At 44.7% G+C, this 144,179-nt stretch overlaps 1 protein-coding gene across 2 annotated transcripts; it reads left to right on the forward strand.

The window, feature by feature from the left end:
* The first annotated feature begins 4,972 nt into the window (after nucleotides 1-4,972).
* Nucleotides 4,973-76,982, forward strand: USE1 (unconventional SNARE in the ER 1). 2 transcript variants are annotated; one of them, XM_075338193.1, is made up of 8 exons: nucleotides 4,973-5,108; nucleotides 16,635-16,684; nucleotides 34,214-34,292; nucleotides 51,046-51,198; nucleotides 63,852-63,870; nucleotides 64,808-64,838; nucleotides 76,373-76,535; nucleotides 76,649-76,982. In XM_075338193.1, exons 1-8 carry the CDS (start codon nucleotides 5,007-5,009, stop codon nucleotides 76,829-76,831), a joined length of 780 nt encoding a protein of 259 aa, XP_075194308.1. In that variant the 5' UTR covers nucleotides 4,973-5,006; the 3' UTR covers nucleotides 76,832-76,982. The 2 variants fall into 2 exon arrangements, with proteins under 2 accessions (XP_075194308.1, XP_075194314.1); XM_075338199.1 differs by lacking the exon at nucleotides 4,973-5,108 and adding an exon at nucleotides 15,646-15,735.
* Nucleotides 76,983-144,179: the final 67,197 nt, after the last annotated feature.

Consider the following 144,179-nt stretch of genomic DNA (forward strand, 5'->3'; position numbering starts at 1 on the left):
TTATATTATTTCTCGACATTGCTGGGGTTTAGTACCCTGCCTGGTTACCTGTATGGTGTACAGTCCAGTACATATTTGCTCTACAGGCAGGGCACCTTTCTATATCTGCGGATTGATGGTTCTGTTCCCCCCAGCTCTGCCTTGACCATATTGATACATCTGTACCATTGTATATGTATTACTATATTTTTCTCACAGACGCCGCCCCCCATTTAATGTTGCTTTCTATTTGCAGTGTGTAGCTACTATACATTAACCTTATATGTATTAGTTATTGCTGTACTTTACTGCATTGTTTACATCTTTTGCAACTTCCAGCTACCCACTGTGGTTTCCCACAGGGTTTTTCACTACCTCTTTGTGTTGTATATATTATTATGCATGTTAAATAGGATCACTGTGATCTTGTCTATTGTTCACCATGGCCATGGTTATATGTGGGCTTAGCCCGGCTCTGAGTGTGTTGTTCTTCATGTCTTTTTAGTGCTTTTAAAATTTCACGTGTTGAATAAAGCTTTTTGTACATTACTATTTATACTGTGGTTGGTGTGCCCCTTTTGTATATGCGGTGTCTTTTTCTTCTTTTGGTCATTTACTTCATTCACCGCATTAGGGTGCACCCACTTGTACGGTCACCGGTGGTGCGCTCCTAAAAGTCTACTACTACTAACTTATGTCAAAGGTCGTGAAGGCGTTAAAGGGTTTGCCCGGGAAAATTGTACTCGTTAAATGGGGGTTGAAAATAAATCCAACTTGCCTTTTGGCACCCTGCTTGATCTAGCACAGACCAGAAGTGATGACTGTGCCATTCAACCAGCCAGAGAACCTCTACAGCTTGTGACAGGCTGCAGGGGTAAGATGACTTGAACCACATGTCATCAGAGAAACATTACAATTTGGCCACTGGCAAAAAAAATTCTATTTACATTCAACGGGTGAAAAAAGAATTGAATACGTCCCCCAATTTCTAAGTAAATATATTAATAAACTTACTATTGACATGCATTTCGCACCAGATGTTGGTAACAACCTATCCAATCCACACAGGCAAATAAATAAAATCATAGAGGTCCATAAATTCTGTGTAACAATGAGAAATTACACAGGGAATAAGTGTTGAACACATGAAGAGAGGTGCAAAAATCCATGGAAAGTCATGACACCAGCTGAAATCTATCTGGAATTAGAAAGCAATCCTGCCACTTACAGTTGAAACTAGAAGTTTCCATCCACACTCTATGAAGACACATATGCATGTTTTTCTCACTATCTGACATGAAATCAGAATAAACCTTTCCCGTTTTAGGTCAATTAGGAACCAACATTATTTATATTTGCTAAATGCCAGAATAATGAGAGAGAGAATGTTTTAAGGCATTTTTATAACTTTCTGCAAAGTCAAAAGTTTACATATATTTCATTAGTATTTGGTACTATTTCCCTTAAACTGTATGACTTGACATTGGCTGATGATCGAATTTGGGGAGGACCCCACGTTTTTTGTTTTAAGTTATTTAATTTAAAATAAAAGCCTGGGGTGCCCTCTGTTTTGGATTACCAGCCAAGGTGAAGCTGCCAGCAGCCGTATGCTTTACCCTAGCTGGCTACAGAAGATAGGGAGACCCCTCGTAGTTTTTTCTTAATTTATTTTTGGCTAAGTACAAGGCTAAACACCCTTTGGTGCCACATGACAGGCACTAAAGGGTGCAAGATTACAAAATGCAGGGAGTGGAACATTAAATATGTCTTTCCCATCTATCTATGACGAGCACCGACATCATGAGGTTAGCGGAGTTCTATACCTGCGGTGAGGAGCTCCGCTGAACTCGTGACATCAGCGCTTGTCACTGAGTGCCATTGTCTGCCGCGTTCTCACATCAAGTATCACGGGCTGTGATTAGTGGTGACGTCGCTCAGGTGATGTGCAGTCACAGCTGAAGTGACGTCTCCACTATCCGCATGGCTCACTTCACTTGCGGCCTGAATCTCACAGCAGGCGGTCATGTTCTATGGCTCTCGCAGTGAGATTTAGATGTAGCAGTGCTGGAAGCGTCATGGGACCTCGGGTGGATTACGTAGGACATAGAGGGGTGTTTGGGGTGTTAATAAAGGGGTGAAAGAGGGTGGCTTTTTTGTCTTTTATTTCAACTAAAGGATTTTTTAGGTGTTTGTATTTAATTACTTTCACTCACAGATTAGTGATGGGGGTGTCTCATAGACGCCTGACATCCGTAATCTAGGACTTAGGGGCAGCTATGGGCTCCTATTAACTCCTTATTACCCCAATTGCCACTGCCCCAGGGCAGTCGGGAAGAGCCAGGTAAAGTCCCAGGACTGTTGCATCTCATGGATGCGGCAATTCTGGGCAGCTGCTAGTTGATATTTTTAGACTGGGGGGCTCCTAATAACATGGGTCTCCCCAGCTTGAGAATACCAGCCCCCAGTGTGAGGTTTTATCTTGGCTGGGTATCAAAATTGGGGGGACCGCATGCCGTTTTGTTTTAATTTTATTTATTTTACTGTACAATATAGACCCCCCCCCCCCCCACTGGCATATGTGATTGGTTGCAGTCAGACAGCTATCACTAGGTAAGGAGACACACAAACCAACTCGCAAAAGGATCAGATAACAAAGATAGTGTAAGAAAAATCTTTATTTAAGAGTAAAAAGTATACAGAAAAAGAGGGGGTGTAGTAACAGGGAGGATACACTGGATGGCATACCAGAGCAGCTGAGAGCAATGAAGTAAACACGCATACTCAGCTGGAATGGCGCCAAGTCCCATCCATTCCAGCTGTGAGTATGCGTGTTTACTTCTAGTACTTGGTTGCCACAACATGATGCCTTTCTGTATTATTTTGTCTTGGGATTCCGCCTGTATATGATTCAGTAATATATGCTGGCATCCCCTCTACCCTTTATAAGGATTTTTTGTGGCTTCCTTACAACGTTGCACACTTCATTGCTCTCAGCTGCTCTGGTATGCCATCCAGTGTATCCTCCCTGTTACTACACCCCCTCTTTTTCTGTATACTTTTTACTCTTAAATAAAGATTTTTCTTACACTATCTTTGTTATCTGATCCTTTTGTGAGTTGGTTTGTATGTTTATATAGATCAGAATATCCATTATATTTATGAATAAGTGGGTGGTGACATGTTTTCATTGTGCTAGGAGACCAGCTTATTATGCTTAATTCCCACAATATTCATATTGTACCAAGGCTGATTTTTGGTGTTTGCACTAGGTAAGGAGGTGCGTCTGACCGCAACCAATCACAGACACCAGTGAGCAAGGGAAGCAGTGAATATGTATGAGCCTAATGAGCGTCCGGCTCGGGAAGATGAAAGAGTTGCCGCGGGAGCAGTGTGAGCCGCTCAGGTTATCGGTGAGTATGTAGCGCTTGCTCCTACCCCTTTGCGCCGGATTCTGTCCCCCATAGACTTTATATGGGGACCAGCATCTGGCCAGATATTGTGAACTGTATGTAATCCTCCTTTTTTTCTTTTTTTTTTTGCGGTCCGCACAAGTCACACGGACCACCTATGGTATGCAACGAATGCGGTTACCATATGGATGTATCCATGGAACAAAAGGACTTTTTTTGCAGAACGCAAAAACGGAATCTTTGTGTGAATGTAGCCAACGGCGTAACTAGCGCGGTCGCAGGGGTCGCCATTGCGACAAGGCCCGGTAGGTTAGGGGCCCGTGGCCGCCCAGCAGATTAGCAGCCAGCTCCTTTCAGTGAGAGAGGACCTGCGCTGATCTGTCGCAGACCACACAGCCCCTATATGACGTGGTGCCGCCGCTGACACCGGGTCCCCCTGCCCGGGGTCGGCGGCACAGTGCCCTCCTCCCACGTCATCGCACACAGCAATGATGAAGCATAGAGCAGCTGCCGTTGGTCTAGGCATCATCATTCTCCCCCTGTGCCTGCACGGTGACGTCACTCCTGTGCGACTGTTGTGCTGAGAGCACAGAGCGGGAGGACGAGGACAGAGGTGAGGGGATGGAGCAGCGGTGGAAGGAGAGGAGACGGGAGGACAGAGCAGCAGGGGAACGAGGAGAGGTGAGTACTTGTTATTGTAATTTTTTTATATATAAATTAGTGAGTCCATGGTGGCCAGAGGAAGGGGGAAGGGGGGCTGTATTATTATACATGGAGGCCTGGGGAGGCTGGCTGTATTATTATACATGGAGGCTGGCTGCATTATTATACATGGAGGCCTGGGGAGGCTGGCTGCATTATTATACATGGAGGTCTAAGGGGGCTGCATAATAAACATGAAGGACACCTTATACATGGATTATAGGGCTGTATTATACATGGAGGTCTATGGGGATGCATTATACAACATAAAGGACAACTTATACATGGACTAGTGGTGCATTATACATGGACCTGCCGAGTTTGAGACCCCGGCCTTAACTCTAAGGCTAAGTTCGCACACTGGGTTTTTTTGACGCTGCGTTTTTGGCCGCTAAAAACGCACAAAAACGCACCTGCGTCGAAAAAACGCGTCAAAAAACGCATGCGTTTTTACCGCGATTTGGTGCATTTTTGGCTGCGTTTTGCTGCGTTTTTGATCTCTGCGTTTTGCTGCGTTTTTCCAATGCATTGCATGGGAGGAAAACGCAGAAAAACGCAGGAAAGAATTGACATGTCCATTTTTTTTTTCAAGCTCAAAAACGCAGCTTAAAAAAACAGTTGTGTGCGGACAGCAAAATTGAAAACTCATAGACTTTGCTGGGGAAGCAAAGTCATGCAGTTTTGAGGCCAAAAACGCACCCGAAAAACGCCGCGAAAAACGCACTGTGCGCACATAGCCTAATGTTGTCACTCCTTCCCCCAGAACGTGACGTCACATCGTATAACTACCCATATGTTACGAAATGGATGATATCACGTGACCGTCCTGAGCAGTTCTGCTACATCCGCCTCCTGCAAGATGGCCGCCTCCTCAGGTCATGACGTGGCTTTCTACTTCCGGTACAGCTCATAGCTATGGCGAAGTCCAGGCTGGAGCTGAATTTTGTGCGGCTTCTGTCCCGCTGTGAGAGCATGGCCTCGGAGCGGAGGGAGCAGGGGGAGTGGAGGCTGGAGAAGGTGAGAGGCGGTGCGGGGACGTAGTGCGCCATTGCTCGCTCCATCTTGTGCAGTAATGGAGGTCAGCCAGGTCTGCGGGACGTGTCACTGCTCCCAAATAAAGGGCTTGTGCAGACTGATGCAGAGGAAGCGTCATAGAGGCTGCCAGGCTTCCAGCAAGCTGTCACCTGTCTGGAAGACCTCTGCTTGCTGTCAGTGAACTGTCTATCCTCTGGAGGATGGCTCCTGCCGGCGGACGCTGATCTGGGCAGTAGGTCCAGTGCCATGTCCGGAGAGTGGCTCCCCATGGCGCCAATGTGCAGGCCAGTCACTCACAAGTCAACGCAAGAAAAGCTCCTCTGTAGTGTAATGACCTAGTAGCAATAATGAAAGAGGATCTGCAAAATATACCCATGAATTAAAGGGGGAAGAATGTGCACAAAATCATAATAAAACATGAAAATCTAACAGTTGTAATACCACAAGTGGCCACAAGGTGGCGCCACACTCCAATATACCGTAATGGTCAAACACAGAAAAATCTATTTGTAACAAATGTATCAAAATATTAAATGTCACAAAAGCACAAACCCATTAATATTGAAAGATTATTAATACACAAAATGCCTTCTGGGATGTGGGGGGACATATACCAACAAGGTTTGTTTGCTCCTTTACTTTACAAATTATTAGTTTATTTTCACAGCAAGTTTAAGTGTAATATTTATTATGCAATATGACTTGTGCTATAAAACATTCATACTTATAATGTTGCTCTTATTATTATTCACATATTGAGCCAGTAAATACAATTGATGTTGTGATTTAGGATTTACTCATTTTTGTACTATAAATTGTTTTTGCCTCCATTATTTTTACCATATATCACTATTTTGGCTTATCCAATGTGATTTTCCAGTGCAATGAAATACTGGGCTAGTGCGATTCATTCATAAATTTTAATAATTTTTGCAATATTAATGAGTTTGTGCCATTTACTATAATATTTTGATTCATTTGTTACAAATAGATTTTTACACCAGTTTGACCATTATAGTTGAGTGTGGTATTACCATTTAATTGTTATATTTTTAATCTTATTAAAAATTGTTTTATTCTTTATTTTTTTGTGCACATGCTTCCTCCTTTTTTTGAATTCAGTGAAAAGAGATGCCAGCATACGCGGGGGCCACAGACTAGCCACGTGGCCCCTGAACCAGATTCCTGTGGATCTTCGTGTTTCATCCTACTACTCATGGTAGACAGTTTTTCCTTATCCTATACAATACATTTTACTGATCCCAAGGGAAATTGTAGTATACCACCTCTAGGTTGGCTTGTTATACATCTGTGTTGCCAAATTAATAGCAAACAAACACTGTTAAAGGGGTACTCCGAAAGCAAAGGTCAATATCATAGTTAAATGTGTAATTTAATATTCACTATTTTAATATACTTCATATGAAAATTCCCTAAGCTTCATGGTTTACGCAGTTGAAAGATTCTTCTAACGAAGATTAGAACCCTGCAATGTCCTCTACTCTTCAGTAACCAGTTGATGAGAGCACACTGTGTGCCGCAGCTGGGCTGCTCAGATCCGGATCCGCGGTGGCTCGAGGGGTGTCCGGACTAGGGGGTCGTGCAGCCACTCGAATGAAGGGGGTATTTACAGGGGATTGTGTTTAGAGTTTGTGACGCCACCTGTGGTGTGCGGTAATGTGGGGTATCACCGTTGGGAGTACCCGGGGGCGATGGAGTGGGGCAGCCGGATGTTAGAACCCTCCACGGGTGGGGGGGTGGGGGGATGCCCCGGGACTCGGTGATGGGATGCCCCGGGACTCGGTGATGGGATGCCCCGGGACTCGGTGATGGGATGCCCCGGGACTCGGTGATGGGATGCCCCGGGACTCGGTGATGGGAGCTACGGAGTGCCGTGGGTAGCGAAGAGGGACACTTTCGTACTCACACAGTCCATAAAGATGACACTGACTGGATAAACCAAAGTTCTGGATGCCGCTGCCGGAAGCTAGTTTGGGTCCCGTCCCCGATGGTGCTGCCTGGTGATCTGTGACCTCTTCCCTGGCACTTAGTTCACTTCTTGGTTGGCCCCGGTAGCATAAAACTAGTCGGGTCCCGCTCCCCAGTGTGGCTAACTGTGGGAGCTTGCTCTCAGGGTTCACGCTTGGGATTTCCTTGACCGTTTTAGTGGAAAGTCCTATCCCCCTCGTTGCGCTAGTACCCAGACTTCGGAGCGGGTGGAGAACGGATCTTAAACGCTCCATTCTTGTCGGTTAAATTTTCAGGTTACCTGAAGCTACTCCCTGAACTAGGGTCCATGTACCCCGTCGTGCCCTGGTCCCAGCCCAGTGATGGTACAACGCCGCCGGCTGTCGTCCTCGACAGTTCCGTGCCCCTTGTCACGATCCCCTGCGACCGGGGGTCCAGCTCCTACTAGGCCCAGACCACTGTCTGCTACCTAGTTGCTTCCAATGAGCACGGCTCCTGACCTTCTTTCTCCTTCCCTCCTTACACTTCACTCTCCAACTCACAACTGAACTACTCCTGACCTCCCCTTAACCAACCCCCAAGTGGGCGACCCTATTCCACTCAGGCCGTCCACTGGTGTGTCTGGTGGGTGTGGTGCAGAGTGTACCTAGGATTTTATTGGCTAATGTAGGCAACACCATGTGGTTAAGGACCCATAACCAATGAGGAGGTGGATATTGCACAGAAGGGCAGATTGTACAATACCCTGTGATGACCTGATAGTCCAGAAGCGTCACACACTGTCCATGCGCATTGAAAAGAACAGAACGTGAGAAGCAGGGAGAACAGCCCCTGAAACTGATGTCACCATGCTAAAATAGGATTCAGACGCTCCCGCCGGATCCTTGCTTCTCTTTAGAATTAGCAAAGGAGCTTGCTGTCAATGAGTACCCAAAGGAATACAGACCCGGGAGTACATACTGGTCAGAATTGACTACTGACGCATGCCCAGTACAGCAGGGGGCACATACTGGTCAGAATTGACTATTGGCACATGCCCAGTAGAGCAAAGGGTATATACTGGTCAGAAGTGACCAATAATGCATTCCCAATTGAGCAGGGGGCACATTCTGGTCAGAATTTACTACTAGCGCATGCCCAGTAGAGCAGAAAGCGCATACTGGTCAGAATTGACTATTGGCATATGCCTAGTAGAACATGAGGTACATATGGTCAGAAGTGACTTCTGGCGCATGCCAAGTAAAGCCAGGAGCACATATTGGTCACAATTAACTACCACGCTGCGGAATATGTTAGCGCTATATAACAATAAGGATTTATTTACTAGAGCATGCCTAGTAGAGCAGGGAGCACATACTGGTCACAGTTGACTACTGGCGCATGCCCAGTAGAGTAGGGGGCACATGCTGGTCAGAATTGACTACTAGCACCAGGGCTGTGGAGTCGTTAAGACAAACCTTCGACTCCGACTCCTTAATTTCCCTTGCACCGACTCCGACTCCACGACTCAGACTCCCACATATATTGCTTATATTTAAGTGAAAAATTTATTGTAGTGCAATGTGAACATCAGACATTTAATCATTTTTATGATACAATAATCAAGATACTTAGATAGAACATAAAATATATTTATTGGAATACAACTTTAAAACACAAAAACCTGTACTAAATTGTAACTATGTAATATATATATATATATATATATATATATATAATTAGTATTACATAGTTACAATTTATTAAAGTTTTTGTGTTCTAAAGTTGTAGAACATAAAATATATTTATTGGAATATCTAAATATCTTGATTATTGTATCATAAAAATGATTAAATGTCTGATGTTCACATTGCACTACAATACATTTTTCACTTAAATATAAGTAATATACTAAATGTTAATATTTAGTATGTTTTTGTTGAAAACTGTTTTTTGCCACTTACATAGTGTTATATATAATAATGTAATACACTATGTAATACACTATGTAAGTGGCAAAAAACAGTTTTCAACAAAAACATACTAAATATCATTTGTGCAGTCTATAAATTTGTTGTAAGAAATAGAATTGCCTCAATCAGAGCCTCCTTCATAGATGACCTCAAATCTGACCTAATAATTTTAAGGCTAGAGAACAACCTCTCTACGGTAACTTGGGTTGGAGGAAAAGCCGTAACCACATGGGCAACATCTCTAACAATTTCCGGGTATAAAGGAATTGCCTCATGCACAGTCAGTTTTGATGAATGGTTGAATTTTTCTATTTCTTTGAGAGCAAGTGAAACATTTTACGGAAATCTGGTCAATCTGCTGCTATAGGAGACGGAGTGAAATCTTTTTCCTTGCGGCAACGCTTTGCCTGCTCCATGTCATCCAAATACTTGTCAAAGATAAACTCCTCATCTGATTAGGATGACGATACGGCAGCAGTAGCACTGTCAGGACCAAAGTCCTCTTGCGCCTGGCAGTCCTGTAGGCCACTCATCTTAACTGCTACCTCAGTTATAGCTTCTTTTCCTTTAGTAAGCTGTTGATCACCAAGCAGTATACGATGACTTGGGTCCACATAAACAGCTGCCAGAAGAATTTTATTTTCTAATAACTGTGTCTCTCTCCATTTCATTGAAGCAGAAATGCAATCTGCGATTAAACCTCCTCTTTGGGACTGGCAAAATAGCAAGTTTTTTCACCCCCTTATGAAAATACCAGGAGTTAAATCCTCAGACTGTAATATTTTAGGCATGGTTAATAAGTGATTAAGCAATTCCTTCAATTCAGCCACCTGTCTTCATTGACCTTCATTTAAAGTTACCAGAGGGTTCACCATATCTATAAGAAACTATTTTAGTTCAAGCAATTACTCAGTCATTAAATAAGTGCTGCCCCACTGAGTGGCTTGATCAACAATTGCCCCTTTCCAAGCATGTCTCTTTAATATGGAATCAATTTTAGGGGTTCTGGCGGCAATAACCAACTTCCTCACTTTTCCAATCAGATTTCCAGCATGTCCCTCTTGCAGACTCTCTCTTATTGGCAGCTGCAGCGTGTGCACAACACAGCGCATGTGATGAATATGAAAATGTTTTGAAGCAGCTTCAACAAGATCATCTAATCCTAAAGTATCATTTTGCTATTCTTCTGTTGTAATATCTGTTTGTTCCTCAGTTACATGAACAGCACTGTGGCCTTTCATCTCACATATACTGAATCCTAAATTTTCTTCTAGATGTTGTTCATTACTCTCATTCATCAGTTTAATTGTACTTATCATGTTTGAAGCATTGTCCGTTACAATAGCAAGAACCTGGTTTTTTTTTTTTTAGTTCGTAATCCTGCAGAACTTTTTCCACTAAGGCCTGGAGAAACTGGCTGGTGTGTTGAGCTTTAGTATCTTTTACTGCCAGTGTCTTGGTAACAATTTCTTTCTTGTCACAAACATATCGAACATTGATAGCAAAATAATTCAGTGAAATGCAGTGACTCTGGCATCCAGCAAAGGCAATGGGTGAAAAGATAGGACATCCAGACACATAGTTTTGTGAGGATCCGTTTGTGTGCTCAAAAACAGGTCCTCACAAAGAATGAGCAGTCAGTTTGTGGCGTTTTTCTAATCTGCTTTTGCTATTAAAAGCATTATTCATGAGCTCAAAAACCTTTCAGATGATGCGGTTTTTTAAAAAGCTGATTTGATTTTGCAGCTGACAAACGTATACTCAAAAAACGCAGCAAAAACGCTGTGTGTGAATGTAGCCTTAGATCAGGAATAGAACAGCCATTTATAGGACATTTCATAACTTTCCCAAATTCCTATGAAAATATATTCAGCACATTCTGCATTGAACTACTGTACCCAATTTATTATATAGTTTAGGAGTCGGAGTTTGTGTTCAATGGACCGACTCAGACTCCACAGCCCTGACTAGCGCATGCCCAGTAGAGCAGGAGGCACATACTGGTCAGAATTGACTACTGGCGCATGTCCAGTAGAGCAGGGGACACATACTGGTCAGAATTGAGTACTGGCTCATGCCTAGTAGAGCCAGGAGCACATGCTGGTCAGAATTAATTACTGCGCTGCAGAATATGTTAGCGCTATATAAAAATAAATACATTTTTTTATTTTATTTACTAGTGCATGCCCAGTAGAGCAGGGAGCACATACTGGTCATAATTGACTACTAGTGCATGCTCAGTAGTGCAGGGAGGACATACTGGTCACAGTTGACTACTGGCGACTGCCCAGTAGAACATGGGGTACATACCATTCAGAAGTGACTACTAATGCATGCCTAGTAGAGAAGAAAGCACATACTGGTCACAATTGACTACTAGCACATGCTTAGTAGAGCAGGGGGCACATACTGGTCAGAATTAACTACTGGCGCATGCCCAGTAGAACATGGGGTACATACCAGTCAGAAGTGACTACTAATGCTTGCCTAGTAGAGCAGGCAGAAGCAAATCCAGCGGTGTTCCTCAGTAACCAGAAGATGTGAGTAAAATCATGTAATTTATTGAAAAAATATTAAAAAATCCAGCAAGAATAGCAGTGACAAAACGGGAGATTAGTCAGAGACTAGTTTCAGCATACAAGCCTTCATCCTGTCTGAATCAGTAGAGCAGGGAGCATATACTGGTCAGAATTGATTACTAGCGCATGCCCAGTAGAGCAGGGGGCACATACTGGTCAGAATTGATTACTAGCGCATGCCCAGTAGAGCAGGGGGCACATACTGGTCAGAATTGATTACTAGCGCATGCCTAGTAGAGCCCGGAGCATATACTGGTCAGAATTAACTACTGGCACATGCTAAGTAGAGCAGGGAGCAAATACTAGTCACAACTGATTACTGGCGCATGCCCACTAGAGCAGGGGGCACATACTGGTCAGAATTGACTGCTGGCACATACTAGTCACAATTGACAACTGGCACATGCCAGTATGAGCAGTAACTAGCCCAGTACCTGAAACAGATGTCACTAATGATGCTTCAGTTCAAGGGAGTGACTGCAGCTGGGGCAGAGACCACATTGCCAGCCCCTAATGAATGCCGGTACAGTATCTCAGTATGCACTGTATTAGAGATACACGAGCAGCATGTTTCACATTGGCTGTATTCTCTCAGCCAGGTACGTTTGACTTGGGCTGCTTTCACACTACGTTTTTTTAGCATGCGTCATGAACGTTTTTTTGCTGCAAAAGCGGATCCTGTTTTTGCAGAGAAAAACGCAAGCAAACACATGTGTTATTTTGCAGGATCCTGTCACTTGAAGTTTATGGGCTGGCATTGGAGTCATGTGATCGGGAGTGAGGGGAACTGAACGTGAGACTGTTAGCCGGCATCTGACAGCTGTAACTTGCTTGGATACCCGATATTTACCTTGGTTACGAGCGTGTGCAGCTGCTAGGAGCCGGGCTCCCTGCACACGTAACAAGGTAATCATTGGGTAACTTGCTTGGATACCTGATATTTACCTTGGTTACGAGCGTGTGCAGCTGCTAGGAGCCGGGCTCCCTGCACACGTAACCAAGGTAAACATCGGGTATCCAAGCAAGTTACACGATGTTTAACTTGGTTACGAGCCTCCGCAGCTCTCAGGCGGGGGAGAGAGAGACTGATCACACCAGGCTGGTTTCTGGGCATGCTCAGTAGAGCAAGCAGGATCCTGTCTATCAGCATGCCAGCGTTCACATACGTTTGTGTGCAGTATAGTCAGGATCCAGCAATTTGCAGTATTTGGACGCAGCTCAAAAACGCTACAAGTAGCGTTTTTGAAGAATGTTAAAAAACTGCAAGTCGCTGGATCTTTACTATAACGCACCCAAACGCAGGTGAACGCATGTTGACGCGAGTCCATTGCAAATGCATTGAATTGAAAACGCATTTGCACTGGATCCGTTTTTGCGTTAAAAAAACGTTCAGGACGTATGTTAAAAAAACGTAGTGTGAAAGCAGCCTTAGCTGACGTTAGTCAGACAGGCAGTTCCCCAGCAGTTTTTTCCTGCTGGCTGCCCTAGAAGGACAGGTTTCTGTGAGAAGCCACCGAGTACCCACCTATCCAACTGGTGGCTTTTACAGTATGTCTTTCTCTGATTTGCTGCAGCGTTTCAGAGTCAAACATACCTGGCTGATACATGATGCCCACAGATTGGAGTCAGATTCACTCTAAACAAATTTAACCAGGCAGTTTTCCATCTTTGTGCTTCTGTTTTCTCTTTCTCCTCTAAGGCTGCTTTCACACCTCCGGTTTCTGCAATGCGGCACAATCCGGCACTTTGCAGGAAAATCGCAACCCTTTTTTTTTTGCTGCCGGTTGCGTTTTTTCTGCATAGACTTTAATTAGTGCCGCATTGTGCCGCAAGGCCTTGCGTTCCATCCGGTTTTTGCCGCATGCGGCAGATTTAGCCGATGCGGCGGCCGGATGGAACGTTGCCTGGCACGTTTTTTCATGCGGCAAAAAAAAAAATTCGAACGATGCAGCACATTTTTGCGGCAATAACCGCATCCGGCCGCCGCATGCGGTTTTTGCCACTGCGCATGCTCAGTAGCATGCCGCAAGCGGCAAAAACCGGACTGGCCGCAAAGGAAAAACTTATGCAAAGGATGCGGTGTGTTCACATTGTGTTTTTAATGCGTTATTTGCTAGAAGATGTAGAGTTAGTGCAGAAATATAGTGTATAAATGTCAGCCTGCATCTCTAATTCAATAACACCCCATTTTCTATCAGGAGATGCAGGTCAGTGAACTCAATTCATCTGAGGTGAGGTCACTTAGTTCAATGAGGATACCTGAGGTCATTTTACCTGCAGTCACAGTTGGGGTACTATATGAACCTCCAGCTGTGACCACAGATAAACATCACCGCTCATAGCTGCAGCTCAGTCAGTCTCTGTCTGAAGCCACAGCATATGGTCATGTTTTCTAATGTGCCCGTGATGTGACTTTAGTATGAAGCAGAGTCTGGATCGTCGTGGGACCTCGTGTGGATTACGTCAGATCTGCAGGAGTGTTTTTGGGGTTAATACATTTGAGAGAGAAGATGTTTTTTCGTATTTTATTTAAAAAAATGGATTTTTTCACTGTCTAATCTAGCACTTAATGTCAGCTGTGAGCTGTCATTAACCCTTCATATTACCCCAATTGCCACCACACCAGGGCAATCGGAATGAGCCAGGTAAAGTGTCAAAATTGTAATATCTACTGGGTGCGACAATTCTGGGTGGCTGCAGGCTGCTATTTTTCAGCTGGGGGGGGGGGAGGGTAGGGGCAATATCCATGGGTCTCCCCAGCCTGAGAATAACAGCCCCCAGATATTATGGCTGGGTATCAAAATTGGGTGGTGGGGGGGGGTGCAATAATTTAAAAAAAATCTGCATGTGGTCCCTCTTATTTCGATACACAGTCAAGGTAAACACATGGCTGAGGGTGCTGCAGCCTGTATCCATATGTTTTATTTGTGCTGGGTATCACAATATGGGGGATCCTACGCCAATTTTATTTACTTATTTTTACACCACTATAGAGATGCACACAGGGTGTGTGATTCCAAGCTGTCATTAAGGGTGGGGCCGCGGTCTGACTGCAACCAATCATAGACACCGGAACTGCCGGTGGGTGGGGGAAGGAGTGAATATGTATGAGGGTAATGAGTATCCCCCGAAGTAGTGTTATAGCAGTGCAGGAGAGTCGGTAAGTATTACATGCCTGCTTTGATCCCCCTAGCCCCTTCTACCACTGTCTTAAAGCACAGTATTTGGATCCCCATAGACTTTGAGGATCGGCATGCGGCCAGATACCCGGAAATAATTCCGGCTCCAGACCGGGTTTTCTTTTAAAATTCCAGTTGGACCTGCTGCTTCTGGACATCTACAGGTTAACTCATCATTACATATGACCCATTCACACTTCAACATTTGAGGAGTCATTTTACATGTAAACCAAGATATTTTGTGCACGTGCAGAATGCAGCCGGCCCCCTATGATATAGGTGGGGTAACAGGTGCAGAATACGGATGAGACAAGCACTCATAGCTTACCATAACAGGGAGGGGGTGACTGCTGGTATTAAATATGCACGCTAATGAGGTTTATCCTAAGGCGCCAGTCACACAGGTACGTGCAATGCACAGTGTCTGGCTATTGAAGACTCCCTTACTGTTAGATCAGGCGGGCTACCCAGCACTATATAAGTGCACCCCACAGGGCAGACACCCCAAAGGGCCTGGCTGCATCCTGCAGAACATTGTGCTATAGAAAATGATATAAAATTATAATTAGTGTGAGGTATTGGTCCATATTTTGGCCAAAAATACATAACCACCCCCTCTGTTATTGTAGGCTTTGAGTGGTTGTCTCGTCAGTATTCTGTACCTGTTACCCCCACCTTTTTTTTTTTTTCTTTTCTGAATGTGTGTCCTTTTAGGTGAATTAAACAAAGATGTTTTATAATTTATACACTGGTGTTTTTTTATTTTTTTTTATTTTTAATCCACCAGTGCTCAGGAGAAATGCAGAAGTGTAAATGAAGTCTTACGCTGATAAAAATAGGATGCACATATCTTTAAGTGAACTAGTGCAAAACAAATTCCTTGAACACGTCCTACTCTGTAGGAATCTGAAGCATTTTTGTCCCTTACCTGGTTAGTACGCTTTAAAAAGTGAAATATTTTTCAATATATTTAAACTGGAAAAACAGGCATTGATGCATCTCCCCAGCCTCTTACAGCCCTAAATCTCCTGCTTGCCTTTACTGCAGACACCACTAGGGGGAGCTCAGTGCAAATGAATTTACTAAAGAACACAATAGCAGCTTTAAAATCTTTATACACTTGGCTCCCTCTGGTGGTGGTTACAGTAAATTGCTGTGGCTCTGTGTTAGGAGTGCACATTTTTGGGGGGTCCAAGTGCCACATTTTTAGGTTGAACCAACCCCAAGGGCTTCAATAAAACTTGGTTATTAGAGGATTGTGTCTTATGACATCAGGAAAGTACTGGATGTGCCACAAATATCTCATAGGTGTTCGTACCATTTATAGAACTCCCACCTATAAAGAGGATAGAGGTCTACATCTCCCCTATTATCAACCTTGAAACAGTCTTCTTAATAGACTTCAATGATTATAGAAGCATTGATGTATGGCCACTTCTTCACCTCATCTATTCTGTGCTGCAGAGATGGCCACAGACCACTATTAATAAATACCTGGACCTACAGTACTACCAGCACTCTTCTGACATGGAAAGTACATGTGAGCACACTGTAAGGCACGGTAGTGACCAGATGGTGGAGGGCTGCATAGAAGGACAGGCGCTTCACAGCCACAAGTTGTGTATACCTGCCCTAAATGAAGAAATGTGAGCATTTTCCCTCCAGGTCCACTTGCCAATATGAGCCCCATTGCACTTGTGTGGTGTGACCATGTACTAGTGCTACCTTTATCTGTATCCGTTTTTATATGGGGTCCATTTTTGTCCACTAAGGGATTTTAAAAATGAGACCAACCAAATATAATAACCTCTTCTCCTCTTCTTCCTCCAGTTTGTTGGTGCACTAGAAGAAATGCTTACTTCAATTAAAAAGGACTCCAGGTATGTGCCATCTATAGTCTGCAGACTGTTCTGTTACATGGCCAAGGTTGTTTCTAGATGTCTTTTAGGGCACTCTGTATTCCTATGCCCTGGCAGTGCACGTGGCCATTGACGAGGAGGGCCTGCTGCTGTATTAGAGAAATGGAGAGAAGCTGGACACTACACTATTGAATTGTCATGTTAATTTGTGGCAGTGCCACCCACTGTAAATACCATACTTTCTTCCCAAGAGGCAGTAAACTGGATAAAGTCTATTCTTCGGCATATGATGCGGGTCCCATCAATGTTTTGTCATCAGTAATTAATTACTTTCCAACACAAGAAAACGGGATATTGTGGTTAAGTAGAATATACTGGCACATTTCTTACTATAAGCTACACATGACTTTATTAACTTGCTCTTAAGAACAGTTGTTTTGTGTGTTTTTATTTTTTTCCCTCTTCAGTTGGATATGTTCCATGCCCAACAGCTCCAGTGTGTTACCATTAAATACACTTTTAGTTTATTTTACTGATTTTAAATGGATTATCCAGGACATGATATTGATGACCTATCCTTGGGGTCATATTGGTGGGGTCCAAAACCCCTACAATCATGTGTTATCGGCTTTGGCTGCATCTGGATGTAGAGATTGTGGCGCAGGAGCAGCACCGCTCCATATACTGTGTAGGGGCCCTTCTCAGTACTGCAGCTCAGCTCCTATTTACTTTATTTTACTCCTTTCTATAGCGTCATCATATTGCATAGCGCTTTACAGACGTGATCATCACTGTTCCCTTTTGGGCTCATAATCTAAATTCCCTATTAGTATGTCTGTGGAGTGTGGGAAGTACTTGAGAATCCAGAGGAAACTCATGCAAACCCCGTACAGATGTTGTCCTTGGTGGGTTTTGACCCGTGTTGCAAGACTTAGTACTGGTCAGGACTGTGAAGCTGAGCCACCATCATAAGGGAGATGTCCTGTAAACTGTTCCATCGTGCATATTATGTCCCAGCTTACTTACATAATATCTACCCGAATGTCAATGACCGATGCCTTTAGAGGCTGTGACTCTCTAGGTAACCTTTTACATGTATGGTAGACATGTCCAGTAGTAAGCTCTCTTTGGACCAATGTGATTTCCCTAATATCATCGATGGTTGGAAAGACAATCCACTTATCACCCACTGTTTTGTTACTGGATGATAGGCCTATCAATAATAAAATCCATCATGAGCTTTATTTTTTTTTAAAATTCTGTGGAAGCAGAAAAGGAATGTCTGACTTTCATTTCTTCATTTATTTATTATTACTTTTGTCAGATTCAAGTTATTTCTGTGATCATTGTGGGTTTTTGTTTCATTAAACAAGGGGTACCAACAATTTTGACCACGTCTGTGTATATAGCTAGATTTTTTAAAGGGACTGTCAACTACTTTACTACCTCAGCTTAATCAATTCAGGACCTCAAAAAAAATAAAAACAGTGATTACTGGCATCCACCCAGGTGGTTCAATAATTGTGTATTTATTTGTTTTTATTTTGAAAAAAAAACAAACTCCAAACCTTAAAATATGATGAAATATATCAGACGTTGATTAAATTGATACGCGGCATAACTGCTGAGGGGACAGGGTAGAGGACTTCTATTGACTTAAATTTCTGAATATGTGCATATGTAGTCACAGGAATATTAAGCTGCTTGGAGAGGGTCTTATATCCTTTACCTTTAACATGCTTTTCTATAATTTTCTTTCTAATCTCCTGAGACAGCTCTTTTCTTCGCTTCCTCTGGTCTATGTTGAGTGTGGTATACACCCTGTCACCAAACAGTGAGTATCTGTAGCCCTATATACAGGCCCACTGACTGATTACAAGATTATAGACCCCTGTGATGCTAATTAGTGGACATACCTTGATTTAACATGTCCCTTTTGTCACATTATTTTCAGGGGTACAATCCTTTCTGTCCAGGCCTTTATTTTAAGGGTATATCCGCACACTGCATGCTTGGTTTGACCAAAAAATGCACCGTCTGTCAGACTTTGACAACTGTAACCACTGCGTTTGACAGAAAAAAACCGCAGTCAAAACGCATGCGTTTTGGATGCATTTTTTAAAGAATAGGATATTTGATAGAATAGATGGATAGAAAAATAGAAAGAATAGAACATATTGAATACATAGAAAAAACATATAGAATAGATAATAAGAAAGAACAGAATAGAGGGATAGCTAGCTTGACCAACTGTTTTTTTTTTTTTTTGGGGGGGGCAGCTTTGTTTTGTTTGTTTGTTTGGGGAGGGTGGGATGACATGGGGTCCCCTACATTTTTCATATCCAGCACAGGGGAGTGCAGACAGAACTGTGCCATCAGACTGAGGGTTCACTGCTGTGATGTTCAGGCATAGACTAAAGCAAGCCGCGCAATCAGCGGTGCCGTCACTCGGGTGAGTCCTCCACCTGCGGCTCACTTCAGTCACTCGGATGATGGGTGGAGGACTCCAGCTGAGGCAGCGGCTAACGTGAGTGACGGTACCGCTGATAGTGTGAGTCTCTTCACTTGTTGCGTGGAGCTCACAGGAAGCAGTCTTGTTCTATGGCGCTCGCTGTGAGCGTCACATGTAACAGTATTGTAAGCATCATGGAACCTTGTGTGGATTACGTCGGACCTGGAGGTGTGTTATTGGGGTTAATATAGTGGTGAAAGGCGGGTGTTTATTGTCTTTTATTTCAAATAAAGGATTTTTGGGTGTTTGTGTTTATTTACTTTCGCTTACAGATTAATCATTAGGGGGTGTCTCACAGATGCCTGCCATGATTAATCTAGGACTTAGTGGTAGCTGTGGACTGCCATTAAAGGCAACCGGTCAGGTCCAATATGCACCCAGAACCACAAGTAGTTCTGGGTGCATATTGTTAATCCCTGCCTATCTGTCCCTGTATACACTAGCATAGATAGAGATCTTTAGTAAACATATTTCTAAAGATCTTTTACCGTATGTTAATGAGCGAGGACACTAGTCCCCTGGGCGTTAGTTTCCATTAGCATGTTTTGTACACCCCTGTGGGCGTGTACTGTAATGAATACGTAGCGTCAGATTATGATCTCACTCACCTCTCCCATCTGACGAGGGATTTCGTCTCAGTGCCCATGACCCCGGAGTTCGGGTCATGCGCACTATGAAGCCGGGTGTACGCGTCCTGGCTTCAAACTGAAGTAGTGCGCGTGACCCAAACTCCGGGTTTATGCGCACTTAGCTGAAATCCTTTGTCGGAGGTTATGACAGCGGAGAGGTGAGTGAGATCATCCTGTCATGCTGCGTATTCAGTAGCATGATAGCACACCCACAGGGGCGTACTAACCTGCTAATGGGGGCGACTGGCAAGGGAACTAATGCCCAGGGGGCTAGTGCCCTCGCTCATTAGCATAAGGTAAAACATCTTTAGAAATAGTTTTTCTAAAGATCTCTCTATCTATGCTAGTGTATACAAGGACAGATAGGCAGGGATTAGCAATATGCACCCATAACTGCTCGTGGTTCTGAGGGCATATTGGACCTGACAGGTCCCCTTTAACTCCCTCATTACCCTGATTACCACTGCACCAGGGCATTCGGGAAGAGCTGAATAAAGTGCTGGGACTGTGGCTTATAATGGATGCGGCAATTCCAGACGGCGGCTGGCTGATATTTTTAGGCTGGGAATAGCTTAATAACCATAGGCCTCCCTAGTCTGTGGGGCTTTATCTTGGCTCGATATCAAAATTGGGGGGGACTGCACGCAGTTTTTTTTGTTTGTTTTTTTTTAAATTATTTATTTTACTGTTGATATACACCTGCCCACCGGCGGCTGTGATTGGTTGCAGTCAGACAGCTGTCACTCAGAGTGGAGGCTCGGCTGATTGCAACCAATCTCAGGTGCTGGTGGGCAGGGAAGGCAGTGAATATGTGATGAGCCTAATGAGCGGCCGACTCCAGGAGATCAAAGAGCTGCTGCGGGAGCAGTGTGAGCCGCCCCGGTGATCGGTGAATATGTACCGCTTGGAGAGTGTGTGAGAAGAGAGAAAATGAGAATGAAAGGCAGCGGTAGGAGCGTGACGGGCATCGGTGATCGGTGAGTATGAAGCGCTTGGAGAGAGAGTGGCAGAGAGAGAGATGTGGATGACCTGCGTTTTGGTTGACCAAAATAGCACCCAAAACGCAACTGAAACACTGTGCAAACACACTGCTAACATTTTGGTTTTGTTTACACACCTCATTCATTTCAATGGGTGACAAAACATAATGAAGAAGTGACGATTTTGACAAATTTGTCAATCAAAACGCTGACTAAAAAAAGCAATGTGCGGATGGAAATTTTGATTTCTCATAGACTACTGGGGAAGCACAATGCATGTATTTTGACATTGACTAGGTGCAGTTTAAAATGCAAGAAAAAACGCAACATGCGCACATAGCCTAACTCCTAATAAGCCCTCTGTTTATTCAGGAGCTGAGCTTCTGTCGATAAGGTAACAGCGTCTGAGTCATGCCGTCTTCAGTGAATGAGATGATTTCACCTAATCTCACAAATAATACTTTATCTGTGTTTTCATCAGATTTCCGGGCTTTGTACTGAAGGAAGAACATGTTGTTGTCATAATTACTGGAACACATCCGTAGACTCAAATAACACTATACAACTCCACCTTTGAGCCACTTCAATCATTTTTTTGGACAATTGCCTAAATAGCCGTTTCATCATGTTCATAACAAACTTGCTCAATTTAGTAACAAAAATAGTGAATTGAACATTTCCCAACATTTTCCCTTTAGGCTGCTTTGTAGAATATGTTCACAATAAAAAAGAGAACAGTAGTAAATAAAAAAAAAAAAAAAAAGTAAGCAAGAGTTGTCATGTCGTCGTTTAATGAGCTTTTCATGTCGTTTGTTGCAATGGCTTGTTAATAAAGTAACCGTTTTATACATTTCTGAGCTATTTTGCTGGAACCACGGATACAGATGTACTTTCTTTTTGGCAAAATTGCTGCCCAACTGCATAAAATCGGTGTGAAATACAACATTACTCTGTAATTTTAGCTCCTACCCTGAGTTCTGATTTACTTTTTACCTGTATGAAAGACACGGAGGTACGCATGCTCAAACGCTACCCCAGACTGTAGGACTGGTAGAGAAAGCAGAGTACAGCTATTGGCAAACTTACAGCAGTCCCATAGATAATGAATGGATGCCACGTTGAGCGTATGAACTTCCACTATATTCAGGCAGAGCACTGCAGAGCCTCCTTGGGATTATTGGAGTACGTCTTACGGAATGAAAATAACATTAAGTTTCATTAATAACCCTTTAATAGACCTTCTCAGTCACTGATTTTGAGAGATGAACTAACCTAGTCAGTGTCACCGCACTCAGGAGGTTACATCCAGTTTCAGTAGATAACTACTATGAATTTTGCATTGCAATTTTTTGCAGCATGGCTTGCAGAGGTCAACTGCATCCTTGCTCCTGATGCCTTTCGGGGTTAAAGGGAACCAATCATCAGGATTTTTGTACATAACCTAAAGCCAGTGCCATTCTGGAACTATCAGGCTGATTCTATGCATACCTTTAGTGGTCAGCTCGGATGTACAGTATAGACCAAAAGTTTGGGCACACCTTCTCATTCAAAGAGTTTTCTTTATTTTCATGACTCTGAAAATTGTAGATTCACATTTAAGGCATCAAAACTATGAATTAACACATGTGGAGTGAAATACGTAACAAAAAAGTGTGAAACAACTGAAAATATGTCTTATATTCTAGGTACTTCAAAGTAGCCACCTTTTGCTTCGATTACTGCTTTGCACACTCTTGGCATTCTCTTGATGAGCTTCAAGAGGTAGTCACCGGAAATGGTTTTCACCTCACAGGTGTGCCCTGTCAGGTTTAATAAGAGGGATTTATTGCCTTATAAATGGGGTTGGGACCATCAGTTGTGTTGTGCAGAAGTCTGGTGGATACACAGCTGATAGTCCTACTGAATAGACTGTTAGCTGCTTTTTTTCTTGCCATAATACAAATTCTAAGTAAAGAAAAACGAGTGGTCATCATTACTTTAAGAAATGAAGGTCAATCAGTCCGAAAAATTGGGAAAACTTTGAAAGTGTCCCAGAGTGCAGTGGCAAAACCCATCAAACGCTACAAAGAAACTGGCTCACATGAGGACCGCCCCAGGAAAGGAAGACCAAGAGTTACCTCTGCTGCAGAGGATAAGTTTCTTTGAGTTACCAGCCTCAGAAATCGCAGTTTAACAGCAGCTCCGATTAGAGACCAGGTCAATGCCACACAGAGTTCTAGCAGCAGACACATCTCTAAAACAACTGTTAAGAGGAGACTTTGTGCAGCAGGCCTTCATGGTAAAATAGTTGCTAGGAAACCACTGCTAAGGACAGGCAACAAGCAGAAGAGACTTGTTTGAGCTAAAGAACACAAGGAATGGACATTAGACCAGTGGAAATCTGTGCTTTGGTCTGATGAGTCCAAATTTGAAATCTTTGGATCCAACCACCGTGTTTTTGTGCGACGCAGAAAAGGTGAACGGATAGACTCTACATGCCTGGTTCCCACCATGAAGCATGGAGGAGGAGGTCTGATGGTGTGGGGATGCTTTGCTGGTGACACTGTTGGGGATTTATTCAAAATTGAAGGCATACTGAACCAGCATGGCTACCACAGCATCTTGCAGCGGCATTCTATTCCATCTGGTTGGCGTTTAGTTGGACCATCATTTATTTTTCAACAGGACAATGACCCAAAACACACCTCCAGGCTATGTAAGGGCTATTTGACTAAGAAGGAGAGTAATGTGGTGCTACGCCAGATGACCTGGCCTCCAGTCACCAGACCTGAACCCAATTGAGATGGTTAGGGGTGAGCTGGACCGCAGAGTGAAGGCAAAAGGACCAACAAGTGCTAAGCATCTCTGGGAACTCCTTCAAGACTGTTGGAAGACCATTTCCGGTGACTACCTCTTGAAGCTCATCAAGAGAATGCAAAGAGTGTGCAAAGCAGTAATCAAAGCAAAAGGTGGCTACTTTGAAGAACCTAGAATATAAGACATATTTTCAGTTGTTTCACACTTTTTTGTTAAGTATTTCATTCCACATGTGTTAATTCATAGTTTTGATGCCTTCAATGTTAATGTACAATTTTCAGAGTCATAAAAATAAAGAAAACTCTTTGAATGAGAAGGTGTGTCCAAACGTTTGGTCTGTACTGTATATGTTTTGAAATCCATGAAAGTGAAGTTTATAAAATCATCAACTTCTTGAATGACAGAAGCTGAGGCTCCAATAATAGCGGGGGGCGGGATATTCATAGTGATCTCCTCCCCCTGTTAGAATTATACAATCAATTTACTTTTTCACTAGCAGGACCTGTGTGAGGTCATACCCATGTGATCAGAAGGAGCAGGGCCTCAGGCAACAAAGCGGATACCAGGAAGCAACATTTTTCTGTTGGCTGAGGCCCCGCCCCTTCTGGTCACATGGGTATGATCTTGCACAGGTCCTGCTAGTGAAAAAGTAAATCAATTGTATAATACTTATGCTAATTCTAACAGGGGGAGGGGATAACTATGAACACCCGCACCGCTATTATCTGATCCTCAGCTGCTGTCACTCAAGAAGCTGCCGATTTTATAAACTTTACTTTCTTGGATTTCAAAACCTATACATCCGAGCTGACCACTAAAGATATGTATAGAATCAGCCTGATAGTGCCAGTATAGCACTGGCTTTAGGTTATATACGAAAATCCTGATGATTGGTTCTCTTTAAGTAATTTTTATCGTTTAGGGCTCTTGTCCACTTGCGTACAGCTTCCGATGCGAGAACATCAGAAGTGATATGCTAATAACTCTCTGCTGCGGGTCTCAGCCTAGGGTCATGCGACTGTGATCTTGCGATCGCATCACAGCCTCGGAGAAGATGGAGGGAACACTTTCTACCCCTCCCCTCCGCTCTCTGTTTCAGCGTGCACTGCACTTGCATAACATGCGAGTGCAGTGCGATGTTTCACACGCTCCCATAGGGTTGCATGGCGGCACGTGAGCCGAGACTCGCTGCAAAACGCAGCATGCTGCCATTGCACCGAGAGCACGATTCGTGCCGTAGAATATTAAGCAAGAGGACACTGTCCCGTAGATTAACACTGGTGTGAGTACAATCCTATTATTTTATCGGATCGCACTCGCACATGAAAATTGCAAGTGGACATGACCCCTTCATCACCTTGTATGATGCATATTAACCCCTTCACGACCATGGACGGAAAGATCCGTCCTTGTGCCCTGGGCCTTAACGACCAAGGACGGATCTTTCCGTCATGGCGGAATCGCGGCACCGGAACCTCCGGTGACTGCAATATGTTAACAAAAACCGCAGATTCGGGGAGGAGGGGACCTGTTCCTGACCTTAGGAGGGGTGGTGGCTCCTCCCCGGACCTACGGAGGCTGTGATTGGCTGACGAACGCCGCTCAACCAATCACAGCCACTGTAATGTTCCAGCCATTTAAAATGACTGAAACATTGAAATCCAGCCCTGGCCAGTGCAGCTGTAGCACTGGCCATTGGCTGGAGCTGGGTGACCTCACTGGATCACCCTCCCCCAGCTCCAATGCTCTGATTGGAGAGATCGGCCTTGTGACCGATTTCTCCAATCACAGTGGACCTGTTGCCGGTGACCGCCCCCGTCATCGTCCCTGCAGCACGCCAGCACAGTGAGTGTACACAGTGCAATGGCAGGGCGACAAGCTCCGGTCCCATGCTGTTATGAGACCGGAGCATGGGACCCGGAAGTTGCCGCGCTGCCATTGCACTGAAAGAAAAGCGTCCCGATCCGCCGCTGCTGCCCTCCGCGATCTGCCACCTGTCTCCCCGATCTCCTGCCCGCACCCTCACCCCCACACCTCCCGATCCGCTGCCGCCCTCCATCTGCCACAGTCCCACCGCTCCCCCCAATCTGCTGCCCGGCCCCTCACCTCCGTGCAGCAGATCGGAGGGAGCGGTGGCACTATGACAGATGGAGGAGGACTGGGATCGTGCACCCTGTCCTCCTCCATCTGTCATAGTGCCACCGCTCCCTCCGATCTGCTGCCCGGCCCCTCCCCCTCGTGATCGGTGCTCGTCCCCTCCCCTCCCCTCCGTGATGTGCTGCCCGCCCCCTCCCCTCCGTGATGTGCTGCCCGCCCCCTCCCCTCCCCTCCCCTCCGTGATGTGCTGCTCGCCCCCTCCCCTCCCCTCTGTGATGTGCTGCTCGCCCCCTCCCCTCCCCTCTGTGATGTGCTGCTCGCCCCCTCCCCTCCCCTCTGTGATGTGCTGCTCGCCCCCTCCCCTCCATGATGTGCTGCTCGCCCCCTCCCCTCCCCTCCGTGATGTGCTGCTCGCCCCCTCCCCTCCCCTCCGTGATGTGCTGCTCGCCCCCTCCCCTCCCCTCCGTGATGTGCTGCTCGCCCCCTCCCCTCCGTGATGTGCGCTCCCTCCCCTGTCACCGCCGTGATGTGTGCTCCCTCCCCTGTCACCGCCGTGATGTGCGCTCCCTCCCCTGTCACCGCCGTGATGTGCGCTCCCTCCCCTGTCACTGCCGTGATGTGCGCTCCCTCCCCTGTCACCGCCGTGATGTGCGCTCCCTCCCCTGTCACCGCCGTGATGTGCGCTCCCTCCCCTGTCACCGCCGTGATGTGCGCTCCCTCCCCTGTCACCGCCGTGATGTGCGCTCCCTCCCCTGTCACCGCCGTGATGTGCGCTCCCTCCCCTGTCACCGCCGTGATGTGCGCTCCCTCCCCTGTCACCGCCGTGATGTGCGCTCCCTCCCCTGTCACCGCCGTGATGTGCGCTCCCTCCCCTGTCACCGCCGTGATGTGCGCTCCCTCCCCTGTCACCGCCGTGATGTGCGCTCCCTCCCCTGTCACCGCCGTGATGTGCGCTCCCTCCACTGTCACCGCCGTGATCTGCGCTCCCTCCCGTCACCGCCGTGATCTGCGCTCCCTCCCGTCACCGCCGTGATCTGCGCTCCCTCCCGTCACCGCCGTGATCTGCGCTCCCTCCCGTCACCGCCGTGATCTGCGCTCCCTCCCGTCACCGCCGTGATCTGCGCTCCCTCCCGTCACCCCCGTGATCTGCGCTCCCTCCCCTGTCACCCCCGTGATCTGCGCTCCCTCCCCTGTCACCCCCGTGATCTGCGCTCCCTCCCCTGTCACCCCCGTGATCTGCGCTCCCTCCCCTGTCACCCCCGTGATCTGCGCTCCCTCCCCTGTCACCCCCGTGATCTGCGCTCCCTCCCCTGTCACCCCCGTGATCTGCGCTCCCTCCCCTGTCACCCCCGTGATCTGCGCTCCCTCCCCTGTCACCCCCGTGATCTGCGCTCCCTCCCCTGTCACCCCCGTGATCTGCGCTCCCTCCCCTGTCACCCCCGTGATCTGCGCTCCCTCCCCTGTCACCCCCGTGATCTGCGCTCCCTCCCCTGTCACCCCCGTGATCTGCTGTCCACTCTCCCTCCACCTCTCACCCCCGTGATCTGCGCTCCCTCACCTGTCACCCCCGTGATCTGCTGTCCGCTCTCCCTCACCTCTCACCCCCGTGATCTGTGCTCTGCTCACCTGTCTCCTCCGTGATCTGTGCTCTGCTCACCTGTCTCCTCCGTGATCTGCGCTGCGCTCCCTCCCCCACCTCTCACCCTCCCCGATCTGCTGCCTCCTTCATCTCCTGTGATCCAGCTGCCTAGATCCATCCTGTAGGGTAACTATCCCCAATCTCACCTCCCACTCCCCTTCCCACCCATCCCCCCCACCCGCCCCCTCCCCCCATCCTCTGACGCTCCTGCATCCACTGCGCCCTCTCCCATCCGCCCCCACCCTATCCCAGCCGCCGTCTCACAATCACAGATGCTCCCTTTATATGCCGCTGCCCCCCATCTGCTGCCGCCCCCCCCCATCTTCCGCTGTTTTTTTTTTCTATGCCATGGGGGTCTAGTTTCCAAAATGGGGTCACATGTGGGGGAGCTCCACTGATTCGGCACCTCAGGGGGTCTCCAAACAGCATGGAATACGCTAATTGTCCCAGACAATTTTGCGTTTGAAACGTCAAATGACACTCCTTGCCTTCCGAGCCCTGCTGTGCGCCCAAACATTTGAGTTCCACCACATATGAGGTATCTGCGTACTAAGGAGAAAATGCACAATACATTTTATGGTGCAATTTTTCCTGATACCCTTGTGAAAAAAAAAGCTACCTGGTTGAAGTAACAATTTTGTGGTAAAGTTTTTTTTTTATTTTCACGGCTCAACTCTATTAACTTTTGTGAAGCCCCCAGAGGCTCAAAGTGCTCAATAAACATCTAGATAAATTCCATGAGGGGTCTAGTTTCCAAAATGGGGTCACATGTGGGGGAGCTCCACTGTTTCAGCATTTCAGGGGGTCTCCAAACGCAACATGGAATACGCTAATTATGCCAGACAATTTTGCGTTTGAAACGTCAAATGACGCTCCTTGCCTTCCGAGCCCTGCTGTGCGCCCAAACATTTTATTTCTACCACATATGAGGTGTCTGTGTACTCAGGAGAAATTGCACAATACATTTTATGGTGCAATTTTTCCTGATACCCTTGTGAAAAAAAAAAGCTACCTGGTTGAAGTAACAATTTTGTGGTAAAAAAAAAGTTTTTTATTTTCACAGCTCAACTCTATTAACTTTTGTGAAGCCCCCAGAGGCTCAAAGTGCTCAATAAACATCTAGATAAATTCCATGAGGGGTCTAGTTTCCAAAATGGGGTCACATATGGGGGAGCTCCACTGTTTCGGCACCTCAGGGGCTCTCCAAACGCAACATGGTGAGGCTAACGATTCCAGCTAATTTTCTGTTCAAAAAAGTCAAATGGCGCTCCTTCCCTTCCGAGTCCTGCCGTGCGCCCAAACAGTGGTTTTTCGCCACATATGAGGTATCTGCGTGTTCAGTAGAAATTGCCCAACAAATTTTGGGGGTTCATTTAATCCTGCTACCCTTGTGCATATGCAATATTTGAGGCTAAATTAACATTTTTGTTGCAAAAAGTAAAATGTTCATTTTTTCCTTCCACATTGCTTTAGTTACTGTGAAGCACCTGAAGGGTTAATAACCTTCTTGAATGTGGTTTTGAGCAGCCTGAGGGGTGCCGTTTTTGGAATGGTGTCACTTTTGGGTGTTCTGTGTCATGTAGACCTTTCAAAATTGCTTCAAATGTGATGTGGTCCCTAAAAAAAAGTGGCTTTGTAAATTTTGTTGTAAAAATGATAAATTGCTCATAAACTTTGAACCCCTATAACTTCCTTAAATTTTTTTTTTTTTTCCCAAAATTGTTCTGATGTAAAATAGACATGTGGGAAATGTTATTTATTAATTATTTTGTGTCATATGTCTCGTTGGTTTTAGAGCATTAAAATTCAAAGTTTGAAAATTACAAAATTTTCGCGAAATTTCCGTTTTTTTCACAAAGAAATGCAAAAAATATCGGCCTAAATCTACCACTAACATGAAGCCCAATATGTCACGAAAAAACAGTCTCAGAATCACCGGGATTCGCTGAAGCGTTCCAGAGTTATAACCTCAAAGTGACACTGGTCAGAATTGCAAAAAATGGCCTGGTCTTTAGGGTCAAAATAGGCTTGGGGCTGAAGGGGTTAATTACTCTAAATTATATTTAGCATGCTTTGGTGGTTTTTGTTCACACTCCCCTTATGTGTCATATACTGTCCATCTACACATTGTATAACAAATATTGCATGTACTTGTTTTTTTACTTTCTATTATATAAGTACAGTTTGTCTTTGCTATTATTTTGGATATCCAGCACCAAGCACTTTAAATGTTTTTACCACTCTTTTTGCAATTGGTTAACCATGTGATTGTTCGATAGGGCAAAATGAAACTCTATTATGGGTTTATGCGATCAAAAGCCATTTAGCTATTTAAGAATTTTTAATGTTGTCGTTTTGAATTATTTGGATGATCCCTGTTTGCATACCTCATTTTTCTGTAGTTTCTCTGGTTTGCTGCTGGTTGATTCCTATGTATAGGATATTGCCATCTATTATCCAGTTGCTGGCTTGCAAAGGTGTAGCCCAACCAAGAGCCACAAGATGACAGTGTTTGGACGGTCTTGTCCGAGTATCCTCTTTTCGCAATACAGACCCCCAAGGAGATACGACTTAGTAGCTGCAGTTGGTTGTTAGCAGCTGTGTGGGTGGTGGGGTTATATTTTTTTCCGTTGGCGGCTAGGAGCGGGGGATATTACATAGCACCCATGCTTGGCTCCTGATGCTGGCTCTCTAACATGTTTATGGCTTTTTATTGAATTGGGGACAGTGATTGTTATATTCTCTGTCCAGTGTATTGCATGAAAGCGTCCTTGTAAATGACGTTGTTGTATATCTTTCCTAGATACAGCGCACATAGGGCCGCTATTGTCCAGCTTTATTTACGTGGAAATAAAATCTTTGTCTTAGTGTAATAATCTGTGTTTCCAAGAGCCATAGTCCAAGTTTTTATATGGGCAACAGGAAGACTGGTAAAAATAGAACAAATAATGGTTTCCTGAGCAACAGGGGGGAAATATACAGCTCTGATATTGACGTATTCACATGCATTTATAACAGTTCCTGCTTCCTGCTGTTAACGCAGATCGTTGCGAGGGTGGAGTATAAAGATTAGGGTCACTGATTAGCTGCCCATTAAGAAAGTCCTGGTAAACATACACCATGTATTAAGAAAACAAAGTTTTGTTGTTTTTTGTAAAAGTGAGTTCACGGATATACTAATTTTATAAAGGTTTTTGTAATCCGGAAACTTTATGGAAAGAAGTGATGGATCAAAGGTTATCAAAAGTGGAAACTGGATATGCGCAAGAGCGTTCTAGTAAATAGGATTACAGCATCCTTCTCCAAAATGCTGTTTAAATAACTGGTGTCCTCATAAATTGTCTTGGAACAGGATTTCCCTTCCTCTGTGTTCTCAGGATAGAAGAGTGCAAAAGGTTACTAGGAGGCAGCTAGGTCTAAAGGAAGACATTTTTTTCCACAATTAAAATGTGGGTTAAGTTCTGGCAATATACACTAATGTGAGAACTACTGTTCCTTAATAGACGGACTACACAGGGCAACACAGCTTGTTACCTATGTTGGCTGCATAACCCCTTAGGTAGACTACAAAGTAGCCATGCTGACCTCTTTCCACTGCCTGCCTATGATGGGCACGTGGACAATGGAACTATGGCTGAAGGGTATGTAGTCTAATAAATCACATTTTTACATCATCTGGATGCACAGGTATATGTGAATTGTTTACCTGGGCAGATGTGGCGCCATAATGCACTACGGAAAGAAGACAAGCTGGCAGAGCTAGTGTATTGCTATATTTTGCTGGGGTACCTCGGCTCCTGGCAATCATATTTGATTTAGGCTGGTTTCTTCTTGCTTTTAATCCCCTCGTCAGTAAGGCAGCTTTCACACTACATTTTTGTTAACATGCGTCATGAACGTTTGCTGTAAAAGCGGATCCTGCTTTTACAGCAAAAAAACGCATGCAAACGCATGTGTTATTTTGCAGGATCCTGTCACTTTAAGTTTATGGGCGGGCATTGGAGTCATGTGATCGGGAGTCAGTGGAACTGAACGTGATAGACAGGGAGGCGGCTTCTGACAGCTGCGGAGGCTCGTAACCAAGGTAAACATCGGGTAACTTGCTTGCATACCCGTTATTTACATTGGTTACGAGCATCCGCAGCTGCTAGGAGCCGGGCTGCCTGCTCCCTGCACACGTAACCAATGTAAACATCTGGTAACTAAGAGAAGCGCTTTGCTTGGTTACCCGATATTTATTTTGGTTATGAGTTTCCACAGCTCTCAGGTGGGGGAGAGAGAGGAGAAGGAGGGGGAGAGAGGGACTGATCACCCGAGGCTGGTTTCTGGGCATGCTCAGTAGAGCAAGCAGGATCCGGTCTATCAGCATGCCAGCGTTCACATGCGTTTGCATGCAGTATAGTCAGGATCCAGCAATTTGCAGTATTTGGATGCAGCTCAAAAACGCTACAAGTAGCGTTTTTGAAAAATGTTAAAAAAAAACTGCAACTCGCTGGATCCTCACTCTAACGCACGCAAACGCATGTGAACGCATGTTGACGCGAGTCCATTGCAAATGCATTGAAATGAAAACGCATTTCCACTGGATCCGTTTTTGCATTAAAAAAACGTTCAGGACGCATGTTAAAAAAAACGTAGTGTGAAAGCAGCCTAACCCCATCGGAAGTCCTGGAAACAGCATTTGGGTATATGCGCGTATAGGGCCATTGACTGTAAAGATGCAGGCGGAGTCCCTTAGGCTACTTTCACACATCCGGTTTGAGCACTGCGGCTCAATCCGGCTGTGAAAACTATGCAACGGATGCGGCGAAAACACCGCATCCGTTGCATAAGTTTTTACATGCGGCCCGTCCGGTTTTTTCCGGTTGCGGCATGCTACTGAGCATGCGCAGTGGGAAAAACCGCATGCGGCGACCGGATGCGTTTTTTTCCGCATCGTGCCGCATCCGGCCTCCATAGGTATGCATTGAAAAATGCGCCGCAGCGGCCGGATGCGGCGCGATGCGGTGTATTTTGCCGGAGCAAAAAACGTTGCAGGGAACGTTCGATCCGGCCGCGGCATCAGCTAAATCTGCCGCATGCGGCAAAAACCGGACCGAACGCAAGCCCCTGCGGCACAATACGGCACTAATGTAAGTCTATGCAAAAAAAAACGCAACCGGCGTTACAAAAGCCTGTTGCGGTTTTTCTGCAGAACGCCGTATTGTGCCGCAGAGCAAAAATCCGGATGTGTGAAAGTAGCCTAAGGGTATGTGCGCACGTTGCTTTTTACCTGCTTTTTACCTGCTTTTTTGCTGCTTTTTCTTCTGCGCTGTTTAATGCCAAAATGGATATGTTCTTCTATTCAAGCAAAGTCTATGGGAATTTGGGTTTCTTGTTCACACTATGTTGTTCAAAATGCTGCCTTTTTGTGGCAGAACTTTGGTCAAAAACTCAGCTTTTCAAAGAAGCAACATGTCAATTGTTTTTGCCATTTGGGTTTTGCACTGCAAAGCTGAGTTTTTGACCAAACTTCTGCCACAAAAAGGCAGCATTTTGAACAACATAGTGTGAACAAGAAACCCAAATTCCCATAGACTTTGCTTGAATAGAAGAACACATCCATTTTGGCATTAAACAGCGCAGAAGAAAAAGCAGCAAAAAAGCAGGTAAAAGTGTGTTTTGTTGGACTTCACTTTCTGCCATATCTACCTTTCTTAGGCAGGCACCAAGACATGGTCGACTGTTTTTGGACACACCTTCTATAAGCAGATACAGACAGAAATTATGTCCATCAGAGCACACAGTGATTTTTTTTTTTTTTCTGCATCATTAGTCACTGGGTCCGGTCAGTGCACACTTCCAAATCTTGTTCTCCAGGGTTTCAGGAGTAAGCCTCAATGGAGCCACTGACATTTGCAGTGTCATGGTCTAATGGGCTAGTTGACTGGTCTATGATGACGCCTATCTGTTTCCATTGAAGGGAGAGATCAGTTGTGCTATAACTGTGGATTGTATATGTCCAATTAAGGCTATCCAAAGATTGTTGCAAGCCAGATACACCTTTTTGTGGCAGATATTCTCTAATGACAGTGGCCTTGTTAAGCAGGATAATAATGTGCACTGCCACGCTGCAAAAGCTGTTCAGGAATGGTTTGACGATGAACATGACAGAGTTTAAGGTTCTTCAGGTTTGTTATCCAATTAATGTATGATCTGATGAAAAAATCCAATCCATGGAGAACCCAGCTCGCAAATTTTAGGCTTAACGGGAACCTGTCATGTGTAAAAACGCTATTAACCTGTATCTATGAGTTGAATCTGCAGGTTAATGGCATTTGAAATCTGCCTGATACCTTCACATTGATCCCTACAGCTGAGAGGAAAAGAACTTTAACCCTCCCAGCAGCATTCGGGTTTAAGTCACGGGGGAGGTGGGAGGGTTAAAGTTAATTTCCTCCAGGCAGCAGGGTACAATGTGCAGGCGCTGGGCGGGTTTCAAACCTGCAGATTAACCCCATATACATAGGTAAATAGTGTTTTTACACAAAACAGGTTCCTATTAACAGTTATAGAGACTTATGGGGATCTTTTCAGGGTATTTCGTTTTTATTTTTTAAATACAGGTATTTTTTGCTAAAACATTTTTTTTTTTTTTGCAGTTTGGTTTTTTTAAAAATATTCATTTGAAATAAAATTTCCATACAACTTTTTATATATGAAGCTTCAGGCTTTTCAAATATTTTTCTCCCAAGAGAATGCATGGAGGAAGAGAATAGCACTGATGTAGCACTATAGCAATAATGTGGGTGGGTTTGAGAGGGGAGTGGGGAAGGGTGTGAAAATGTTTCATGAACCTGCCTGAATTTTTCATTTACAATGGTAAATATGAAATTTTTTTTTTCTCTTTTTCAACAGCAAACCTTCCCCAGAGCTACTGATTGAATACTGCAGAAAAGTGGACTTTCTTAAGGGTCTATTAGAAGCTGAAAAATTGGTAAGATCTGACTCTGGAGATTGCATGACGTTTCCAAACTGAAAATGTTCATTGGCTGCAGTGAGCATGTGACACGAAGTAATTTTCCCTGAACAGTGGTGCCAACATTGCAGTTGTTTTATCTAAACAGGAGTCCTGAATTTATTAAAGCAAGTTGATATTGCAGTAGTGGGTCAAGTACCAAGGTTATTTGGGACTCAAAGGAGATATCCGAGGAAATTAAATGTATAAGCACTACCAAGCAGGTAGTTGCTATCTACCGGCTGCCAACACACAGCAGTTACATAGCTGCAAATACAGCGACTTTTTTGCGTTAAGCTCTGTTGACAGGGCTAGACTGCCAACATCATGCTGATTGACAGCTGGGTCCTTCAGTTAGGCAGCATGGAATTTCCCTTCTCATTTTGTTTTTTATCAGTAAAGTGAGAATAATAACCAAACAACTCAGAATGTGCAAGAATACATTTGACATTAAAAAATAAATTCTATATTTGTGACCAATATAGCCCCCCTTCTTTTCTAGAACATTCAGAAGTCTTCCATTCAGAGTCTTGTCAGTTTCTTAATCTGCTGTCAAGCAAGTTTTGGACAGCGCCAACCACAGCCTTCCAGACACTGTTCAGAAAAGTGTACTGGTTTTCTTTCATTTTAGTTTTCCTTTTAAAATGCACTAATCACCAGGATTTTTGTATATAATCTAAAGCTATACTGGCATTATCAGGCTGATTCACATGCCTTTTAAGTGGTCACCTCGGATGTTTAGGTTTTGAAATCCAAGAAAGTAAAGTTTATAAAATCGGCAGCTTCTTGAGTGACAGCAGCTGAGGATCAGATAATATCTGGTTGGGTAATCATAGTTATCCCTTCCCCTGTTTGATTGTATAATACTTATGATAATTCTATGTAACTTTTCACTTCCAGGATCTGTGCTGAGGTCATACCCATGTGACTAGAAGGGGCAGGGCCTCAGTCAAAGCTATCGGGAAGCAACATTTTCCTCTTGGCTGAGGCCCCACCCTTCTGGTCACATGGGTATGACTTCACCACAGATCCTGGAAGTAAAAAGGTACATTGATTTTATAATACTTTATGCTAAAATCAAGTCAACTCAAAATACTCACTTGCCTAGTATATGTTTTAGACAGGGCCACTGATGGTGGCAGGGAACAGCGTGGTTCCCTCCCAATCATATTAGATCGCTTTGTCAGAGTTTAACAGCGCGATTCAAAGAGTTAACAGGCACAGGGGGAGTGGAGATCCACCGGCGCCTGTTAGGCTGCTTTCACACATCAGTTTTTTGCAATCAGGCACAATCCGGCAAAAACTAAAAAAAATTGGATCCGGCGTCTGTTGGTGCCGGATCCGTTTTTTCCCCCATAGACTTTCGCTAGCGCCGGATTGTGCCGGATGGCCTTGCGTTTCATCCGTTTTTTTGCTGGATCCAGCAAAATTTACTTGTCCAACGGCCGGATGAAACGTTGAAGTGAACATTTTTGTGTCCGGCAAAAAAACGGATAGCGCTTGATCCGGCGCCGTACGGCGTGTTTTATAATGGAAGCCTATGGACGCCGGATCCGTTTTTTTTAACTGAGCATGCTCAGTATCACACCGGATCTGTCAAAAAACTGAAGGAACTGATGGAAAAAACTGATGCAACTGATCCGTTTTTTCGCCAGATCCATCACATCAGTTTTTTCGTCGGATCGTGCCTGATGCCACAAAACTGATGTGTGAAAGCAGCCTTAGCTGCACATGTCTGCTGATCAGATCAGGAGACCTGTATGGGGAAAAATATGGGTTCGCCGCTTGAGCCAACATTAAAGGGACAGACACTCTGAGAAATAGCAGTGGGATGAGCTTAGCTCGTTGTGAGTGGGCGAGTAAGTGTGGGAAGAGGAGATCCCCTTTTAAGTAGCATCCAAGGCACATGTCAGTGGTGACTGCGGTTCATGACAAATTGGCAGCAGCAGTAGTACTGGCAACGACAATGCAGTACAGCAGAAGTAAACTTTCTCATTGCAAACACATTTTGATTGGTCAGCTCTGCTGTACTGCCACTCACTGCCCATGCATGCTAGATGGAAGCCGAAGCACTGTTGACAGGACAACTGCAATTGTGTTTATAATGAGATAAAGTTAGACTCTGCTGTACTGTGTTGGTTACAATGAAGCACATCTTTTTGGGGATAAATGGATTGAAAATGTTTGGCTTGAGACAGTTCACTTCTGCTGTTCTGGGTTCCTTCTGCTGTACTGGGTTAGTTTTGATCTCCATGTAGAGCTGTGTGTGATGAGCGGAAAAGTGTCAGTCATTACATGTCTCACACTGGTAATGACCGCTTTCATTTAAAGTAATCTCTAAAGTCAGATTCTCTAGGAGATCTCTATCTGGCCAATAGCCTGGAACAGCTCATTTACATATTAAGAAAAATGTGGCTTTCTCTGGAATAAGACATCAGGTCTATCACAGATCTCAAGGTATCATTTTATCCAACTTTCTATGTTTTGCAAGTAGGGTAGTTCCTACTGACAGGTTCTCTTTAATAGCTATAGAGCTGAGAAAGGGCGCTAAACTCTGCGCCCATCTAATTGCATTAGCTCTTTAGACATTGAATGGCGTGATTGATCGACCACCAATGCAATCAAACTTTGTGGTCCTGCAGTGGCAAGGAAGAGACAACTTGCTGATATGTTTGTGCAAAGGTAATAAATGTTGTGATAAATGCTCTTTAACAACATCAGTTTAAAGGAAGAGCTTGAATTCTGTAGATATCTTTTCAGGATGGTACAAAATATAGATTTGATATTGTAGGTGAAATCCATAAAACATCTGTTATTTCTGTGACAGATCTGGACAGCTGCATATTTTATGATATAATTTGTCCGTATCTTCACTTCATATTGTCGATGGAATTCTGAAAAATCCCATGTTTGTAGGTAGAAGATATTTTCAGTGTGAATATTTCCGCATTAACTATACAGTGGGTACAAAAAGTATTCAGACCCCTTTAAATTTTTCACTTAGTTTCATTGCAACCATTGGGTAAATTCAAAAATGTTATTTTTTTTCTCTTTAATGTATACTTTGCACCTCATCTTGACAGAAAAAAACAGAAATGTAGAATTTTTAGCAAATTTATTAAACAAGAAAAACTGAAATTTCACATGGTCATAAGTATTCAGACCCTTGGCTTCAGACGCTCATATTTAAGTCACATGCTGTCCATTTCCTTGTGATCCTCCTTGAGATGGCTGTACTCCTTCATTGGAGTCCAGATATGTTTAATTAAACTGATAGGACTTCATTTGGAAAGGCGCACACCTGTCTATATTAGACCTCACCGCTCACTGTGCATGTCAGACCAAATGAGAATCATGAGGTCAAAGGAGCTGCCCAAGGAGCTCAGAGACAGAACTGTGGCAAGGTACAGATCTGGCCAAGGTTACAATAATGTCTGCTCTGCTCAAGGGTCCTAAAAGCACAGTGGCCTCCATAATGCCTAAATGAAAGATGTTTGCGACCACCAGAACTCTTCATCAGCCTGGCCGTCCAGCCAAACTGAGCAATCGTGGGAGAAGAGCCTTGGTGAGAAAGGTAAATAAGAACCCCAAGAACACTGTGGCTGAGCTCCAAAGATACAGCAGGGAGATGGAAGAAAGTTGCACAAAGTGAACTATCACTGCAGCCCTCCACCAGTCAGGCCTTTATGGCAGAGTGGCACAACAGAAGCCTCTCCTCAGTGCAAGACATATGAAAGCCCACATAGACTTTCCAGAAAAACACATGGAGGACTCCCAGACTATGAGAAATAAGATTCTCTGGTCTGATGAGACAAAGATTGAACTTTTTAGTGATAATTCTAAGTGGCATGTACAGAGAAAACCAGGTATTGCTCATCACCTGCCCAATAAAATCCCAACAGTGAAACATGGTGGTGGCAGCATCATGCTGTGGGGGTGTTTTTCAGCTGTAGGGACAGGACAACTGGTGGCAATTGAAATAAAGATTAATGTGGCCAAGTAAAGAGAGATCCTGGAAGAAAACCTCTTCCAGAGTGCTCTGGACCTCAGACTTGGCCGAAGTTTCACCTTCCAACAAGACAATGACCCTAAGTACACAGCTAAAATAACAAAGGAGAAGCTTCAGAACAACTGTGTGACCATTTTTGACTGGCCCAGCCAGAGCCCTGACCTAAACCCAATTGAGCATCTCTAGAGAGACCTGAAAATGGCTGTCCACCAACGTTCGCCATCCAACCTGATGGAACTAGAGAGGATCTGCAAGGAAGAATGGCAGAGAATACCTCAAATCCAGGTGTGAAAAACTTGTATCATTCCCAAGAAGACTCATGGCTGTGTTAGCTCAAAAGGGTGCTTTTAATTGTGCTTCTGTCAAGATGGCGTGCAGAGTGTACATTAATGAGAAAAAATGCACTTTTTTCAATTTACCAAATGGCTGCAATGAAGCAAATGGTGAAAAATTTAAAGGGGTCTGAATACTTTCTGTACCCACTGTACAGTCCTATTCCACAGTTTGTGAATTGTATTCAGTCCTTTATTTAATGAAGCTTTGATTTTTGCCTAAGTGTCTGGGAAAGTTGCTTCCTGTATATTTCAAGGTTTCCTGTTCTCACAGTAGATGTGATCCTTTGTACTAGGTTTCATTCATATAAATGCATTCATATGAATTTAAAGGGAACCTGTCATCAGAAATTTCGCCCAAAAGCTAAAAGATTCCCCCTCTGCAGCTCCTGGGCTGCATTCTAGGAAGGTCCCTGTTATTATTGTGCCCCATGTGAGACCAAAATAAAGCCTTTATAAAGTTCTACCTTTTTGTATGCAGCTTCTGTAAATTCGTCCCGGGGGCGGGCTCTCTGCCGTCCGTTATTCTGCCTCCTGGTCCTGTATGCTGCCCCCATCGCTCCTTTCCATATCTGATGCACCGCCCACTGCTCCAGCCATCCCCGCGCATGCCCAGTGCCAGTCTCACAGGACTGAGCACTGTGACTGCTGGTGATGTGTGCGCAGGCAAGTGATTATGGACGGGGCTGTGACTGTTATCAGCAAGTACCCGGCCATAATCTCTTGAGCGCGCAAACCTCTCCAGCGTCACACTGAGCTCAGGATTTATGCTAGACTGTATGGGCTGCTTTCAGGGATGACGTCCCTTTGTCATGTGATAGGGGCGTGTTCGAAATACTATCACATGACAAAGGGACGTCATTCCTGGAAGCAGCCCATACAGTCTAGCATAAATCCTGAGCTCAGTGTGACGCTGGAGAGGTTTGCGCGCTCAAGAGATTATGGCCGGGTACTTGCTGATAACAGTCACAGCCCCGTCCATAATCACTTGCCTGCGCACACATCACCAGCAGTCACAGTGCTCAGTCCTGTGAGACTGGCACTGGGCATGCACGGGGATGGCTGGAGCAGTGGGCGGTGCATCAGATATGGAAAGGAGCGATGGGGGCAGCATACAGGACCAGGAGGCAGAATAACGGACGGCAGAGAGCCCGCCCCCGGGACGAATTTACAGAAGCTGCATACAAAAAGGTAGAACTTTATAAAGGCTTTATTTTGGTCTCACATGGGGCACAATAATAACAGGGACCTTCCTAGAATGCAGCCCAGGAGCTGCAGAGGGGGAAGCTTTTAGCTTTTGGGCGAAATTTCTGATGACAGGTTCCCTTTAAAGCAGATTTTTTATTATATAGTGCAGTACATGCTTTAATGGATAATGTAAATGTTTTTGTGTATCTCTTGGGTACAGTTGTAGGCAAAAGTTGAGACTGACACATTTGGGTTTTAAAGGGAATTTGTCAGCAGGTTTTTGCTATATAAATTGAAGCCAGCATACTGCAAGGGTTAACACTGAAAATTCAGGGATGCCTGTTTTGTCAGTTTAAACTGTTGTTTGTGCTGTTTGTTTAAGCAGCAAATATCCTTATCATTGCTCAGATTACAATGTCACAGGCACATGAGTCCAACACACCTTCTCCTCTGACACCTCACTGTCAATGTACAATCTCTATAGAGAGCTTGGTGTGGGAGGTTCAGCTCTCTTGTCTCAGCTACATGACTAAAGCTAAAAATTCTAATTGTCAGAATGGCTGCATGCAGTAATCTAAGTGATACACCATTGGATTAATGATCTCTTTGCCTACATTATGCTGCTCTCAGATGAGGTAGCAAAAACCTGCTGACAGATTCCCTTTAATAGTATGCTGTTCTAGTGGTTTTAGTCAGATGTTTCTATAATTGAATCGTAACCGTTGTTCTTAATTTTTATTTCATAAATCCATAGTACACATGACCGTAATCATCTTATCAGACAAATCTGCTTCTTTCTCTGTCAGAATTGATCAGTCATTATCAAAATTCTCCAATATGAGGTAAAATCGGTATTCAATGATGACGTAAAGACTCTGTAATGTTGACACTTATTTTTCAAGTCTACAATGCAGCCTGGCATGCTGGATATTAACTTCTGAGTCAATTGTTTTGTTCACTGAGCCACTTACAGGATATCAGAAAAGTGAGTACACCCTTACATTTTTGTAAATATTTTATATCTTTTCATGGGACAACACTTAAAGGGAACCTGTCACGGGCAGTTCTGGGTACATATTGTGAATCCCTGCCTAATCGTCCCTGTATACACTAGCATAGATAAAGGAGCTATAGAAAAAGTATTTCTAAAGATCATATATCATATGCTAATAAGCACAGGGACTAGTCCCAAGGGCGTTGTATCCCCCGACTAGTCCGCCCTCTTAGCATGTTAGCATGCCCCCAGTGTTCGCTGTGACCATTTTCTGAATAAAGGATCTTTAGAATTACTTTTTCTAAAAATCCCTTTGTCTATGCTACTGTATACAGGGACGGTTAGGCAGGAATTAGCAATATGCACCCAGAACTACCCATGTTTCTGGGTCATATTGGACCTGACAGGTTCCCTTTAAGATATGACACATTGATACAGTGTAAAGTAGTCATTTTACAGCTTTTATAACAGTGTAAGTTTGGTGTACCCTCTAAATAACTCAACACACAGCCATTAATGTCTAAACCTCTCACAATAAAATGGAGTACACTCCTAAGTGAAAATGCCCAAACTATGCTCAATTTGTCAATATTTTGTGTGGCTACTATTATTTTCAAGCACTGCCTCAATTCTCTTGGGTATGGAGTTCACTAGAGCTTCACAGGAGCCACTGGAATCCTCTTCCATCCTCCATGACGACATCATGGAGCTGGTGGGGATGTTAGAGACTTTGCTCTCCTCCACCTTCCATGAGGATGCCCCACCAATGCTCAGTAGGGTTTAGGTCTGGAGATATGATTGACCAGTCCAGCTCCATTATTATGATTATTATTTACAGTGGGTATGGAAAGTATTCAGACCCTTTAAATTTTTCACTTTGTTTCATTGCAGCCATTTGGTAAGTTCAAAAAAGTTTTTTTTTCTCATTAATGTACACTCTGCACCCCAGCTTGAAAGAAAAAAAAAAACAACAAAAATGTCAAAATTTTTGCAAATTTATTAATCCGATCCTCAGAGAATTCTTTGACATGAGGAGCCATTTTGAACTTCCAAAGACCTGTATGTGTGTGTGAGCGATAACGCCAAATTTACCACATCTGCTCCCCATTCAGACCTTGCCACACTGAGTCACCAGATATCGGGGAGGGAAAATGGCTAATTGGGCACAATTTAGTCATTTTCACTTTTGTTGCCAGCAGTTTAGCCACTAATGGTTGTGTGGTGAGTTATTCAGAGGGCACCAAATTTACACTGTTACACAAGCTGTACACTGACTACTGCACATTGTATCAGTGTCATATCTACAGTGTTGTCCCGTGAAAAGCTATAATAAACTATTTCCAAAAAAAATGCGAGGGGTGTACTAACTTTTGTGATATACTATAGTGATCACTTTTGCCTTGTAACATGGTCTGTATCCTGCTGGAATAAGCATTGTTCATCAACAAATTGCTCTTGGATGGTTGTGAAAAGTTGCTATTGCAGGTTAAGATACCATTCTTTATTCATGGGAGTGTTCTTACGCAAAATTTTGAGCAAATCCACTCCATGGAAAAAAAATCAACCCACACTTTAATAGTCTTAGGATGCCTCACTGTTGGCATGTCTTATAATCCGGTGTTGTCTTACCGGAGGGGGGCAGCAGTGGTGGTGAAGCGGGGTCACAGGAGGCAGAGGTTGTGCTGGCAGCCGCGGCGGGTTAATAGCGTCAGCTGCAGTGGGTCCGTGGCGGCAGGAGCGGTCAGTGGCGGCAGGCACAGCGGCGTCCGTGGTGGGTGCAGCGGCGGCGTCCGTGGTGGGAGCCGCGGCGGGTCCATGGTGGGAGCCGCGGCGGGTTTGTGGCGGCGGGCGACAGGTGGAGCAAGCCGGTGAAGTAAGTGTCACAGTGTGTCCGCGGTCCCGCTTCAAATGATGGCGCCTGGAGCGGCGCATGCGCAGATGGAGTGCTCATCCAAGGGCTCTATTTGCGCACGCGCTGACTCCCGGAGCAGCGCATGCGCAGATGGAGCTCTCATCCAAGAGCTCCATCTGCGCACGTGCTGACTCCCGTCGCCATCATTTGAAACTGGGACACCTGCCGCACAGCCGCCCGCCCAAAGCACACACGCACAGAGTGACAGCGAGCAGGCCGCCCGCAAGCACAGAGAGGCAGGTGGCACCGAGAGGCACCCAGCTGCCCGTCCGCACGCACAGAGAGGCAGCCGGCCCCGACGGGCATCCGGCTGCTCGCACGCCCGCACGTACAGAGAGGCACCCGGCCGCCCACCCGCACGCACGTACAGAGAGGCAGACGGCACCGACAGGCACCAGACTGCCTGCACGCAGCCACAGGAACCCGCCCGCCAGAACGCACCCGGTCGCCGCACAAACAGCACCCCGGTAATCTGTATTCGGATTTTAAGACGCACCCCTCATTTTCTTCCCAAATTTTTGAGAGGAAAAGTGCGTCTTAAAATCCGAAAAATACAGTATTTTCTTTGTTGCCCGTGTTGAAACTTTTTAAAGCTTTTGCTTTCATGAGTTTTTTGTCATGCTATCAGTGCATCTTCTAACCATACACGTGCGTGATTGACTTTCATCCAAGGGAGTGGACTCACTCACAATTTTGCCTAAGAACATAATGAATAAAGAATGGGATCTTAAATAAAAAAAAATAGTGGCATGCAGAGCCCAAATCACAAATATTTGATCACTGTCCAGATATTTCTGGTCCTATTTCTGGACTTTTGTCAATAAAAGTGTAAAATCAATTGAAATTCTTATAATTGTACATCAGTGATCATAGAAAGCGTCTGATCAAAAGATGTAAAAACACTGAAGCAGCACACTGGCAAAATCCAAAATTTGTCGGGCTCAAAACGTTTGGCCATGACTGTATACCACTTTGGTTGATGTGACATGCCTAGGTTGTCTTCCATCTTGATTCTTCTTGTATGATACGGTTTCTCTAATGCATACTTTTTCCCATGATACTAGATTTTCTTATCTAATGGTTGCCAGTGATATAGAGCTACTGTCCCCTGATTTATAGTCTGTGTCTCCTATGTGATGGATACACTGAAGGCTGTGCATCTGGTATGGGTATACAGCAGAATCTCATTGTATACTGTGTCATGTACACAGCTGAATCTGTGTATCCTGGTAATGTATACATCAATCTCACTGTATCCTGGATAATGTATATGTTTTATGTACTAAGACTTTACTGTTTTTATCACATGGGATACCCTGAGACGGCTGTATACATCACATAGGTTACACAAAGATTCAGCTATATAGAACACATAAGAAACTGCAGAATTTGAGTGTTCTGTGTGACTTATACCATCACTTTCATGAAACTGGTGTTACCATACCACTGCGCTGCTATTTGCGTGTCTTCATATCACCCGGCAATTAGCTGGCATTCTGATGAAGGTCCACAATTAATTTTTGTTTGCCATTAAAATCTTTTTAATGCACCTTGGTTTTAAGTGCCGAATTAATTCTACATTACTGTATACCTCAGTCTAAGTGTATCCTATGTGGTGTACAAGTGCATCTCAGTAAATTAGAATATCATCAAAAAGTTAATTTATTTCAGTAATTCAATACAAAAAGAAAATGTATATATTATATTGTCATTAAAAACTGAGTGATCTATTTCAAGTGTTTATTTCTGTTAATGTTGATGATTATGGCTTACAAGCAATGAAAACCCAAAAGTCATTATCTCAGAAAATTAGAATAATTACCACAAAACACTTGCAGAGGCTTCCTCAATGTTTAAAATGGTCCCTTAGTCTGATTCAGTAGGCTACACAATCATGGGGAAGACTGCTGACTTGACAGATGTCCAGAAGGCAGTCATTGACATACTCCACAAGGAGGGTAAGCCACAAAAGGTCATTGCTAAATAAGCTGGCTGTTCAGAGTGCTGTATCCAAGCATATTAATGGAAAGTGAAGTGGAAGGAAAAAGTGTGGTAGAAAAAGGTGCACAAGCAACTGGGATAACTGCAGCCATGATAGGATTAAGAAAAGGCCATTCAAAAATTTGGGGGAGATTCACAAGGAGTGGACTGCAGCTGGAGTCAGTGCTTCAAGAGCCACCACACACAGATGTATCCAGGATATGGGCTACAACTGTTGCATTTTTTGTGTCAAGCCACTCATCACCAATAGACTACGCCAGAAGTGTCTTACCTAGGCCAAGGAGGAAAAGAACTCGACTGTTGCTCAGTGGCCCAAGGTGCTGTTTTCAGATGAAAGTAAATTATGTATTTCATTTGGAAATCAAGGTCCTGGAGTCTGGAGGAAGAGTGGAGAGGCCACAATCCAAGCTGCTTGAGGTCTAGTGTGAAGTCTCCTCAATCAGTGATGGTTTGTGGAGCCATGTCATCTGCTGGTGTAGGTCCACTGTGTTTTATTAAGACCAAAGTCAGAGCAGCCATCTGCCAGGAACTTTTAAAGCACTTCATGCTTCCCTCTGCCGACAAGCTCATTGTAAATGGAAAATTAATTTTCCGCCAGGACTTGGCACGTGTCCACACTGCCAAAAGTACAAATACCTGATTTAATAACCACAGTGTCACTGTGCCTGATTGGACAGCAAACTCGCCTGACCTAAACCCCATAGAGGATATATGTGGTATTGTCAAGAGGAAGATGAGAGACACCCGACCCAACAATGCAGATGAGCTGAAGACTGCTATCAAAGCAACCGGAGCTTCCATAACACTTCAGCAGTGCCACAGGCTGATCATCGACTCCCGATGCACGTTTCGCATTGATCTTCTTTGTGGGGGGCATATCCAGGGACAAGGTTACTATGAGTAAGCTGGATACTTTGTTACTTTTTGTATGTTTTTCTCTAGTTGCATCACTGGCACTGCTGTGGCTGTCAATGCCTGGACACCTTTTATAATTTGCTTGTAATGCTACTGGTGGTAATCAGTTTGACTTGTATAGGATGTGTGTCCATATATCATGCTCTTAGATATTTGATGCTGTATGGCACATGCATTTATTTTTGTTATGGCGTGTTGCGGACACACTACTCCCTGCATATCAGGCATATTTTGTTTGTAATTCCTGCATTTGGCATTATCTGCATACATATCAACTTGACTTTTGTGCTGGTAATTATTTCACACTAGGTCTCCATTGGTCTTGCTGGCAGTATTTTCTCTGGGCAATGTGCAATACATACATTTAATATATCTGATACTACAGATCTATCTATATACTCATACCCTATGAGTCTCTTTGGATTCTGTGTTCCACCTTTTTCTGCACATTGGTCTCTTTCCTTTTATATATGTTTTTATGGAATTTTGGCAATTATTTTATTCTAAATAAAAATATACATGTTTTCTGATAAATATGGATTTGTGACTCCATTCTTTTCTTGTTGGAGATATTCTATATAGGAGTTTTTCCTGGTTACCTGTCATTTATGGCATTTATTTCTCAATGATTCTGATCTCACATTAAGTGATTAGCTAGTTTCACCGAAATCACCATGTTTGACCTATTTATGTGCTTGGGGCCTTTAAGTTTTGCACAGGTATCATTGTTTTTACTTTAACGTTTCAAATCGAGGTAAGTTAATGAATCAGATGGCATTAAAGATAAAGTTGTGACATACTAAGTCAGGCATGAAGAATGTCTGGCTAAAGCATCTGAAGATGAGAAGTTGTTAGAAGCAACAATTATTAACAGAACATGTATCTTTATGGAAAAATACAATGCATATTAGTAGAATGAGTAATTGTGAGTGGTGTGTTTGTGAGAGTTCATGTAAGGGTATGCTCTCATATTCCTCTGTTAACCTGGAGAAGGATCTTTAGTGCTGGGGGGCATGTTGGTAAAATGCTATATATCTGGTGTAAAATGTACTTCTGATTTCAAACATGTAAAAGTATAAAGGGAACCTATGTGCTCTGCTTTAGGCCCTGTGCGCACTTACCGTTTTTTGCCGCGGATTTCCTGCGGTTTTGCTGCATGTTTCGCTGCAGAAAATGTTGATAACATCTCTGCAGTGAATCACCAGCAAAACCTATGGAAAAAAAAAAATGCTGTGCGCACTATGCGGAATTTGACAACTGCATGTTTTGCTGCGGGATTCCCGCAGCAAAAACAATTGCATGTCACTTCTTTTCCGCACGTCGCTGCAGGATTTCACTCCATTGACTGCCATGTAATCGTGAAATCCCGCAGGGAATAACGCAGGCAGCAAATTCTGTGCGGTTCATTGGGTTTTCCTGCGTTATTCCCTCTGGTATTTCGCGGTTTACCTGCGGTAATGTACATCGCTGCCTGCGGTTTGCAGGGAAGTGATGTCATTATGCCAGGAAGAGGAAGCGGAGCATAGCAAACACAAACACATCACACACACAGATCACACTCACACAGAGACATAGAACACACACAGACATATAGAATACACATAGAAAGCAAATGGACATAAAGAAAAAAAAAAAACATGGGACTCCGCCGTATTTTTACCTTCCAGCCGAGGTAAGCACACAGCGGCGGCCCAGTATTCTCAGGCTGGGGAGGGCGAGGGGCAGGGTTAATGTCCCCCGCCTCCCTCCCCCCTCCCGCAGCCGGGAATATCAGCCGCAGCTGCCCCGGGACTGTCGCATGCATTATGCGACAGTCCCGGAGTGTCCCCGACTCTTATTGTTGCCGTGATGCGGTGGCAATCAAGGTAATGTAAGAATTTAATGGCGGCAGATCGCCGCCACTAAGTCCAGGCTTGACTATGGCAGCGTCTATGAGACAGCTGACATGATCAACCCGTAAGTAAAGTGCAAAAACACACCTAAAAATCCTTTATTTTAAATAAAACACAAAAAAGCCCCTGGTTCACAATTTTATTAACCTCCCCCGAAACACACAGCTCCGACGTAATCCACAGCTCCGGCGTAAACCACGTCCTGCGATGCTTGCATCCAGTTGCGACTGACACAGCACTGAATGAATGCAGCCTCGCAGCGAGACAGCAGAAGTAACCACAGGGCATTTCCCACAGCCGGTAATGTGAACTCACATTACCGCTCGGGAGAAATGCAGCGTGTGCTCACAGAGACTCGTTATCTATCTATCTATCTATCTATCTATCTATCTATTCTTCTATCTATTCTTCTAGCTGTCTATTTCTCTATCTATCTATCTCAGAATGAAATGACTTTTTTTTTTCTTTTTTTTCAATGTGCTTTATTGCATTGAATGCAATAAAGCACATGTACCAACCCGCACGCGGCAAACCGCATGCAGTTTTCGGGTGCGGTTTGCCGCGTTTTTTTTACCGCGGGTGTGGTAATCTTTCAATGCCTGCGGAATTTTCTTGAGAAAATTCCATTTTCCAGTGCGCACAAAGCCTTAGGCAGCTAAGCTATTTGTCAGTGTTTAACACTTAAAATAACACCAATGTTGCTCCGATCCTATTGCTTAATTTCAGAGAAATCCATACTTATCAACCATCTGTAAATGCCTTTAAGTGAAGTTATGATCCATGGCTCCTCTTCAGTTACCCACACCCGACACGACATCAGACAATTGATTGGCAAGGTAGACAAAGGCTGTTATCTGTCACATTATCGACAGACCACATCCTCTGTCTCCCATGTCAGTCAAGCAGCCAGGTGGAGAGAACTGAAGAGGAGCTATAGACCACAGGTGCACTTGCAACACTTAGTTCACTTGCAGTCAAAATGCCATGACTAATAGAATTGCATAATTCTTTACCTAGATTATGTTTTTAGGTGATTCCCTTGTGCCTGTCTTGCTGTCCATTCCCTGGGTGTAATGTGTCCCCAGCAGTGGAGACATGAAAAGGTGGATGGGTCTTTGTCGCTGCACCTGCTCTTCTTTCATATTGCATACAGGCATTACAAAGAGGTGGTTTTTAGAGTCTGACAGCCTAGCCATTGGGTGCATGCTAAAGAGTGAGACAAGCTGCCAGAGGATGAAACGATCCCCTTAAAACAGTGGATAGTGATTTAGAGTGTAAGAAGCAGGACAGTGCATATTTTAGTCTTTTGAGTGATGTATGGTTAATGGAAGCAGTTGAAATGTGACAGAATGGGGGGTCATAGGACCTCAGTGCTTCAGTGACAAAGTTATGTGAGCATTGGATGTGGGTTGAAAATAAATGGCGGCCCAATCCTTTAATTTTTCTACTAACAGAGAGTAGTTAATTTAAGTACAGCTAATCTCTAAATTATGCTGTGGATGATTTTATGCTAAAGTTTAGCAAAAAGATTTGCATGACCTAGTTCTGCAGCCATGTCTGTAGACCATGGCCACTGAACCAGAGTGCTGCAATCTGCCTCCTTGCTGTTGACCTCTTCTGTATAGTAGACCTGGCGCGACATAGTAAAAGCATGACGTTGCGCCAGCTCTTCTAATTGTAAGAAGTGCCTGGGATGCCGCCAACAGGTAGGAAGAGGTTTGTAGTGCTCTGGTCCAGCGACCGCAGACTACCAATGTGGTTGCTAGACTAGGATCCTTCTAATTTTTTTGCTTAAAAGATTATTTCTATCTCCAAGACCCTAACACAATATGTAGTAAGTGTAATAGCAAAACCTCCAATTAAAAATGTAGTGTAGTTTTTCTGATTTACTGTCGCTTACCTCATTTTCACGGCATTGCAGTACCTTAGGCATCCTTGGTTACGACCATGCATATAGTGACAGGTCCTAAGGTCCTATAATGCCCTACACATGAGGTAAGAGACATAGCTGTACCAGAAGAACTATATTACATTTCTAATTGGATGTATTTGCTAATGTTATAAATACTACACCTACTACATATTTGGATAGGATCTTGTAGATGGGGATACCCCTTTAATTCTGATGCCATCCCCTTAATACCGTAACACCCATCTGGGCGTTCAAACTACTACTTGACAGACCAGATGGGTGTCCCAAGATCCTATCACAATATATCAGAAACAGAAGAAAAAGTCCCGCACCACCAAGCATTACCTGAAAAGGGTGTCACATGGGGGAGCAAAACAGCTGAGGTACTTCGTGGTCTCTGCTCACAGGTGCTTTTCAGAAAAGAGAGCGAATTCCATGTATAGTCCGCAAGAGAAATCAGACTGCACTTTCCGGTGTAAAGCAGATGATATTCTTCTTTATTCAATAGCGGTGCATGTTAAAAGGGCAGGAGAGGAGCTAGGTGCAGGCCCCCTCAAGGACGACGGCTGTTTCGCACCTGATTACGCTTCAACGGGTCCATCAATGATGGACCTGTGGAAGCGTAATGAGACGCAAAACGGCCGTCGTACTTGAGGGGGCCTGCACCTAGCTCCTCTCCTGCCCTTTTAACATGCACAGTTAATGAATTAAGAAGATCTGCTTTACACCGGAAAGAGCAGTCTGATTTCTCTTGTGTCCTATCCTAATATGTAGTAGATGTAGTAATAATTAGTAGTACTTCCTTAGCCTAGCTTGGATTTCTCTGATGTTTAGCTCAAGGAGATACTGGCACAAGGGCATAGAAAGTTGTTGAACCAATTCTAAGGCTGCTTTCACACATCCGGTTTTCCCTGTGCGGCACAATCTGGCGCTTTGCAGAAAAAACGCAACCGGTTTTTTTTTTTTTTTCCTCCGGTTGCGGGGTTTTTTTTGCATAGACTATCATTAGTGCCGGATTGTGCCGCATGGGCTTGCGTTCCGTCCGTTTTTTGCTGCATGCGGCAGATTTAGCCGATGCGGCGGCCGGATGGAACGTTGCCTGGCACGTTTTTTTGTCCGGCAAAAAAAAAAAAAACGCATCGCGCCGCATCCATTTTTTCCACTGCGCATGCTCAGTAGCCTGCCGCAAGCGCCAAAAACCGGGCGGGCCGCATGTAAAAAACGTATGCAAAGGATGCGGTATTGTCGCTGCATCCGTTGCATAGGTTTTAGAGCCGGATTGGCCGGCTCTGCTAAAACCGGATGTGTGAAAGCAGCCTTACACTGTTTAATCAGAATATGAAGATCATCTTTGGATGGAGTTTTTCTGTTACATGCTTTGTATAAACTTATACATATGCTATATACAATTGGTTTTTTTTTTCCTCCCAATCAAATTCAGAAATTGCACTGAAATACTCCTTGTGTCTACAGAATATTTTCTGCATGATTAAAAGTGTGACCTATGGAAGAAATCCATTGTGCATTGTATTATTAGATTTGGGCATCAATAACCAGCTGGTGTTATTTGTCTGCAGTCCTCACCTACTGAAAAAGCCTTGGCTAATCAGTTTCTTGCTCCGGGGCGCACACCTACAATCAGCAAGGAACGTACGCCAGTGACCAAGACTGTCCATCTTCAGACACAAGCACGTTACACTGGGGAGATGAGGAACGAGCTGTTGGAAAAGGTAAGTGCTGGGAGGCTAATGGCCAGGGCTGATCACAGGAAGCATCTTGTAAACACGCAGCATCAATACAGGGTGTTTAGGTCTCAACACGTCTAATTAGCTGTGTGTGCTGGGCTATCCATCTGGATAATCTGGGGCTAATCTCATTTCTTGTTGCGATGTCTTTTTATTCATCAACTTAACAATATGAATACAAACTCATTAGAACAGCATGTTCACCTACAGTCACATCTTGTAGGCATGGCCTTAGTCTGCACAGAAGCAAAGTGCCAAATGGCTTTGTAAATATGTACCTGTTTATATACTTTATAATTTCTTATTCCGTGGCATCAATCCTACTACGGACTTCTGTGGTGTGGGGCAAATCAAGGTGTCAGGACAACACAGCTTTACTTGGCGCTTGTGTCACAATGTGACCATTAGTATAGTCCTGCAATTTTTGCCTGTTTTATACTACCGTACTACTTTAACACTTAAAGGGAATCTGTCACCAGGTGTTTGTCACCTAATCTGAGAGCAACATAAGGCTATGTGCGCACAGTGCGTTTTTCGCGGCGTTTTTGCGCGTTTTTCGGGTGCGTTTTTGGCCTTAAAACTGCAGGACTTTGCTTCCCCTGCAAAGTCTATGAGTTTTCATTTTTGCTGTCCGCACACATCTGTTTTTTTTACCTGCGTTTTTGAGTTAAAAAAAAAATGGATATGTCAGTTCTTTCCTGCGTTTTTCTGCGTTTTCCGCCCATGCAATGCATTTGAAAAACGCAGCAAAACGCAGAGATCAAAAACGCAGCAAAACGCAAGCAAAAACGCACCAAATCGCGGCAAAAACGCATGCGTTTTTTATGCGTTTTTTCGACGCAGGTGCGTTTTTGTGCGTTTTTAGCGACCAAAAACGCAAAAAAATGCAGCGTCAAAAAGACGCAGTGTGCGAACCTAGCCTTACGTAGGGGCAGAGATCCTGATTCCTGCGGTGTCACTTACTGAGCTGCTTAGTGTACATTAGATAAAATCACTGATTAATCAGCAGTAGATTATCATTACAAGACTACTTGGCATGCTGTCAGGTAGTCCAACATATTCATGAGCTCTGTATAACTGCTAGATCTGCAGCAGAGAAAACATTGATTTTATCAAAATGACAACAAACAGCTCAGTTAAGGCCCCTTTACACACTGAGACTTTCAGCGATCCCACCAGCGATTCCAACGTGGCCGGGATCGCTACAAAGTCTCTGGTGAGTCTCTGGTGAGCTGTCAAACAGGCAAACCTGGCCAACGACGCAACAGCGATCCGGACCTGCAGAACGACCTAGCTAGTCAAACACTGGAAACAAGTGATGTGTCACAATATCTGTCAATCACTATTCTCTGTCAGTCGGTCTCTCCCTCTCGGTCTCTATTCTCTCTCTGTCGGTCCGTCACTATCTCTGTCCCTCTCTCACAGTCTGTCGGTCATTTTTCCCTCCTCTCTCATACTCACCGATCCCCGGCGCGGCGCTGCACGGCATTCGCACTGCTGCGGCGGCTTTTACTATTTTGAAAAAGCCGGCCGCTCATTAAACAATTTCGGATTCCCTACTTTCCCCGCCCACAGGCGCCTATGATTGGTTGCAGTGAGACACACCCCCACGCTGAGTGACAGGTGTCTCACTGCACCCAATCACAGCAGCCGGTGGGCGTGTCTATACTGTGCTGTGAAATAAATAATTAAATAATTAAAAAAAACGGCGTGCAGTCCCCCCCCCCCAATTTTAATACCAGCCAGATAAAGCCATACGGCTGAAGGCTGGTATTCTCAGGATGGGGAGCTCCACGTTATGGGGAGCCCCCCAGCCTAACAATATCAGTCAGCAGCCGCCCAGAATTGCCGCATACATTATATGCGACAGTTCTGGGACTGTACCCGGCTCTTCCCGATTTGCCCTGGTGCGTTGGCAAATCGGGGTAATAAGGAGTTATTGGCAGCCCATAGCTGCCAATAAGTCCTAGATTAATCATGTCAGGCGTCTCCCGGAGAAACCTTCCATGATTAATCTGTAAATTACAGTAAATAAACACACACACCCGAAAAAATCATTTATTAGAAATAAAAAACACAAACACATTCCCTCATCACCAATTTAATCAGCCCCAAAAAGCCCTCCTTGTCCGGCATAATCCACGGACCTCCAGCGTCGCATCCAGCTCTGCTGCATGGAGGTGACAGGAGCTGCAGAATACACCACCACTCCTGACACCTCCACACAGCTAATGAAGACAGCCGCGCGATCAGCTGAGCGGTCACTGAGGTTACCCGCTGTCACTGGATCCAGCGATGGATCCAGCGGTGGCCGCGGGTAACCTCAGTGACAGCTCAGCTGATCGCGCTACTTACCTCAGTTGCTGCGTGGAGCTGACCGGAGCGGCGGTGAGTAGCGCGATCAGGTGAGCTGTCACTGAGGTTACCCGCGGCCACCGCTGCATCCACCGCTGGATCCAGTGACAGTGGGTAACCTCAGTGACAGCTCAGCCGATCGCGCGGCTGTCTTCATTAGCTGCGTGGAGCTGACAGGAGCGGCGGTGTCTTCTGCTGCTCCTGTCACCTCCATGCAGCAGAGCTGGATGCGACGCTGGAGGTCCGTGGATTACGCCGGACAAGGAGGGCTTTTTGGGGCTGATTAAATTGGTGATGAGGGAATGTGTTTGTGTTTTTTATTTCTAATAAAGGATTTTTTCGGGTGTGTGTTTATTTACTGTAATTTACAGATTAATCATGGAAGGAATCTCGGGGAGACGCCTGACATGATTAATCTAGGACTTATTGGCATCTATGGGCTGCCAATAACTCCTTATTACCCCGATTTGCCAACGCACCAGGGCAAATCGGGAAGAGCCGGGTACAGTCCCAGAACTGTCGCATATAATGTATGCGGCAATTCTGGGCGGCTGCTGACTGATATTGTTAGGCTGGGGGGCTCCCCATAACGTGGAGCTCCCCATCCTGAGAATACCAGCCTTCAGCCGTATGGCTTTATCTGGCTGGTATTAAAATTGGGGGGGGGACCGCACGCCGTTTTTTTAAATTATTTAATTATTTATTTCACTGCACAGTATAGACCCGCCCACCGGCGGCTGTGATTGGGTGCAGTGAGACACCTGTCACTCAGCGTGGGGGCGTGTCTCACTGCAACCAATCATAGGCGCCTGTGGGCGAGGAAAGTAGGGAATACGAAATTGTTTAATGAGCGGCTGGCTTTTTCAAAAGAGGAAAAGCCGCCGCAGCAGTGTGAATGCCGTGCAGCGCCACGCCGGGGATCGGTGAGTATGAGAGAGGAGGGGAAAATGACCGACAGACTGTGAGAGAGGGACAGAGATAGTGACGGACCGACAGAGAGAGAATAGAGACCGACTGACAGAGAATAGTGATTGACAGATATTGTGACACATCACTCGTTTCCAGTGTTTTAAGTCCCCTTTACACACTGAGACTTTGCTGCACAGCGGGAAACAAAGGACCAAAGAATGGTCCTGAACGATTTGTTGCGATCAGCAACTTCACAGCAGGGGCCAGGTCGCTGATGTGTTTCACACACTGCAATGTCACTGGGGAGGTCGCTATTACGTCACAAAACCGGTGACGTTACAGCGATGTCGTTTGAGATGTTGCAGTGTGTAAAGCCACCTTAAGTCACATCACTGGAATCAGGATCTCTAGCTCTACATTATGCTGCTCTCAGATGGGGGAGCAAAACCTGGTGACAGATTCTCTTTATGGGCTGATCTATTTTAGCGTTGTGTACGTGTTTTGTTTTTTTTTTTATATTTTTTTTTTCTTCCCTCCCCCCCTCTTTGTAATGCTACATTTCAAGAGTCAGTTTCCAGCCTCCTTCATTATTACTATGTAAGCCTATGGTACTTGCTGTGATTGCATACAAAATATTCCAAATCCTGATGTACTTATTACCTATAGCAGATTTGAGGCCTTTATTAAACCACCTGCTTCCATGATGCCTGTTCATGCATTGGTTTTCCTTTTTGTTATTGCAATATGTACATTATAAATTCAGCACAACCACAAGAAACACATGTCAACAAGGAATAAAGAACACGTATGAAACAAGCCATAATTTGTTTTAAAAAGAGTCCTTCATTCAAATCATGGTGCCCAAAGCATTGTAGCATGAATCAGACCATTGCTGCGGGATTGGATTGCATAGTTTCAAAAGCCATCCTGGAACCACAGGCAAAGACTAAGCTATTTTGGCATCACTCCGGCCAGCATTTCTCTGAACTGCTCTAGTGGACTGAAAAGTCTCTCCTATGTGTGTAAATAGATAGATATGTGTATATGTGTCAATCACCTGGAACAGTGCAGGGAGAAGCCAGCCTTGGGACGCACTGGACTAGTCTCGTCTCATCTCTGTATATTTCCAACTCTCTCTTCAAACCATGTTTTCTTTGAAACTCTAGAGTTTCTCAGAAGAGAACATACACTGCACGTTAACTTTAAAACTTAGATTCTTCAAAGTATCCCCTTTGGGGCCTCTCCCACACTTGAGTATGGCACAGGTTCTGCTGTGAGCGTAAGCAGAGTGTCATGCAACGGATCTGATCTCCCGATCGGATCATAGGTGCAGAGAACATGGAGAGAGTGATGGGGAGCCCACCACCCTAACAATATCAGCCAGCAGCCGCCCGGATTTGCCACATCCATTAGATGCGACAGTCCTGGGACTCTTCCCGGCTCATCCCGAATTGCCCTGGTGCAGTGGCAATCGGGGTAATAAGGAGTTAAATGGCAGCGTATAGCTGCCACGAAGTCCTAGGTTAATCATGGCAGGCGGCTCCCCGAGATACCTTCCATGATTAACCTGTAAGTGAAAGTAAATTAACAGGCACTGAGGCGACGGTTGTCACTGTAATGACGTCATTTTGGAGCAAGACAGACAGAGTAAGGAAATTATATATATAATTTGAATAATTAAAGAAAACTGTTCCCACGGTACCCCAGCTTTGACTGCAGGTTATCTGACCTCAGGTGGTTTCATTAAACTCAGTGACCTCACATTAGGACAGAAAACATTGGATTGTTCTGAGATTAGATGTTTTATTTCAGAATTATGTGCAAGTAAAGTTCCAGAAATGCATAGCTATATGATTGACAGGTGCAACATGAAGAGAGTATATGGGTCAGGTCTCGCTATCTATGCCTGTGTGTCTGCGCGAGAATTAACGTCTGTGACGGCGACAGAGAGAGGAAGGCCAGGTAGGCAGACAGGGGCGGGAATAGATAGCAAGACCCGATTTTGGTGTTAGTGTTCCTGGAATTAAGACTAGAAGGGTCCGACTTCCTTGCATTCTACCACTGTACATCATTATCTCCGGCGTAAGACCGGTGTGACTTTCAATTGCGAAGGCCTCTTTATGGCATTGTCCACATTTTCTCCAACTATCATTGCTTCCAAGGCAATAGCAGTACGCCTCACAGCAGAGAAAAGACCTCCACTCTTCATTGCTCCATTCCATGCTCTGGGCTTCTTCTAGAGAAAAGGCCTTCTCGAGGGAACATCTCACCAATTCTTCTGAAGATCACCATTTATGTGGTTGATCTTTAAAAGCCAAATAGTATCTCTGCCCCATTTTACTTTGTATTAGGCAGCATACAAACAATGATATTTAAAGGGATTGTCCACTACTTGGCAACTTTTAATGAATGGCCCTTTTGTGCTGCAGAAAATAAATGTATGTATCCTCTTACTTCCGGTCTGGAGCCACTCTTCTGTCCCCTAATATTATGTGACTTCTGCAACCAATTGGTGGCTGCTAAACAGATGTGTCCTTCACAATACTGGAATCGCTAAAGTCCACCTTTTTGTGTCTAATAATATGGGCTTAAGAAAATATGGGAACTGAAGAAGTTTCCTAACTACAGATGAATTATAGTTCACATAAGTTCAGATAGTTCCCATCCTGTAAGTCAAATGTCACTATGACCTGGTGAAGACTATGTCACTAGTGAAAAAGAGGAAGGGAGTGATCCCACCACAGGAAAGCAAAACATAATGGATATTGAAAAACTTATGGTGTTTTGTTTTGTTTTTTTTAAAAAAAATAAAAAGGAAATTCGGTATTTACGTTGCATGAATTCATATTAAAGATTTTAAACATAATAAATGGATACGTTTTTGCATAATGATTACATTTAGTATTTAAACTAAAATATTAGTATAAAACACTTACATTTCACATAATATTATTTTTGGAAGTTGGAGTGATTTTTTTTTATGATTTGGCTATCTTAGGACGATATCTGTTTGTGCAGGTAACTATTACTGTGCAGAATTATTAGGCAACTTAAAAACCAAATATATTCCCATCTCACTTGTTTATTTTCACCAGGTGAACCAATATAACTGCACAAAATTTAGAAATAAACATTTCTGACATGCAAAAACAAAACCCCCAAAAATTAGTGACCAATATAGCCACCTTTCTTTATGATGACACTCAACAGCCTACCATCTATAGATTGTCAGTTGCTTGATCTGTTTACGATCAACATTGCGTGCAGCAGCAACCACAGCCTCCCAGACACTATTTCAAGAGGTGTACTGGTTTCCCTCCCTGTAGATCTTACATTTCATGAGGGACCACAGGTTCTCTATGGGGTTCAGATCACGTGAACAAGGGGGCCATGTCATTATATTTTCATCTTTTAGACCTTTACTGGCCAGCCACGCTGTTGAGTAGTTGGATGCATCTGATGGAGCATTGTCCTGCATGAAAATCATGTTTTTCTTGAACAATACCGACTTCTTCCTGTACCACTGCTTGAAGAAGTTGTCTTCCAGAAACTGGCAGTAGGTCTGTGAGTTGAGCTTCACTCCATCCTCAACTCGAAAAGGTCCCACAAGTTCATCTTTGATGATACTAGCTCATACCAGTACACCACCTCCACCTTGCTGGCGTCTGAGTCGGAGTGAAGCTCTCTGCCCTTTACTGATCCAGCCTCTGGCCCATCCATCTGGCCCATCAAGACTCACTCTCATTTCATCAGTCCATAAAACCTTTGAAAAATCAGTCCTAAGATATTTCTTGGCCCAGTCTTAACGTTTTATCTTAAGTTTCTTGTTCAAAGGTGGTCGTTTTTCAGCCTTCCGTACCTTGGCCATGTCCCTGAGTATGGCACACCTTGTGCTTTTTGATACTCCAGTAACGTTGCAGCTCTGAAATATGACCAAACTGGTGGCAAATGGCATCATGGCAGCTTCACGCTTGATTTTCCTCAATTCATGGGCAGTTATTTTGCGCCTTTTTTGCCCAACATCCTTCTTGCGACCCTGTTGGCTATTTGCCATGAAACGCTTGATTGTTCGGTGATCACGCTTCAAAAGTTTGGCAATTTCAAGACTGCTGCATCCCTCTGCAAGACATCTCACCATTTTGGACTTTTCAGAGCCTGTCAAATCTCTATTCTGACCCATTTTGACAAAGTCTCCACTTTGGCAAAATGGGTCTCTCCACTGATGGCAGCACACTTCTTACATCAGTATTCCAAGTCCTGTAAGCCTAGCAAAAAGCAGTATTTCGGTTGTGCTTCAAACCAGGCATCCGTTGCAGCCATGGCTTCAGAAATGGTGTGAAATTTGGTACCCTTGAGGTGTTTCTTCAGGTTTGGAAACAGATGATAGTCTGAGGAAGCTAGATCTGGCGAATAAGGTGGGTGGTCAACCAGCTGGAAGCCCAGCTCAGCCAGTTTTGCCGTGGTCACTTGTGCAGTGTGAGCGGAGGCATTGTCTTGCAGGAACAAGATTCCTTTAGACAGCTTGCCGCGCCTTTTGGCCATCAGAACTGCTTTCAATTGGTCCAAAAGTTCAATGTAATACCTTACATTGATGGTGAAAGCCTTTTGAAGGTAGTCCACTAGCAGGACACCCTCCTTATCCCAGAACACAGACACCATTACTGGCTGATTTTTGCACCCTGAACTTATTTGGATGAGGAGAACCACTGTGCCTCCACTCTTTTGACTGCTCCTTGTTTTCAGGGTGATACAAATAAATCCAGGTCTCATCCATAGTGACCAGTCAATCCAGGAAGATCTTATCAGTCTGGAAACGCTGACAAATGGACCAGGACGTTTTCACTCGCATGCTTCTCCTGATCTGTTGTCAAACATTTGAGGACCCACTCTGCGGATAGCTTCCTCATGACCAAACTCATGTTCATGGATAATGACACAAAAACGTTCACGGTAATCCCCTTGATGTCTGCTATTGCTTTAGCTGAAATTCATTGATTCCTCAGTATGAGGTTGTGCACAGCATCGATGATATCCGGAACAACAACAACTCTCAGTTGTCCAGGATGTTCCTCATCATTGGGGCTGAAGTGGCCCGTTTTACATTTGGCAACCCAGTTCTTAACTGTGTAATATAAAGGGCATTGATCCCCCAATGTCTGCGATTATATCATCATGAATATCCTTCGCTTACTAACCTTGCAGAAACAAGAATTTTTCACTCCTCTGCTCTCAGTTGCTATGAATACCGCATTAGACTCTGCCATTTTGTTTTCCCGTGTACGTAGAACACTGTTGCCATAAGCAACAAACACAAAATTTTGAAAACATATATTAGACACACAAGGCTTTCATGTGATGTAACATTCATTACCATAGAACTAAAAAAAATCTCAAAGACTTATCAGCAGCCCCTCGTATTAAATAATTATCAATATAAATCAATTTTTCTTGTTTAATAAATTTGCAAAAATTTCTACATTCCTATTATATTTCTTCAAGATGGGGTGCAGAATGTACATTGAGAAAAAAACTTTTTTGAATTTACCAAATGGCTGCAATGAAACAGTGAAAAATTTAAAGCGGTCTGAATACTTTCCGTACCCACTGTCTATTTTTTGTTTTGTTTTTTTTTGTTTCTGTTCACCATTCTGGACGGGATTTCCAGATGTTTTTGCCTTATTCATTAATGTTACAAAATTTGACAAAAAATATACACCCCAGTTACCCCTAGAGTAATTTTGTGAATGCTCGTTATTTTGGTGCAAATGTTGCACCATTTTATGTGTGTAACTTTTTGCACTGAGAGGTTACAAAACACTTCTTCAAAGCCAAAAGTTAAGACCACTGATTTTATTCTGTGCAACATTCATCAACCGCATGCACCATTTTAAAGAAATTGATGCAAAAAAACCCCATCAACTAATACCAGAAAACAAAAACACAAATGAATTATCAGGGGACCACAGTGACGCGGCTGTATGATGCGACATAGGTAGTATTGTTTCTCCTAAATATGTGACCTAGTTTTTTGTCCATTTTTACCTATTTACGTTAATAATAACTTCTGTAACTATATCATCAGAATTCCATGTTTGGTTACGGTCTCTCCATAGTGAGTGTATATGCGGAGGGCTTTTTGAATATAAAGAGTTGCGATCTTGTTTCTAAGTATACTGATATGGAAGTGCTTTCTGTATCGTTTTATCTGTTCCCATTTACAGTAACTACTTTGATAAACACCTTATCACATCATTTACTCAGCATTGTATCCTTTTATTTAGTCTCCGGAAACCAATAATAAAATAGTTGTGAAAATGATTCCACAAACCTTCCCTAAGCAATCAAGGTCACAGAATAACAAACAGAAACGTATTGAAAGTCTCTCTTTCCCATGACTAAACAAATTCTGTAACACTTCTGTAATACAGCCTTGAGCTGCAGGCAAGGTCTTGTTGTATTTGCCTTTTAGGATGTTTGTCAGATGCTGCACGTATCTGTCTACAAAGTTTTTAATTTTAGAAAAAAAAAAACAGTGGGCCTTGTGGATCAAAAAAACAACTTTCATATTGCCCATACCAACCAATCAGATCACAAACATAAACTGCTATGAGTTTCTTTTTTAAAGGGAATTTGTCAACAGGTCTTACTTTGTAATCTCAAAGCAGCATGATGTGGGGGTTGAGACTCTGATTCCAGTAATGTGTCACTTACTGGGCTGTATACTACTGTTTCAATAAAATCAGTGTTTTATCAGCAGGAAATTGTGATACAAAAATAGATGTCTCATGCCATTTAGTCCTCCTGCAACTACGTCTCCCACCATGGATTAGCAGTTTTCTGTCATTTGTAACTTTCTGTGTGCACTCTACAATCAGTGGTGTTATACGGGGCTCAGCATTCAGAGCACTGCTAGATCTGCAGCAGAGAAAACTGTTTCCTGGGAGCAGCAGTTGTGTTAAAATCACACAAAGTAATACATCACTGAAATCGGGGTCTTTGCCCCTATACATCAGGAGTCTAAACCTCAGACAGGTAAGTGAGTTGCACATATAAAACAATTTGAATATGAATGGCAACTTTTTTTTGCTGGACAATATGACGTTTTCCGTGAAACTATTTTATTTTAATATGTTTTTTTTCCTTAAATTGCCATGCATTTTATTTTATTTTTTTTTAAAGAAGTTGTTTGACATAAACTCCAAAAAAAAAATGTAAGCTAATCTGTGCTGTATTGTCATATAAAACATCCCTACATTATTTTTTTTTTGTTTTCTAACTTTTGTTCTTGAATTATCGCTTTATTCTCTACAGACACTTTGTTTGTTTACCTGCAGCTCAACCAAACATGACATCTTCCTGTGCCAAACCTCAGTTACAGCTGGCACTGCCCGGCCTCACTGTCCAGCCTCGCCCTCTGCACACTCATTCCCTGTCAGTATTCTGCCCGAGCACCTGACAGATAAATGAATACTGTGTACTGAAGACTATATATAGCCCCCAATGTGAGTCTATAGGAGATTTACACATATAAACAAATACACACATACACCCACACACCTAGAGTTATATAAAATATATAATCCCCCCTCATGGACTCTGTCTCCTCTACCCCCCCCAGCACCCTCTCCCCCCGTTCTCGCACGGCCTCCTCTCCCCTGCACTCTTCTCTGCTGCCCCCTCCTCCCCCCCCTCTGTCTCTCACCTGTGCTCTTTCTTCTCTCCCCCTGCACTCTCGTCTCTGCCCCCCCCTCCCCCAGCTCTGTATCTCAATCGTGCACTCTGTTCTGTCCTCCTGCACTCTGTTCTCTGCCCCCCCCCTCTCACCCATACTTTATCTTCTCCTCCGTGCTGTGTTGAGTGCAGCCTGCTTACAGCTAGGTGATGCAGCACATGAGGAACGGGGGAGAGTACGGAATGTGGGGAGGGGGCGGGAAAGGATGAGAGGGGCGGGGGCTCATCGCACTCTACCTGGTCAGCTGCAGGGCGGCAACATGAAGTCTGCTGTGTTGCCCATCAACAAGGTCCTGCCCCTGTTGACATATCATCACAGGAAGCAGCAAAATCACGGCAGGAGCGGATACATGACCACTCTGAGCCGGGGGTGAGGAGCTGATAGCAGGGCAGGTAGGTAGATCCTATCTACTTACCTGCCCCAATGTAGCCCAATAGTGAAATAACAAAAAATAAGTAAAATAAGCCGGATACCTCCTTTAATAGTGCTTATCATATGGGTTATGGTACTGGCCGTCTTTTATTTTTTGTTTTTTACCAAACATTTTTCCGTTATTTTTTTTTTTTTAATGCTTTGTTTTTAATTTTGTAATGCTTTTTTTTTACCCAGTTGGTCTCATACAGTAATATTGTTTGTACCATAAGCCCCATATAGTAATTCTGGGCTCCATGCCGTAATAATGTCCCTCAGCCTGTAATAATGCCTCCCATCCTGGTTCCCATTTTGTAATAATAACCCCCATCTTGTAATAGTGTCCCTCATCGTGTAATAATGGTTCCCATCTTGTAATAAGGTCCCCATCCTGGTCCAATCTTGTAGTAATCTCCCCATTTTGGTCCCCTTCTTCTAGTAATGTCACCATCTTAGTTTCCTTGTAGTAGGAATGACCTCATCCTTGTCCCCTTCTTGTAGTAGGAAAGACCTCATCCTTGTCCCCTTATTGTAGTAGGAAAGACCTCATCCTTGTCTCCTTCTTGTAGTAGGAAAGACCTCATCCTGGTCCCTTTTTTGTAGTAGGAATTACCTCATTCTTGTCCCCTTCTTATAGTAAAGTACCCCATTCTCATTCTATTCTTGTAGTAATATCCCCATCATGGTTCCATCTTGTAGTAATGTCTTGTAATAAGGCCCCCCAGTCTGTCGTTCCATGCTTACACATAGGGAAAGAAAAAAACAAAATGCCCTCGACAAACAAACAGCGGCCTCTTCCTCCTCCACAGCCGAGACTGCGCATGGCAGCGACGTCACACACACTGCCTATGTCAGCTGCCTGCATTTGATTGACCAGTGGCTGAATTGGTATCGCACTGTAGTGAGCTGGAATACATTTCAATTGAATTTGCCTCCGAAGAATGCCAATCGCTTTATTTCTCCTAGCGATATGCTGCATCCAGATATCTGTTGGTTGGCTACCAGCCACACGATAGGCCAAAGTATTATTCGACCAACAGCCATATAATGTGTATAAATATATTAAAAGAGTAGATATATTTATCCCTTTTATAAAGATAATCATTGTTTTTCAACTTTTTTTTTTTGTACTTTTGTGCATTGTTGTCATTTTTTCAGGCAATATAGGCTTTTAATTCTAGACCTAATCTGTTGTACCATTTCTGACAAATTCTGTTATTTTTCCTTGCAGACTGCATCATCCTCAAACAGTAAGTCATTGTTTGTCTTTTTTAATTGCTACAATTTGCATGTAGAAATATTGTGGTGTAATCTGAGCTGTATTAGAAGAGACATTTGATATTTTTTTTCTTTATCTTTAATATAAAGTGTTTATTGTTTTTACTGGTGCTTTGTTTTTTTTTGTTTTTTTGCTTTTGACATGAACCTTTTAGCTGATATGTGCTGCCTGATCCATTGGCACCATGTACAGTATGAGGCACTGGCTGTATGATCACAGCCAGGTATATACGTTAAAAGACAAGACCGTGCTGTAGACTAGTTACCGGTCAATCCAGGGTGGTGGGCGGGCAGTAGCCGCCGGGGAGCGAGCCATGTTGGAGACTAGGGCAGCTATTAAAAGTATGTTTTTGTGAGGGTTTTTTTCTGAAATTCAGCAGCGTTTCAGAGTCAAACATACCTGGCAGAGATCATACAGACTGATACATACGGCCCGATCTACAGGCAGCACATATCAGCTGTTAAATTCGCTTTAACTAAATTTTAAATTGCATTGCAATTTATTAAATAACTGCGCTACAGTCTTCCAGATCAGCCCTGTATGGGCTTTCTGTTTACAGCTGATTTTATGCATAGTGATATAATACAATTTTATGCACTCTGATGCATAAATGGAGATAACTGCTCTACAGAATCATTTGTACAGATGTGGTACTGGCCCTGTTGATCTAAGTTAATATTTATTTTTTATTTTTTTATTTTTTATCTTCAAATGGGTGCCAAGATGAGGGTATTGAATTTCAGTGTTCAAGATTGTTGCTCATATGGTACAAATTAAACATCTTAGGCGGCAATTGATTGTAAATGTAATATATCAGTTTAGATTTATTAAAATGGCCGTTATCTATCATTAGTTAATTGTGAATTTTATTTTGATTTTATTTTAATCATGTCTTTTAAATTTGCTAGGTTCCGTAGATGTATATCCAAGAAAAAGGAAGTAAGTAGCGGTAATAGCATTATGTAATCTCTTATTACATTCGAAAATTGCAAAACCATGAAGAAAAGTCTCACTAATAGACCATTGACTGATTGCTAAAATGAAGCAAGATTCACACACTGATACAGAACAGTAGTGGTCATTTTTATGAGGGTAGGCTGCTATATTTTAACCTACAAGTGTAGACTTCATTTATATAATTGACCATTCTACCACCAACAATTCCATTACCCATACACTAATAATTGGTAAAACATTTCTTTACAGCAGGGGTGGAGAAGAATTTTTGGGGTTTTTTTTCTGCCAAGGGCCATTTCAAAATTTCATCATTCTGGGGCCGCACAAAATTATCACCTTGAAAATAACCCAAATATATTTGTTCAAACAATCAACAATTAACACACCCCTACTGTGGTGGCTGCAGTTGCTTCTCTTTGGTGTGCCTGTAATGATAGGTGATATTCAGTGGCGTGCCATCAATAGAGGTAGGCCACGCCACTGCTACGGGGCCCGTGAGCTGCGGGGGCTGGCGCCGGCTGCCTGCCGTGTGGGCACTTACACTTTCATCATTCCCAGCAGGGGCGGGCTACCTCAGTCTCGTCACCAAGCAGCTGATTAAGGCCGGTGGGGGCCAGCAATGTTTGTACATTTGCAAGCTGGCCGCAACACTGAGATGCAGAGTTGTCCACACCGCACGGCCTCTGCTGAAGAGGAGGGAGTTTAGAGTATATGGTGTGCACTCCGCCAGACTAAAGGGGTTTGAGGTGCTAGTGAGGGGACCGAGGTCCAGATTACAGGGTATATAAAAGACACTGCACTCTCATACAGATAAGATAGGAAAAAATATCAACAGATTCGTTTTTTAGTTTTGCCAAAAAAATTATATATTTTATTTATAGATAGACTGAGTGAAAGGGGACGTTTCGGCCCAAATGTAGGCCTTTTTCACGCCAGTTTACACTCAATTGATGAACAGGTGATTTTTTTTCAGGTTCTGTATGTACAGAGGAAAAGAGGGGGAGGGTGGGGTTGTTCTAGAGGAACACCACTTAGAATATTGCCTTGTATTGATAATCACAGAGAACAAGTCCTTGTTAGTATTTGTGTAAAATTTCTCAATGCAAATATTCTGGAGCTGTTTTACATGGGTTACCATGAATTTTTTTACTGGTGGTCCCTTGAATGTTAGTATGATCAATTCTGCAGGTGCCGTGATAGTATAGAAGTCCGTGCAAGTTGTATCATCAAGGGTGATCATAAAATATATGTTCTTGTTGGTGTTTTCATAGAATTCTATTATGTCGTCGCTTGTGAACACCAAAAACAGTCTTATGGCTTACAGTCCCTTGGGACTGTGATGCACAACTAAAGTCACGTGCTGTAGAAAGTTATAAACACCAATAGGGAACTTGCTATCCTCTGTATAGTCTTCATTCAGTCTAAGTGCATGGAAGTGGATAATGGATTCCTCTGGTCAGCAGTCTTCCCAGACTGTGGCCACATTTTCTGTCACTGAGGCCTCTCAAAGTCACTTCAAATGTGATGTGGTCCCTAAAAAAATGGTCTTGTACATTTTGTTGAAAAAATGGGAAATTGCTGATGAACTTTGAACCCTTTTAACTTCCTAACCCCAAAAATTTGTTTAAAAAATTGCACTGATGAAAAGTAGACATGTGGAAGATGTAATGTATTAACTATTGTGTGACAGAACTCTCTGGTTTAAGGCCATAAAAATTAAAAGCTTGAGAATTGCGAAATGCTCAAAATTTTTGTAAAATTTCCGATATTTTTTGCTTTTATTTGTGAAAAAAAATCGTTCTAAATTTATAACTATCCTACTACAATATGTCACTAAAAACAATCTCCGAATCACCGGGATCCGTTGAAGTGTTCCAGAGTGAAAGACCTGTGAAAGTGACACTGGTGAGAATTGCAAAAAATGGCCTGGTCATTAAGTACAAAATTGGCTTCGTCCTTAAGGGGTTAAACATTCTCTCTCATTATTCGGGCATTTGGTAAATAGAAATATTTTTGGTTCCTAATTGACCTAAAACAGGAAATGTTCTGATTTCATGTCAGATAGTGAGAAAAACCTGCAGATGTGTCTTTATAGATAGTGTATGTAAACGTCTGGTTTCAACTGTACATGACTCATGTTTGTGATAAATTTACTGTAGTAAAATGGTAACATCACCACTTATATCATGTAGCTAAAGTGCAGCACAGATTCATCTCAACTATAAGCAGAGAAGCTTTGATCGGGAATAGAACAGACATTTATAGGACATTTCATAACTTTCCCAAATGCTTATGAAAAATATACCACATACTGCATTGAACCGCTGAACCCAATTGATTATATATTTTAGGAGTCGGAGTCTGTCCATTTTATATGTACTCTTACTCCACCAAAATGGACACAGACTCCACAGTCCTGCTCACAACTGCTTTTCCAAGTTTGTCTCGGTCTGGAGCGCAGTCAACTCTGTGATAAGTTTTGGAAATCATACTTCACATTGAAAACACTGGGACTGCTGTGTATACATCAAAGAACGAGCTGGTAGCTGCAGTATGTACATCACAGGAGGGTCTGGGGGCATATACATCACAGGAGGGTCTGGGGCATATACTTGACAGAAGATGCTGGGGTGAATAAGACTTCCCTGGGGGGCACAGACATCACTGGGCGGTATATACAGCACTGAGGGCACAGACAGCACTGTGAGGCATGTACAGTACTGGGGACACTGGGTTTGCCACTCTTCTAAGTTCTGTGGGATGGGAGTGCATTGTGCACTAACCTCGCCCGTGCCTCTGAGAGGAATAAAGCTCATTTCCTTCCAGTAGCCAGACTTTGCAGTGGTCGCGGTGCTTTGTAGCACTATTAACCTGCAGATTAACCACATATCTGTAGGTTTATAGCATTTGGGGACATGAACGGTTCCCTCTAACATCACTTACATTTGACAATAGGCCAGAGATGTTTTTTTGCCTTCTATTGGAGCATTGTCTATGCATTCCCTCAGATCATTGTGCAGCTATTAAAGTGAGTTGAATATGTTCATCACCTAATGTCATTCCCCTTATCCAGAGGCTGGACATATTTAACCTGATAGCTGGTGGCGTGACCCCTCGGGTTGCTCCAAAACCCGGTCCTCCAATATAGTGTAGGTGGGTAATTCTGGCATAGACATTGAATGCAGCAGCAACAATGCGCACCTTCAACTCCGTTCAGGGGCTGCACTGTGCCTCTTTCGGGATCCCAGTTGTCAGATTCCCATTAATCAGCACGTTATCTATTCTATAAATAGTGGATCACTTCATTATTTGTGAATAATCATTTAATGAACCCTATGCCAAAGATTATAATTATCCCACAAAATATGCACTTCTTGCATAATTATAACTGTGTGTATATATATATATATATATATATATATATATATAATATTTTACTCAAATCAATTACCTTATTCCCATCCCAGAAAAGCCAGAACACAATTGCACAGTTTTTTCACTTTAAATAAATACATAACCAGTTGAGCGCTGCCGCCAGTGTGTCACAACCAGGTGCACAGTCAGTGACATCAGTGGTCAACACCTTTAGGCTGCTTTCACAGTACGTTTTTTTAACATGCGTCATGAACGTTTTTTTGCTGCAAAAGCGGATCCTGCTTTTACAGCAAAAAAACGCATGCAAACGCATGTGTTATTTTACAGGATCCTGTCACTTTAAGTTTAGGGCGGGCATTGGAGTCATATGATCGGGAGTGAGGGGAACTGAACGTGAAAGACTGGGGGCCGACATCTAACAGCTGTGGAGGCTCGTAACCAAGGTAAACATCGGGTAACTTGCTTGGATACCCGATATTTACATTGGTTACAAGCGTCTGCAGCTGCTAAGAGCCATTTCCCTGCACACGTAACCAAGATAAACATCGGGTAACTAAGACTGCGGTTACCCGATGTTTACCTTGGTTACGAGCGTCCTCCACTCTCAGGCGGGGAAGAGTGGAGAGAGAGGGGGAGAAGGGGGAGAGGGAGAGGGAGAGGGAGAGGGAGGGGGAGGGGGAGGGGGAGAGAGGGACTGATCACGCGAGGCTGGTTTCTGTGCATGCTCAGTAGAGCAAGCAGGATCCTGTGCACATGTGCAACATGCGTTTGCGTGCTGTTTAGTCAGGATCCAGCAATTTGCAGTATTTGGACGCAGCTCAAAAACACAACATGTAGCGTTTTTGAAAAAAGTTAAAAAACTGCAAGTCGCTGGATCCTCACTATAACGCACGCAAATGCATGTGAACGCATGTTAACGCGAGTCCATTGCAAATGCATTGAAATGAAAACGCATTTGCACTGGATCAGTTTTTGCGTTAAAAAAACGTTCATGACGGATGTTTAAAAAACGTAGTGTGAAAGCAGCCTTAGTACTACTGTATGAAGGATCAATCTCGCCTGGTGTCACAGCCACGGACAAGATTATTTAGTATGTAGTTTTAACTATTATAATAAAAAGATAGATGCGGTAAAGAATCTTTGTAACAGAAGAAATTGATTTAGCTGCCACAGGGGACACACATGGGGTTCATCATTCTCATTGTGTTTAACATTAACCAAACAGTTTAGCTACCTAGAAATATTTAACACTAGCCTGCCAAACATGCAGTAAAATTCCTTTTCTAGTACCACACCTTTAGCATGTATTGTAGAGTGAAATAAAGTATGTCACTAATACTAGATATTGTGATCAACATTGCCGCTCCTCGGGTGTTCACGTAACTTGGGGGGGGGGGTTGGTGGTTTTGAGGCTTCCGCAATTTATGGGTAAGGAATTATGAATGAGGGTGAAGGTTTATTTTAAGAAGCCCGTAAAGGCTGCAAGGGTAGATTCATGTTTGGCTGTAATACAGACAAAGTGGATGATCGATTACATTTGACTACATTTTAGACAGTTCCATACTGATCAACCATGATATTTAAAACTACTGACATTGATTAACATTGATTCTTATGACACCTGTCAAGCACTGGATTATATGAAACTGTACAGTCCGTTCCTGCAGCTTATGAAAGACAGGCAAGGATCTCCACGACTTTATCAAGGTTGAAAATGTGATAGCTAGACAGCTGGGTCCATTTTTTTCAAGAAAGGACCATGCTGGACGCTGTCCACCATTATAAGCGCCTGAAACGTATACATCAGAACAGAACCATGAAGCAAGGGCAGAAGGTGGCCTGGTAGTGTGATGCTCTGGCAATGTTTTGATAGGAAATCTTTATTCGGGCATTCATATGGTTAATTTCTTTGAACACGTAGACCCAATAGCACCATCATTTCGAAAAAAAATACGGACCAGCACCTTCTAGCAGAATGAAGAACTTGTGAATAGGTGCATGCCTCTGTGACTACTATAAACAACCAAAGGGTTGCAGCAACATACTGTATACACCAAAATATATGCAAACATTAAGGCTATGTGCGCACGTTGCGTTTTTTTCCGCGGAAACGCTGCATTTTGAACTGCAGCGTTACTGCATGCGTTCAGCTTCCCCAGCAAAGTCTATGAGAAAGCCGAAAAATCAATGCACACGCTGCGTTTGTAGACACAGCGTTTTGGATGCCCAAAATAGCTGCTGAAAAAAAAGCAGCATGTCACTTCTTTTGTGCGTTGTAGCTGCGTTCTCCACCCATTGAAATCAATGATGTGGGTCACAACGCAACCAAAATGCACTTGGACTGCATTTTTGTTGCGTTCCGCAAGTCTTTTCAGTCTCTCTCTGTCAATGTCGGTCAATCTCTGTCTGTGGATGTCGGTCAATCTCCCTCTGTCTGTCGGTCGGTCGGTCTCTTTCTCTGTCAGTTGGTCGCTCTGTCTCTCTCTGTCGGTCGGTCTCTCTCTCTGTTCTGTCTGTCCCTCTCTCTGTCTGTCGGTCATGCTCTCCCCCTCTCTCATACTCACCGATCACCGGCGCGGCGCTGCACGGCGTTCACACTGCTCCGGCGGCTTTTCCTCTTTTGAAAATGCCGGCGGCTTTTCCTCTTTTGAAAATGCCGGCGGCTTTTCCTCTTTTGAAAATGCCGGCGGCTTTTCCTCTTTTGAAAATGCCGGCAGCTCATTATTCAATTTCGTATTCCCTGCTTTCCCCACCCACCGGCGCCTATGATTGGTTGCAGTCAGACACACCCCCCGCTGAGTGACAGCTGTCTCACTGCAACCAATCACAGCCGCAGGTGGGCGGGTCTATATCGTGCAGTAAAATAAATTTTTTAAAAAATGGCGTGCGGTCCCCCCCAATTTTGATAACAGCCAAAATAATGCCACACGGCTGAAAGCTGGTATTCTCAGGATGGAGAGCGCCACGTTATGGGGAGCCACCCAGCCTAACAATATCAGCCAGCAGCCACCCGGAATTGCCGCACCCATGAGATGCGACAGTCCCGGGACTCTACCCGGCTCATCCCGAATTGCCCTGGTGCGGTAGCAATCTGGGTAATAAGCAGTTAATGGCAGCCCATAGCTGCCACTAAGTCCTAGGTTAATCATGACCGGCGTCTCCCCAAGATACCTTCCATAATTAACCTGTAAGTGAAAGTAAATAAACACATACACCCAAAAAAATCCTTTATTTGGAATAAAAGACAAAAAAAACAGCCTCGTTCACCACTTTATTAAGCCCCGAAAACCCCTCTAGGTCTGACGTAATCCACGGAGGTCCCGCGTCGCTTCCAGCTCTGCTACATGAAGCTGACAGGAGAGGCAGTAGTACACCGCCGCCCCTGTGAGCTCCACACAGCAACTGAAGTGAATCGCGCTGTCAGCGGGGATGTCACTGAGGTAATGCCGGTGTGTGTGCGGGGATGATGAGGGCTGTAGTGTCGGGATGTGTGCAGGGATGTCGGCGGTAATGTCGGAATGTGTGCGGGGATGTCGGTGGTAATGTCGGGATGTCGGCGGTAATGTCGGGATGTGTGCGGGGATGTCGGCGGTAATGTCGGGGTGTGTGCGGGGATGTCGGTGGTAATGTCGGGGTGTGTGCGAGGATGTCGGTGGTAATGTCGGGATGTGTGCGGGGATGTCGGTGGTAATGTCGGGATGTGTGCGGGGATGTCGGTGGTAATGTCGGGATGTGTGCGGGGATGTCGGCGGCAATGTCGGGGTGTGTGCGGAGATGTCAGCGGTAATGTCGGGGTGTGTGCGGGGATGTCGGGATGTGTGCGGGGATGTCGGTGGTAATGTTGGGATGTGTGCGGGCATGTCGGCGGTAATGTCGGGGTGTGTGCGGGGATGTCTGGATGTGTGCGGGAGTCTGGATGTGTGCGGGATGTCAGTGGTAATGTCGGGGTGTGTGTGGGGATGTCGGCGGTAATGGGGTGTGTGCGGGGATGTCGGCGGTAATGTCGGGGTGTGTGCGGGGATGTCGACGGTTATGTCGGGGTGTGTGCTGGGATGTCGGCGGTAATGTCGGGGTGTGTGCGGGGATGTCGGGATGTGTGCAATGATGTCGGCGGTAATGTCGGGGTGTGTGCGGGGATGTCGGTGGTAATGTTGGGATGTGTGCGGGGATTTCGGCGGTAATGTCGGGATGTGTTCGGGGATGTCTGTGGTAATGTCAGGGTGTGTGCGGGGATGTCTCGATGTGTGCGGGGATGTCGGCGGTAATGTCGGGATGTGTGCGGGGATGTCAGCGGTAATGTCGGGATGTGTGCGGGGATGTCGGCGGTGATGTCGGGATGTGTGCGGGGATGTCGGGATGTGTGCGGGGATGTCGGTGGTAATGTTGGGGTGTGTGCGGGGATGTCTGGATGTGTGCGGGGATGTCTGGATGTGTGCGGGGATGTCTGGATGTGTGCGGGGATGTCTGGATGTGTGCGGGGATGTCTGGATGTGTGCGGGGATGTCTGGATGTGTGCGGGGATGTCTGGATGTGTGCGGGGATGTCTGGATGTGTGCGGGGATGTCTGGATGTGTGCGGGGATGTCTGGATGTGTGCGGGGATGTCTGGATGTGTGCGGGGATGTCTGGATGTGTGCGGGGATTTCGGCGGTAATGTCGGGGTGTGTGGGGATTTCGGCGGTAATGTCGGGGTGTGTGCGGGGATGTCGGGATGTGTGCGGGGATGTCGGGGTGTGTGCGGGGATGTCGGTGGTAATGTCTGGATGTGTGCGGAGATGTCGGGATGTGTGCGGAGATGTCGGTGGTAATGTCGGGATGTGTGCGGGGATGTCGGCGGTAATGTCGGGGTGTGTGCGGGGATGTCTGGATGTGTGCGGGGATGTCTGTGGTAATGTCAGCGTGTGTGCGGGGATGTCTGGATGTGTGCGGGGATGTCGGTGGTAATGTCGGGGTGTGTGCGGGGATGTCGACGGTAATGTCGGGGTGTGTGCGGGGATGTCGGTGGTAATGTCGGGGTGTGTGCTGGGATGTCGGTGGTAATGTCGGGGTGTGTGCTGGGATGTCGGTGGTAATGTCGGGGTGTGTGTGGGGATGTCGGTGGTAATGTCTGGATGTGTGCGGAGATGTCGGGATGTGTGCGGAGATGTCGGTGGTAATGTCGGGATGTGTGCGGGGATGTCGGCGGTAATGTCGGGGTGTGTGCGGGGATGTCTGGATGTGTGCGGGGATGTCTGTGGTAATGTCAGCGTGTGTGCGGGGATGTCTGGATGTGTGCGGGGATGTCGGTGGTAATGTCGGGGTGTGTGCGGGGATGTCGACGGTAATGTCGGGGTGTGTGCGGGGATGTCGGTGGTAATGTCGGGGTGTGTGCTGGGATGTCGGTGGTAATGTCGGGGTGTGTGCTGGGATGTCGGTGGTAATGTCGGGGTGTGTGTGGGGATGTCGGTGGTAATGTCTGGATGTGTGCGGAGATGTCGGGATGTGTGCGGAGATGTCGGTGGTAATGTCGGGATGTGTGCGGGGATGTCGGCGGTAATGTCGGGGTGTGTGCGGGGATGTCTGGATGTGTGCGGGGATGTCTGTGGTAATGTCAGGGTGTGTGCGGGGATGTCTGGATGTGTGCGGGGATGTCGGTGGTAATGTCGGGGTGTGTGCGGGGATGTCGGCGGTAATGTCGGGGTGGGTGCGGGGATGTCGGTGGTAATGTCGGGGTGTGTGCGGGGATGTCGACGGTAATGTCGGGGTGTGTGCGGGGATGTCGGTGGTAATGTCGGGGTGTGTGCTGGGATGTCGGTGGTAATGTCGGGGTGTGTGCTGGGATGTCGGTGGTAATGTCGGGGTGTGTGCTGGGATGTCGGTGGTAATGTCGGGGTGTGTGTGGGGATGTCTGTGGTAATGTCAGGGTGTGTGCGGGGATGTCTGGATGTGTGCGGGGATGTCTGTGGTAATGTCAGGGTGTGTGCGGGGATGTCTGGATGTGTGCGGGGATGTCGGTGGTAATGTCGGGATGTGTGCGGGGATGTCAGCGGTAATGTCGGGGTGTGTGTGGGGATGTCTGTGGTAATGTCGGGGTGTGTGCGGGGATGTCTGGATGTGTGCGGGGATGTCTGTGGTAATGTCAGGGTGTGTGCGGGGATGTCTGGATGTGTGCGGGGATGTCGGTGGTAATGTCGGGGTGTGTGTGGGGATGTCGGCGGTAATGTCGGGATGTGTGCGGGGATGTCAGCGGTAATGTCGGGGTGTGTGTGGGGATGTCTGTGGTAATGTCGGGGTGTGTGCGGGGATGTCGGCGGTAATGTCGGGGTGTGTGCGGGGATGTCGGTGGTAATGTCGGGGTGTGTGCGGGGATGTCGACGGTAATGTCGGGGTGTGTGCGGGGATGTCGGTGGTAATGTCGGGGTGTGTGCTGGGATGTCGGTGGTAATGTCGGGGTGTGTGCTGGGATGTCGGTGGTAATGTTGGGGTGTGTGTGGGGATGTCTGGTAATGTCAGGGTGTGTGCGGGGATGTCTGGATGTGTGCGGGGATGTCTGTGGTAATGTCAGGGTGTGTGCGGGGATGTCTGGATGTGTGCGGGGATGTCGGTGGTAATGTCGGGGTGTGTGTGGGGATGTCGGCGGTAATGTCGGGATGTGTGCGGGGATGTCGGCGGTAATTTCGGGGTGTGTGTGGGAATGTCTGTGGTAATGTCAGGATGTGTGCGGGGATGTCTGGATGTGTGCGGGGATGTCGGTGGTAATGTCGGGGTGTGTGCGGGGATGTCGGCGGTAATGTCGGGATGTGTGCGGGGATGTCAGCGGGGATGTCGGGGTGTGTGCGGGGATGTCGGTGGTAATGTTGGGAGGTGTGCGGGGATTTCGGCGGTAATGTCGGGGTGTGTGCGGGGATGTCTGGATGTGTGCGGGGATGTCGGTGGTAATGTCGGGATGTGTGCGGGGATGTCGGCAATAATGTCGGGATGTGTGCGGGGATGTCGGCGGTAATGTCGGGGTGTATGCGGGGATGTCTGGATGTGTGCGGGGATGTCGGTGGTAATGTCGGGGTGTGTGCGGGGATGTCGGGATGTGTGCGGAGATGTCAGCGGTAATGTCGGGGTGTGTGCGGGGATGTCTGGATGTGTGCGGGGATGTCGGCGGTAATGTCGGGGTGTGTGCGGGGATGTCGGCGGTAATGTCGGGGTGTGTGCGGGGATGTCGGCGGTAATGTCGGGGTGTGTGCGGGGATGTCGGCGGTAATGTCGGGGTGTGTGCGGGGATGTCGGCGGTAATGTCGGGGTGTGTGCGGGGATGTCGGCGGTAATGTCGGGGTGTGTGCGGGGATGTCGGCGGTAATGTCTGGGTGTGTGCGGGGATGTCGGTCAGTGTTGTCATGTTTGACAGTGCGGTCCCACTCGGCTCCGCTGAAAGTCTATGGGGATGCTGCAGAGCAGAGTGGGACCACACTGTCAAAAATGTGCGTTCTGGAAGCATCCAGAACGCATGAATTCTGCGTCTCAGAACGCAGCTTTTCAGCTGCGTTCTGAGACGCACGTGCAGCTGCGGAATAGAACGCAACGTGCGCACATAGGCCTAATGTAAAATTTGTGCTGCTATGTAGAATATACTTATAAAATGAAAGTACATAAAGCATACATTGGGCAATTCATGTGCGCCCACCAGCCATTTTAAGGCAACCTTTCTCTGATGGAACCCTATCATTTCTATCAGATATGTACCTCTCAGGTCAAAAGCCTACAAATGTACGGGACAGGTAGGATCCAATGCTAATTACAAGTAGCATGCTTCTGAGGAGCAATACACCTGTAGTCTATGGGGACAGAGCATTAGAGAATGGAGTATGCCAGCCAGCTTGTGCTGAAGATGGCATACTCCTGTGCTTGTGCCATCCCTCAGACATAACTGTATAGCCATTTGCAGTAAATCAGTTGTAATTTGGATGTACAGTTACATCCGTTTGCAGGAAGGGGTTAAGGAGGCTGTACAGAATTAAAAAACATGGCTGCTTTAAAAAAAAATTAAAAAACGTTATAGCTCATGAAATGTGATAGTAAACAATGAAAGGAAGAAAAGCTTGTCTTAAAGGCCAAAACTGAGACCAAGGGATTAAAATGGCAAAGTATTAATTGATTGTTTCCATCTTGCAGGGGCTCAATTTCCAATGACAAACAGTCGTCCGCAGAGCTTGATGCAGTGCTACAGCATCACCACAACATGCAGGAAAAGTTGGCCGAGGAGATGTTGCGTCTTACTCAGAATCTTAAGAATAACACCCTAGCAGCGCAGAATGTCATCAAACAGGATAACCAGGTAAATAGCTTGTTGAAGAAGGTAATACATTTTACATTTGCGTAAACATGGACACATACTTAGAGATGGAAATGTAAAAAGCACTGCTTTCACTTATGTCTCTATTCATCTAGACACTTACCCAATCTTTGAAACTGGCGGACCAGAACTTTGAGAAGCTGAAGACTGAATCAGATCGTCTAGAGCAGCATGCAAAGAAATCTGTCAATTGGCTCTTATGGATCATGCTCATTTTTGTCTGTTGCACCTTTATCAGCATGATACTCTTCATCAGACTATTTCCTCGACTCCGGTGACATCCCCACTTGGACAGTTGCATTATCGCCAATTAGGCTGTAGTAGCCAGAAACTTGTATATCTATAATATTAAACCAGTCCACAGCTTTATCTACTGGCTGTGTTGGGCTGTAAGATCCTTTACATTGAATTTCTTTCACAACATCAAAACGTATTTGTGTTCTTTGTACAATTAGCAAATATCTAGGTCACAAAGGGAATGACTATAGAAGCCACATTTTTGTGTCTAGACCCTTATGGATGACCCATATCCAAACATTAATTGAAAAAAGTGACAATTGGTGATGGGCGAGCAGTACAATGCTTGAGTGCTCGTTACTCGATTCAAGCTGGGCAGACGCTCTTGACAGGTTCAACTCAAGTAATGAGTATAAGGTAGTCAATGAGTGGGCAGTTCGCCTCTCCGGCCACATACAGCCAGCCATAATCAGAGCATTTCCTGGGGGAGGGAGGCCAGGATTGTTTTATGGGACATCCGAAAATGTTGTTTTAACCCCCAGTGAGAGCCATACAAAGACTGCGAAAGGCTCTCACTGTGGTGCCGTCTTGCATCATTCAGTGAAGCGAGCCTGGACTTTGTGTTCCTTGTTTTCCTTGTTTCACGGACGACACATCCAAGCACTCGTGATCCTTGGCCGAGCTCCTCAAGTATCGGAGCACCACGATGCTCAATTGAGTACCTAGCATGCTTGCTCATCATTAGTAGATAACGGGATGGCTGAGAGAAAACCGGGTTAAATGCTGCGCTAGAAAACCACGATTCCAATGGATAAAATAAAATCCTTTCCTTTATTGGCAGAAGTCAACGCGTTTCGAAGGCATAACCGCCTTCTTCATCAGGACAAGACAGTACAAGAAAAGAACAGCATATCATGTGCTGCTGCACGGCGTGAGTTATAAAGCATTGAAAAAAATGAGTAACCACGTCATCAGGAATGACGTCAGAGAACCAGTGACTCATTGCCACGTGGAGCTTTCAGAGAAAAAAAATGAGAGGAAATGAAGAAAGAAAAAAAAGAGAAAAAAAGGGGGGGGGAGAGAAAAAGAAAAAAAGTTTATGGTTGTGATTAGAGAGAGGGTGTAACCAGTTGCACTTGCTGAAGTGCTGGATATATAAACAAGTTTGATGTAATCAGGACGAAGAGAAAAACAGTGACACTGAAAGATTGATGTGAGCAATCGTGAAGAAAAAATATATATATATGTGTATATAAAAAAAATTTTTTTCGCTGTGAATAAATGTAAATGAATATGCAAATGAAATGATATAAAAAAAAAATATATATATCTATTTGATTATATGTATCTGCATATACCTCTATGAAAATTTTTTTTTTGTTTTGCGTATATATAACATGTGTATATATAAAATGTGTATATATAAAAAATATAAAAACCATGGGGATAAAGCGTGTATGGAGTGTATAAAATAATGCTAAAGGACTGAAAAATTAAAGAATTCATATGGAATGGTATATAAAAAATGTGTATAAGAAAAATTTAATATCCGTGTTATCATCCTACAATTATAAAGAATAATGACCAAAAAAGACCAAAAAGAAAAAAATGTTTTTGTTTTATTGGAAGTGTAAGGCAAAGTGTATTTAGAGAAGCAGAGTCGCTGCAATAGAAGATATGTGAGGCAGGGGTGAAGAGAGTTCAAGCAAGATCGTGAGAAAAAAAATGTACTGAGCATGCGTGAGCAGGCACCGCTCATTATTATCTGAACCCAGATAACAGATAGATTAGTGCAAATGATTGTATGCTAGCGAAAAAAGGAAGAGAAGCATGATGCGCAAAGGAAATTAGAGGCGACTGAATGCGCTCCCAAAAGAAGAAACAATAGAGAGAAAAATATATATGTATATATATGCCTTATAGTCGCGATACTCAATTAGAAATATGCACAAACCAAACAGAGAAAAACACATGTACATTAAAAAGGGGGACAATTTGCGGATGAAAGAACATACCAACAAGTCAACATGCATATGTCCATGTACACACACATATTGAAAAAGAGTCTGTTTGGAACATAAGGATTAGGAGTTATAATCATGGTGCAGTTTATATGCAAGCTAATTAAATGAAATATGAAACTGAAAAGGATAAAACAATATACTGATAAAAATATATAAATGTATATATATAAACATGCTGTTAAAAATGAAATATTGACCTATAAAAATGAGCTGCATGCTGATATTTAAAAACAATGGTAATTATCAAAAGATTTCTTTAACAATAAATAAAAATATATATATATATTTATAAAAAAGATATTAATAAAAAGAAATTTATAAAAATTAATAAAAAAGATCCATAAGTTCATTAAGGCCATGGGGTTTTAGAGTACCAAGCTTATGTATCCAGTACGTTTCCTTTTTGCTCAACAATTCCATTCTATTTAACGTATCTGATGGAATTTGTTCAATAGGGGTAATTTTGAAAGACATTGTTTTATCATGGAACAAGGCACAATGCCTTGACAAACCATGCAGCATGAAGCCTATTTTGACATTATGTCTGTGAGAATTTAACCTGCAATGTAGAGGCCGACAAGTCCTCCCAACATATTGCTTACCACAGATACAGTCTATCAAATAGATAACAAAATTAGACTGGCAAGTTAAATGGTCTTTAATGGGAAAATCCTCAGTTCCCCTGAATGAACAGAAAGATGTCCTGTTATGGTGGATACTCTTACAACATAGGCAATTCCTGGTGTTGCATTTAAAGGACCCCAATGGAAAAGTATTGGTTTTGGTACTCTGTGCCTTTTTTAATCTACTAGGTGCTATGATGTTCTTGATGGTAGGGGCTCTCCTGAATGTGATTCCAGGACGGGCAGGTAAAACCTTTCCAGGGATAGGGTCATTCAACAATATATTCCAATGTCTGCAAAAAATTTTTTTGATATCAAAATTGTCACTACTAAAGGTGGTAATGAAATTGAAGGCTAGTGAGCTATCTGGTTGGACACAGTTACCTGGTACTTTGCCTGGTAAGAGGGATTTCCTCGAAGTGAGAAGATCCTCCTGTTCAAGCAATATGGTGGTATTGTAAGCTTTTTTTAGGAGATGATTAGGATATTTCTTTTCAAGGAAACGATTTTTGAGAGTGTCAACCTGAGCTTTGAAATCTGACCCCAAGGTGCAGTTCCTCCTTATCCTTTTATATTGGTTTAGGGGTATATTTTGCAACCATTTGTTGTGATGCTCACTGCCAAAGTCGATATAACTATTGGCATCGACTTGCTTAAAAAAGGTTTTAGTGCATATTTTACCACCATGATGGTAGATGGTCAGGTCCAAAAAATTGATCACATTCTCATGAAAGACAGGTGCAAACTCCAAGCCCCATAGGTTATTTTTCAAAGAGCCCAAAAAGGAATTGATATCACTGAGCTCATTGTCCCATATAAGGAATAGGTCATCAATGAATCTTTTGTAGACCACTATGCCCCTGGTGTGATCCCCGTTTTGTATATGGAGGTATTCAAAAAGCCCCATAAAGAGGTTTGCATAGGAGCAAGCTGCCTTTGACCCCATCGCTGTACCAATTTTCTGGTGGTATAGGTGTTTAGAGAAAATAAAATAATTATTTCTCAATATGAAACCCATGGCCTTAATGAGGAAGTCTTTTTGCACATCTGGGATTCTGTCATCATTCTGTAAGAAATGCGCACAACTGAAAAGACCCAAATCATGATCAATATTGGAATATAAAGAAGCTACGTCTATAGTGACAAAAAGATAAGAGCGTTTCCAAGGAATATCTTTAATGATGCCTATAAGATGTGAGGAGTCCCTGATATGACTGCTGAGCTTCAAGACTTGCGGTTGCAATAGTTGGTCAACATATGCCGCTAGGTTGGCTGTTAATGAATTGATACCTGATATTATGGGTCATCCTGGGGGATTGTCGGAATTTTTATGTAGTTTAGGCAAATGATAAAAAAATGCTATATTATGATGTTCAGTCTGCAGGAACTTTTTTTCAGATGTATTAAATAAATTATTATCAATGGCCTTCTGTATCAGGTTTTTATATGCTGATACAGCATGTTCATAATCAACCCATTCCACTATATGGTAGTAGGTGCGATCAGATAATATTCTTAGTGCTTCCTTGACATAGTCGTCCCTATCTTGGACGACTATGCCACCACCCTTGTCGGCGGATCTAATAACAATATCCCTATTATGTTTCAAATTCTTAAGTGCTAATCTCTCTTTTTTACTAAGGTTGTGTTGTAACGTTTTATTAGTGCTCATGAATTTCTAGAGATCTGCTAAAATCAAATCGCTGAAAGTTTTGACATGATGCCCTTTACTGCCAGTGGAGTAAAACCTAGATTTAGGTCTTACATTGGCATGAAGAAAAGGTGGATCTATTTGTGTGGTGGAGGCACCAGTGTTGGGAACCGACGTAGTGTCACCGTTTAAAAGGAAATGTCTTTTTAATGTTAATTTTCTGATGTAATTTTGCACATCTAAGAATACGTCAAAGTCCTTCGATCTTAGAGAGGGACAAAAGGAAAGACCCTTATGCAGTACAGAGATTTCCCAAGCATCTAGACAATAACTAGAGAGATTGAAGATATTACTGATAATTTTTACAGGATTTAGTTTTAAATGAGCCTGATTTCTTTTTTGCTGGAGCCGGCGTCCTGCTCGGACACCTCTAGTGCGTTTTTTCTTTTTTTCGTCATGGATTTTGGGATGAGAAAATCCGTTATTAGGCTCTCCTTGTTGGTTCTGGCCGGAGGTAAAAAAGGAACCAGCGGAGAGGCTTTAGAGGTGTTATCAATGGTCACAATATTATTGATGGAGGGATTGTGCGACAAGGGGGTAATGACATTCTGCAAACTAGATGTAACTAGCACCTCAGGAGATGGTGGTAGATCATCATGGATAGAAAGGTTTAATAAATCAATAAAATCATCACTATGAGTGTCAAAAGGGTTCACCTTTGATGTACTGGCACATTGCACATCAAAAAGGTCCCTTTCCTTCCTGATTTTTTTCAATCTGTAATCTGATTCTCGCCAGATGTTCCCGTGTCTCATTTGGATCTTTCGCAACAGAAACATCATGAGGAACGGTGGTATTACTGATCTTATTAATACCAGATAAAGTGGTAACATCTGCAGGTTGCAAGATAGTGGTATGTGTAAAAACCTCATCTGCCAACCGATCTATCGCATCAGGATTTTTTTCATATGATTTTTTTATTTATAGTGACATTTGGGACATTGGTTAAAGGGGTCACTATGGTCCTGGGAGAACCAAGTACCTTATTTGGTTGAGATTTGGAGGACTTGCGGTATTTGCTGTTATAATAATTTTTACCATTAGTAGAACTATGTCGTCTAGGAAAGGGATGTTTATTATCAACGTTCTCACGAGAATTTGAAGAAGCCCCTGTAATCACAGCGGTCTTTGCGGTGTAATCCTGCAGGTCTCTCTGGAGTTTTTTGGATTTCCTGATAATGATATCATGCTCCATTTGAGACAGGCGAGTATTTACACCTGAATTTAAAAATTTGAAATCAGTATGCGAACTGAAAACAACTAAGTCCTTCTGAAGTGCTTCAATAGTAACGACGGATGCCATGGCAATGCTAGTTCTTTTTTTATGTAAACAAAAAAGCATACCTTGCATGCAGTCCATTAGCAAATTGTCCCATTCCAGTGTAAAAGATGGATCCTGTGGAAACGGGGAGGTATGTTGGATCCTGAGTCCTCTTGGACAAAGCTTCTCTTCTAAATAAATGGATAGAAATCTCACATCGAGACCATAATGGAGTTCTTCTTTCACAGAAAAAAGTTTATGGTTGTGATTAGAGATAGGGTGTAACCAGTTGCACTGATCTTCAATATTTTTTGGCTTGACCAAAAACCCGTATTCGTGGATATCAGCTGCAGAGGGTCGTCTTCTCCATTCTGCTTTTGCACCGGCATGGATTACTTTGACCACCGCCTCTCTTCAAGAGAGAGGCTCATACAGCGTACAGTTGGGCATAGAGAGGAGCAAGGTGGTGAACCTGTTCCTACTTCTTCCTTTACGGAAGAGGACTCTGCCAGCATGAGAAAACTTTTTCATCTTCTGGAGGATGCTTTGAAAGAAGAACTCCATTATGGTCTCGATGCGAGATTTCTATCCATTTATTTAGAAGAGAAGCTTTGTCCAAGAGGACTCAGGATCCAACATACCTCCCCGTTTCCACAGGATCCATCTTTTACACTGGAATGGGACAATTTGCTAATGGACTGCATGCAAGGTATGCTTTTTTGTTTACATAAAAAAAGAACTAGCATTGCCACGGCATCCGTCGTTACTATTGAAGCACTTCAGAAGGACTTAGTTGTTTTCAGTTCGCATACTGATTTCAAATTTTTAAATTCAGGTGTAAATACTCGCCTGTCTCAAATGGAGCATGATATCATTATCAGGAAATCCAAAAAACGCCAGAGAGACCGGCAGGATTACACCGCAAAGACCGCTGTGATTACAGGGGCTTCTTCAAATTCTCGTGAGAACGTTGATAATAAACATCCCTTTCCTAGGAGACATAGTTCTACTAATGGTAAAAATTATTATAACAGCAAATACCGCAAGTCCTCCAAATCTCAACCAAATAAGGTACTTGGTTCTCCCAGGACCATAGTGACCCCTTTAACCAATGTCCCAAATGTCACTATAAATAAAAAATCTTATGAAAAAAATCCTGATGCGATAGATCGGTTGGCAGATGAGGTTTTTACACATACCACTATCTTGCAACCTGCAGATGTTACCACTTTATCTGGTATTAATAAGATCAGTAATACCACCGTTCCTCATGATGTTTCTGTTGCGAAAGATCCAAATGAGACACGGGAACATCTGGCGAGAATCAGATTACAGATTGAAAAAATCAGGAAGGAAAGGGACCTTTTTGATGTGCAATGTGCCAGTACATCAAAGGTGAACCCTTTTGACACTCATAGTGATGATTTTATTGATTTATTAAACCTTTCTATCCATGATGATCTACCACCATCTCCTGAGGTGCTAGTTACATCTAGTTTGCAGAATGTCATTACTCCCTTGTCGCACAATCCCTCCATCAATAATATTGTGACCATTGATAACACCTCTAAAGCCTCTCCGCTGGTTCCTTTTTTACCTCCGGCCAGAACCAACAAGGAGAGCCTAATAACGGATTTTCTCATCCCAAAATCCATGACGAAAAAAAGAAAAAACGCACTAGAGGTGTCCGAGCAGGACGCCGGCTCCAGCAAAAAAGAAATCAGGCTCATTTAAAACTAAATCCTGTAAAAATTATCAGTAATATCTTCAATCTCTCTAGTTATTGTCTAGATGCTTGGGAAATCTCTGTACTGCATAAGGGTCTTTCCTTTTGTCCCTCTCTAAGATCGAAGGACTTTGACGTATTCTTAGATGTGCAAAATTACATCAGAAAATTAACATTAAAAAGACATTTCCTTTTAAACGGTGACACTACGTCGGTTCCCAACACTGGTGCCTCCACCACACAAATAGATCCACCTTTTCTTCATGCCAATGTAAGACCTAAATCTAGGTTTTACTCCACTGGCAGTAAAGGGCATCATGTCAAAACTTTCAGCGATTTGATTTTAGCAGATCTCTAGAAATTCATGAGCACTAATAAAACGTTACAACACAACCTTAGTAAAAAAGAGAGATTAGCACTTAAGAATTTGAAACATAATAGGGATATTGTTATTAGATCCGCCGACAAGGGTGGTGGCATAGTCGTCCAAGATAGGGACGACTATGTCAAGGAAGCACTAAGAATATTATCTGATCGCACCTACTACCATATAGTGGAATGGGTTGATTATGAACATGCTGTATCAGCATATAAAAACCTGATACAGAAGGCCATTGATAATAATTTATTTAATACATCTGAAAAAAAGTTCCTGCAGACTGAACATCATAATATAGCATTTTTTTATCATTTGCCTAAACTACATAAAAATTCCGACAATCCCCCAGGATGACCCATAATATCAGGTATCAATTCATTAACAGCCAACCTAGCGGCATATGTTGACCAACTATTGCAACCGCAAGTCTTGAAGCTCAGCAGTCATATCAGGGACTCCTCACATCTTATAGGCATCATTAAAGATATTCCTTGGAAACGCTCTTATCTTTTTGTCACTATAGACGTAGCTTCTTTATATTCCAATATTGATCATGATTTGGGTCTTTTCAGTTGTGCGCATTTCTTACAGAATGATGACAGAATCCCAGATGTGCAAAAAGACTTCCTCATTAAGGCCATGGGTTTCATATTGAGAAATAATTATTTTATTTTCTCTAAACACCTATACCACCAGAAAATTGGTACAGCGATGGGGTCAAAGGCAGCTTGCTCCTATGCAAACCTCTTTATGGGGCTTTTTGAATACCTCCATATACAAAACGGGGATCACACCAGGGGCATAGTGGTCTACAAAAGATTCATTGATGACCTATTCCTTATATGGGACAATGAGCTCAGTGATATCAATTCCTTTTTGGGCTCTTTGAAAAATAACCTATGGGGCTTGGAGTTTGCACCTGTCTTTCATGAGAATGTGATCAATTTTTTGGACCTGACCATCTACCATCATGGTGGTAAAATATGCACTAAAACCTTTTTTAAGCAAGTCGATGCCAATAGTTATATCGACTTTGGCAGTGAGCATCACAACAAATGGTTGCAAAATATACCCCTAAACCAATATAAAAGGATAAGGAGGAACTGCACCTTGGGGTCAGATTTCAAAGCTCAGGTTGACACTCTCAAAAATCGTTTCCTTGAAAAGAAATATCCTAATCATCTCCTAAAAAAAGCTTACAATACCACCATATTGCTTGAACAGGAGGATCTTCTCACTTCGAGGAAATCCCTCTTACCAGGCAAAGTACCAGGTAACTGTGTCCAACCAGATAGCTCACTAGCCTTCAATTTCATTACCACCTTTAGTAGTGACAATTTTGATATCAAAAAATTTTTTTGCAGACATTGGAATATATTGTTGAATGACCCTATCCCTGGAAAGGTTTTACCTGCCCGTCCTGGAATCACATTCAGGAGAGCCCCTACCATCAAGAACATCATAGCACCTAGTAGATTAAAAAAGGCACAGAGTACCAAAACCAATACTTTTCCATTGGGGTCCTTTAAATGCAACACCAGGAATTGCCTATGTTGTAAGAGTATCCACCATAACAGGACATCTTTCTGTTCATTCAGGGGAACTGAGGATTTTCCCATTAAAGACCATTTAACTTGCCAGTCTAATTTTGTTATCTATTTGATAGACTGTATCTGTGGTAAGCAATATGTTGGGAGGACTTGTCGGCCTCTACATTGCAGGTTAAATTCTCACAGACATAATGTCAAAATAGGCTTCATGCTGCATGGTTTGTCAAGGCATTGTGCCTTGTTCCATGATAAAACAATGTCTTTCAAAATTACCCCTATTGAACAAATTCCATCAGATACGTTAAATAGAATGGAATTGTTGAGCAAAAAGGAAACGTACTGGATACATAAGCTTGGTACTCTAAAACCCCATGGCCTTAATGAACTTATGGATCTTTTTTATTAATTTTTATAAATTTCTTTTTATTAATATCTTTTTTATAAATATATATATATATTTTTATTTATTGTTAAAGAAATCTTTTGATAATTACCATTGTTTTTAAATATCAGCATGCAGCTCATTTTTATAGGTCAATATTTCATTTTTAACAGCATGTTTATATATATACATTTATATATTTTTATCAGTATATTGTTTTATCCTTTTCAGTTTCATATTTCATTTAATTAGCTTGCATATAAACTGCACCATGATTATAACTCCTAATCCTTATGTTCCAAACAGACTCTTTTTCAATATGTGTGTGTACATGGACATATGCATGTTGACTTGTTGGTATGTTCTTTCATCCGCAAATTGTCCCCCTTTTTAATGTACATGTGTTTTTCTCTGTTTGGTTTGTGCATATTTCTAATTGAGTATCGCGACTATAAGGCATATATATACATATATATTTTTCTCTCTATTGTTTCTTCTTTTGGGAGCGCATTCAGTCGCCTCTAATTTCCTTTGCGCATCATGCTTCTCTTCCTTTTTTCGCTAGCATACAATCATTTGCACTAATCTATCTGTTATCTGGGTTCAGATAATAATGAGCGGTGCCTGCTCACGCATGCTCAGTACATTTTTTTTCTCACGATCTTGCTTGAACTCTCTTCACCCCTGCCTCACATATCTTCTATTGCAGCGACTCTGCTTCTCTAAATACACTTTGCCTTACACTTCCAATAAAACAAAAACATTTTTTTCTTTTTGGTCTTTTTTGGTCATTATTCTTTATAATTGTAGGATGATAACACGGATATTAAATTTTTCTTATACACATTTTTTATATACCATTCCATATGAATTCTTTAATTTTTCAGTCCTTTAGCATTATTTTATACACTCCATACACGCTTTATCCCCATGGTTTTTATATTTTTTATATATACACATTTTATATATACACATGTTATATATACGCAAAACAAAAAAAAATTTTTCATAGAGGTATATGCAGATACATATAATCAAATAGATATATATATTTTTTTTTATATCATTTCATTTGCATATTCATTTACATTTATATTTATTCACAGCAAAAAATTTTTTTTTTTATATACACATATATATATTTTTTCTTCACGATTGCTCACATCAATCTTTCAGTGTCACTGTTTTTCTCTTCGTACTGATTACATCAAACTTGTTTATATATCCAGCACTTCAGCAAGTGCAACTGGTTACACCCTATCTCTAATCACAACCATAAACTTTTTTTCTTTTTCTCTCCCCCCCCCCTTTTTTTTCTCTTTTTTTTCTCTTTTTTTTCTTTCTTCATTTCCTCTCATTTTTTTTCTCTGAAAGCTCCACGTGGCAATGAGTCACTGGTTCTCTGACGTCATTCCTGATGACGTGGTTACTCATTTTTTTCAATGCTTTATAACTCACGCCGTGCAGCAGCACATGATATGCTGTTCTTTTCTTGTACTGTCTTGTCCTGATGAAGAAGGCGGTTATGCTTTCGAAACGCGTTGACTTGTGCCAATAAAGGAAAGGATTTTATTTTATCCATTGGAATCGTGGTTTTCTAGCGCAGCATTTAATCCGGTTTCTCTCAGCCATCCCGTTATCTACTATTTCTGCACCGGGGCTGCTGCTGACCACTGCTGCATAATCTGCCTATATGCTTGCATAGGAGTTGTGCCGGTCACAACCGAAACAGGTGAGTACCTGTCTTTACATGTGTATTCTCTCATCCACCAGATAAGACCCTATTTCTGCGCTTGTTTCTTCCACAGTTTTTTCTCCTGCTCATCATTAGTGACAGTCCTTTCCTATCTTCTAGATTTGGCTACAATGAAAATACATTTTGAAGAACTTCAGGAAAAAACATGGTGATGTTTTCTGAAATCTACATTGCAGATTATTGCATGTTGCAGAAATTCACATTCCTAACAATATACTACAAACTACCATTTTGTTATTAAAATTACATGATAGTGTTTGTTTCTTTGTTGAAGCCTTCACATTTTGGGGTGTATGACTATTTGTTTTCCATATTTTCATTTGTGGATTTTTTGTGTGCGCCTTCTGCTTTTTTCCAGTAACTTTCATGTGGAATTGAACTGAATCTAAAAGATTCTCTTGCACCTGAATTTCTATAAAACCTGAGGCTGCAGTGAGGACACTAACCAGTCCGATACTGTGTAGTGTACAATATGCGCGCAGGACCCCTAATGAATATCCTTGAGCAGCGAAATAACAATCAGGAGAGTTTGTGTAACTGCCTTCATGCTGCATTTGCAGCATGGCACAAGAAAACTCCCAGCGCATGTGTCCAAATGTTTCCTTTTAATAATAATATTTTTATTGCAACACCATATTCCACAGCACTTTACAAATCGAAGGAAACCTGTGCAAACAAGATATTACAGCAGGCCTGCACAACATACGGCCCTCATTCCAATATTCAAATGTATTTGCGTCTTTTAGATGTGAATTAATGTGAACATTGTGGCACCAGGACTGAGACAGAGCAGTGCCGAGAAACGGTCTTGAGACCCTGCCCTGATGTGCAGCAGCGTGATTAGGTCAGCAAGCTACTGACCTCATCACATTAGTGCTGGCGCTGCTGAGGCATCTGGGATGTTAGGCTGCGGTAAGCGTTCCGTGCTCAGAAGCCAAAGATTAAAGGCAATATTTCACCAGGTTTTTTTTCTCCCACAACTAAGAGCAGCATGATGTAGAGACAGAGACCCTGATTCCAGCAATGTGTCACTTAGTGAGCTGTTTGCTGTTTTTTTAATAAAATCAATGTTTTCTCTGTTGCAGATCTAGCAGTTGATTATACAGAGGTTATGGATATGCTGGACTACCTGGCAGCATATTCATTATCATCCCCTAATGATAATCTACTGCTGAATAATCAGTGATTTTATCAAAACTACATTAAGCAGCCCAGTAAGTGGCACATCGCTGGAATCAGGATCTCTGCCTCTACATTATGCTGCTCTCAGATTAGGTGGCAAAAACTTGGTGACTGATTCTCTTTAAATGTCTTGGCATATATCACCATATAAGTATGATGCATTGAATTAGGCAGAATTGGGCTGGAAGGTAACTGCATACATAGTTACTTTAAACAATGTTTGTGTTTCTCTTCACTTTCACCCCTATAATACTTCACTTTCTACTTTCCCCTCTTATCCCTAAACCCAGTAATGACCTGGTCATCTCTCCCTCCATCCTCCCCACCCATCTCAACCTCTCCTCAGATCTGTTCCTCCATTTTATACCGTGTCTCCAGACACACACGACCACCTCATGCCCTCTCCTGCTCCCACCTACTAACACTCTCTCTGCTTCTCTTCACTGCTGGAGAGATCTCCCCCAATCCTGGTCCTCCTCACCATATCCCTATTGTCACTTTGAACCCTCATCCACGATCTATGACAAATTTTCGTAACCTTTCTAACCTTATAAACATTCACCAAGCCACCGTTCCCCCAGTGCCACTAACAGGAGCCCTATGGAACGCTCATTTCGTCTGCAACAAACTTTCCTACATCCATGATCTTTTCATCACTAATAAACTTTCCTCCGCCTCACTGAAACCTGGCTCACCCCCTCTGACACAGCCTCTCCTGCAGCACTTTCTTAGGGTGGTCTCCATCTGTCTCACCCCCCACCCCAGTAACAAGCATGGTGGAGGAGTTGGTTTGCTTCTGTCCGACCAATGTTCCTATACACAAATTCCACTGCCACCCTCTGTTAATCTCCCCTCTTTTGAGGTGCACTCCGTCCATATCTACTCCCCTTCCAACCGGCTGTTATCTACCGCCCGCTAGGGCTAGCCACCACCTTTTTGACCATTTTCATCACCTGGCTACTACACTTCCTTTCCACCGACATCACAAAGATGGGCACACGCTGGACCTCATCTTCACTCGTCTCTGTTCCTTATCTAACCTCTCTAACTCACCTCTGCCTTTGTCTGACCACAACCTACTCACATTCTCTTCCCTCTCTTCTCCAAATACACAACCTCCCCTTCAAAAACATTCGCACTCTCGCAGAAATCTCAATCACCTTGATTTACACACTGTATCTCAGTCCCTTCTCCCTCTCGCAGACATTGCTTCCTTACATGCCGCGGCAGCTACTTTATATAACACTACAATCTCTGCAGCTCTTGAATTGGCCGCCCCCTCAAACATACCAAAACTTGTACAATCAACAGGCAACCTTGGCACACGAACCAGACTAAAGAACTGAGACGGGCTTCCAGAATTGCTGAACACAGATGGAGAAGAGGTCTCATTCCACTGGGCACTTCGTTGCATATAAAGAGTCCCTCACCACTTTCAAGTCTGCACTCACTGCTGCAAAGCAAACCTACTTCTCATCCCTAATATCCTCTCTATCTCACAACCCTAAACAACTATTCAACACTTTCAATTCTCTCCTCCGTCACCCAGCACCACCTCCCTCTCCTCAAGCAGAAGATTAACATCATCAGAGCAAGCTTTGGCCCACAATCCCCACAGCCCCTCATCATAGCTACTCAACCCTCTTCCTCCAAATCCAGCTTCTCCCCCATGACAGAAGATCATCTTTCCACTCTACTCTCAAGATCACATCTAACCACCTGTGCACTTCACCCGCTCCCGTCGCACCTCATCCCCAACATCACTGCAGTCCTCATCCCAGCCCTAACCCATCTCTTCAACATATCACTATCAACGGGTGTATTCCCTTCATTCGTTAAACATGCTTCGATCACACCCATCCTGTGTGTCTAGCTACCGCCCCATATCCCTTCACCCCTATGCCTCAAAACTACTGGAACAGCATATCCATCTTGAACTGTCCTCATACCTCTCCTCCTGCTCCCTCTTTGACCAGCTACAATCTGGCTTCTGACCGCATCACTCTACTGAAACTACCCTAACCAAAATCATTAACGACCTACTAACCGCAAAAGCCAAGCAACACTACTCTATCCTCCTTCTCCTGGACCTGTCCTCTGCCTTCGACACAGTAGACCACTCCCTCCCATTACAGATTCTCTCCTCTCTGGGCATCACAGAGTTGGCCCTATCTTGCATCTCTTCATACCTAACCGACCGAACTTTCTGCATCTCCCACTCTCACACCACCTCCTCATCCCACCCTCTATCCGTTCGTGTTCCTCAAGGTTCAGTTTTTGGACCCCTGCTATTCTCCATTTATACCTTCGGCATGAGACAACTCATTGAGTCCCACGGCTTTCAGTATTATCTCTATGCCGATGATACTCAGATCTACCTCTCTGGACCTGACATTACCTCCTTACTAACCAAAATCCCACAATGTCTCTCTGCTATTTCATCCTTCTTCTCTGCGCGATTCCTAAAGCTTACATAGACAAAACAGAATTCATTGTCTTTTTCTCCTCCTCATTCAACTCCTCCACCAAGCCTATCCATCAAAGTTGATGGCTGCTCACTTTCCCAAGTCTCACAATGAAACCACCTATAGCGCCACCTGGTGGAAAACAACTCAGCATTTTTATCTCGAAAACGGAACGAGCTAGAGAAAAAAAGTGAATTAAAAATTGTAGGGCATCATCAATTCAATATGAACTGACACCTTGCATACAGAAATGCTATGATATGACACCCATGACCACCCCCCCTCTCTCCCCCCAAACATTGAATGCTGGTCACGGATATGGCGCTCATTTAACTTTGATGCTCAAAGTGGCCACTGTCAGCTGCAATGCACACCCTGACTCTTGCTGCATGTTGTGCAATATGGTAGGTGACATGTTTGCACAAGCATCTGTGGTACGTCGTCTTAGATCCCGCAATATTGATGGAGGGGTCGCAAACACCTGCTGTTTGATGTGACCTTACAGAAAGTCCAATGGGGTCAGGTCAGGTGAGCGTGGGGGCCACGCCACGCAGCCACCATACACAATGACTTGTAGTAAGGTCGTCATCTATCCCTATAGCTGCCGCCGTTCTCAAGTTAATGGCGGTGGACAGGATATGGGTGGACACACTGTATAATAATGGTATGAATCTAAACGTTAAACTGTCCTGCAAAAAACAAGCTCTAATACGGCTCATTTGGAACAAAAATAAAAAAGTTACAGCTCTCAGAAGTTGACAATGCAAAAACAAAATGATAGCAAAATATTGTTTTTAGTGTATAAAGGTAGCAAAACAGGAAAAAAAAAGCTATGTCTGGTATTGCTGTAACTGTTCTGACCTGAAGAATAAATCGGTCTTATCACTTTTAACATTTTTTGAACTGCACAAAAAATAAAAAATAAAATAATTCATGTTTCATTTTGTATCTGAAAAATATTAAAATTGTAATGAAAAGCGATCAAAAAAGGTTATATACCGCAAAATAACAAAAAAAAATCTCCAACTTGACACGGAAAAAAAATAACACACAAAAGCCCCCCCCCCCCTCCCCACCATACAGCCCAGTTCGCACAAAAGAAAAAGTTGCAGCGCTCTGAAAAATGTGATAGTAAAAAATTATTTTTTTTCTTAAGAATTTTTCTGTTTGGTGGCAAAAAAACTATATAAATCTGGTTTTGCTGTAATTACACCTCCCTAAAATTTGGAATAAGGCTCAGTTCACATTTATCCTGTGCTCTCTGCTGAGCACTTACATCAGGGTTTTCATGTGAATCCCCAAAAAAAAACACGATTGAGACAAAACACCAACAGAATCCACTCACTATAATGACACAGATGAAGACACTTTGGCCTCCATCTGGTCTCTGTTCCTGCAGTGTCCCATCATTTTAGGCATCTTTTTAGTGCACAAGTGTGGACGGCCACAGTTCTATGCACTCCTGAAAAGATAGAGGTCACTGGAACAGACGCCAAATATAGTAAGAAGTGTCTCCATCTGACTCGGAGTTTCTGTCCGAGGTGTTGTCTGAATCACATTTTTGTGTGATTTTACATGGAAACCCCGATGTAAGTTCTCAGTCTTATACTGAAAATAATCAAAAAATGTTATGTGCCCCAAAATGTTACCAATAAAACCCCTAACTTAATCCTGCACAAAGCCAGCCCTTACTCAGGTATGTCCTCCGTCACTGGAAATATCGGGGGCTCCCACGTTACTGGAAGAACCAAAACTCTGGAAAAGCAATGGCTAACAACCCCTAAATAACAGTGATGTCTGTGCTCCCATATCTAAATGCCCCCCTCCTTCTGAGCCCCCCCTAAAGTACAATAAGCGGCCATGTGTGTGGAATTATTGTAGTGGGGAGAGCGCACTTAATTTACAGCGTGCATGTCTCCAGAAGCACAAGCTGGACACAATGTATGGGCACTAGGTAGGCATGTTTGTAATGCTTCATGAAAAAAAATCATGGTGTGGAAGTTACAAAGTAGTCACTGTGGCCGTAGGTTAATTCATTAAGAGGGGCAATTTTCTGCACGGGGTCATTGTGGGCGATTTTCTGCTGTTCTGACACCTTTAGAGCCTCCGCAGATATCACCTGCAAACTTTTCTAGTAAAATCTGTGCTCTAAAACCCAAATAACACTCCTTCATTTCTGAGCGCTGCCATGGGCCCAAACAACAGTTTTTGACCACATATGGGGTATTATCATGTTTGGGAGAAATTGCGTAACAAATTATGTAGTCGGTCAAATGCGACATGGTGTGCCCTCCCATTTGTCCAAACAGAGGTTTCTGACCACATGTGGGGTATCAACATGCTCAGAAAAAACTGGGTAACAAATTTTCGGGTCCATTTTGTCATACTATCCCTTGTAAAAGTGAATACATTGGGGCTTAAGCAACATTCTTAGGTAAAATGTAAAAATAAATAATTTAATTAATACACTTATTGGATGTGGTTTTGAGCAGTGTGAGGGGTTCAGTATTTAGAATTGGATCACGTTTGGGTATTTTATGTTACTTAGGCCTCTCAAAGTCACTTCAAATGTGATGTGGTCTCTACAAAAATGATTTTGTATATTTTGTTGGAAAAGTAAGAAATTGTTGATAAACTTTGAACCCTTCTAACTTCCTAGGAAAAAAAATGTTTCCCAAATGGCACTGATGTAAAGTAGACATGTGGGAAATGTTATTCATTAACTATTTTGTATGACAGAACTTTGGTTTAAGGGCATGAAAACCCAAAGTTTGAAAATTGCAAAATTTTCACCAAATTTCAGATTGTTTCTCAAATAAATGCAAAAAATTTACTGCTAACATGAAGCAAAATGTCACAAATAATTTTCGCCAAATCCAATATTTTCACAAATAAACGCAAAAAGTATTGACCTAAATTTACCGTCTTCATAAAGTTCAATGTGTCACAAAAAAACAAGCTCAGAATCACCAGGATCCACTGAAGCGTTCCAGAGTTCTAACCTCGTAAAGTGACACTAGTCAGATTTCTAAAATGTGGCTTGGGCATTAGGGACAAAATTGGTCCTATCACGAAGAGGTTAAGTTAGTGCATGTTCACACAGATTTTTTTATATTTTTGCATAAATTCTTTAAATACTTCAAACTCGGTACTGGTGATTGTATTAATGTACAGATGATGGTTCTGATGTATTCATGTAAATACCCCATGAGATGTTTTGGCGGTCCTTGGGATTGGTTCAGTATGGCAATTTGGTGGCCCTTGAAACAAGAAATGTTATTCACCCCTGCATTACAGAGAAAGGTCGGAGTGAGTTGCATGAGTCTCGCATTGTTATCACCCCGCATGGCCAGCCGCCCTCTGGACAGAAGCGTCTCAGCTGCATGGAAATACATGCAGCCGACCTGCTCCTATCAGGAGCGTGTGCGGCCGTGCGGGGTGATAATAATGTGAGACTCCCACAAGTCACTCGCAAGTGTAACTCCGGCCTAATAGTTCACCAAATACCAAGAGGAATAAGGGTCCTACATGCAAGTTTTAGGCTAAGTTCACACATCCTGTGTTTTGCATCAGTCACAATCCGTCGCCTTGGGGAATTACGGTATCCTGCAAAATATTTTGCAGGAATCCTGTATTTCCCCATAGACTTCTATTAGTGACGGATTGCGACTGATGACCTTGCGTTGCATCCGCTGCGTCGCGGTCCGTCGTTTTTAACTGACCGCCGGGCGGGGAGCAACGCAGAATGTAACGTTTTTCGGGCCGTCAAAAGTAACGCGCCCCGCAGGAATCCGTCGCCATCCGTCAAGCTTGTAATGTATGTCTATGGTGCTGGATTCCGTTGTAATCCGTCTTACAACGGAATCCAGCACTGGATTCCGTCATGCTCTACTGAGCATGCCCAGAATGTTTGGCACACCCACTGGGCTGTCCCAAACACAGACGGATCATGACTGATCCGTCAAAAAACGGACGCAGAGCGGATCTAACGGACGCAACGGATCAGATTTTTCACAGGATTCCTGTGAAAGGAATCCTGTAAAAAACACATCCGTTGCATCAGTTGACATCTTGAAAATGACTGATCCGTTGCTGACGGACCTGACGGATTGAAAACACAGGATGTGTGAACTTAGCCTTAGCCTCCATCAGGCTGATACATGTCAGTATACTTGTAGTATGGAATAGTGCAATGTGCTGTATTCTTCCATACAGATGCATACAGTAAAACAAATCTATTGCACAGTAAACTTTTTTTTTTCTGTAGCTCTTTAAGGATAGTGGAATTTTTTTTATTCTTTTATTGTTTTTCCTTTCATGCAAGAGCTATAGCTTATTTTTGGTTTTGCCATAGGTTTTTTCCATAACAAGCTGTAGTTTTGAAGGATTCCATTCATTGTGTTATACAATGTACTGAAAAAAACGGGGTAAAATATTCCAAGTGGGATGCACTAGAGAAAAAAAAAATGCTAGTTTGCTATTGTATGTGTGGCGGGAGTTTGTGTTTACGACACTAATTGTGCTTTAAAAATTATCAGGAAACATGTTTTTCCAGGTTAGTGTGATTAGAGTTGCTAAATTTGCATCAATTTTGTTTTCTTTTTAACCCCTTAAGGACTAGTTGATTTTTCGTGTTTGTGCTTTTTCTTTAGTCCCCTTATTCGAAGAGCCATATATATTTTTTTAATTTTCCTTCTAGATAGGCGTGTGAAGCTTTGTTTTTTTGCAAGATGAGTTGTACTTTGGAATGATACCTTGTATTTTATCATATGTTGTAATGGTAAGCAAGAAAAAAAACTCCCAAGTGTGGCAATAGCAAAAAAAAAGTGAAATTCAGCCATTCGTGGGGTTTTTTTTTTTTATTTACAGCAATCATGTTACCATAAAGCTGCCATTACCACCAGCTCTGGGGATAACCAACATAGCAGCGGCGGTTCTCTCATATTAACCGCAACCCACAGGTGCTGTCACATAAATGACTTTATTCTCCCCTGTAAATACTCCCCATTTAAAAGCACCCAGGGCATGGGACCGGGCAACAGCCACCAAAGTGACATTCCCCAGTGATACACTGCCCGGGACCGAGTACCCCATTCCCTGGGCGACACACCTTTTTCCTGGCGTCACGAACAGGATATGGACTAGGCCCGTTAACCCAGGTGACGTGCGTCTTATGGACTGTTTTGTGCAAAAACTACCGCCATCTTTATTCCTGTGAAAAAACTGGCTACGCCATCACTGTGGCAAAACAGCGTGAAAAGCCAACTCCGCCCCTGGGCGTGTACAGTATGCAAAAGCGGAACGAACTACAGGAAGCCGGAAGAGGCGCCGGCAGAATGCACCATGGTGCACTGGAGGGGACCGCAGTTGTGGAGACCAATGAACCTGCAGCAAAAGAGAGAATGTCTGCTCCTCCAGCCTGAGGACCAGAGTGGCCTGACCGCGGAATCTGACCCTGACTCGAGGAGGAGTTCGGGCGGCTGTGCCTCCGGATGCGGCTGCAGATGATCCAACAGATTGAGGACTGACGCTCGGAGATGATGGGGGATGGTGGTGACTGTGCTCGCCCAAGATGACTGGGCCTCGTATGAAGAGCTGCGCCGGGAGCCGGTAAGAGTATACACAAAAGGAGGAAGGGCACCAACCCGTGGGATCTCCAGGTATACAAAAGCTACGCCAATTAAGAGAAAAGAAGAAAAGGTATACCATGCACGGGATCACCACAACTTTGTTACATAAAAATGTTATTTTTATTTTAATTGTACAAAAAACACACATGTCTCCCAACCAGGAGTGTAGAACATACAAGGATTTGATTAAAAACACTTAAAAATGCCCATGGCATGATAAACCAAACCACATTAGGGAACATTAGTGTCCATATATAAATGTACAATACAAAAGATTTCTCCTTATGCACAATAGAAACACCTTTACATTAGTGATGATACATTGGCCTTGTACTATTGATATATATTAGGTAACACAGTCCGTTCTATTGCATCACACACAAAATAAGACCACCCTTTGCGATCCGTATAGGGTCCTTATGTAATTACCCAATTTCTTAGTCTCGTGCTATACAGAGACCAGGTATCAGTCACAGGGTCTCTGCACAGTATAACAAACTATATCGATCTGACTGTGTCAGCACTGGTTCCAGACAAATAATGATCTATTTCTACCTGGACAGGTCAAAATGCTAGACCTGCACTGAGCCTTAATATGACCTTGTCTGTGTTTACTGCCCATAAAGTTAAAGCACAACCAGCAGTATGTCAAGCTATATTAAAGCACCCCAAAACATGAGGAAATTGCTGTACTTTAAATGACCCAGTGTGAGGACGCAAAGTCCCACACAATCTGCTAGTTGTCACTCAGGACAGACCAGAGCCTTGTGCTAGTACAAAGTTTTAAGCCAAACTGATCTATACTCACTATCTGTAACACATCATTCAGATGGAAAAATCATATCAGTATAGGTGGCATAAGGAGAAAGGTTCCCCAATGGAATGACCCCAGGCGTATCGCCACCTCTAAGGGTGGCTTCCTCAGGGGAAAGAGAAGAGCTGTGCAAACCCTCCTCATGTGTCCTATTTAAAGAAAATATATTAACACTCACCAGTGTTGCAGCTGGAGTGCCTCGTGTATTGGCAGCGCTCCGATGGCGGCCGCCATCTTGCCTGAGTCACATGATACCGAAAGGTTCAGCCCTCAGACTCATACCGCGCATGCGCCTACCGTCAAGGCTGATAGCGCTCACAAATCATCATCACATGTCCTTCAGTATGCTGCCTATAGATATATAGTGTATAGCTGCGTTCAAATGTCACATTTCATTGTTTGAACGCACTTAAACATTGCCAGATAAACCGATCGATATTACATGACAGAGGGAACCACCCCCATCCCATATTGCGCATGCGCCAGTTACAGATGCTTATAGTGCTATCAAACTGCACTCCCACCCGGCGCATTATATCCAGAATTCCTCTTACAAGCCCATAATATATAGGTACCTTGAATATATATACTTATGTGAATTCTTAGAATGCAAGCGCAGGAAGTCAATGCATGGTCTCGTTAACCCTTTTGACACAGGAAGTCAATGCTCTTTTCTTCCATGTGTGCATACATGGAGTACACAGTCCATGGTCTCATTAACCCTTTTCGACGCAGGAAGTCAATGCTCTTTTTCTTCCATATGTGCAGCTAATTCTGCACCTGTCCTATCATCACATCTTCAAACATGGAGTACATGGTACATGGTCTAATTAACCCTTTAAGGAATATGCTTAGAAAAAGAACAAATGCAGCCTTGTACCCCAACAGAAATTGGTTATTCGCCATCCCCAGAAAGTACAAGTACAATGTATCATCAATCACTCTTATATTGTGCAAAATTAAGCAGGTACAAAGGGCCTCTCTTAGCCGGTACAAAACCAACTACACCAAACACTGCATATTAGAGCCTTATAAGGCACAATCGTAACCTGAATACTAGGCTCCCTACGAATATGGATTACCCGATAAGGGAGCCGGTAAGAGTGCAAGCCTCCCTGGCCCCACTAATCCCCATAGCAGCGGAACCTGTACTACCGCTGACCCGCCAGTATCATCGGACCCTCCGTCCATGGCCAGACCAGGCCGCAACGCCTCCGTCCACGGCCAGGCCAGACCAGGCTGCAACGCTTCCGTCCACGGCCAGACCAGACCAGGCCGCAGCGCCTCCGTCCACGAGCAGACCAGGCTGAGCTGCAGGGTGCATTCCTGGAAGACCGGATAACCGTCAGAGGAGTCGCTGGTGACCAGGCCGAGCAGATACCCGCTGATGGTGAACCAGATGCGGACTGTTCGGGTCCGGGGAGCTTGAGGTTCGAGCCAGCGTGTGGCATGGCTAGTGCTGCACAAAGGGCTGTCGTGGATGAGGAGGTTAACAAAGCCTGTCAGGCCACCATCTAGCAGCTGGCCCGGGAGCAGCAGGAGTGGGCAAACAGGAGAAAGCAGGTGAAAGCCCGCGATCTGCATGAGAAGCAGAGCCTGTGCCAAGCACCTGGGGGGCTTGCGGGGTCTGGTACCAGGGTACTGTGGACAGATTTGATCAACAAGAAGGTTGGGGCTTTATTAAGGAGCCTGGCATGTATGCAGGAATCTTTGTGTCCTGCAGGGACGTATTTGATTATCTACAGAAGGGATATCCAGACCGTGACCTGCACCTGGGTGATGTGGTCATGTACACCAGACACCATGGAGAGCAGGGCTGATACGCTTTAGACGTCAAGAAGATCCGGGAACTGTCAGCTCCTGTTCCTCCCTCTTCTCCATTTTCAAGGTAATCTACGCTGTGGTAGCTGCAGCAGGCTACCCCAGTTTGTTGTTGCTGATTTATCATTAATGTGGAAAGTGTGATGTTTTTGCAAATATTTTCACGTTTACAAGTTTCATAAAAATGGACCTCGGCTGCAGGACTTCCAGCAGCCAAAAACTTTAAATGTGCATATGTTGCACCAAGTGTGCCTCCCAGAGTAAACCTTGCCATCAGGACATTGATACAGCCACCAAGGAGAGGAGGATTGGAGGAAAGGTCGGGGACAGAGATGGCCCAGACCTGGTCACCAAATAGACCAGTGACCTGCCTCCTTAGAGGGTACTGGGTTCAGGACCTTTGGGTGGTGGGTTGATGGGGGGAATACTCATGCAACTTTAAAAGTAAATCCTCCCCTGTTAGGGGAAGAAAGTTATATGTTTTTCAATGTTTAATCACTTTATTCTCTTTTCAGTCCGAGGACATGCTGTGTTTCACCAAGGGGGAATGTAGCGCCCCTGAGCAACTCAGGGCACTATTAGGAACTGCATCCTCACCAGGATGCAGGGCTTACCCCCTGGGACCTGGAACACTAGTACCAGCAACATTCACCCACACAGAAATCCCAGTTTCCAATCCACACCAGGGGTAATTGGCTAGTCGGACACAAGGGGATGGTCACCTAGAGGGCGGAGCCAGACCAGAGGTACTAGACAGTCTGATGGTAGGGGACAGCAGTTAGTAAGGAGTAGAGAGAAGAGGTGCCTGAGAGCCGGGCTGTGTAACGGTGACCCGGGGGCACAGGAGAGTGGTTGCCAGGGCAGGTACACCCGAGTACCACTGGGACCAGAGCACCAATGGGGTACATGGCCCTAGGTCAGACTCCAGTTTCATATGGTCTGGCAAATACCTGCACAGTGATGGAACTTCCACGGACCTCACTGACCTACAGATCCAGGGGCACCAGCAGTAAAGCAAGGATCAGGGTTCGGGACACAGACCAGCCCTACAGGGTCCACACTGCCCGCTGTACGGACAAGAAGACTGCAACAAAATGGGACAGTTGGGCCCCAAATGCACCATGCTACGGGGACCCAACCACACTGAGGGTGCCGGGGACAGAGCAACCGAGTCATCAACTGGCACTGGAACTACAGGGACCTGAACCAGCCGTTCGAGGGTCAAGAGTGAGTAGAGACTGTTAATTACAACCCACGGTGTTGCCTTCTTTATTAACGGCGAAAGACTCTGTCACACATCTCCCCAGGCTCAGCCCTACCTGCAGAGGGTCTACCACCATAGCTGCCATTACCATCAGCCCTGGGGATAACTAACTCAGCAGCGGTGGTTCCCCCATATTACCCGCAATCCGCAGGTGGTGTCACACAAATGACTTTAATTTCCCCTGTTAATACTCCCCCATTAAAAAGGACCTAAGGCACAGGAACAGGCAATGGCCACCAAAGTGACATTCCACAGTGATACACCGCCCGAACCGAGTACCATATTCCCTGGCGACACACATGCGAAGTAAAACTTCCCGGTTCATTTGTCAGCATATCCAGACTGATAAGATCTTCCTGGATCGACTGGTTACTATGGATGAGACATGGATTTATTTGTATGACCCTGAAAACAAGAAGCAGTCAAAAGAGTGGAGGCACGGTGGTTCTCCTTATCCAAAGAAGTTCAGGGTGCAAAAATCAGCCACTAAGGTGATGGCATCTGTTGTCAGGGATAAGGAGGGCGTGCTGCTAGTGGACTACCTTCAAAAGAGTTCCACCATCCATGCAAGGTATTACATTGAACTTTTGGACCAATTGAAGGCAGCTCTGAAGACCAAAAGGCGCGGCAAGCTGTAAAAGGAATCTTGTTCCTGCAAGACAACGCCTCCGCTCACACTGCACAAGTGACCACAGCTAAACTGGCAGAGCTGGGTTTTCAGTTGGTTGACCACCCACCTTATTCATCAGATATAGCTCCCTCCGACTATCATTACTATCATCTGTTCCAAACCTGAAGAAACACCTCAAGGGTACCAAATTTCACACCATTTCTGATGTCATGGCTGCTACGAATGCCCACTGTAGAGCTGACCATGCCCCTTTTCCTAGTTTATTTAAGGGAATGTTCTTGGAATAAATCTTTCTGTTTTGAGCCAACCTCAGATCGAGGAAAGATTAACATCCGACTGTGTGTCTAATTTCATGTTTCAAGCATGCATTTGTTACAACACCAATTAGAATCAGGAGCAGGCAACACATGAACCCTGGTTAAGAGTTCAACCTAACAGTATCAAAGACAAGCATCTCCAGCCACCAATGTTAGGCTATGTGTGCACGCTGCATCTTTGTGGTGACCACAAAGATGCATTTTTTTAATCCCAAAAAAACGCTCCCTCGGCATGCATTTTTTTTTGCTGCGTTTTACTGCGGTTTTTTTACAGCGTTTCTGCCCAGTACGTTTTGTTAAGTCAAATCTATTGATTGGAGGAGCTCAAAAACACTGGTAAAAACACATAAAGAATTGACATGCTGCAGTGGTCACCACGAAGATGCAACCAAAAAAAAAGCTGCAACATGCGCACAGCAAAAATAAAATCTCAGACTTGGCTGAGGAAGGACATATATGCAGTTTTGGGAGCAAAAATGCACCTAAAAATGCGCAAAAACGTGGCAAAAAACGCAGCGTGTGCACAAGGCCTAAGGGTGAGTTAATTGATTGTTTGGCCAAATATAGCAGGGTAGTTTTCAAGTTGATAATTTTGTGCGCCCCCGGAGGTTGGTAGAAATTTCCAAATGGCGCCTGGCAGAAAAAAGGTTCCCCACGCCTGCTCTAACAGAAAAGAGGGAAAATTGTCCCTATCATGCTCTGTTGTGAATTCATTAAAAAAAAAAAAACCTAACATTTCTCAAATTCTAGCCAGTGGGTCACTGTACTATAGAGCAAGAACTTTCCCAATAGAACTGGAAACCCTATCTGCTCAACAGAAGCCAGAAGTAAACCCCAGTGAACAGATGAAAAGTGAAAATGCCCTAGCATAAGCAGCAAGGTGTTTTTGTTTATATATTGTATCTCGCCTCTTCCCTGCACAAAGTCAACTTGATCATTATGAATAGGGGCCGGAAGTACTTGTCCAAGGCAATTTGCAAAGTCAATATAATAAATGAGTCTTATGTTTCTAAGCAAGATTGGTTTGTAGCTTGTGCAGGAGGAGTCTTCACCTGCTTTAGGGATCACAATGGCTTTTAGGTATTGCCTAGTGAATGGAGATGGATACATTTAATTAAAAAGTCTTGGGAGGAAGGGAGTAAAGGTTTATTTGAACTGTTTATAAAACAAGGGGGAAAGCCATGTGTATCAGGACTTTTAAAATAAAATGGGGCGTCCTATTCAGGTTTTTCATTTTTAGAGACTTTGTCCATATACATTTGTTGTCATATCAAATATTAAACTTAGCCAGCACTTCACCGATCCAGTCACGGAACTTGGGAACTCATATCACCTACATCTGTAGAGCCACTAATCTCAGCGATTGACTACAACGGAAAGCTTCTTTTATATCCGAAACCACCACCGCTTCAACAGTTCCTTTTCTAGTGACTGCTTGGTATCATTAGATAGTGTCAGAAATCCAGATTAAATATGTATCCATTAAAGGGAACCTGTCACCAGATTTGGAGCCTATAAGCTGCAGCCACCACCAGTGGGCTCTTATATACAGCATTCTAACATGCTGTATATAAGAGCCCAGGCAACTGTGTAGAACGTAAAAATCACTTTAAACGGTCGTGCTGGATTTGGGTCAGATGGGCGTCTCCGTTGTCCGAAGCCGGCGCCACCTTTTTAAGCCATTTTCATCCTCCTTCTGAAGCCTGTGGGCAAGACGCATCCTACATCATACACACTCACCGATCCCACGCAAGCGCACTACAATACTTTGAGTGCTCATGCGCAAGGACCCCAGTGTCGGCTTGTGTGGATGACATAGGACGCGTCATGAACCCCGGCTACAGAAGAAGGACGACAAAGATGGCCGAAAGAGGCCCCAAATGTGGTGACAGGTTCCCTTTAAGGTGTTTCTACCAAAAATCTGTCGTAAAAGACCTTGATAAGTTGCAAAATTATTGTACAAATCTGTGTTGAACAAAAATTATTTTTTCTTTTTTGTTACATTTTCATTCCAGTTTTGCCTGGCTCTGCCAAAATTGTTGAAACTTAGAAAGAATGTCGGTCCGATGCCACAGCTCATGTAGTTCATGACGACCTGGTGACACACTAGAAATCTTATTTTAGTCCCTGACAGAAGTAAGATTTGTTGCAAACGCCTAACACTCTTCAAAGGTGCCCCTTAATGAATCCAACACTCCACCCTCATCAAGATAAGCATTGATCACATCAGTCTTGAAGCAATGGGGCATAATGTCCTTCATTTTATTCTGTAGGGCTTCATAGGCTCAGTGTATTGTCCTTTAACCTTATAATTTTTCGTAGTAATTCTGAACTATTCCACATACAGTATTTTAATAGGAACAAAAGTTTCAAGTCTGTCAGATGGAATAATATAAGAGTGAAAGTATGGTTCGCCTGGGGATTATAACATCCGGGCCAATAACTGACCATATTTATTAGCGTGTTCATAGAAAAAGTGTTTACCCAATTCATGGAATGCAAACATGTTTTTTGTCCTTGAGGGATTTAATTTCCTCCCTGGTGTTCAAGAGGTTTCTCAGGACCACTTGGGAACAATTTGTATTGTATTCTATGTATGAAAGAATAGATCCTATGCAATAGGAAGGTTATTTAAAAGGCACATGCTAGAGCCATGCTTTATATGAGTCCATCAGAACACACGTTTCATCATCTCCCATTGGCTTAGGAGCATAGAAGAATTGGTGGTATGATTGTGAATGAAGCCTGTGACCGTGGATTTCATTTCTGCCATACAAGCTGGGTTTTGTTTAGCAAATTATTGTTGAGCCTACAGTCATATGAAAACGTTTGGGCACCCCTATTAATGTTAACCTTTTTTTCTTTATAACAATATGGGTTTTTGCAACAGCTATTTCAGTTTCATATATCTAATAACTGATGGACTGAGTAATATTTCTGGGTTGAAATGAGGTTTATTGTACTAACAGAAAATGTGCAATCCGCATTTAAACAAAATTGGACCGGTGCAAAAGTATGGGCACCTCAACATAAAAGTGACATTAATATTTTGTAGATCCTCCTTTTGCAAAAATAACAGCCTCTAGTCGCTTCCTGTAGCTTTTAATGAGTTCCTGGATCCTGGATGAAGGTATATTTGACCATTCCTGTTTACAAAACAATTCCAGTTCAGTTAAGTTTGATGGTCGCCAAGCATGGACAGCACGCTTCAAATCATCCCACAGATTTTCAATGATATTCAGGTCTGAGGATTGGGATGGCCATTCCAGAACATTGTAATTGTTCCTCTGCATGAATGCCTGAGTAGATTTGGAGCGGTGTTTTGGATCATTGTCTTGCTGAAATATCCATCCCCTGCGTAACTTCAACTTCATCACTGATTCTTGCACATTATTGTCAATAATCTGCTGATACTGAGTTGAATCCATGCGACCATCAACTTTAACAAGATTCCCGGTGCCGGCATTGGCCACACAGCCCCAAAGCATGATGGAACCTCCACCAAATGTTACTGTGGGTAGCAAGTTCTTTTCTTGGAATCCCGTGTTTTTTTGCCTCCATGCATAACGCCTTTTTGTATGACCAAACAACTCAATCTTTGTTTCATCAGTCCACAGGACCTTCTTCCAAAATGTAACTGGCTTGTCCAAATGTGCTTTTGCATACCTCAGGCGATTCTGTTTGTGGCATGCTTTCAGAAACGGCATCTTTCGCATCACTCTCCCATACAGCTTCTCCTTGTGCAACGTGCGCTGTATTGTTGACCGATGCACATTTACACCATCTGCAGCAAGATGATGCTGCAGGTGTTTGGAGGTGGTCTGTGGATTGTCCTTGACTGTTCTCACCATTCTTCTCTGCCTTTCTGATATTTTTCTTGGCCTGCCAATTCTGGGCTTAACAAGAACTGTACCTGTGTTCTTCCATTTCCTTACTATGTTCCTCACAGTGGAAACTGACAGTTTAAATCTCTGAGACAACTTTTTGTATCCTTCCCCTGAACAATTATGTTGAATAATCTTTGTTTTCAGATCATTTGAGAGTTGTTTTGAGGAGCCCATGATGCCACTCTTCATAGGAGATTCAAATAGGAGAACAACTTGCAAGTGGCCACCTTAAATACCTTTTCTCATGATTGAATACACCTGCCTATGAAGTTTAAAGCTCAATGAGGTTACAAAACTAATTTAGTGTTTAAGCGGGCTTTACACGCTGCAATATCGGTCCCGATATCGCCAGCATGGGTACCCGCCCCCATCTGTTGTGCGACATGGGCAAATCGCTGCCCGTGCCACACAACATCGCCCAGACCCGTCACACATACTTACCTGCCCGGCGACATCACTGTGACCGGCGAACCGCCTCCTTTCTAAGGGGGCGGTCCATGCGGCGTCACAGCGACGTCACTGAGTGGCCGCCCAATAGCAGCGGAGGGGCGGAGCTGAGCGGGACGTAACATCCCGCCCACCTCCTTCCGCATAGCGACCGGGAGGCAGGTAAGGAGAGCTTCCTCGTTCCTGCGGTGTCACACGGAGCGATGTGTGCTGCCGCAGGAACGAGGAACAACCTCGTTACTGCTGCAGTAACGATTTTTGAGAACGGACTCCCATGTCACCGATGAGCGATTTTGCACGTTTTTGCAACGATGCAAAATCGCTCATCGGTGCCACATGCAACGGCATCGCTAATGCGGCCGGATGTGCGTCACCAATTCCGTGACCCCAACGAGTTTGCATGAGCGATGCCGTAGCGTGTAAAGCCCCCTTTAGTCAGTAAAAAGTAGTTAGGAGTGTTCAAATCAAGAAATTGATAAGGGTGCCCATACTTTTGCACCGGTCCAATTTTGTTTAAATGTGGATTGCACATTTTCTGTTAGTACAATAAACCTCATTTCAATCCAGAAATATTACTCAGTCCATCAGTTACTAGATATATGAAACTGAAATAGCTGTTGAAAAAACCCAAATTGTTATAAAGAAAAAAGGTTAACATTAATAGGGGTGCCCAAACTTTTTCATATGAGTGTATTGGCAAACCAAGCATGGTTAATAGGGAGTATCGAATACCTCAAATATTCGGCTTCGCGAATATTTGTCGAATAGGTCGCCGCTATTCAACTATTCGCGAATATTTGATGCGCAATGTAAGTCTATGGGAAACCCGAATAACAACTATTCGGAACTATTCGGGTTTCCCATAGACTTGCATTGCGCATCGAATATTTGCATAGCGGCGACCTATTCGTCGGATATTCGCGAAGCCGAATATTTGAGGTATTCGATCATCCCTAATGGTTAACTCCTTCACGACCTTGCGATTTTCTGTTTTTGTGCTTTTGTTTTTACCCCCCCTTCTTCCAAGAGCCATAACTATCATTTTTTTTTTCATCCCCATAGCCATGTCAGGGCTTGTTTTTAGCAGAAAAAAGTACTTTTGAATGACATCATTCACGTTATTATGTGATGAACTGGAAAGCGCGAAAAATATTCCAAATATTATCAATTTGCAAAAAGTGCAATTCCACAATTGTATTTTTTGAGTTTTTTCTTTGCCATGTTCACTCATATTTTTACGACTTGAGCCGACATTTTTCTAGATACCATTTTGGGTAGATGCGATGTTTTGATCGCTTCTTATTGCATTTTGTTGCAGCGATCAAAAAAAACGTAATTCTGTCTTTTCGAATATTTTTTCTTGTTTTGCTGTTTACCAATTGAATTAATTTATTTTATATTTTGATAAATCGGACTTTTACAAATTCAATGATACCAAATGTGTAATTATTTTTTTTTTTTGCATAATGTTCATGGAGCAAACTTGAACTTGTTTTTTATTTTTTCATATTTTTAAAAACTTTTCTCGACTTTTTATTGTATTTCATAAGCCCTTAGAGGACATGAAGCTGTGATCGTCTGTATGGCAGAAATCACAATCTCCTATGAACGTTGGCTTGCAGCCTGCATTTACGGGAGGATCATAATGACAGACACATGGGCCATTAGCTGACCCTGAATGTCATGACAACCCATCGGGGCCCCCTCAATCACGTCTCGGGTTTGCCAATGGGAGATTAACAGCAATCTTCAACTGGTTAACGGCTTTTGACAGATCTCCATTCCACCCGCAGCTGTTAGAGGCACATGGCAGCTGATTAAATAAGCCATCATGTGCAGGGAAAGATTTGAGCTCAGTGTGTGAGCCTGCATCAAAAGCAGGGACATGACCTTTGACTTAACTGTATGTTGTAGGTCATGAAGTGGTTAAGTGCAACCTGTCACCAGGTTTTGGCCACCTAATTTGAGAGCAGTAAGATGGGTTGCTTGTTGTAGTTTTGATATACTGTTTTATCAACAGGAGATTATCATTAGAGGACTATTAAATCTGCATTCTTGTGGTTCTTCATATTCATGAGCTTTGTATAACCCTGCGTATAACCCTGCCCCCCACCACTGATTGTTATTGAAAGCTTTGCATATCAGGGGTGCAGGGGGGAGGTTATACAAAGCTCACATTCCAAGAAACAGTAGATCTGCAGCAGGTAAAAGAGTGATTTTATCAAAACTGCAACAAGCAGTCCAATTAATGATACTGTAACACCCATGCCAGTGTCCCTATCCTGCCTTGCATCCTCCTCCCGGCAGGGAGGCCAGTGCACTTTTGGCGCCCCTGCTTCAGTCACCACAGAGGTACTGCATCTCAGCCTGAGGTGTGGTACCCCATCCTCGAAGAAGAAAGAAGTACGAGGTCATTCACCGGTATGCACACAAAATACACAACACTCTCAATTAGCAGTTCCCCATCGGGTCAGGGCTAGGGCCTGGTGTCATTAAAGCTATGTATAGCAACCACTGGTGGTGGCATCTCCGTCCCTCTAATCCGACCTAACCTGGGGGTGGAGTCTAGTTAGTGAGGGGACACTGTGGTGACAGGGAGTCGAGAAGGAGCAATGGAGGAGTGAAGAACTGTGTTCTAGAGCTGGTGCAGCTCAACCCAGGAACAATACAGAAAGGGTCCTAGAGCCCACGGGAAGTGTGCCATACTCCCATGGCCTCGTTCCACATACGACATATTGGAGTGAAGGGACTTGGCCGCAGAATGGGGACTAGTACCTAGACTAGAGGAGAAGAACCAACGTGCTCAGCTAGTAAAACCAGAGGCTCAGGACACATTTAGTACCAAAGCCAACTCTGCACACGAATCCGCTGGAAGGTGACCCCATAGGGCCAAGGGATAGAGCTTCAAGCCACCCGACAGGGTCCATGGACACCGGCTCAGGGCACTGTATGCACAGGCGCAGGACAGGCAGGAGAGAAGTCAGTACAGGAAGACGATCAGGAAAGGTACATGAGAAGGGTGCACTGGTCTTGACCTCCAAACTACCCGGGATCAACTGGAGCCCATCACAGTGGAACCCAGCACTCCAAAGGGGTCACTGACTAGTTGTGTTACCTTGGAACCGGCTACAGTGAGTAAAAACCTTGGGGCTGCATCCCTGTGTCGCTCCATTATTCGCCTGCGCCTCCGGCCCTGCAACCCTGCCATCACCCATTACTACTTCCATCCGCCCTGGGGCCCAGCTCTACCTGTGGAGAGCTATAACAACTAAGCCGCGTCACCATCTGCCCCAGAGGCCCCATCCCGTAGCCGCAGCACCTATCTGGCCGAGTAGCGCAGGTGGCATCATGAATAACTATCATCATCCCTTGTAAATAATCCCCTTTTTATAACGACACCGCTAAGGTCACGGAATTGGGCCTGGCCACCGCGGCATCCACACTACCAGAACCGCGGCCTGGTAACGAGTGACCCACGGCCTCCGTGCGGGCGTGTCACACTCGCCCTCCCAGCTGCTCAGCAGTGGCGGCTGTTCCTGTTCATGCCGCCGGCTCTCGGGTCCTGTACGCGTTACACAGGTTTCCCGGGAGCATGCTTAGGACGCGTGCCTTTCTGTTCCGAAAGGGCCAACGTGCACTAACCTGGAAGTGTCACTCAGCCTATGGCACTAGGTACTTAAGGCATACTCCCCCTATAGGAGGTGTGTGAGCAACGTGGTCTTACTGCTAGAGTCATGCTTGCTGATTGTTAGGTCCCATTTCCCGTTGCCTGTATTCTGTGTCCGTTACCTGTGCCTGCTAACCTATACCTCTGCAAGGAAGAATGGCAGAGGATCCCCAAATCCAGGTGTGAAAAACTTGTTGCATCATTCCCAAGAAGACTCATGGCTGCACTAGCTCAAAAGTAGGGTGCGTTAATCAATACTGAGCAAAGGGTCTGAATACTTATGACCATATGAGGGATCGATCCTGTCAAACTAATTTGATCAGCTTCTATGAAGAGGTAAGTTCAAGCCTGGACCAGGGAAATGCAGTGGATGTTGTGTATATGGACTTTTCAAAAGCTTTTGATACGGTGCCACACAAAAGGTTGGTACATAAAATGAGAATAATGGGGATAGGGGAAAATATTTGTAACTGGGTTAAAAACTGGCTCAGTGATAGGAAACAAAGGGTGGTTATTAATGGTACGTACTCGGACTGGGTCTCAGTTCATAGTGGGGTACCACAGGGGTCAGTATTGGGCCCGCTTCTTTTCAACATATTTATAAATGACCTTGTTGGGGGCATGCGGAGTAGAATTTCAATATTTGCAGATGATACTAAACTCTGCAGGGTAATCAATACAGAGGAGGATAATTTTATATTACAGGGAGATTTATGTAAATTGGAGGATTGGGCTGAGAAGTGGCAATTGAAGTTTAATGTAGATAAATGTAAGGTCATGCACTTGGGTAGAGGAAATAACATTTATGATTATGTACTTAATTGTAGAACACTGGGTAAAACAGACACAGAAAAAGACTTGGGTGTATGGGTGGATGGTAAACTTCACTTTAGAGGACAGTGTCAGGCAACTGCTGCCAGGGCTAATAAAATAATGGGATGTATTAAAAGAGGTATAAATGTTCATGAAAAAAAATATAGTTCTACCTCTGTACAAGTCACTAGTGCGACCGCACTTAGAATACTGTGTACAATTCTGGTCACCGATATATAAGAAGGACATAGCTGAACTGGAGAGGGTGCAGAGAAGAGCGACCAAGATTATTAGAGGAATGGGTGGGCTGCAATACCAAGACAGGTTATTAAACTTGGGGTTATTTAGTTTGGAAAAACGAAGGCTTAGGGGGGATCTAATCACAATGTATAAATATATGAGGGGACAGTACAGAGACCTTTCCAAAGATCTTTTTACACCCAGGCCTGCGACTGGAACACGGGGGCATCCGCTACGTCTTGAGGAAAGAAGGTTTAATCATAATCACAGACGAGGATTCTTTACTGTACGAGCAGTGAGACTGTGGAACTCTCTGCCTCATGATGTTGTAATGAGTGATTCACTACTAACATTTAAGCAGAGCCTGGACGCCTTTCTTGAAAAATTTAATATTACCAGTTATGTATATTAGATTTTATGACAGGGTGTTGATCCAGGGAACTAGTCTGATTGCCGGATGTGGAGTCAGGAAGGAAATTTTTTCCCCATTGGAACTTGTTTGCCACATTGGGGTTTTTTTGCCTTCCTCTGGATCAACATGTTAGGCTACGGGTTGAACTAGATGGACTTCAGGTACTGTCACACATAACGAGATCGCTAGCGAGATCGCAGATGAGTTACCGTTTTGGTGACGCAGTAGCGATCCCGTTAGCGATCTCGTTATGTGTGACACTTACCAGCGATCAGGCCCCTGCTGTGGGATCGCTAGTCGTTGCTGAATGGTCCAGGTCATTTTCTTCAAAGGCGATGTCCTGTTGGGCAGGACACATCGCTGTGTTTGACACTGTGTGACAGGGTCATAGTGACTGCTGAGATCGTTATACAGGTCGCTACTGCGACCTGTATTGTTCCTGCATCGCTAGTAAGATCTGACTGTGTGACATCTCACCTGCGACCTCCCAGCGACTTACCTGCGATCCCTATCAGGTCGCATCGTTTTCGGGATCGCTGGTAAGTCATTGTGTGTGACTGAGCCTTCAGAGTCTCCCTTCAACCTTAAAAACTATGATACTATGATACTATGATACTATGTGATATTTCAGTTTTTCTTGTTTAATAAAATGTGCAAACATTTCTACATTTCTGTTTTTTATTCTGTCAAGATGGGGGATGGGGTGCAGGGTGTACAGTAATGAGAAAAAAAATGAACTGTTTTGAATTTACCAAATGGCTGCAATGAAACAAAAAGTGAAAAATTTAAAGGGGTCTGAATACTTTCTGTACCCACTGTATCTTGTAGTCTTGACATTAAAAATCCTTTCAGGCAGACAGCAGTACAGTAACATAAATTGCCCCTCTCCCCATAGGGCCATAAAAGAGGAAGGAGGTACGCTTAATGCAGCGCATATGAATTTCAATTTTAAAAATAAAGGCATGCTTGAGTGACCGGTATAGGCCTCTTGCTTCCAGAAGACTGGCACTATCCACAAGACAAAACTTGGAGACTTATGTTGTAATCTCGACATTCAAAATCCTTTCAGCCACACAGCAGTAGAGTAGCACCAATTTCCCCCCTCCTTATAAGGCCTTAAAAGAGCAAGGAGGTACGGTCCAAGCAACACACAGGCTGTGGCCCGGCATTTCAATTTTAAAAATGAAGACATGCTTGAGTGAGTGGCGTAGGCTTCTTGCTCCCAGAAGACTGTCACTACCCACAAGACATAATTTGGAGACCCATGTAGTCTCGACATTCAAAATCCTTTCAGGCAGACAGCAGTACAGTAGTATCAATTGCCCCCCTCCCCATAGGGCCTTAAAAGAGCAGGGAGGTACAGTCCATGCTACTCACAGGTTGTGGCCCGGCATTTTAATTTTAAAAATGAAGACATGCCTGAGTGGCAGGTGTAAGCCTGATGCCCCCAAAAGCCTGGCACTACCCACAAGATACAACTTTGAGACCCATCTTGGAGTCTCGACATTTAAACACTTTTCAGGCAGACAGCAGTACAGTGGCATCAATTGCCCCTGTCTTTGCACAACAGGAAGGCATGGTCCATGCAACACACAAGCTGTGGTCCGACATTTTAATTTTAAAAAGTGAGCACACAGTGACCATGCCTTCTCCAGCAGCACATCCAGGATATAATAGTGCCCTAGAAACTTCTGTACAACCAGGTTGATCCATGCAGTGCATATGTGATGTCGCCGAGGCGTAGTGCCGCCACTAGGTTTGCATCGTAATCACACATGGCCTTCCCTGGCTCCAGGGTCAGTGGAGACAGCCATTTATCAAAGTCTGGATAGTGTTCCATTACTCTGCACCTGTGTCACTGAGTTCTCTGATGCATATTAATTTAAGCACTGCCTAATTGCATCGAATTGTACACAGGATGTTACCTGGCATTTAAATTTTAAAACTCAAAAGAAAAATGTAAAAACATTTCAGGCAGACAGCAGGACAGTGACATCAATTGCCCCCCAACCCCCATTTCACCATAGTGTCTTTACAAAGCATGGAGGTATGGTCCTTGCAACAGACAGGATGTGGCTTAGCATTTAAATGTTAAAAATCAAGAGATGCATGACAGACAGATGTAGGCCTCTTTTCCCCAGAAGACTGGCACTACAGACAAAAATCTCTGCGTGTGAGGTGGAAAAGAAAGGGTATCTTTTTCATGTAGCAAAAAAAAGATACAGCTCTCAAGTATGTGGATAAAAATTTATTGGCTTTATTGCAAATTTACTAGGCTAAAATCCAAAAGGTTTCATGGCAAATATACAAATCCCCAGGGGGTAAAACAAATTGCCATAGCGCAAACGGTACGCATTTCAGACTGAAAAGTCCTTTGTCAAAGCAACAAAATGGCACCAACGGAGCATGTCCGCAATTTGTATGCAGATGGACATGTGAATTCGGCAGCCCATCACAGAAGTCCTTATGTCTGAACCTTGTGGCAATTTGCTGTGCCGTAATTGGCTGCAGGAACATCCGCAAATAAGGTTAAGAAAAAAAATGTCGCCACGCACCAAAAAGCCTTCTCCCAAGTCCCTACCCCCTCCACTTATTTTACACATCCCTCATTCATCAGATAGCACCACAATCATCCTATACAAAAGCAGAAAGTTATTACAAAAGAATTTTTGGAAACACGGGTGTTTGTGGGCAAAACCAAACAAAACAGAAGATTGCCAAATTTTGCGGAAAGTGCTCGGGGTTACCAAGCCTGAACGAACATGCTAAGGCTTGTACCAAATTTGAAATTGGTGAACCTTTACCGTACAGGTTCACTAATCTCTAGTGATAGGTCTCCTGCAACATGTGACTCAAGCAGTAATCCACAGGTTAGCAAAAATTAACTCCTACAAACCCAATTACTACCAAGAGCACAGCTGGTCAATGCCTGAGCCTGTCTGTGCAACTCAAAAGCAGCATCATATGGAGTGTCTGCCTCAGCTATGTGAACAGCATCAGAAGTAGTCCCCACACTCAGCGAGTTTTGAGCCAGACATCATATGACAGTTCCGGCCTGGAGACAAAGCTCTCTTGCAGATATGTCTGTCTCAAGATGCCTTCCTACAAGTTGGATTTGCCCTTCGAGGTTCTCCAGCAGATTAATGCCATGTCCTACAAGCTGAAGCTTCTGGCCTCTTTACGTATCCCCAATTCCTTCCACATATCTCTCCTCAACCGTCTCGCTCTGAGCTACTACTTCAAACATCCTGATATCCGGCCTTCTGTTCTAAAGACGTCGTTGAGGCAAAAAACATCCTGGTCATGAAAGGTAAAACCCTTTACCTAGTGGAGTAGAGGGGTTTTGGTCTTGAGGAGAGGTGAAGGGAGCCCAAGAAGACTATTAATGCCCCTCTTCTCCTAAAGAGATTCCTTTCAGGCTAACAACAGAGGGGGCATAATGGAAGGCTTACTGTAATTCCAGTGACCCCCGCACTGCCCCACTTCCTCCTCCCAGCAGGGATGTCAGCACACTCACCATCCCAGCTGCTCAGTGGTGGCATCTGCTCCTGTCCATGCCACCGGCTTCCTGCCGCCTGCACACGCCACTCAGGTCTTTCAGGCATGCATGCCTCTCTTCTTTTAAAGGGCAAGTGTGCCCTAACCCAGAAATGCCTTTCAGCCTAAGGCTGAGAGGCAGGAGGTACTTAAGGCATCTTCCCCCTATGAAAAGTAATCTTATTGCTAGAGACACACTTGCTAGTCAGGTCCCATTTCCAGTTCCCTTTATCCTGTGTCCGTTACCTGTGCCTGCTAACCAGAACCTGTATTCTAGTATTTGATATGCTTGCCGTACCTGTTCTACCTGCCTGAACCAGTCTTCATGCCTAAACCAGTAGTCCAGCCTACACCTAAGTCCGTTCCTGAAACCTTGACCCCTCGGGTCAGCTACCACAGTACTGAGATATCTCCTGGAATAGCACCTGGCGGCTACCTTACAGCACAAGCCTATTCTCACCATCAGAGGCTCTAGTGAAGATAAGGTAGTCGCTTAGTTATGCCCCTCCAGGGTGAGCCAGTCCTGTGGCACACTGGGTCCATACCCACCAGCATTACAATTACATGACTGAAATCGGGGTCACTGCCTCTATATCACACTGATTTCAGATAGGGTATCAAAAACCTGGTCACAGATTCCCTTTAAGAGATCAAACTGAGAATTTTTAACCCCTTCATGACCAATGACGTACTGGTACGTTATTGGTCATGTCGGGGTCATGGGGTCAGGCCAGCGGTAATACCTGCACATGTCTGCTGGTTTGAACAGCAGACATGTGGGGCTATCAGACGCGGGTGAATCCACGATCCACCCATGCTTGCTAGCCACTTAAATTGCGCTGTGAAAATGTGACAGCGCAATTTAAATGGCTGCAGCGGGGATCGCGCTGTTCCCCACCACCATTGACGACCCTATGGTGCGATCACAGGGAGCCGCTGGTTGCCATGGTAGTGACGGGTCAAGTGATGACTCCTGTCACTATCATGACGTATTTCCAGTGCGAGTTAACAGAGCGCCAGCTCACACAGAAATGCTGCATTTCTGCTGATAAGAGCTGTGCAGCTCTGATCAACAGAAATGAATAAACAATCAGACTGGTAATCCATAAAGTCTCCTAGGTTGACTAGTAAAATAAATAAAAAAAGGTAAAAAAAAATTAAATTAAAAAGAAAAGTTTTTAAAATTATGAAAAAATAAAAAAAAATAATCGTTCAAATCAACCCCCATTCGCACCACTGAAAATAAAAGTTAAAAAAAATAAAAAATATACACATAGTTGGTAGAAAAGCCTGATCTATCAAAATATTAAATCAATTAATCTGATCAGTACATGGCGTGGTGAGAAAAAAATTCGAAATGACAAAATTACGTTTTTTGGTCACCACAAATTTTTTTAAAAATGCAATAACAGGCGATCAAAAAGAAGCATCTTCACAAAAATAGTATCATTAAAAAAGTCAGCTCAAAATGCAAAATATAAGCCACCATTGAGCTTCATATCCCAAAAAATGAGAATAGTGTGGGTGGCAAAAAATAGTGCCAAAAGCACTACTCATTTTTTGGACAAACTTAGATAAAAGTAAAAGTATACATGAAATTATGTACACTGCGTGCAGAATTATTAGGCAAGTTGTATTTTAGACGATTTTTTTTTATTATTGATCAACAACTACAGTTAGGTCCAGAAATATTTGGACAGTGACACAAGTTTTGTTATTTTAGCTGTTTACAAAAACATGTTCAGAAATACAATTATATATATAATATGGGCTGAAAGTGCACACTCCCAGCTGCAATATGAGAGTTTTCACATCCAAATCAGAGAAAGGGTTTAGGAATCATAGCTCTGTAATTCATAGCCTCCTCTTTTTCAAGGGACCAAAAGTAATTGGACAAGGGACTCTAAGGGCTGCAATTAACTCTGAAGGCATTTCCCTCGTTAACCTGTAATCAATGAAGTAGTTAAAAGGTCTGGGGTTGATTACAGGTGTGTGGTTTTGCATTTGGAAGCTGTTGCTGTGACCAGACAACATGCGGTCTAAGGAACTCTCAATTGAGGTGAAGCAGAACATCCTGAGGCTGAAAAAAAAGAAAAAATCCATCAGAGAGATAGCAGACATGCTTGGAGTAGCAAAATCAACAGTCGGGTACATTCTGAGAAAAAAGGAATTGACTGGTGAGCTTGGGAATTCAAAAAGGCCTGGGCGTCCACGGATGACAACAGTGGTGGATGATCGCCACATACTTTCTTTGGTGAAGAAGAACCCGTTCACAACATCAACTGAAGTCCAGAACACTCTCAGTGAAGTAGGTGTATCTGTCTCTAAGTCAACAGTAAAGAGAAGACTACATGAAAGTAAATACAAAGGGTTCACATCTAGATGCAAACCATTCATCAATTCCAAAAGTAGACAGGCCAGAGTTAAATTTGCTGAAAAACACCTCATGAAGCCAGCTCAGTTCTGGAAAAGTATTCTATGGACAGATGAGACAAAGATCAACCTGTACCAGAATGATGGGAAGAAAAAAGTTTGGAGAAGAAAGGGAACGGCACATGATCCAAGGCACACCACATCCTCTGTAAAACATGGTGGAGGCAACGTGATATCATGGGCATGCATGGCTTTCAATGGCACTGGGTCACTTGTGTTTATTGATGACATAACAGCAGACAAGAGTAGCCGGATGAATTCTGAAGTGTACCGGGATATACTTTCAGCCCAGATTCAGCCAAATGCCGCAAAGTTGATCGGACGGCGCTTCATAGTACAGATGGACAATGACCCCAATCATACAGCCAAAGCTACCCAGGAGTTCATGAGTACAAAAAAGTGGAACATTCTGCAATGGCCAAGTCAATCACCAGATCTTAACTCAATTGAGCATGCATTTCACTTGCTCAAATCCAGACTTAAGACGGAAAGACCCACAAACAAGCAAGACCTGAAGGCTGCGGCTGTAAAGGCCTGGCAAAGCATTAAGAAGGAGGAAACCCAGCGTTTGGTGATGTCCATGGGTTCCAGACTTAAGGCAGTGATTGCCTCCAAACGATTCGCAACAAAATATTGAGAATAAAAATATTTTGTTTGGGTTTGGTTTATTTGTCCAATTACTTTTGACCTCCTAAAATGTGGAGTGTTTGTAAAGAAATGTGTACAATTCCTACAATTTCTATCAGATATTTTTGTTCAAACCTTCAAATTAAATGTTACAATCTGCACTTGAATTCTGTTGTAGAGGTTTCATTTCAAATCCAATGTGGTGGCATGCAGAGCCCAACTCGCGAAAATTGTGTCACTGTCCAAATATTTCTGGACCTAACTGTATGTTCTCAATCAATCCAAAAGACTCATAAATATCAAAGCATAATATTTTTGGAAGTTGGAGTGTTTTTTTTTTTAGATTTGGCTATCTTAGGAGGATATCTGTTTGTGCAAGTAACTATTACTGTGCAGAATTATTAGGCAACTTAATAAAAACCAAATATATTCCCATCTCACTTATTATTATCACTTATTTTCACCAGGTAAACCAATATAACTGCACAAAATTTAGAAATAAACATTTCTGATATGCAAAAACAAAACCCAAAAAATTAGTGACCAATATAGCCACCTTTTTTTATGATGACACTCAGCAGCCTACCATCCATAGATTCTGTCAGTTGCTTGATCTGTTTACGATCAACATTGCATGCAGCAGCCACCACAGCCTCCCAGACACTGTTCCGAGAGGTGTACTGTTTTCCCTCCCTACAGATCTCACATTTTATGAGGGACCACAGGTTCTCTATGGGGTTCAGATCAGGCGAACAAGGGGGCCATGTCATTATTTTTTCATCTTTTAGACCTTTACTGGCCAGCCACGCTGTGGAGTAGTTGGATGCAAGCATTGTCCTGCATGAAAATCATGTTTTTCTTGAACGATACAGACTTCTTCCTGTACCACTACTTGAAGAAGTTGTCTTCCAGAAACTGGCAGTAGGTCTGGGAGTTGAGCTTCACTCCATCCTCAACCCGAAAAGGTCCCACAAGTTCACCTTTGATGATACCAGCCCATACCAGTACCCCACCTCCACCTTCCTGGCGTCCAAGTCGGAGTGGAGCGCTCTGCCCTTTACTGATCCATCCTCTGGTCCATCCATCTGGCCCATCAAGAGACACTCTCATTTCATAAGTCTATAAAACCTTTGAAAAATCAGTCTTAAGATATTTCTTGGCCCAGTCTTGACAATTTATCTTATGTTTCTTGTTCAAAGGTGCTCATTTTTCAGCCTTCCTTACCTTGGCCATGTCCCTGAGTATGGCACATACGGGCTGCATGATACATGGATGCCTAGGGGGCTGCATGATACATGGAGGCCTAGGGGGCTGCATGATACATGGAGGCCTAGAGGGCTGCATGATACATGGAGGCCTAGGGGGCTGCATTATACATGGAGGACTGGGGGGCTTGCTGAATTATACATGAAGGCCAGGGGGGCTGGCTGCATTATACATGGAGGCCTGGTTATACATGGAGGCCTGGGGGACTGTATTATACATGTTGGCCTGGGTGGGGTTGCATTATACATGTTGGTCTGGGGGGTGCTGCATTATACACTTGCGGCCTGGGGGTGCTGCATTATACATGGAGGCCTGGGGGAATCTGCATTATACATGGAGGTCTAGGGGCCTGCATTGTACATGGAGGCCTAGGGGGCTGCATTATATATGGAGGCCTAGGGGGCTGCATTATATATGGGGGCTTAGGGAGCTGCATTATCCATGGAGGTCTATGGGACTGCATAATAAACATGAAGGACACCTTATACATGGACTATAGGGGTGCATTATACATGGAGGAGTATGGGGCTGCATAATACAATATGAAGGTTTATGGGACTGCATTATAATACATATAGGACTATGTGGGCTACATTATAATATATGGAGGACTATGGAGGCTACCTTATACATGGACTATGGGGGTGCATTATAAAACATGGAGGACTATGGGGCACAGTATAATATATGGAGTACTATGGGGTGAATTATAATACATGGAGAACTATGGCATGCATTATAATAAATGGAGGACTATGGAGGTGCATTCTAATATATGAAGGGTTATAGAGGACCCTTTATACTATATGGAAGGCTATGTGGGGGCCATTATAGTATTTGGAGAACTATATACAAGGAGGGGCAAAGATAGAAGTATGGGATGGAAACGTTTTGTGCTGAGGGAATTAGGCTCTTTCCCTCAGCACCCAGCTTTCCCATGCTCTGATATCGGAAAGCTAGTTGCTGAGGGAAAGATGTATAGCAGAACATGGGGAAGCTGGGTGCCGAGGACAAGATGGATATGAGAACATAGGAAAGATGGGTGCTAATAGAGGGATTTCAGATCATGGGAAACCTGAGTGCTGTGGGTAATAGCCAAGTGTCTTTGTCATTATCCCATACCCCAAGTGTTGGTGTACGTGGGGGACAGGTCCAAACTTTGCATCGGGGCCCATCAAACTCTAGTTACGCCACTGGCTGCAACATACGTACCAGAATCACTGATGTGTGAAGGGGACCTAAGGCTATGTGCGCACGTTGCATACAGTCACTGCAGAAATTTCTGCAGCGATCTGAAGAGCACATGTGCGCTTTAAATCGCTGCAGAAATGTCCGTAGTGAAAGCCGATTCCATGCGCTCTGCCTGCAGCTCCTCCCATAGACAGAGCAGGAGCTGCCGGCAAAGCGCAGGAAAGAAGTGACATGTCACTTCTTTTTACGCAGCGCTTCGGCAGTAGCCGAAGCGCGGCGCTCTTAAACGCCACGTGCGCACGGCCCCTGCACAATCTCCATAGACTGTGCAGGGTACGCCGGACGCATGCAGTTACGCTGCGCTACAAAGCGCAGCGTAACTGCATGTATTTACGCAACGTGCGCACATAGCCTTAAGGCCCTGTCACACACAGAGATAAATCTGCGGCAGATCTGTGGTTGCAGTGAAATTGTGGACAATCAGTGCCAGGTTTGTGGCTGTGTACAAATGGAACAATATGTCCATGATTTCACTGCAACCACAGATCTGCCAAAGATTTATCTCTGTGTGTGACGGGGCCTATAGAGTGCCACAAATTGCTACTCATCAGTTTTACTAGTTCTGCTAATTGGTTATAGGAGTCTGCTGTGTAAAAGGCCGATGATAGAACGGGTGATAGAAGAATATAGTCAAAACCAGGCTAGTTAAGAATGACACTTTATGATTACCATGGAAAGTGAAGTGAAGCTATTATTAGTGAAGTAGTAAAAACTATTTATTTAATAAGCAAAAATAAGTAAAAAGAATAAAATAATAAAATAATTAAAGTATGTTAAAAAGAATGTCCATGCATAGGATGTTGAAATAGAATATAATGAAAGTGTTAATATAAGTACAAAGGGGCATATTGGAGCGTTCATATAGAAAAAAACTATAACGGTTATGCACATAAACTATATAAAAGAGTTGTATAAAAACTTGTATGGGGGTTGGGAGGAGGGGACAGAGGGGTGGGGAGGTATACAAATGTACAGTATATATTAGTATACTTCTGTATACTAAAAACTTACCAAAAAAGCCCTGTGTGAACATAGCCTTAAGGCCGCTTTACACGCTACGACATCGCTAAAGCAATGTCGTTGGGGTCACGGAATTTGTGACGCACATCTGGCTGCGTTAGCGATGTCGTTGCGTGTGACACCTAAGAGCGATTTTGAATCGTTGCAAAAACATTCAAAATTGCTAATTGGGGACATGCCCCCCTATTCCCAATTATCATTGCTGCTGCATGTACGATGTTTGTCGTTCCTGCGGCAGCATACATCGCTATGTATGACACTGCGGGAACGAGGAACCCCAACTTACCTGCGGCCGCCCGTAATGAGGAAGGAAGGAGGTGGGCGGGATGTTACATCCTGCTCATCTCCGCCCCTACGCTTTTATTGGGCGGCCGCTTAGTGACATCGTTGTGACGCCGAACGAACCACCCCCTTAGAAAGGAGGTGGTTCGCCGGTCACAGCGACGTCGCTAGGCAGGTAAGTAGTGTGACGGGTCCACGCGATTTGCCCGTGACGCACAAACTATGGGGGCGGGTACGCACGCGAGCAATCTCGCTAGCGACATCGCAGCGTGTAAAGCGGCCTTTAGTGTAAAGGATTATAATGAAATGGTGAGGAACTATAGCTAATGACATGCAGTAACCCCTTCAGCCCCCAGCCTGTTTTCACCTTAAAGACCCGGCCATTTTTTGCAATTTTGACCAGTGTCACTTTGACAGGTTATAACTCTGGAACACTTCAACGGATCCTGGCGATTCTGACATTGTTTTTTCGTGACATATTGTACTTCATGTCAGTGGTAAATTTAGGCCGATATGTTTTGCGTTTATTTGTGAAAATTTCGGAAATTTGGCGAAAATTTTGCAATTTTCAAAATTTGAAATTTTATGCCCATAAATCTGAGAGATATGTCACACAAAATAGTTACTAAATAACATTTCCCACTTGTCTGCTTTACAACAGAGCAATTTTTGAAAAAAAAAATTCCGTTAGGAAGTTAGAAGGGTTCAAAGTTCATCAGCAATTTCTCATTTTTCCAACAAAATTTACAAAAAAAAATTTTTTAGGTACCACATCACAGTTGGAGTGATTTGAGAAACCTAGGCGACAGAAAATACCCCAAAGTGACCCCATTCTAAAATCTGTACCCCTCACTCTGCTCAAAACGACATCCAAGAAGTTTATTAACCCTTTAGGAGCTTCACAGCAACCAAAGTAATGTAGAAGAAAAAATGAAAATTTTACTTTTTTAACACAAAAATGTTACTTTAGCCATAAAAATTTGTATTTTCACAAGGGTATCAGGAAAAATGCATCATAAAATGTGTCGTGCATTTTCTCCTGAGTTTGCAGATACCTCATATGTGGTGGAAATCAAATGTTTGGGCACACGGCAGGACTCGGAAGGCAAGGAGCGCCATTTGAATTTTTGAGTGCAAAATTAGCTGCACTCATTAGCGGAAGCCATGTCGGGTTTGAAGACTCCCTGAGGTGCCTAAACAATGGAGCTCCCCCATAGGTGACCCCATTTTGGAAACTAGAGCCCTCAAATATTTTTTCTAGATGTTTGATGTGCACTTTGAACCCCTGGGGGCTCCACAGAAGATTATAACGTTGAGCCGTGAAAAGTAAAAAAAAAATTTTTACCACAAAACTGTTGCTTCAACCAGGTAGCTTTTTTATCACAAGGGTATCAGGAAAAAATGCACCATAAAATGTATTGTGCATTTTCTCCTGAGTACGCAGATACCTCATATGTGGTGGAAATCAAATGTTTGGGCACACGGCAGGACTCTGAAGGCAAGGAGCGCCATTTCACAGCAAAATTGGTTGGAATTATTAGCGGACACCATGTTGCGTTTGGAGACCCCCCTGAGGTGCCTAAACAATGGAGCTTCCCCACAATTAACCCCATTTTGGAAACTAGAGCCCTCAAATATTTTTTCTAGATGTTTGATGTGCACTTTGAACCCCTGGGGGCTTCACAGAAGTTTATAACGTTGAGCCGTGAAAAGAAAAAAAAATTTTTTACCACAAAACTGTTGCTTCAACCAGGTAGCTTTTTTTTATCACAAGGGTATCAGGAAAAAATGCACCATAAAATGTATTGTGCATTTTCTCCTGAGTATGCCGATACCTCATATGTGGTGGAAATCAAATGTTTGGGCACACGGCAGGACTCGGAAGGCAAGGAGCGCCATTTCACAGCAAAATTGGTTGGAATTATTAGCGGACGCCATGTTGCGTTTGGAGACCCCCCTGAAGTGCCTAAACAATGGAGCTCCCCCCAAAATTGACCCCATTTTGGAAACTAGACCCCCTCATGGAATTTATCTAGCTGTTTAGTGAGCACTTTGAACCCCTGGAGGCTTCACAAACGTTTGTAATGTTCAGCCGTGAAATTGTTTTTTCAAACAGGTAGTTTTTTTTTCACAAGGGTATCAGGAAAAATGCACCATAAAATGTATTGTGCAATTTCTCCTGAGTACACAGGTACCTCATATGTGGTGGAAATCAATTGTTTGGGCGTACGGCGGAGCTCAGAAGAGAAGGAGCGCCATTTCACAGTAAAATTGATTGGAATTATTAGCAGACGCCATGTTGCATTTGGAGACCCCCTGAGGTGCCTACACAATGGAGCTCCCCCACATGTGATCCCATTTTGGAAACTAGACCCCCCCATACAAAAAAATTAGTTTGGCGAAATAAAAAATACAGACATCAGTAAAAAAAAAAAAATGAATACAAAAAAAAAATATGAGCGCCTGCCACTAAGGCGGGCTTTGCACACTGCGACATCGCAGGTGCGATGTCGGTGGGGTCAAATTGAAAATGACGCACTTCCGGCATCGCATGCGACATCGCAGTGTGTAAAGCCTAGATGATACGATTAACGAGCGCAAAAGCGTCGTTATCGTATCATCGGTGCAGCGTCGGCGTAATCCATGATTACGCTGACGCGACGGTCCGATGTTGTTCCTCGCTCCTGCGGCAGCACACATCACTGTGTGTGAAGCCGCAGGAGCGAGGAACATCTCCTACCGGCCTCACTGCGGCTTCCGTAGGATATGCGGAAGGAAAGAGATGGGCAGGATGTTTACATCCTGCTCATCTCCGCCCCTCCTCTCCGATTGGCCGCCTGCCGTGTGACGTCACAGTGACGCCGCACGACCCGCCCCCTTAACAAGGAGGCGGGCCGCCGGCCACAGGGACGTCGCACGGCAGGTGAGTGTGTGTGTGAAGCTGGCGTAGCGATAATTTTCGCTACGCCAGCTATCACCACATATCGCTGCTGCGACGGGGGCGGGCACTATCGCACTCGGCATCGCAGCATCGGGCTGCGATGTCGCAGTGTGCAAAGCCCGCCTAAGACCAGTGCCAAACGTGAGAGCAATGCACGAGTCTCGCCTCGCATCATCCACTCCAGTCTGGAAGCGAGCAACTGCGCTGGATAATGCGATGCGAGAGGGCGGGACGGCAGATGAGAAAGGGCGCAGCGGATGGAAGATGAGAAAGGGCGCAGCGGATGGAAGATGGGAAAGGGCACAGCGGATGGAGGAGCGGCAGAGGATGGGAAAGGGCGCAGCGGATGATGGGAAATGGCGCAGCAGATAGAGGATGGGAAAGGGCGCAGCGGATGGATGATGGGAAATGGCGCAGTGGATGGAGGAGCGGCGGAGGATGGGGGGGAGGGAGGTGAGATGGGGATACCTACCTTACAGGATGGATCTAGGCAGCAGGATCACAGCAGACAGAAGAGGCAGCAGATGAAAGAGGCAACAGATTGAGGAGTGTGAGAGGGGGCAGTAGATGAAGAGGATGGGAGAGAGCAGGCAGCAGATCGGGGAGGGGGGCAGAGTCTGATGGTAGAGAGAGATGGCACATGGAGGAGGGTGGCCCCGGGGGGAGGGGGGCCCCCAGAACATGGAGGGGGAGGGTGGCTTGCAGCACATGTGGGGGGAGGGTGGCTTGCAGCACATGTGCTGCAAGCCACCCTCCCCCCACATGTGCTGCAAGCCACCCTCCCCCCACATGTGCTACAAGCCACCCTCCCCCCACATGTGGGGGGAGGGTGGCTTGTAGCACATGTGGGGGGAGGGTGGCTTGCAGCACATGGAGGGGGAGGAGGTGTAGTGGCGATGGAGAAGGGGCAGCCGATGAAGGAGGCAGCGGCGGCGGCCGTTCGGGAACAGTGGGGGCCGATTCGGGGGCAGCAGCGGCTGAAAAAGGTGGGTGCGACGGGGGCGGGGACAGTGGCGAGCGTGGCGGCGGGGACAGTGGCGAGCGTGGCGGCAGGGACAGTGGCGAGCGTGGCGGCGGGGACAGTGGCGAGCGTGGCGGCAGGGACAGTGGCGAGTGTGGCGGCGGGGACAGTGGCGAGCGTGGCGGCGGGGACAGTGGCGATCGTGGCGGCGGGGACAGTGGCGGGCGGGGCGATCGGGGACAGCGGTGGATCGGGAGCAGCGGCAGGGCGATCGGAGACAGCGGCGGGGCTCGCGGTGGCGATCGGAGCTGCGGCGGGGCTGGCGGTAGTGGGCGGGGCGATCGGAGACAGCGGCGGGGCTGGGGCTGGCGGGCGGGGCGATCGGAGACAGTGGCGGGGCTGGCAGTGGCGATCGGGGCCTCGGCGGGGCTGGCGGTGGTGGGCGGGGCGATCGGAGACAGCGGCGGGGCTGGGGCTGGCGGGCAGGGCAATCAGAGACAGCGGCGGGGCTGGCGGTGGCGGGCGGGGCGATCGGAGACAGCGGCGGGGCTGGCGGGGCGATCGGAGACAGTGGCGGGGCTGGCGGTGGCGGGCGGTGCGATAGGAGACAGCGGCAGGGCTGGCAGGGCGATCGGGGACAGGGGCGGGCGGCGGGGGCAGCAACTTACCGATGGGCACCCTCAGGGACGGACACAGGTCACCTTGGAGAGATCGGTCACAAGAACGGTCTCTCCAATCAGAGCTGGGGGCGGGTGAAGCACCGATCACCCAGCTCCAGCCAATGGCCAGTGCTACAGCAGCACTGATCAGGGCTGGATTTCAATGTTCCAGCCATTTTCAATGGCTGGAACATTACAGTGACTGTAATTGGCTGAGCGGCGTTCGTCAGCCAATCACAGCCTCTGTAGGTTCGGGGAGGAGGCACCACCCCTCCTGAGGTCAGGCAGAGGTCCCCTCCTTCCCGAATCTACTGTTTAATTAAACAAATTGGACTCCCCGGGGCTCCGGGACCGCGATTTCGCCATGACGTACTAGGTACGTCATGGGTCGTTTAGCACCATGTCACCTTGACGTACCCAGTACGTCAAGGGTCGTTAAGGGGTTAAAGGGAACCTGTCAGATGCAATATGCACCCAGAACCACGAGCAGTTCTGGGTGCATATTGCTAATCCCTGCCTAACCGTCCCTGTATACACTAGCATAGATAAGGGGATCTTTGAAAAAGTATTTCTAAAGATATTTTATGATATGCTAATGAGGCCTGCGATTATTCGCAAGGGTGATAGTTCGTGCTCTCATTCCGTGCTCTTAGCATGGCAGCACGTCCAGAGGGGTGTACTAACATGCTATGCAATGCAGCATCACCAGCTGTGACGTGTGTACCTGTGTTCGCTGTGACTGCTGATCTGAATGCCGGGCACATCCAGTAATGCGCACTAAACCTTTCTGAAGCCAGGATGTGTACACTTAACTTCATACTGCGCATGACCGGACGTACCTGTCACGCTCCCCGGGTCCTCTGCTCCGCTCCCCGGGTCCTCTGCTCCGCTCCCCGGCTCACCTGCCACGCTCCCCGCTCCCCAGCCTCCAGTGCCCGCGCTTCCCAGGCCTCCTGGTCCCCGCTCCCGGCGCCCGTCGGCTTCCCAGTCCCTGGCCGGCTCTGCTGCGTCCTCCTCTCAGCTTCCTGCCCTGGCTTCTGGCACCCGGGCCGCGCGCATGCGCATTAGGGCGCGCGCGCGGTCACTGACCCTTTCTTAAAGGGCCAGTGTCCACTGACAGGAAATGATGCATACAGGTACAGGGTATAAAGGGGGTTAATGTCCAAGGGAGCGGGGCCTGTTCTTCGTGTTTTCCCAAGCTAGGAGTCAGGTCTCCTTGTGTTCTGTGAGATACTTACCTCTCTGTCTTCTAGAGCCGATCCTGCATCGCCATCCGGTCCTGCTGTATCTCGAACCCCGAACGCTGCCCATCTGCCATCCTGACAGTCCGTACCATCTCGGTTCCCTGCGGTGACCCGTCATCTCGCTCCAACGGTTCCGGACCCCGCCTGACATCATCACGGCTTCCGAACCTGAGCTCCGTCACCCGGACCACCATCAGTGACCTCGTGGTCCCAGGGACTTCTCCATTGTGTTCCAGTGCACGGACTGTCCTGCTACCTAAAGTGCTCCGGCTACCGGACTCCTTTCCCTCATCGGGGAGTTCGGCCCAGTGGATCCACCTCCCGGGTCTGCCCGTCCATCTGGCCCTAACAGTAAGAACAGGCCATGGATCCCGCCGAAGCACTAGCGGCCTTGCATGAGGAACTCCAACGCCAGCGTGAAGTCCAGACCCGCATGCTGAACTTTATGACTTCCGTGGACACCCGCCTGACCACGCTACAAGCGGCAGTCACGTCTTCAACATCCCGAGCCTCCACTAGTCAATCCTTCGGCTCCCGCCCCCGTGGCAGCCTCCTCGGATGCTTCCAGACTGCGTTTGGCCTCACCACCCCGGTACGCCGGAGATCCCAAGACCTGCAGGGGGTTTATAAACCAATGCTCCCTCCATTTCACGCAGCTGCCACATTTGTTTGCCTCCGACCAAGCCAAGGTCGCCTTCATCATGTCTCACCTAGAGGGCGAGGCACTGGCGTGGATGAACTCCTTGTGGGAGAAGGAGGACCCTATGACCAAGAACCTCCAGGAATTCCTGCAGGCCTTTCGCAGCACCTTTGACGAACCCGGACGCGCCTCCGCGTCTGCTTCATCTCTTCTCCGGTTACGTCAGGGAACTCTGACGGTGGGTCAATACGCCATCCGTTTCCGCACCTTGGCTTCAGAACTCGGGTGGAATAACGAGGCCCTAACCGCCGCCTTCTGGGAAGGACTCTCGGGTCGAATCAAAGATGAGCTGGCTGGACGTGACGTACCCTCCACCCTGGACGCCCTGATTACCCTAGCGACTCGAGTGGACATTCGCTTTCAGGAGCGGTCCAAAGAGGTGTCCCGTGAGAGACGTCCGGTAAGGCATTCCTCTCCTCCACAGAAGCCCGCCGTACTCGAGTCAACGGCCTCTGGTGTCTCCGTCCATGAGCCCATGCAGATCGACCGTGTGCGACAGTCTGAACAACGTCGAGCAGAGCGGCTCGCCAAGGGTCTCTGCTTCTACTGCGGAGAGGGCACACACCTGCTACGCGCCTGTCCAGAGAGGCCGGGAAACTTCAAAGCCTAGGGTTGGTAGGAGAGGCCACCCTAGGTGCTGGGACTCTCTCAGACCCAGTTACATGGACTGTGCAAGTGACAACGAGAGAGACGCGGTTTACGGCTGAGGCGTACCTCGATTCGGGGGCAGCAGGCAATTTCATCCAGCAGGCCACGGTGGACAAGTACCAGGTGCCTGTTACTCCACTCGCCAAACCTCTTGTGATTGCCTCTGTGGATGGGAGACCCCTCTCTGACACCATCTCCTGGATCACCAAGCCGCTTGAACTGCGTATCGGTGCTCTGCACACCGAGAACATCGCTCTCTACGTCCTCCCACATATGTCACATCAAATCCTGCTGGGCCTTCCTTGGTTGCGGACACACGAGCCTTCAGTCAGCTGGGGCACTGGTGATATCACTCGATGGGGGTCTTCTTGCCATGAAAACTGTCTGAAGACCATACAACCTATCCGGCGACCTCCGGTTCCCGAGTCCCTACCGGGACTGCCCTCAGCCTATTGGTCCTTCGTGGACGTGTTTGATAGGAAGGAGTCCGAAGTACTTCCGCCACATCGTCCTTACGATTGTGCCATTGACCTGCTCCCGGGAACTACACCACCTCGAGGACGGATATATCCACTGTCTCCAGCCGAAACAAGGGCCATGTCTACGTACATCACAGAGAGCTTGGCTAAGGGATTCATTCGGAGATCCTCCTCTCCTGCTGGAGCAGGCTTCTTCTTCGTAAAGAAGAAAGAGGGCGACCTACGCCCATGTATAGACTACCGGGGATTGAACCTAATCACCGTAAAAAACAAGTACCCCCTGCCGCTCATCCCCGAATTGTTTGATCGGCTCAGAGGAGCTCGTGTGTTCACCAAGTTGGATCTTCGGGGTGCCTACAACCTGGTCCGTATCCGCTCAGGGGATGAATGGAAGACCGCGTTCAACACTCGCGATGGGCACTATGAATACTGCGTGATGCCCTTCGGCCTGTGTAACGCACCAGCAGTCTTCCAAGAATTAGTGAATGATGTGTTCCGGGACCTTCTCTACGTCTGTGTGGTGGTATATCTGGATGACATCCTTGTCTTCTCTCCGGACCTCCAGACCCACCGAGAGAACGTGCAACTGGTTCTTCAAAGACTGAGAGAGAATCGTCTGTACGCCAAGTACGAGAAGTGCGTCTTCGAACAGTCTTCTCTCCCCTTCCTGGGATACCTCATCACCGATACCGGACTGCAGATGGATCCAAAGAAGGTCTCTTCCGTTCTCAACTGGCCTCCTCCTTCTGGACTGAAGGCAATCCAACGCTTTCTGGGATTCGCCAACTATTACCGCCAGTTTATTCCTCACTTCTCGGCCCTGACTGCTCCTCTTTCCGCCTTGACCAAGAAGGGGGCTAATCCAAAGGACTGGTCACCTGCGGCCGACGCCGTGTTTGGCTCTCTAAAGCGAGCCTTTGCCTCCTCTCCTGTACTCCACCGTCCAGAGTTAAACCGCCAGTTCACCTTGGAGGTGGATGCCTCCTCCTCGGGAGCCGGAGCAGTGCTCATGCAGAAGTCCTCCTCCGGGAAGATGGTGACATGCGGTTTCTTCTCCAAGAGCTTCTCAGCGCCTGAACGCAACTACACCATCGGTGACCGAGAGCTATTGGCAGTCAAACTGGCTCTGGAGGAATGGCGCTATCTTCTGGAAGGAGCTGTGTACCCAGTCATTATTTACACGGACCACAAAAACCTGGAATACCTGCGGACTGCTCAGCGACTGAACCCACGGCAAGCCAGGTGGTCCTTGTTCTTTGCCCGGTTCGACTTCCAGCTCCATTTCCGACCAGCGAACAAGAATGTACGCGCTGATGCCTTGTCTAGGTCTTTCATGCCCATGGAGCAGGAGGAAGAGACATCCCAACCCATCATCTGCCCTAGCAAGATCATTCCGGTGGCTCCTGTCACCCTGGCCCAGATATCGCCCGGGAAGACTTATGTCTCTGAGACTGACAGGCAAAAAGTGTTACACTGGGGCCATGCCTCGAAAACAGCCAGTCATGCAGGTCAAAAAAGAACATGGAGTGCGATTGCACGTCATTACTGGTGGCCATCTCTTCGCACGGACGTCGCCTCTTTTGTCTCTGCCTGCTCCTCCTGTGCCAGGAACAAGACTCCCAAACACCTGCCATATGGCCTTCTTCTGCCTCTGCCCATACGCTCAGTTCCCTGGCAACACATAGCGATGGACTTTATTACGGACTTGCCATTGTCCTCCGGACACACAGTCATATGGGTCGTGGTGGATCGGTTCTCTAAAATGGCCCATTTCGTTCCTATGGCTGGACTGCCCTCTGCTCAGGAACTCGCGGACGCTTATATACATCACATCTTCCGCTTGCATGGCTTTCCATCACACATAGTGTCCGACAGAGGAACTCAGTTCACCTCCCGCTTCTGGAGGGCTCTCTGCAAACATCTGGGAGTGACTCTGGACTTTTCTTCGGCCTACCACCCTCAGTCGAACGGCCAAGTGGAACGGGTCAATCAGATATTGACCTCTTTTTTACGACACTACGTCAACGCCCATCATGACGATTGGTCTACGGTTCTTCCTTGGGCTGAATTCTCCCATAACCACCACGTCAGTGAGTCCTCCTCCAGTTCTCCCTTCCATGTTGTCTACGGACTTCAGCCGTCTGTCCCCTTGCCTGTATCCTCTTCCTCGGACATCCCTGCTGCTGATGCAGTACTCCGTGACTTTACAACCATTTGGGACTCAGTTAAGGCCTCCCTTGCACGTGCATCCCTGCGGATGAAGAGACAAGAGTCTGGATCCTCCGTGTTTCTCTCCGGGAGATCTCGTCTGGCTTGCTTCCAAATACATCCGACTGAAGATACCATCCTACAAGCTGGGACCTCGCTACATCGGACCATTTAAAGTCCTCGGCAAGATCAATGAGGTCTCCTACAAACTACAGCTCCCGGCCACGATGAGGATACCCAACTCCTTCCACGTGTCTCTGCTCAAGCCGGTTGTCCTTGGTCCCTTCTCCGCTGCCGCCAGTCCGGCTCCTCCTCTTATTGCTGAGGACAACATCTATGCGGTAAGGGATATCGTGGCCATGAAGACCGTACGAGGTCGACAGTTCTTCCTGGTGGACTGGGAAGGGTATGGTCCTGAGGATAGGTCCTGGGAGCCCAGGGAGAACGTGGGCACTCCTCTGATCCGTGCCTTCCTGTCCCGGTTGCGGGGAGGGGGGCGTGGGGGGGGTACTGTCACGCTCCCCGGGTCCTCTTCTCTGCTCCCCGGGTCCTCTGCTCCGCTCCCCGGCTCACCTGCCACGCTCCCCGCTCCCCAGCCTCCAGTGCCCGCGCTTCCCAGGCCTCCTGGTCCCCGCTCCCGGCGCCCGTCGGCTTCCCAGTCCCTGGCCGGCTCTGCTGCGTCCTCCTCTCAGCTTCCTGCCCTGGCTTCTGGCACCCGGGCCGCGCGCATGCGCATTAGGGCGCGCGGTCACTGACCCTTTCTTAAAGGGCCAGTGTCCACTGACAGGAAATGATGCATACAGGTACAGGGTATAAAGGGGGTTAATGTCCAAGGGAGCGGGGCCTGTTCTTCGTGTTTTCCCAAGCTAGGAGTCAGGTCTCCTTGTGTTCTGTGAGATACTTACCTCTCTGTCTTCTAGAGCCGATCCTGCATCGCCATCCGGTCCTGCTGTATCTCGAACCCCGAACGCTGCCCATCTGCCATCCTGACAGTCCGTACCATCTCGGTTCCCTGCGGTGACCCGTCATCTCGCTCCAACGGTTCCGGACCCCGCCTGACATCATCACGGCTTCCGAACCTGAGCTCCGTCACCCGGACCACCATCAGTGACCTCGTGGTCCCAGGGACTTCTCCATTGTGTTCCAGTGCACGGACTGTCCTGCTACCTAAAGTGCTCCGGCTACCAGACTCCTTTCCCTCATCGGGGAGTTCGGCCCAGTGGATCCACCTCCCGGGTCTGCCCGTCCATCTGGCCCTAACAGTACCCGTCACTGATGCTGCATTGAATATCATGTTGGCAGGCCCCTGTGGGCGCACTAACATGCTAAGAGGGCGTAATGAGCACAGGAAATAATGCCCTTACGACTAGTCCCTGAGCTCATTAGCATATGATATAAGATCTTTAGAAATACTTTTTCTAAAGATCTCTCTATCTATGCTAGTGTATACAGGGACGGTTAGGCAGGGATTAGCAATATGCACCCAGAACTGCTCCTGGTTCTGGGTGCATATTGCACCTGACCGGTTCACTTTAGTAAGTAATGTAGGGGGTCCATAGTGGTCACCTTTCCTAATAAAATATACAGATTTGTGAACCTGTAAAGATCTCAAAAAAATGAAATTTTATATAATTTTTTTTTACTTGATTTTTAGTTTAGACCGCTTATAGAACTTTAACCTGCATGTATCTGATTGCCTATTACCGTACTAAATTTACTACATGATCATAGTATTACATTATGCAGTGTATAGTAAAAATCGCTATCACACCGTACTTCTTGCTAAGTTAAGCCTGTGACATTTTATGGTATCCCTGATGATGTTATCTGTCATGGGACTTTAATGTTTAAATACAGAAGAGATGTGTTTAATAGTTTGAGACTTTCTCTCATCCTCTTCCACCATTTCACCCAGATTATTTTCATGGGGCAAACGCTATCATTGTACAGTCTCTTCCTGTTTATGTACACACCGTAGTTTATTAATATGTTTAGATTATTTTAACTTTCCTTGGCAATAAATATTTTTGTCCCAATTTTTACTGCCTTTTTACAAACTTTATTTCTCTCTCTGGTATTTTTAAATGCCTTGTCAATAAACCTCTTGTTATCTTTTTTGTCATTTATGGAGCCTCTATCAGCTTTACTTAGTCATAGAGGTTTCCTCATATTTCTAGCTGTCACGATTCCTCTGTGAGCAGCATTTTGCACATTAGAAGATCCTCTGCTGTGTTCTTGGGCTTCTGGATGGCAGGTTGATTGAAAGGGCAAGATTCCATGCTGGTTCTGGGAGGAGGTGCTGATTACTCAGGTGTTCCATCTTCTGGATAATTGCTCTGCTTCTTTAGTGAGCATGCTCTCCCAGAACTTTGTCAGTCATACTTTTTGGTTCTGCTGTTGTGCTGTTGGCCTGTGTTCCTGCCTGTGTTCTGAACTTTGTTTCCTGACTCCGGAATGTTGTTTGACTCCTCCCTACCCGCTCCCTTTTCCTGCTGTGACCTCCCGGCTTTTGAACTCAGACCATTACCTGACCACGTCTTAGTTTACTCCCTGAATCCATTATATGCCTTCTCGGAATTCTGACCCTCAGCTTTCCTGACTACTCTACCATTTGTACTACCCATAAGTAGTGACTAGCATCACATTAAAACTGGCCAGACTTTTTTTTTTCTCCATTCATAGATCCAATACATACTTTCTGTGATCAGGTGGCGAACCTGACTCAGGTGGTCCAAGATCTAGCCACAGAGCAACAGAACTTAGAATCTTCTTAGACTCAGTTGCAAGGTTAGTTTTCTAGTAGGTTGGGTACTTCTCAGAACCCCTCACTTCTGACTGTAAGCACGACTTCTGGACTGGCTGACATACAATTGAGCGCCCCTGAAACTGTGGTGGTGCTCCCTGATAAATGTTCGGGGGAGAAAGACCAGTTCACAATTGTCAGGGAGAGCTGTAAAGTATTTTTACACTACAGCCTCGATCGTCAAGGAATGAGTCCCAGCGGATGGAAATAGTTATGTCCCTTTTAAGGGGGGTCCCTAGACGTGGGCATTTTGTCTCCGTTAGCCCCAGAACGGTCTTCTGTTGATGCCTTTTTTGACACTTTGGGGCTGATTATATGACAAACCTTGAAAAGAAAAAAACTGGAAAACAAAAGGCGCACTAGGGTCTTATTTAATAACGCCCAAATGCTGCCAACGTAATCCAGGGGCAGTAATGGCCAGAAAAGGCCAAGGGCAGGCTACCAACAGGATCGCTGCAGGAAAAAACTGCTCCACGGGGATAAAAAACTGAAGAGGAAAAAAACTGGAAAACAAAATAGGGTCTTAATCATATATGACAAACCTGACAGTCAGAGGCAAAGATCATGAACCTTACACAGGGAGGCCGTACTGCTGAGCATTATAGATCTGAGTTCCTACAATGGTCATCTGAAGTTCTGTGGAATGACACAACCCTTAGGTGTCAGTTTTATAGAGGCCTTTCGGACACGTTAAAGGACTCTCTGGCTCTCCACCCTCCACCTGGTTTATTGGGGGATGCCATGACTCAGGCTATTTCAATGGATTGCAGGATACGGGAAAGACATGAGATTCGACAGGAGATTCCCTTCAGTCCTCCCAGTCTTGGTCGTCTTCCTGAGGCAGAGCCTGTGGAAGTTGATGCAGCCAGCCCAAGAGACAGAGAGGAGATGTCATTGTGATCTTGGACTTTACTTTTTCTGTGGTCGCGCTGGACATTTTCAGAAGGACTGCCTGGTACACCCCCTAGCAGATAAGCCGTCAGGAAATTAGATGGGTGATTACCAAGGAAGTAATTCACACTTACAGCTACCTCTTAACTCCTCAGAGTGTTAGTGCAGGGGGAATTACTTTTTGAGAACCGATCTATATCTGCGTATGCTTTCATTGACTGTAGGTTTACAATGAACTTTATTGATTCTGAGCTGGTTATGAACCTAGGTTTAGGGACAGTTATAGATTGGAAAGACTTATTCAGATTGTCGCCATTAAGAAGACGCCGTTACCCCAGAACCTGGTCCAGTTTGTAACGGTGGAATTCACTCTCAAAGTGGGATCCCTTCATACCATCTTCTGTTATGTGATGGATAAGCTACCTGCAGGGTTGATATTGGGAATCTCTGGCTACATATACATAATCCTGTCATTGATTGGTGTCAGAGGGATAATGTCAAATGGGGCTCTTATTTATCAGAAATGTCTCAATTCTGTTCAGGTGTTCTCTGCTAGTCCGGAGGGTCTTCCGGAGCACCTGAAGTATTTCAGAGATGTTTATTCGGAAAAAGAGGCAGAGATCTTATCACTGCATCGCCCTTACGATTATGCTATCAACCTTGTCCCCAATGCTAAATTGCCTAAAGCTCGTCTGTATAATTTGTCTGGTCCTAAGAGAGCTGCCACGAAAGCATACGTAAGCGAAAGTTTACAGAAAGGGCATATTTGTCCTATCTCTTCACCTGTAGCTGCTGGATTTTTCTTAGTTGAAAACAAATGGAGGATTCCGTCCCTGCCTTGATTTCCATGAATTGAAAAAAATAACAATTAAAAATACCTATCCATTTCCACTTATCCCCGACCTATATATTCAAGTTACTGAGGCCCAATGGTTTTCTAAACTTGACCTTAGAAGGGCTTATAATTTAATACGCATCCGGGAGGGTGATCACTGATGAGTGGAAGACAGCATTTTTAACGTCCGAGGGTCTGTTTGCGAATCTTGTGATGTCTTTTGGACTGAGCAATGCACCTGCTCTCTTTCAAAACTTTATGAACAATATTTTTTTTATTACATTGGCAGGTTTATTGTGGTGTATCTAGAAGATATTTTAATTTATTCACTTAATTTGGATTCTCATTATGGTCATATCCGTGATGTTCTACAGAGTCTTAGAGAAAATGCCTTGTTCGCTAAGTTAGGAAAATTACTTTTGCTGTTCAAGAAATCTCATTCTTAAGGCCGCTTTACACGCTGCGATCTCGCTAGCAAGATCGCTAGCGTGCGTACCCGCCCCCATCGTTTGTGCGTCACGGGCAAATCGCTGCCCGTGGTGCACAAAATCGCGGACCCGTCACACAACTTACCTGCCTAGCGGCGTCGCTGTGACCGGTGAACTGCCTTCTTTCTAAGGGGGCGGTCCGTTTGGTGTCACAGCAACGTCACTAAGTGGCCACCCATTCGAAGCGAAGGGGCGGAGATGAGCGGGACGAGCATCCTGCCCACCTCCTTCTTTCCTCATTGCCGGCGGCTGCAGGTAAGGTGAGGTTCCTTGTTCCTGCTGTGTCACACATAGCGATGTGTGCTGCTGCAGGAACGACGAACAACATCGTACCTGCAGCAGCAACGATAATTGGGAATAGGGGGGCATGTCAACGATTAGCGATTTTGCATGTGTTTACGACGAATTTCGATCGTACGTAGGTGTCACACGCAAAGACATCACTAACGCGGCCGGATGTGCGTCACGAATGACCCCAACGACATCGCTTTAGCGATGTCGCAGCGTGTAAAGCGGCCTTTAGGGTTCATATTGTCAGCGATTGGGTTTAAAATGGACTCTGGAAAGGTTCAAGTCATAATTGACTGGGTCCAACCTAGCAACTTAAAGCATTGCAACGTTTTCTGGGATTTGTCAATTACTACAGACAATTTATTAAAGGGTTTTCTCAGATCGTTAAACCTCTGACTGATCTCACACGTAAGGGTGCAGATCTGAGGGTTTTGTCATCTTAGGCTGTTGGGTACTTTCATAAGTTGAAAAAATGTTTTATGCCTGCTCCAGTTCTTGTTCAGCCAGACCTCATGAGGCCATTCATCGGGGAGGTGGATACTTCTGAAGTTGGGGTAGGAGCTGTATTATCTCAAGGCCTTAACACATTAATCAACTTGTGACCATGTGCCTTTTACAAAATTCTCACCTGCAGAGAGAAATTATGATGTGGGAAATCGTGTGTTGCTTGCTGTAAAACTTGTGTTTCAGGAATGGAGGCATTTTTTGGAAGGTGAGGTCCATTAAATCACAGTTGTTACCGACCATAAAAATTTAGCATATATTGAATCAACCAAACGGTTGACCCCTAGACAGGCCAGGTGGTCATTATTTTTCTCTAGATTTAAATTTTTCCATCATGTTCAGGCCGAGGTCTAAGAACGTGAAGGCTGACGCTTTGTCATGAAGTCTGGATTCTGTATCTCCTCCAAAATCTCCATCCTTCATTCTTCAGTGCATTGGTGCCATAGTGTCATCTGAGTTGGAGACAGAGATCCGTGATGCTCAGTCATTGACTCCTTCCAGCACTCCGGAGTCCAAGTTATTTGTTCCTGTATACCTCAGATTGTGTTTGTTGCAGGAATTTCACAACTCTGTGTTAAGTGGTCACCCTTGGGTCACGGCCACCCAGAGAGCTATTTCCAGGCTCTTCTGGTGGTCATCCATGCATGATGATGTTAAGGATTTTGTATCCGCTTGTAAACCCTGCGCCCACACTAATGTAAGTCGTGACTGGCCAGCCAGGGAATTGGCTCCATTACCAATCCCTGAAAGATCGTGAATCACCTTTTCCATGGATTTCATTACTGACATACCGATTTCTGGCGAGTAGACTGTTGTTTGGGTAGCAGTCGACAGCATTAGCAAACAAGCTCACTTTGTTCCATTATCGGGATTACCCAATGTTGAGACACTTTCCAGGTTGTTCATTAGTCATATGGTACGATTGCATGGTATTCCTCTGAATATTGTGTCCGATAGGGGAGTGCAGTTCGTTTCTAAATTTTGCAGGGCATTCTATAAAAAAATGGGCATCAATTTGTCATTTTCCTCTCCTTATCAGCCTGAAACCAATGGGCAGGCCGAGAGGAAAAATCAGTTGTTGGAACAAACTTTAAGGTGTTTTGTTGCAGCTCAGCAGGAGGACTGGTGCTCGTTCTTACCTCTTTCAGAGTTTGCCTTCAATAGTCTGAAACCTCGCCATTCTTTTGTAACTATGGTTTTCATCCCTATTTTTGAGAATTTTCTAGGATAAGTTCTGGGTGTCCTGGAGTAGAGGTTGCCGTACAAAAACTTGGGGATGTCTGGAGGAAAGTACAAAAGAATATTGGGGGTGTCTCAATTTCACCAGAAACAAAAAGCTGATAGGAAACGTCTTTAAGGTAGGTGACAAGGTGTGGTTGTCTTCTAAAAATATTAAGCTCAAGGTACCCTTGACAAAGTTTGGTCCTAAATTTATTGGGTCATATGAGATCTTGGACATGGTCAATCCAGTTGCCTTTAGACTGAAACTCCTTCAGTCTTTTCAGATCCCGAATGTATTTCACAAGTCCCTGTTAAAAAAAAATAGTTTGTTCCCTCAGCTTTATCTTCCTTATCCCCGCCTCCTCCTGATCCCATTGATGGAGGTTTTGAGTATGAGGTGCAGAGGATCCTTGACTCTCGTAGGGTCTGGAATTCTCTTCAGTACTTGGTTCATTGGAAGGAATAAGGACCCGAAGAGAAATCCTGAGTTCCAGATCATTCGGTGAGAGCCAGTCGATTGGTCGGGGGCCTTCCATCGGAGGTTTCCTGGGAACCTGGGGTCCGGTGGCCCCCCATTGATGAGGGGATACTGTCACAATTCCTCTGTGCAGAGCATCTTGCACATTAGGACATGCTCTGCCGTGTTTTCCTGGGTTTCTGGCTGGCAGGTTATTTAACAGCGCTGGCTTCCATGCTGGTTCTTGGAGGTGCTGATTGCTCAGGTGTTAAATCTTCTGAGTAATTGCTCTGCTTCTTTCGTGAGTATGCTCTCACAGAACATTGCCAGTCATACATTTTGGTTTTGCTGTTAACCTAAGTTCCTGCCTATGTTCTGATTTTGGCTTACTTACCCCGCACTGTTGTTTTACTCCTCTTCGTCCGTTCCCAGTTCCTGCCATGACCTCCCAGTTTTTGACCTCAGACTGTTACCTGACCACGTCTCAGTTTACTCGCTGAATCCATTACCTGCCTTCCTGGAATTCTGATCCTAGGATTGTGACCTGACTATGCCTCTGTCTACTCCCTGTGTCCATACATGTCCTCCTGTTACCAGACCCAAGCTTTCCTGACTACTCTACTGTTTGTAGTGACTAGCATCACAGTAGCTTGTTAATTCTCCTATGGTATATATCATGTACTGGACCTATTCCCGATTATAAAATATTATATCAGACTAGTTGAGATCCCCGTTATAATTTCTTTATTGTCGGTTTGCAGCCTCATTAATTTACTTTATGAGGATATTTGATGTTATTTTCACTATACTTGGAGACTAACAACAAACTCCTATGAGTATCTTAATATTTTTTCTCCCTCCCCTTATCTATACCTACGGAGACTCTACATTTTAATTAGCCTCACATACACGTGCATCTCAATAAATTAGAATATCCTCAAAAAGGTAATTCAATACAAAAAGGAACCACATACAGTTAGGTCCAGAAATATTTGGACAGTGACACAATTTTCGCGAGTTGGGCTCTGCATGCCACCACATTGGATTTGAAATGAAATCTCGACAACAGAATTCAAGTGCAGATTGTAACGTTTAATTTGAAGGTTTGAACAAAAATATCTGATAGAAATTGTAGGAATTGTACACATTTCTTTACAAACACTCCACATTTTAGGAGGTCAAGAGTAATTGGACAAATAAACCAAACCCTAACAAAATATTTTTATTTTCAATATTTTGTTGCGAATCCTTTGGAGGCAATCACTGCCTTAAGTCTGGAACCCATGGACATCACCAAACGCTGGGTTTCCTCCTTCTTAATGCTTTTCCAGGCATTTACAGCCGCAGCCTTCAGGTCTTGCTTGTTTGTGGGTCTTTCCATCTTAAGTCTGGATTTGAGCAAGTGAAATGCATGCTCAATTGGGTTAAGATCTGGTGATTGACTTGGCCATTGCAGAAGGTTCCACTTTTTTGCACTCATGAACTCCTGGGTAGCTTTGGCTGTATGCTTGGGGGTCATTGTCCATCTGTACTATGAAGCGCCGTCCGATCAACTTTGCGGCATTTGGCTGAATCTGGGCTGAAAGTATATCCTGGTACACTTCAGAATTCATCCGGCTACTCTTGTCTGCTGTTATGTCATCAATAAACACAAGTGACCCAGTGCCATTGAAAGCCATGCATGCCCATGCCATCACGTTGCCTCCACCATGTTTTACAGAGGATGTGGTGTGCCTTGGATAATGTGCCGTTCCCTTTCTTCTCCAAACTTTTTTCTTCCCATCATTCTGGTACAGGTTGATCTTTGTCTCATCTGTCCATAGAATACTTTTCCAGAACTGAGCTGGCTTCATGAGGTGTTTTTCAGCAAATTTAACTCTGGCCTGTCTATTTTTGGAATTGATGAATAGTTTGCATCTAGATGTGAACCCTTTGTATTTACTTTCATGGAGTCTTCTCTTTACTGTTGACTTAGAGACAGATACACCTACTTCACTGAGAGTGTTCTGGACTTCAGTTGATGTTGTGAACGGGTTCTTCTTCACCAAAGAAAGTATGCGGCGATCATCCACCACTGTTGTCATCCGTGGACGCCCAGGCCTTTTTGAGTTCCCAAGCTCACCAGTCAATTCCTGTTTTCTCAGAATGTACCCGACTGTTGATTTTGCTACTCCAAGCATGTCTGCTATCTCTCTGATGGATTTTTTCTTTTTTTTCAGCCTCAGGATGTTCTGCTTCACCTCAATTGAGAGTTCCTTAGACCGCATGTTGTCTGGTCACAGCAACAGCTTCCAAATGCAAAACCACACACCTGTAATCAACCCCAGACCTTTTAACTACTTCATTGATTACAGGTTAACGAGGGAGACGCCTTCAGAGTTAATTGCAGCCCTTAGAGTCCCTTGTCCAATTACTTTTGGTCCCTTGAAAAAGAGGAGGCTATGCATTACAGAGCTATGATTCCTAAACCCTTTCTCCGATTTGGATGTGAAAACTCTCATATTGCAGCTGGGAGTATGCACTTTCAGCCCATATTATATATATAATTGTATTTCTGAACATGTTTTTGTAAACAGCTAAAATAACAAAACTTGTGTCACTGTCCAAATATTTCTGGACCTAACTGTATGTTATATAGAGTCATTACACACAGAGTGATCTATTTCAAGTGATTATTTCTATTAATGTTGATGATTATGACTTACAGCCAATGAAAATCCAAACGTCATTATCTCAGAACTTAGAATAATTACCACAAAACACCTGCAAAGGCTTCCTACGTGTTTAAAATGGTCCCTTAGCCTGGTTCAGTAGGCTACACAATCATGGGGAATGCTGCTGACTTGACAGATGTTCAGAAGGCAGGCACTGACAGCTGCATAAGGAGGGTAAGCCACAGAAGGCCATTGCTAAAGTAGCTGGCTGTTCACAGAGTGCTGTATCCAAGCATATTAATGGAAAGTTGAGTGGAAGGAAAAAGTGTGGTAGAAAATTGTGCACAAGCAACCAGGATAACTGCAGCTTTGATAGGATTCTTAAGAAAAGACCATTTAAAAATTTGGGGGAGATTCACAAGGATTGGACTGCTGCTGGAGTCAGTGCTTCAAGAGCCACCACACACAGGACGTATTCAGGACATGGGCCACAACTGTCGCATTCCTTGTGTCAAGCCACTCTTGGCCAATAGACAACGCCAGAATTGTTGCTCAGTGGTCCAAGGTGTTTTTTTTAGATGAAAGTAAATTTTGCATTTCATTTGGAAATCAAGGTCCCAGAGTCTGGAAGAAGTGTGGAGAGTTTACAATCCAAGCTGCTTGAGGTCTAGTGTGAAGTTTCCACAATCAGTGATGGTTTGGGGAGCCATGTCATCTGCTGGTGTAGGTCCACTGTGTGTTATCAAGACCAAAGTCAATGCAGCTGTCTAGCAGGAAATTTTAGAGCACTTCATGCTTTCCTCTGCCGACAAGCTTTTTGAAGATGGAAATTTCATTTTCCAGCAGGACTTGGCTCCTGTCCACACTGCCAAAAGTATCAATATCTGGTTTAATAACCACAGTATCACTGTGCTACCAGCAAACTTGTCTGACCTAAACCCCATAGAGAATCTATGGGGTATTGTCAAGAGGAAGATGAGAGACACCAGACCCAACAATGTAGACGATCTAAAGGCAGCTATCAAAGCAACCTTGGCTTCCATAACACTTCAGCAGTGCCACAGGCTGATCACCTCCATGCCACACTGCATTGATGCAGTAAGTCATGCAAAAGGAGCCTCACCCAAGTATTGAGTGCATTTACTGTACAGACTTTTCAGTAGGCGCAAACATTTCTGAGTTTAAAATCATTTTTTCAGTTGGTCTTGTATAATATTCTAATTTTCTGAGATAATGACTTTTGGGTGTTCATTGGCTATTAGCCATAATCAACAACATTAACAAAAATAAACACTTGAAATAAATTCAAAATAAATCCCTCTGTGTGCAATGACTCCTTATAATATATGCACATCCCTTTTTGTATTGAATTACTGAAATAAATTAACTTTTAAGGGACAATTTTACATATAAGCACATACCTCCCCCTCACTTACTGTATTTGTATGGTTATTCCTGTACAGAAAATAGTACTATAAATTAAAATCCCAGTCACAGCTCTCATCCAGCCATATTTCCATTAATCCCACTATATCATAATTCTCTTCCATTATTTTTAATTCTATTTCTTCAGTTTTGCTATTAAAGTTTCTGGCATTAGTATAAATGCATTTTGTGCTTTTCTGTATTTCTATTTTTCCTCCCTGTATTAACTGGTTTAACCCGTACAATATTAAATTGCACTTTTATTACTTAAGGCTTGTATACACATTAGGCTGCTTTTACACTTCCATCTTTTTCCATCAGTCACAATCCGTTTTATGGTTGATGTGACGGATGCCTTGGAGATTGTGTTACAACTGATGGGAAGGATCCGTTAAAAAAACGGATCCGTTGTAGCAGTTTGTACTTGGCAAAAATCCAGCTGTGGCCGCGGGTAACCTGAGTGACGTCACCGCTGATAGCGCGACTCACTTCAGTTGCTTCGTGGAGCTCACAGCGAGCGGCGGTGCTCTACGGCCACTCATGTCAGCTTCCAATGTAGCAG

Source organism: Anomaloglossus baeobatrachus, chromosome 1, assembly GCF_048569485.1.
Source record: "Anomaloglossus baeobatrachus isolate aAnoBae1 chromosome 1, aAnoBae1.hap1, whole genome shotgun sequence".
NCBI classification, from domain to species: Eukaryota; Metazoa; Chordata; class Amphibia; order Anura; family Aromobatidae; genus Anomaloglossus; species Anomaloglossus baeobatrachus.

What these genes read in the sequence shown, in the direction of transcription:
- USE1 (XM_075338193.1), top strand. Translation starts at nt 5,007, where the DNA reads ATGGCGAAGTCCAGGCTGGAGCTGAATTTTGTGCGGCTTCTGTCCCGC. An exon ending in GGGAGTGGAGGCTGGAGAAG is followed by an intron (nt 5,109 to 16,634) that starts GTGAGAGGCGGT and finishes TTCTTCCTCCAG; the next exon opens with TTTGTTGGTGCACTAGAAGA. An exon ending in TCAATTAAAAAGGACTCCAG is followed by an intron (nt 16,685 to 34,213) that starts GTATGTGCCATC and finishes CTTTTTCAACAG; the next exon opens with CAAACCTTCCCCAGAGCTAC.